We start from the raw sequence: 144,179 nt of genomic DNA, 5'->3' as shown, positions 1-144,179 counted from the left end.
GTTTAGGATTTAGAACATGTGTGTAAAGAACTCGGGTTTAAAACTGGATTCGTAATGTATGACGGATCGGTGTGTAACAGAATATAAGAGAATAATAATGTAGAGTAAGCATGACAAATGTGTGTTTGTAGAATAAATGAGTATATTTTTTTATTAATAGTGTGCAAAGCACTTTGTTATGTTACGCATGGTGGTTTCGAGAGATAGGTTACAGTCAGAAGTGGAGGTGACATTTAGTGGACTTGTATATCTAAACATAAAAATAAACTGCTAGTAAACACTTACCAGAAAATAAAATTAGAATGTGAAAATACATTTATGAAAGTAGCAAAATGTAAGGGACTATATGTAGTGAAAACTATCTTAGACAAATTATAAGCGCTAATGGACGGCCACCGGATCCCTGAGAGCTCAGCCAGGTCTAGTGAAAGTTTCACATACCGATTTCAAAGAACTAATTTCACACATAAGTAACCAGCTTGACAAATCACCAGTTTCACATACTAAAATAGATTGAGTGAAATAACTAGCTTGAAACATTGAATTTAAACGTTTTTTAAATGTATCAAAGATTGGTCTTACTCTGAAAGTGTTGGTACCAGGAGCTCAATATATTTTAAAAAAATCGAAAATGAAACTACAGCTTAAAATATATGAATGATTGAAATAAAATCTCTTGGATTTCATTCATTTCATAAAACCATATTTCACACACTTAAAAGATTGTTTTCAATCATTTGAAAAAATACATTTCACTTATTTAAAAAAATATTTCAATCATTCTAAAAAGATTTCTTTCATTTCAAAAAACCGATTTCACTCCTTTATGTTGAAAGACATGTTTCAATTTTTTCCAAAAGATAATTTCACTCATTGCAAATAATTAATTTCAGTAATTTCAAGAGACTGGTGTATGTGAATTATAAATGAAACTAAATGAGTGAAAGAAGCATCAACAAAAAACACACTGAATCGGACTCCAGATCGACGTGCGTCCAACAACCTCCTTTCTAGTTGGAGTGGTAACCGCCACTCCCGACGGACCCATGCTTCCTTCCTCACGATCCCATGGACGTGCATGTTTCTCAATGAACCCCAAATTCTTGATTAGTTAAAAACGTGTGACAAGATTTTTCTAGACTTTGCGATGTTTCCTGTTCTTTTCTCTCTTTGAAAAAACACGCTATGTCAAAAGTGCAAAGATAAATAGTGGAGATATTTTGGTTGGAGAGAAAATAAATCTCAAGTAGTGGAGTATGTTAATTTTAGTACAAAGGGTTTTGGAGTTTGGTTAGTGTCACATGTCACGTGATTAATTCGTCGGTCTCTTCTACCAGTCCTATAATAAGGTGCTCCCTACAAGGAGACAACTATATCTAGTTCTATATAATTAAAGATCAAGGATGAGTAGTAGAGATAAGCGGTGGAGACATTTTGCAGGGAGAGAATAGAAATCCCAAAATAGGCAATGTTAAGTCAGCTGATTTTAGTAGAGTGCTTGTGGAGTTCTATTTGTGTCACATGTGGATCATAGGTCTCATAACAATCTTACAAATAGAGGCACTACCCAAGATCAGATCAAGTATCTCCGCTTATTTGTCACCCTTATCATGTTTGTTTGTTTGGGGTATTCGCATGTTAATACCCACGTGGTCTGTTGGAATACGCATATCCGTGTTTTGCATACATGTATGTTTCTGGATGTTTCCCTCATACTTGCACGTTCATGTATTTCGGCTACTATTAGATTAGGTGACTTAGTGGCAATAATGCAATTTAGGATTCGAAACAAGTGTGTGCAGAACCGGGGCTTAAAACTCAGTTCGTAATGTATTGTGGTGCTGAACAAAGTGTATGACATATCGAGGTTTGAGGTGTGTGATACGCCTGCAACATATCTACAATTTTGATTGTTTGATGCTATTATATTATCATTTTTGTATGCTTTATATGCCATTATATATTATTTATGTGGACTAACCTATTAACTTTGGAGATTTCTATTTTTGTTTCCCTCCTTCCTTAGTTGTGCTTAGTTTTGCCCCGCCAATCTAACTTTGCTGACCTTCCCCCTCCTCTACTTGTCTACGCCCCACAAAAGGCCAAACGGTGCCTTGCTGCTGGGTCAAAGTTGTTGAACATTACTTCACCCGATGCTGAAGCATGGGACATACCTTAAATGCTGACATGTGGGACTGGTTAGTTGATGGATGCGTCATATGTTTGAAAAAAGGGGAATGAAATATCTCTGTCTCTCTCATTTCTCATCCCCCACGGCCTGAGCAGCCCACCTGCACCACCCACTTCCCACCCCCAATCCAGCGGCTGCCGTCGGTGATGACGACGCCGTTGGAGGTGTTCTCCACTGGTGACGATGTCTTTCTGGAGAAGTGCAAGGAGATCTACTCCTGGTTTCCAAGTACGAAAGCTCTGGCGGAGCATGTGTTGCAATTTTGGATAGACACGAGGCCGGTCGAGATCCCACGGATAATTCCAGATCGAGTAAATGGGCTGACTTGTATCAGGGTTTTTGTCTGGGCAATGTGTGAGGCAATGGAGTCGTCGGATCCCCGTCAGCGAGCTCGATGGTATTCATACGAGTCTCGACGCAACCCGTCGGATCCAGAGGTCAAACGAGAACTCGCAGCTCTTCCGGGGGTGAGATACGTGCAGCCTCCTCCTGGTATGTTTCTACACACAATTATGCCTGATAATGTGGAGGAGTTCATGAGGACCATCGTAAGGCCTACGCCCGAAGACGAACAAATGGTGGAGTAGGACGAGGATTGGTTGTCAAAGCCTGCTCCGACTGCCGACGAGCAGATGGTGCAGGAGTATGAGTATGTAGAGGAGGATAGGTATCCGTACGTCGTAAAGCCTATGAGCGAAGCCGGCGATGTTTTAGTGGTTATCATGTACAAAGCAAAGTTGGAGGATGAGTGGTCGCCTATAGTTGTGTAATTGGAGTTGTCATGTACTGAAATCTAATTTATTTATTTATCGTTGTACTAAAGTTTGCTATCTTCATCGTTGATGTTCCAATGTTGTTGATCCGAGATGTGTATGCTACCTTATGTGTTGGATGCTACCTTATCTACTAATGTTTGTTTTGTTTATCGTTGATTTCTTCCAATGTTATGGATACGAGATGTGTTTGCAACCTTATGTACCGAAATTTCTCATCCTTCCTTCACAAGAAATGAGAGAAAGATCTTTTTTACCCAACCCATGGTCCGCTGAGATAGACCATTTCGTGATTTTTTATTTAAGTTTATGGTATTGCCAGTTTATAAGTTTTCCCACAAGCTAGTGCACATAAAACGCCCCCATGCCAAAGAATTTCAATTTTTGAGCATCTTTTCTTTCTCGGTAATTTCTTTTAGATTGTTGTAAAAAATGCATGGATGAGTAATCATATAAAATGGTTGGGAACTTGACATTTTTATTTGTATAGAATTCCTACATTCCAAATGTGCAAGCTAAAAATGATTTTTCAGAATATATAATATTATTTATTGCACCTGCTTCACAAAAAGAGTCAAGCATGGCACTAGAAAAAGGGAAAATAAATTTGTATGTACCAAATATTCAATCCTTTTTTGGAATGATTGATCACAATGGCAACACCCTTATTAGTTCCAAAAATGGGCATGATCATCTTGGTTGAAAGTCATTGATCTTCATATGAGATAGGTTAGTTTGTGAATTTTTTTTCAAGTTTATGGTATTGTCAGTTTATCATTTTTCCCAAAAGCCATTGCACATAATAGGCCTCCGTTCAAAAGGATTTCAAATTTTGAGCCTTTTTGCGTTTTCTGTAATTTCTTTCAAAGTTTTTTCAAAATTGCACGGATAACTAATCATATAATTTTTTGGGAATTTGAGATTTCTTTGTGGATATCTACATTCGTAATGGGGAAAGTGAAAATGATTTTTCAGAATTTATTGGACCAAACTAGCGCACAATTGCAGTTCAAATTTGAATTACTTGATGTAAATCGACATAATTCAATAAGTCAATGAAATATGGTAATATCGCTCTGAAATTCATGAAAAATTGATAGTCAGAATCACATGTGGTATATTTTAGGTGAAAAATGTAAGGGCACAATTTACAATATTAGTTATGGCACTTGCTTAAAAAGAGTCATGTATAAAACTAGAAAAATGGAAAATTAACTTTTTATTTATGGTATTGTCAGTTTGTCATTTTCCCCACATGCCATTGAACATAAAAGGCCTCCATGCAAAAGTATTTCATGTTTTGAGCCTTTTTTTCATTTTCTCTATTTTTTCATACATTGATGTCAAAATTGCATGGATGACCGATCATATAAAATGGTTGGAAATTTGAGCTTTCTTTGTGGATATTGGCTAAATTCCTAATGTGGAAGCGGAAAATGATTTTGCAGAATTTATAGGACCAAACTAGAGCACACTTGCAATTCAAATTTGAATTACTTGATGTAAATCGCCAGAGATTAAAAAAATCAATGAAATATGGCAATATCACTCTGAAATCCCCTGGGCGCGCTCCCTGCCTCGTGGACAGCCTGGAGGTCCACCGATGTACTTCTTCCTCCCATATATACCCATATACCCTAAAAACTTCGAGGAGCACAATAGATTGGGAGTTCCGCCGCCAGAAGCCTCCGTAGCCACCGAAAACCAATCTAGACCCGTTCCGGCACCCTGCCGGAGGGGGAATCCCTCTCCGGTGGCCATCTTCATCATCCCGGCGCTCTCCATGACGAGGAGGGAGTAGTCCACCCTCAGGGCTGAGGGTATGTACCAGTAGCTATGTGTTTGATCTCTCTCTCTCTCTCGTGTTCTTGAGGTGGTACGATCTTGATGTATCGTGAGCTTTGCTATTATATTTGGATCTTATGATGTTTCTTCCCCTCTACTCTCTTGTAATGGATTGAGTTTTCCCTTTGAAGTTATCTTATCGGATTGAGTCTTTAAGGATTTTAGAACACTTGATGTATGTCTTGCGTGGGATACCCGTGGTGACAATGGGGTATTCTATTGATCCACTTGATGTACATTTTGGTGATCAACTTGCGGGTTCCGGTCATGAACCTATGCATAGGGGTGGCAGACGTTTTCGTCTTGACTCTCCAGTAGAAACTTTGGGGGCACTCTTTGAAGTTCTTTGTGTTGGTTGAATAGATGAATCTGAGATTGTGTGATGCTTATTGTATAATCATACCCACGGATACTTGAGGTGATATTGGAGTATCTAGGTGACATTAGGGTTTTGATTGATTTGTGTCTTAAGGTGTTATTCTAGTACGAACTCTATGATAGATTGAACGGAAAGAATAGCTTCATGTTATTTTATTACGAACTCTTGAATAGATTGATCCGAAAGAATAACTTTGAGGTGGTTTCGTACCCTACAGTAATCTCTTTGTTTGTTCTCCGCTATTAGTGGCTTTGGAGTGACTCTTTGTTGCATGTTGAGGGATAGTTATATGATCCAATTATGTTATTATTGTAGAGAGACCTTGCACTAGTGATATTATGAACCCTAGGCCTTGTTTCAACGCATTGCAATACCGTTTGTGCTCACTTTTATATTTCTTACCTTGCTGTTTTTATATTTTCAGATTACAAAAACCTTTATCTACCATCCATATACCACTTGTATCACCATCTCTTCGCCAAACTAGTGCACCTATACAATTTACCATTGCATTGGGTGTGTTGGGGACACAAGAGACTCTTTGTTATTTGGTTGCAGGGTTGCTTGAGAGAGACCATCTTCATCCTACGCCTCCTACGGATTTATAAACCTTAGGTCATCCACTTGAGGGAAATTTGCTACTGTCCTACAAACCTCTGCACTTGGAGGCCCAAAAACGTCTACAAGAAGAAGGTTGTGTAGTAGACATCAAGCTCTTTTCTGGCGCCGTTGCCGGGGAGGTTAGCGCTTGAAGGTATATCTTGAGATCTTGCAATCCAATCTTTTTGTTTCTTGTTTTAGCACTAGTTTAGTTTATAAAAGAAAACTAAAAAATATGGAATTGAGTTTGCCTCATACGCTTCATCTTTTTAATATCTTTCGTGAGTATGATGGAAAGGAAAATTGTGCCAAAGTGTTAGAAGAAGAATGCATTAAGATGCTTGGCACTAAATCTTTGGATGATGAGCATGATTGCAATGTTGTTAGTATGAACTCCTTGAATATCCATAGTACTAATGATGATTGCACTAGTTATGATGAAAATGTCTCCTATAATCATGTCAATTTTTGTGGAGTGCATAGAGTTTGCAAATACACACCAATTAGGGAAGATAGATTTTGCAAGAGGCATAAGTACTTAGAAACTAAATGGTTGCAAGAAAGGCTAGATGTTTGTGCTGAAAATTTAAATTTTCTTAGCCGTACTTGTGAACTAAAGTGCTCATTTAACCATCGGATGCAAATTGTTCCATGATCTAATCGTTTCCAAAAATTGTGATGACTTGATTTCCCTTGCACATCATAATGAACTTAGTTTGCTTATGGGTTATGAAGAAATGAAACGTATAACTAACTATCTTCCAGTATTTGCCCGTGATAAACTTCTTGATTTTGATCTAGAGGAAATTTATATGTATTGTGCGGTGAATTGTATTGAAAATCCTTATATTGCCAATTACATAAAGAAAAGAAAACAAATAGAAGATGAAGAGAATACTAATGAAAGGGAAGAGACTTCCCAATATCATCCTATTATTTCTTATGATGAATCAGGTAATGAGGAGGAGCCTTCTATTCAACCAATCTCATTAATAAGGAGCTCCAAAAAGAGGGTTGAACCCACACATGATGTGAAGAAGAAAAAGAAAAGACGGAGAAGCAAAGGTAGAAAGGTATCTCTCCCAAATAATGTTGCTCAAATTACTCATTGTGATGATGATAATTGCTATACTATTGCTGCTCTCCATACTATTAACGATGAGAGTGATTATGCTTATGATATAAAAAGGCCCAAGCTTGAGGATGCTATGTTTGATGAAGATGATGTTTTTGAGAATATATTTGCTAAAATTAATGTTTGTACCAATCTTGGGGATGCTATGTTTAATGAAGATGATATTTCTAGCCACCCAAGTTTTGATATGCAAATTTGTTATGAGGATAGCATGCCTCCTACTTATGATGATTATATTGATGAAAGTGGATTTGGAAGAGTGTCAACTTTAGGAAGTAATGATCCACCTATTTTGGAGGATGTTGAATCTTATTATGATAATTATGAAAGTGGATTTGGAGAGGTCATGACTTTATTTAGTGATGATTCCACTATATTGGAAGAGGTTTCAATCGATTATGATGAGAACAAAGTTGCTACTTATGATGATTATTGTGATGATACTTATGCTATAAAAGTAGTGATGATTATATTTATAAAACTTGTCATGATTATGATTACCCTTTTTATGAACATTACTCTTTTAATGTGGAAACAATTTATAGTATTTGAGTCTCTTATGATACTCCCACTATTCCGATTGAGCAGAATTTTGCTTATGTGGAGAGTAATAAAATTTCTATGCTTGTAGATCATGAAAAGAATGCTTTATGTGATGGTTATATTGTTGAATTCATTCATGATGCTACTGAAAATTATTATGAGGGAGGAATATATGCTTGTAGGAATTGCAATAATATCAAGTTTCCTCTCTATGTGCTTAAAGTTTTGAAGTTATGCTTGTTTTGCCCTCCTATGCTAGTTGATTATTGTTCCCACAAGGTGTTTGCTCACAAAATCCCTGTGCATAGGAAGTGGGTTAGACTTAAATGTGCTAGTCATATTCTTCAGGATGCTCTCTTTATGTTTCAATTCTTATCTTTTATGTGAGCATCATTGAAAATCATCGTGCCTAGCCAGGGGCGTTAAACGATAGCACTTGTTGGGAGGCAACCCAATTTTATTTTTGTTCTTTGCTTTTTGTTCCTGTTTAGTAATAAATAATTCATCTAGCATCTGTTATTATTGAGTTTTTATGGTTTTAATTAGTGTTTGTGCCAAGTAGAACCGTTGGGAAGACTTGGGGAAAGTCTTGTTGATCTTGCTGTAAAAAACAGAAACTTTAGCGCTCACGAGAATTTCTTCCATTTTTTATTGGAGAGCAATATTTAGTTAATTATTTTTGCAGATGATTAATAGATAAATTACTCACGTCTAGCAATTTATTTTAGAATTTTTGGGGTTCCATAAGTTTGCGTTAGTTACAGATTACTACAGACTGTTCTGTTTTTGACAGATTCTATTTTTCATGTGTTGTTTACTTATTTTGATGAATCTATGGCTAGTAAAAGAGTTTATAAACCATAGAGAAGTTGGAATACAGTAGGTTTAACACCAATATAAATAAAGAATGAGTTCATTACAGTACCTTGAAGTGGTGTTTTGTTTTGTTCCGCTAACGGAGCTTACGAGTTTTCTGTTAAGTTTTGTGTTGTGACGTTTTCAAGTTTTGGGTAAATATTTGATGGACTATGGAATAAGGAGTGGCAAGAGCCTAAGCTTGGGGTTTCCCAAGGCACCCCAAGGTAATATTCAAGGACAACCAAAAGCCTAATCTTGGGGATGCCCCGGAAGGCATCCCCTCTTTCGTCCTCATTCATCGGTAACTTTACTTGGAGCTATATTTTTATTTACCACATGATATGTGTTTTGCTTGGAGCGTCAATTTATTTTGTTAGGATTTGCTTGCTGTTTGAATAAAATACCAAGATCTAAAATTATTAAATGGGAGAGTCTTCATATAGTTTTATAATTATTCAACTACTTATTGATCTTCACTTATATCCTTTGGAGTAGTTTGTCATTTGCTCTAGTGCTTCACTCATATCTTTTAGAGCACTGTGGTGGTTTTATTTTGAGCAAATAGATGAACTCTCATGCGTCACTTATATTATTTTGAGAGTCCTAAACAGCATGGTAATTTTCTTTGGTTATGAATTTAGTCCTAATATGATGGGCATCCAAGCGGGTTATAATAAAAACTTTCATATAAAGTGCATTGAATACTACGAGAAGTTTGATACTTGATAATTGTTTTGAGATATGGAGATGGTGATACTTGTGTTGAAGTTTGTGATTCCCGTATCATGCACGTATGGTGAACCGTTATGTGACGAATTCGGAGCATGATTTGTTTATTGATTGTCCTCCTTATGTGTGGCGGTCGGGGACGAGCGATGGTCTTTTCCTACCAATCTATCCCCCTAGGAGCATGCCCGTAGTACTTTGTTTCGACAACTAATAGATTTTTGCAATAAGTATGTGAGTTCTTTATGACTAATGTTGAGTCCATGGATTATACGCACTCTCACCCTTCCACCATTGCTAGCCACTCTAATACCGCACACCTTTCGTCGGTATCATAAACCCACCATATACCTTCCTCAAAACAGCCACCATACCTACCTATTATGGCATTTCCATAGCCATTCTGAGATATATTGCCATGCAATTCTCCACCTTTCCGTTTATTATGACACGCTCCATCATTTTCATATTGCTTTGCATGATCATGTAGTTGACATTTTAGTTGTGGCAAAGCCACCGTTCATAATTCTTTCATACATGTCACTCATGAGTCATTGCACATCCCGGTACACCGCCGGAGGCATTCATATAGAGTCATACTTTGTTCTAGTATTGAATTGTAAATAAATAGAAGTGTGATGATCATCATTCATAGAGTATTGTCCCCTCTAAAAAAAGAAAATAAAGAGAAAGGCCAAAAAAAGGGAAGGACCCAAAAAAAAGGGACAATACTACTATCATTTTACCACACTTGTGCTTCAAAGTAGCACCATGATCTTCATGATAGAGAGTCTCTTATGTTGTTACTTTCATATACTAGTGGGAAATCTTCATTATAGAACTTGGCTTGTATATTCCAACAATGGGCTTCCTCAAATGCCCTAGGTATTCGTGAGCAAGCAAGTTGGATGCACACCCACTTAGTTTCTTTTGTTGAGCTTTCATACATCTATAGCTCTAGTGCATCCGTTGCATGGCAATCCCTACTCACTCACATTGATATCTATTAATGGGCATCTCCATAGCCCGTTGATACGCCTAGTTGCTGTAAGACTATCTTCTCCTTTTTGTCTTCTCCACAACCACCATTCTATTCCACATATAGTGCTATGTCCATGGCTCACGCTCATGTATTGCGTGAAGATTGAAAAAGTTTGAGAACATCAAAAGTATGAAACAATTGCTTGGCTTGTCATCGGGGTTGTGCATGATTTAAATACGTTGTGTGGTGAAGTGGTGAAGATGGAGCATAGCCAGACTATATGATTTTGTAGGGATAGCTTTCTTTGGCCATGTTATTTTGATGAGACATGATTACTTTGTTAGTATGCCCGAAGTATTATTATTTTTATGTCCATATTAAACTTTTGTCAATCTTATGGATCTAAATATTCTTGCTACAATAAAAAGAAATACATGATGAATATGATAGGTAGCATTCCACATCAAAAATTCTGTTTTTATCATTTACCTACTCGAGGACGAGCAGGAATTAAGCTTGGGGATGCTGATACGTCTCCAACGTATCTATAATTTTTGATTGTTCCATGCTATTATATTATCGACCTTCGATGTTTTATATGCATTTATATGCTATTTTATATGATTTTTGGGACTAACCTATTAACCAAGAGCCCAGTGCCAGTTTCTGTTTTTTCCTTGTTTTAGAGTATCGCAGAAAAAGAAAATCAAACGGAGTTCCAGCATATCAACACAACCAACGAAGTTCCAGCATATCAACACAACCAACGAAGTTCCAGCATATCTCATAAGTGCAAGAAAGGAATCAGCAAAGTAGCATAACAATAGGACAAGTTCATGCATAATAGCATAACAGTAGGACAAAGTAGTAAGTGCATGATAGCATATCTCATAAGTGCGTCTACTAAAATTCCAAGACAGGACAAACTGATAAGTTCTCCACGAGAATGAAGTGCAGCACACAACCAACCAAAATCAAAGTCTACTTATTACACTTTAAAACATAGGCAAACAGCCAAATTTTGAAGTGCCACCAAAAAGTGCACTGGAGATGTGCTCCAGTTTCAACCTGGAGTCTTCAAGAGCAGCCAGCAAGACTCCCACTCAACAGGACAACAGTAGCACTCCCACTCCTACCCAGCAAGCCACCAAGCAACATGTAGGTCTCTGTAGCCACAGTAGGGAAAATTACAAGTTATAATTATAAATGAACAACCAGGAAAACAACATGTACATGAGCATCTTGCTTGCAACATATGTAAACATGAACATGAGTACTTTAACTTCTAACACATATAAATATCAACATGAACAGGATATGTATTTATAATACAAAATAAGTACAAAGCTATAAGAACATGAACAGGAGCATCCTTCTTGTAAAATGAAGGAGATGTAGTGAAGCATGTGCATGATGAAGAGGATTTCTACAAAGTGAAACATGTAAACCCGAGAGCATCTCTTGCAACTCACTCACCAACATTTAACTAGAGGATGGAGGCGGGCAAGATGACCCAACCCCAGATGGCTTGCAAACAGACTTGCTAGTGCTTGCCTTCGACACGGATGAATTTGTACTACCAAACTCTTCAATTAATTCTAGAAAAGAATGAAAAAACATATTATAAGCATAGGAAGTCAGAAATAAAGAAAAATATATGGAAAAAAAATCACAATATGTTACCCTTTTCCAAGATTAACAATTCATCTTCATCTTCTTCAATGTCGATAGTAATAGCACCCCTTAGCCAATATCGGGTACAAATAAGAGCTTGGACCATGAATGGCGTAAGTGAGGTTCTAAACTCATTTAGGATGCGTCCACTTGTGCTAAATGCCGACTCGGATGCAACCGTTGATACTGGAACAGCTAACACATCACGGGCCATTCTTGCCAATATTGGGAATCTAGCAGCATTGTTCTTCCACCATTTTAGAGTGTCAAAATCATCCCTATTTACTTCATTCTCTTCATGCAAGTATTTCTCCAATTCAGATTTGCTCATGCTAGTTTCACCACCATCACCAATTCTCAACTTTTTATTTATCCGAGACACCAATTTCCTTCCTGCCCTTTTTTGAGTTGGTTTAGATTGTGGAGCACCCACATGCTTACTTGCATCGCTTGGTGAATACTTAGCTTTGTACTCTTCAAACAAAGCATGCACAAATGTTTTCGCCGCTTCCCAAGCTTTGCCTCCATTTAACTCACCATACATTTCTTCAATTGCTAGTTTTGTGAAATTTGATAGCTTGAATCTAGGATCAAGAACAGCTGCAACAAATACAAACATGTTCACATTCTCCTCTTCCTTCTTCTTTCCTTTCCCTCTCCCCTTCCCCTTTTCATTCTCCTTCTCCACCTCCTCATGCCAACATCCCCAATACTTATCATACTTTTCTTGCATTTTCTTGGCCATTATTTTGCGCAAAATATCATCACTATCAGCCCACTCTTCCAACACAACATTAACTTCAGCAATATCCATGACAAATTGATTCACGGTCACATGGAGTGTAGCGCAAACACTAAGGGTTAGCTCATAAAAATGTCCAAGAAATTCAGCCATTTTCCTGGCATTCTCCCAATCACTATCAACAGGAATACCAGGAGCTTTCTAACTCGTTCAATCCAATGTATAGAGTGGATCTTCTTCCTCATACCTCACAAACACTTTCTCAAAGTTGATTGCAGTTTTTAACATTAGGTATGTGGAATTCCATCTAGTGCATACATCCAAACACAAGAATGCCTCGCTGTCCAACTTTTCTAATGCAGCAAGCTCTTTAAATCTTGTAATTCTAGATGGCCCATGTCTTATATATCTAACCGCAGCTCACACACGCTTAACTGATTCATCCAACTCTTTTAGACCGTCAGTGACAATCAGATTTATAATATGGGCAGCACATCTCATATGCAAATATTTACCTTCAGCTATGCTATTTCCAGTTTTGATCATTTTCTTCCGTATGTAACCTACACCACCATCATTCGCGCTAGCATTATCAACAGTTATTGTCATAACTTTGTTTATTCCCCACTCCATCAATCATTGCTCTAAGGCCTTTCCAATATCATCTCCCTTATGGCCTTTTACTAAGAAAAAACTAATGATCTTCTTGTGCAAATTCCATTCAGGGTCAATAAAATGTGCCGTGACTATCATATAACAATCTTGTGTTTGAGAAGTCCAACCATCAGTAGTGAGACACACTCTTTGACATGATTTTTTGAAAAAAAATTTTAGCTTTGCTCTCTCTTCAAAATAAAGCTTGACAATATCCCGAGTGCATGTTCTTCTAGAAGGCATGTTCAAACGTGGACATGCAATTAACATCACTTCTCTAAAACCAGTTTTTTCAATAAATGCAAAGGGAAGCTCATCTACTATAATCATCTTAGCAATAGCTCTCCTTAGTGCTTCAGGATCAAATTTATGCAATGTAGGACTTTCCCCTTGGATTATTTGCAAAGTACCTTGATTCTTATTCTTATCATTATGAGGACTAGCAAACATGCCCGTGCGTTGCAACGGAAAAAACTAATATCATACAAACCTAGCGCAATAAGCATGGCTAAAAACACATCCTAATACGTGAATGTCCTACATTAGAACAGTGTCCCATATTGATCATCGCTTAACCTCCTTCCCATCTCACTCACAGTTATCGTGGTGTATGCCTAATTAAGACACGTTTGAACATGGTTCAATCTTAAACCTTAAGATGATGAGTTTGGCCATCAGATGACTCGCGATCATTCAACTGTGCTAGCACAAAGAAGTGTTTAAAGCTTCAAAAATTAATCTTATCAAGCTAGACGTGAGTGCCACCCTCCGCGAGGTACTCCCTCCAAACAATGAAAAGAGAGGAAGGAAAAATAATCATCCTATTACTCATTTCCTAGCCCTCATAATCTTTCTAACTACAAATAAATACAGTCTAAGTTATAGTACAAAATAACCTCACATGACCTTTATGGCTACAAAATAAATCTAGCCTCTTTATTATATTACAAAAAGTGCCATGATATTGTGGCTAGCGTGTATGCTAGATTTTCAATGCAAATGTTGTCTCTGTTGCTAAAAGGGCAAAGGGAAGAAGAAAGGGAACTTCAAGAAGAACAACAAACAAGTTGCTGCTCAGGAGAAGAAACCCAAGTGTGGACCTAAGCCTGAGACTGAGTGCTTCTACTGCAAGCTGACTGGTCACTGGAAGCGGAACTGCCCCAAGTATTTGGCGGATAAGAAGGAAGGAGAAGTGAACAAAGGTATATGTGATATACATGTTATTGATGTGTACCTTACTAATGCTCGCAGTAGTACCTGGGTATTTGATACTGGTTCTGTTGCTAACATTTGCAACTCGAAACAGGGGCTACAGATTAAGCGAAGATTGGCTAAGGACGAGGTGACGATGCGCGTGGGAAATGGTTCCAAAGTCGATGTGATCGTGGTCGGCACGCTACCTCTACATCTACCTCCGGGATTAGTATTAGACCTAAATAATTGTTATTTGGTGCCAGCGTTGAGCATGAACATTATATCTGGATCTTGTTTGATGCGAGATGGTTATTCATTTAAATCAGAGAATAATGGTTGTTCTATTTATATGAGTAATATCTTTTATGGTCATGCACCCATGAAGAGTGGTCTATTTTTGATGAATCTCCATAGTAGTGATACACATATTCATAATGTTGAAATCAAAAGATGCAGAGTTGATAATGATAGTGCAACTTATTTGTGGCACTACCGTTTAGGTCATATCGGTGTAAAGCGCATGAAGAAACTCCATACTGATGGACTTTTGGAACCACTTGATTATGAATCACTTGGTACTTGTGAACCGTGCCTCATGGGTAAGATGACTAAAACGCCATTCTCCGGTACTATGGAGAGAGCAACAGATTTGTTGGAAATCATACATACAGATGTATGTGGTCCAATGAATGTTGAGGCTCGTGGCGGATATCGTTATTTTCTCACCTTCACAGATGATTTAAGAAGATATGGGTATATCTACTTAATGAAACATAAGTCTGAAACATTTGAAAAGTTCAAAGAATTTCAGAGTGAAGTTGAAAATCATCGTAACAAGAAAATAAAGTTTCTATGATCTGATCATGGAGGAGAATATTTGAGTTACGAGTTTGGTCTACATTTGAAACAATGCAGAATAGTTTCGCAACTCACGTCACCCAGAACACCACAGCGTAATGGTGTGTCCGAATGTTGTAATCGTACTTTATTAGATATGGTGTGATCTATGATGTCTCTTACTGATTTACCGCTATCGTTTTGGAGTTATGCTTTAGAGACGGCTGCATTCACGTTAAATAGGACACCATCGAAATCCGTTGAGACGACGCCTTATGAACTGTGGTTTGGCAAGAAACCAAAGTTGTCATTTCTGAAAGTTTGGGGCTGCGATGCTTATGTGAAAAAGCTTCACCCTAATCAGCTCGAACCCAAATCGGAGAAATGTGTCTTCATAGGATACCCAAAGGAGACTGTTGGGTACACCTTCTATCACAGATCCGAAGGCAAGACTTTTGTTGCTAAATTCGGAGTTTTTCTAGAGAAGGAGTTTCTCTCGAAAGAAGTGAGTGGGAGAAAAGTAGAACTTGATGAGGTATCTATACCTGCTCCCTTATTGGAAAGTAGTACATCACAGAAACCGGTTTCTGTGACACCTACACCAATTAGTGAGGAAGCTAATGATAATGATCATGAAACTTCAGATCAAGTTACTACCGAACCTCGTAGATCAACCAGAGTAAGATCCGCACCAGAGTGGTATGGTAATCCTGTTCTGGAAGTCATGCTACTAGATCATGATGAACCTACGAACTATGAAGAAGCGATGGTGAGCCCAGATTCCGCAAAATGGCTAGAAGCCATGAAATCTGAGATGGGATCCATGTATGAGAACGAAGTGTGGACTTCGGTTGACTTGCCCGTTGATCAGCAAGCAATTGAGAATAAATGGATCTTCAAGAAGAAGATTGACGCTGACGGTAATGTTACTGTCTATAAAGCTCGACTTGTTGTGAAAGGTTTTCGACAAGTTCAAGGGATTGACTACGATGAGACTTTCTCACCCATAGCAATGCTTAAGTCTGTCCGAATCATGTTAGCAATTGCTGCATTTTATGATTATGAAATTTGGCAAATGGGTGTCAAAACTGCATTCCTGAATGGATTTCTGGAAGAAGGGTTGTATATGATGCAACCAGAAGGTTTTGTCGATCCAAGGGGAGGTAACAAAGTGTGCAAGCTCCAGTGATCCATTTATGGACTGGCGCAAGCCTCTCGGAGTTGGAATAAACGCTTTGATAGTGTGATCAAAGCATTTGGTTTTATACAGACTTTTGGAGAAGCCTGTATTTACAAGAAAGTGAGTGGGAGCTCTGTAGCATTTCTGATATTATATGTGGATGACATATTATTGATTGGAAATAATATAGAATTTCCGGATAGCATAAAGGGATACTTGAATAAGAGTTTTTCAATGAAAGACCTCGGTGAAGCTGCTTACATATTGGGCATTAAGATCTATAGAGATAGATCAAGACGCTTAATTGGACTTTCACAAAGCATATACCTTGACAAAGTTCTGAAGAAGTTCAAAATAGATCAAGCAAAGAAAGGGTTCTTGCTCGTGTTACAAGGTGTGAAGTTGAGTAAGACTCAATGTCCGACCACTTCAGAAGATAGAGAGAAAATGAAAGATGTTCCCTATGCTTCAGCCATAGGCTCTATCATGTATGCAATGCTGTGTACCAGACCTGATCTGTGCCTTGCTATAAGTCTAGCAGGGAGGTACCAAAGTAATCCAGGAGTGGATCACTGGACAACGGTCAAGAACATCCTGAAGTACCTGAAAAGAACTAAGGATATGTTTCTCGTATATGGAGGTGACAAAGAGCTCATCGTAAATGGTTACGTTGATGCAAGCTTTGACACTGATCCGGACGATTCTGAATCGCAAACCGGATACGTGTTTACATTAAACGGTGGAGCTGTCAGTTGGTGCAGTTCTAAACAAAGCGTCGTGGCGGGATCTACATGTGAAGCGAAGTACATAGCTGCTTCGGAAGCAGCAAATGAAGGAGTCTGGATGAAGGAGTTCATATCCGATCTAGGTGTCATACCTAGTGCATCGGGTCCAATGAAAGTCTTTTGTGACAATACTGGTGCAATTGCCTTGGCAAAGGAATCCAGATTTCACAAGAGAACCAAGCACATCAAGAGATGCTTCAATTCCATTCAGGATTTAGTCCAAGTGGGAGACATAGAAATTTGCAAGATACATACGGATCTAAATGTTGCAGACCCGCTGACTAAGCCTCTTCCACGAGCAAAACATGATCAGCACCAAGGCTCCATGGGTGTTAGAATCATTACTGTGTAATCTAGATTATTGACTCTAGTGCAAGTGAGAGACTGAAGGAAATATGCCCTAGAGGCAATAATAAAGTTATTATTTATTTCCTTGTATCATGATAAATGTTTATTATTCATGCTAGAATTGTATTAACCGGAAACATAATACATGTGTGAATACATAGACAAACAGTGTCACTAGTATGCCTCCACTTGACTAGCTCGTGGATCAAAGATGGTTATGTTTCCTAAGCATAGACATGAGTTGTCATTTGATTAACGGGATCACATCATTAGGATAATGATGTGATTGACTTGACCGATTCCATTAGCATAGCACTTGATCGTTTAGTTTGTTGCTATTGCTTTCTTCATGACTTATACATGTTCCTATGACTATGAGATTATGGAACTCCCATTTACCGGAGGAACACTTTGTGTGCTACCAAACGTCACAATGTAACTGGGTGATTATAAAGGTGCTCTACAGGTGTCTCCGAAGGTACTTGTTGGGTTGGCGTATTTCGAGATTAGGATTTGTCACTCCGATTGTCGGAGAGGTATCTCTGGGCCCTCTCAGTAATGCACATCACTTAAAGCCTTGCAAGCATTGCAGCTAATGAGTTAGTTGCGGGATGATGTATTACAGAACGAGTAAAGAGACTTGCCGGTAACGAGATTGAACTAGGTATTAAGATACCGACGATCGAATCTCGGGCAAGTAACATACTGATGACAAAGGGAACAACGTATGTTGTTATGCGGTCTGACCGATAAAGATCTTCGTAGAATATGTAGGAGCCAATATGAGCATCCAGGTTCCGCTATTGGTTATTGACTGGAGACGTGTCTTGGTCATGTCTACATTGTTCTCGAACCCGTAGGGTCCGCACGCTTAATGTTACGATGACAGTTTCATTATGAGTTTATATGTTTTGATGTACCAAAGGTTGTTCGGAGTCCCAGATGTGATGACGGACATGACGAGGAGTCTCGAAATAGTCGAGACATAAATATTGATATATTGGAAGCCTATGTTTGGACATCGGAAGTGTTCCGGGTGAAACCGGCATTTTACCAGAGTACCCGGAGGTTACCGGTACCCCCCGATAACCTAATGGGCCTTAATGGGCCTAGTGGAGGAAGTAGAGAGGAGGCCAAGGGGCAGCCGCACGCTCCTTCCCCCCAAGTACGAATTGGACAAGGAGGGGGGCGGCGCCCCCCTTTCCTTTCCCCTCTTTCTCTCCTTCCCCCCCAAGTCCTAGTCCAACATGGAAAGGGGGGAGTCCTACTCCCGGTGGGAGTAGGACTCCTCCTGGCGCGCCCCTTGCCTGGCCGCACCTCCTCCCCCTTGCTCCTTTATATACGGGGGCAGGGGTCACCCCAGAGACACAACAATTGATCATTGATCTCTTAGCCGTGTGCGGTGCCCCCCTCCACCATAATCCTCGATAATATTGTAGCGGTGCTTAGGCGAAACCCTGCGATGGTAGAACATCAAGACCGTCACCACGCCGTTGTGCTGACAGAACTCTTCCCCGACATTCTGCTGGATCGGAGTCTGGGAATCGTCATCGAGCTGAACGTGTGCTAGAACTCGGAGGTGCCGTAGTTTCGGTGCTTGATCGGTCGGGCCGTGAAGACGTATGACTACATCAACCGCGTTGTGCTAACACTTCCGCTTTCGGTCTACGAGGGTATGTAGAAAACACTCTCCTCTCTCGTTGCTATGCATCACCATGATCTTGCGTGTGCATAGGAAATTTTTTGAAATTACTACGTTCCCTAACAGACCCAACATTCTCTGTGGGTACGATTTGCAGGTTTACCATGGGTGCTATGGATCTGACATATTTGGTCCAGAATTTTGTTTAGGCTAGACAGTTCGTCTCTGTTGCCATTGGAGGGCGGCTTTTGCTGACCTGGCCGAGAGCTTCTGAATCCGGCGTTTACCGCCGTGCTCTTCGGGCTGTCTTCTTTATTCTGGCGCTTATTTGTGCTGCGTCATGATTTACCGTTTCCATCCCTGACTTCGGATGTACTTGGGTCGCTGGTGCTGCATCGGGCTAACCAGCTATCCTCGCCCGCGCAAAAGCGGGTCATGAGGCTTGTTAATTCTGCCATTCTTCTCAGCTTTTCTTGGCCGAGGTGTCTGGCAAGCCATTCGTCTCGAACACTATGCTTGAAATCTGCTAAGGCTTCGGTGTCCGGACAGTCGACTATTTGGTTCTTTTTAGTAAGAAACCTGTTCCAAAGCTTTCAGGCTGACTCTCCGGGCTGTTGAGTTATATGACTCAAATCGTCTGCATCCGGTGGTCGGACATAAGTCCCTTGAAAATTTGCCCGAAAGGCGTCTTCGAGCTCTTCCTAGCTTCCAATGGAGCTTTCGGGGAGGCTTTTAAGCCAGTGCTGAGCTGGCCCTTTGAGCTTGAGGGGTAAGTACTTGATGGCGTGGAGATCGTCTCCTCGAGCCATATGGATATGGAGGATGTAGTCCTCAATCCAGACTCCAGGGTCTGTTGTTCCATCGTACGCCTCTATGTTTATGGGTTTGAATCCCTCTGGAAATTCATGGTCCAGCACCTCGTTGGTGAAACATAGGGAGTGTGCGGCACCCCTGTACTTGTGTGTACCATGGTTTTCGGATGTTTGTTGTGTTGCATTGCATGCTGGAGCGCGATTGCGTGGTCCGTAGATGGATCTGGTTGCGCCATCCTTTTGGTGCGAGCCCTTACGCGGGTCGCGTACTGGTTTATGTGCGACATCATTTGCCGCTCTGTGTTGGCTATGAGGTCGTCTATCCGACCGGATGGACGTTTTATTATTTACTTGTGGAGGATCTAAGGCCTCCTCATCGAATTCAGGTAGCAACTTTCGCTTCGAGTAGCTCTTGGTGTGGCGATTACTGCCGTACTTCGCTGCAATGTTTAGTACTTCACTCCATCTGATTTTGAGTGTGTCTTGTGCAGCCCTGAGCCTTTGCTTCTGCTTTTTCAGACTTCTCGCAGTGGCAACCAGCCTTCGGTGGGCATTCTGTTGCCCCGGGTGCCTGTCTGGTGTGATGTCGTCCAGATTGTTAACTTCGACGGGGTTGAGTTGTTCGGCTTGATTCTCCGTGTTGCCGTGGTTGAGCGATGGTTCACCCTACTCTAACGCTGGGTCTATATGATCGTTTTTTCTGGCGAGGTGGGATTTGGAGCTGCGCTTACGCCGCCGCTTTGACTGCTTCTCGAGGGAACAACCCTTCACTGCGTCCTTCCGTTCCTCGTCGTCGTTTTCTTTTGGTGTGTCCACCATATATACGTCATGTGATGAAGTGGCTGTCCAGTGCCCTGTGGGCAGTGGTTCCTCTTCGTCTCCCGCATCGTCGTCCATACCGTCGATGTCTTCGGAGCCGGTTGGTTAAGTCGTCGACAGTGGCTATTAAGTGGGTGGTGGGTGGGCGGTGAATTTCTTCGTCGTCCGCATCCCAATCCTGCCGGACATAGTTCGGCCAGGACTCTCCTGACAAGGAGAGAGACCTTAATGATTTCAGTATGTCACCGAAGGGCGAGTGCTGAAAAATATCCATGGAGGTTAACTCCATGATCGGCGCCCAATCAGATTCGATAGGCACGGGCGCAGGCGGTTCGGAGTTTGTGGCCGGAGAAGGATCCGGTAATTTGGCAATACGGCTCTCGTGAAGGGTAAAGTCGATATTCGGCTCGATCGCCGCTGAGGGTACGGCCTCCGTGGTGGGGTCTATCCACCCGTCCATGGATGGCGCGATTGGCTCCGAATTGAGGGTCGGAGCAGTTGCCGGCGCAATCTCCTGGACATTGTCTGATGATAGAGCTAAATCATACTCATCATGACCGTGTGGCGCACAAGGCAGGGGCTTGAATCCGTCAAAGATCAAGTCTCCGCGGATATTGGCCGTGTAGTTTAAGCTTCCAAACCTGACCTGACGGCCAGGGGCGTAACTTTCGATCTGCTCCAGATGGCCAAGCGAGTTGGCCCGTAGTGCGAAGCTGCCAAATACAAAGATCTATCCGGGGAGAAAAGTCTCACCCTGGACCGCATCGCTATTGATGATCGAAGGAGCCATCAAGCCTAAAGGCGACGACACAGAGGAACTCTCAATGAAAGCACCAATGTCGGTGTCAAAACCGGCGGATCTCGGGTAGGGGGTCCCGAACTGTGCGTCTAAGGCAGATGGTAACAGGAGGCAGGGGACACGATGTTTTACCCAGGTTCGGGCCATCTTGATGGAGGTAAAACCCTACGTCCTGCTTGATTATTCTTGATAATATGAGTAGTACAAGAGTTGATCATACTTTATTTCCGTAAATTTACTTTTCTATTTTGTAGGTCCATGCACTTATTTGTCATACATACTTTATTTCCGTAAATTTTTATCTGTTGCACATCTTTTGTTTATCTCTATATCTATGACGATTACCCACTCCGAAGATTCCACACGTTAATCTGAAATAAAAGGAGTAGACCAGAACCATGATTTTATTCAATGATGGTTGATTTAGTAGTATGATTGTCGGTGTCAAAACCGGCGGATCTCGGGTAGGGGGTCTCGAACTGTGCGTCTAGGCCGGATGGTAACAGGAGGCAAGGGACACGAAGTTATACCCAGGTTCGGGCCCTCTCGATGGAGGTAAAACCCTACGTCTTGCTTGATTAATATTGATGATATGGGTAGTACAAGAGTGGATCTACCACGAGATCGGAGGGGCTAAACCCTAGAAGCTAGCCTATGGTATGATTGTTGTTCTGTATGTTGTCCTACGGACTAAAACCCTCCGGTTTATATAGACACCGGAGAGGGTTAGGGTTACAGAAAGTCGGTTACAATGGTAGGAGATCTACATATCCGTATCGCCAAGCTTGCCTTCCACGCCAAGGAAAGTCCCTCCCGAACACGGGACGGAGTCTTCAATCTTGTATCTTCATAGTCCAGGAGTCCGGCTGAAGGTATAGTCCGGCCATCCGGACACCCCCTAATCCAGCACTCCCTCAGATTGTCTTCGGCATTGCAAGGCGGGTTCCTCCTCCAAGTACTTCATAGAAGATTTTGAACAAAAAGATAGTGTCCGGCTCTGCAAAATAAGTTTCCACATATTGCCATAGAGAGAATAATATTTACACAAATCTAATCTGCTGACGTATTCCGTAGTGTGACACACCACGGCCAAGCCTTTATCCGAGTCGTTTCATTATCCCACCTTAGCGCGTCATGCAAGGCGCTTTCCTTGGCACGTCTTGTTAAAGCAGAGATCGTGTCCCCTTATTCCGGGATTCTCATCAATACGGGCGTGGGTAACCCAACCGCTTCTAGGACTCCTAGATTATAGGCAAGTCCAAACGGACACGGAGAGGATGCTTGATATTCACCCTCTTTATAAAGGGGACAAGGCATTTATTCCCCCCCCCCCCCCGGTGCTCAATCGAATCCTTCCCCCACCTCAAGCTCAAACGCCCGAAGTTCAGGTCAGGTGCTCCGAACCTTCAGTCATGTCCGGATCTAGCCTTAAAGGCCGATGGATGCCTTCCTCCATCACGGAAGAAGACATCAAAAAGTTGAGGGAGGCCAGATATCTGACCGCCGAGATTTTGCATCGGCTGCCTCCCCGAGGGCAGGCCGTCCCCACCCCTGAACCCAACGAGAACGTCGTGTTCGTCTCCCACTTCCTCCGTGGTCTAGGCCTTGCTCTGGATCCTTTCGTCAAGGGTTTGATGTTTTATTACGGGCTAGACTTCCATGATCTAGCTCCGGACTCCTTTCTTCATATCACGACATTTATTGTTGTGTGCGAGGCCTTCCTCCGTTTACCCCTCACTTTGGCCTATGGATCAAGACCTTTGAAGTAAAGCTGAAGATGATCGAGGGGCAACATGCAGCGTGTGGATGTGCCTCAATACGCAAGATGACGGGAGCTCCGTGGCCCAAAGGTTCCATCCCAGAGGTGTCTGAATTGTGGCAACAGGAGTGGTTCTACATCACGGCTCCTAGAAGTGCCAAGTGGGAGGCCGCCCCTGTTTTCCGCTCGGGCCCTCCACCACAACTGATGCCATGGATCAGCAGAGGTCTAAGCTGGGGTCCAGCCAAGGACGTTCCTATACTGCAAAGTTGCATTCGAGATCTCTTCAATGGAGATTTCAGTTTGGTTGCGGTAATACAAGTTATGCTGGTTCGTCAAGTCCAGCCTTGCAAACGCCGGCCTCTTCGCCTGTGGGAATTCAATCCCGAGGGACCGCGTGTCATTCAAAATTTTCTCGGCCTGACGCACGAGGAGATGTACAAGTCATTCTTTGGACCTCAGGTGGAGTGTCCGGAAATCACCGAGGACGTGGGCCTGAGTAGTAACCGCGCCGCTGAACAGGTAAGGCATCTTCCGGCCGAACATACTATCTTTCCCTTGTTACGAAGCTATTTCTGAGAGTTCGCTTTTTGACCAGGACTGGCTAACGAAGGCGAAGTTGATTCGGTGTTCGGCCCCCCTCCCCGAGGGTTTGGAAAATCCGGTATTGGAAAAGATGCTCCAGACTGCACCTTGCCCGGAGCCCTTGAAGGAAGATACAGTGGAGGATAATACGGGCGGACGCGAGCCCCCAATGCTGCCCATTCTAACTGAGGGAGCAAGCATCTCCATGAAGGAAGATGACCAGAAGAGGAAAATGACTGCGCCCGGGGATTCGGAAGCCGAAGCTTCCAAACGGGAGAAGAAGTCTCCCACAGAGGGTCCTACCTTGGGGGGCGCTATTGCAGCACAAAGTCCGCAGGGGATCAATTCTCCCGCGAGTGGTAAGTGACCCGAAATACTTTAAAAGTACATATATGCCATCTTTTTCTTCTGAGAGAATAACCACCGCATATATTTTTGCAGTTCGGGCCTTAGCCCCTCTCAAATGAGCTCGTCTTCGGGGGACCTTATTCCAGAGATGATGGAGAGCGAAACGCCTCCTCCAGACTCCTCCGCTCCAGAAGCGGGCGACCCTGAAGTGTCGTCGCGGAGGGCCTCTCCGAGTCTGGTGAGGCCGGAAGATAATCCCATTGACCCCCGAAGCTCCCAGTGTCCGGCTCCCGAAGAGAGCAGACAAAAGAGTCCGACACCGTCTAGTGTGCGATCGAATGTTCTGAGGGAGTTGGTGGGGCGAGCGGTCATCTCAGATGAACACCGTGTGCTGATGAATACGGTGATGGAGAGAATATCATCCGCCGAAAGCGGATTGCATGAAGCTTTTATGAGTCTACTGGTAGGCTTTGAGGTACGTAAAAGAATGTATGATAGTCCTGCACATGCTAGGTGTGCCCTGTGTAGATAGTAGCCCCTGATACTCTGGTTGTCGTCGGAAACGACGACGAACAGAGGATCATATTCCCAGGTAATAACCATACTGCTGAAGGAAATATGCCCTAGAGGCAATAATAAAGTTATTATTTATTTCCTTATATCATGATGTTTATTATTCATGCTAGAATTGTATTAACCGGAAACATAATACATGTGTGAATACATAGACAAACAAAGTGTCACTAGTATGCCTCTACTTGACTAGCTCGTTAATCAAAGATGGTTATGTTTCCTAACCATAAACAAAGAGTTGTTATTTGATTAACGGGATCACATCATTAGTTGAATGATCTGATTGACATGACCCATTCCATTAGCTTAGCACCCGATCGTTTAGTATGTTGCTATTGCTTTCTTCATGACTTATACATGTTCCTATGACTATGAGATTATGTAACTCCCGTGTGTCGGAGGAACACTTTGTGTGCTACCAAATGTCACAACGTAACTGGGTGATTATAAAGGTGCTCTACAGGTGTCTCCAAAGGTACATGTTGGGTTGACGTATTTCGAGATTAGGATTTGTCACTCCGATCGTCGGAGAGGTATCTCTGGGCCCTCTCGGTAATGCACATCACTTAAAGCCTTGCTTGCAACTAATGAGTTAGTTGCGGGATGATGTATTACAGAACGAGTAAAGAGACTTGCCGGTAACGAGATTGAACTAGGTATTGGATAACGACGATCGAATCTCGGGCAAGTAACATACCGATGACAAAGGGAACAACGTATGTAGTTATGCGGTCTGACCGATAAAGATCTTCGTAGAATATGTAGGAGCTAATATGGGCATCCAGGTCCCCCTATTGGTTATTGACCGAACACATGTCTCGGTCATGTCTACATTGTTCTCGAACCGTAGGGTCCGCACACTTAAAGTTACGATGACAGTTTCATTATGAGTTTATGTATTTTGATGTACCGAAGGTTGCTCGGAGTCCCGGATATGATCACGGACATAACGAGGAGTCTCGAAATGGTCGAGACATAAAGATTGATATATTGGACGGCTATATTCAGACACTGGAAGTGTTCCGGAGAAGTTTCAGATAAAACCGGAGAACCGGGGGGTTACCGGAACCCCCCGGGGGTTTAATGGGCCTCATGGGCCTAAAGTGGAGAAGAGGAAAGGCAGCCAGGGCAGGCCGCGCGCCCCCTCTCCCCCTAGTCCGAATTGGACAAGGAGGGAGGGGCGGCGCCCCCCTTTCCTTCCTCTCCTCTCTCCCTTCCTCCCCCCTCTCCTACTTGGACAAGGAAAGGGAGGGGAGTCCTACTCCCGGTCGGAGTAGGACTCCTCCTGCGCGCCTCCTACTAGGGCCGGCCGCACCCCCCCTTGGCTCCTTTATATACGGGGGAAGGGGGCACCCTAGGACACACAAGTTGATCTTCGTGATCGTTCCATAGCCGTGTGCGGTGCCCCCCTCCAGGATATTACACCTCGATCATATTGTAGCGGTGCATAGGCGAAGCCCTGCGACGGTTAAACATCAAGATCATCACCACGCCGTCATGATGACGAAACTCCTCCCCGAAGCTTTGCTGGATCGGAGCCCCGGGTGCGTCATCGAGCTGTACGTGTGTCAAGAACTCGGAGGTACCGGAGTAACGGTGCTTGGATCGGTTGGACCGGGAAGACGTACGACTACTTCCTCTATGTTGCGTCAACGCTTCCGCTTCGGTCTACGAGGGTACATAGACAAGACTCTCCCCTCTCGTTGCTATGCATCACCATGGTCTTGCGTGTGCGTAGGAATTTTTTTGAAATTACTACGTTCCCCAACAGTGGCATCCGAGCCTAGGTTTTATGGTTTGATGTTATATGCACAAGTAGAACACAAGTGAGTTGTGGGCGATATAAGTCATACTGCCTACCAGCATGTCATACTTTGGTTTGGCGGTATTGTTGGATGAAGCGGCCCGGACCGACATTACGCGTACGCTTACGCGAGACCGGTTCTCCCGACGTGCTTTGCACATAGGTGGCTTGCGGGTGACTGTTTCTCCAACTTTAGTTGAACCGAGTGTGGCTATGCCCAGTCCTTGCGAAGGTTAAAATGTCATCAACTTGACAAACTATCATTGTGGTTTTGATGGGTAGGTAAGATTGGTTCTTGCTTAAGCCCGTAGCAGCCACGTAAAACTTGCAACAAACAAAGTAGAGGACGTCTAACTTGTTTTTGCAGGGCATGTTGTGATGTGATATGGTCAAGACATGATGCTAAATTTTATTGTATGAGATGATCATGTTTTGTAACCGAGTCATCGGCAACTGGCAGGAGCCATATGGTTGTCGCTTTATTGTATGCAATGCAATCGCGTTGTAATGCTTTACTTTATCACTAAGCGGTAGCGATAGTCGTGGAAGCATAAGATTGGCGAGACGACAACGATGCTACGATGGAGATCAAGGTGTCGCGCCGGTGACGATGGTGATCATGACGGTGCTTCGGAGGTGGAGATCACAAGCACAAGATGATGATGGCCATATCATATCACTTATATTGATTGCATGTGATGTTTATCTTTTATGAATCTTATCTTGCTTTGATTGACGGTAGCATTATAAGATGATCTCTCACTAAATTATCAAGAAGTGTTCTCCCTGTGTATGCACCGTTGCCAAAGTTCGTCGTGCCCAGACACCACGTGATGATCGGGTGTGATAAGCTCTACGTCCATCTACAACGGGTGCAAGCCAGTTTTTGCACACGCAGAATACTCAGGTTAAACTTGACGAGCCTAGCATATGCAGATATGGCCTCGGAACACGGAGACCGAAAGGTCGATCGTGAATCATATAGTAGATATGATCAACATAATCATGTTCACCATTGAAAACTAATCCATTTCACGTGATGATCGATTATGGTTTAGTTGATTTGGATCACGTGATCACTTAGAGGATTAGAGGGATGTCTATCTAAGTGGGAGTTCTTAAGTAATATGATTAATTGAACTTAAATTTATCATGAACTTAGTACCTGATAGTATCTTGCTTATGTATGTTTGATTGTAGATAGATGGCCCGTGCTGTTGTTCCGTTGAATTTTAATGCGTTCCTTGAGAAAGCAAAGTTGAAAGATGATGGTAGCAATTACACAGACTGGGTCCGTAACTTGAGGATTATCCTCATTGCTGCATAGAAGAATTACGTCCTGGAAGCACCGCTGAGTGCCAGACCTGCTGCTGGAGCAACACCAGATGTTATGAACGTCTGGCAGAGCAAAGCTGATGAGTACTCGATAGTTCAGTGTGCCATGCTTTACGGCTTAGAATCGGGACTTCAACGACGTTTTGAACGTCATGGAGCATATGAGATGTTCCAGGAGTTGAAGTTAATATTTCAAGCAAATGCCCGGATTGAAAGATATGAAGTCTCCAATAAGTTCTATAGCTGCAAGATGGAGGAGAATAGTTCTGTCAGTGAGCATATACTCAAAATGTCTGGGTATAATAATCACTTGATTCAGATGGGAGTTAATCTTCGAGATGATTGCGTCATTGACAGAATTCTCCAATCACAGCCACCAAGCTACAAGAGCTTCGTGATGAACTATAATATGCAAGGGATGAATAAGACTATTCCCGAGCTCTTCGCAATGCTGAAAGCTGCGGAGGTAGAAATCAAAAAGGAGCATCAAGTGTTGATGGTCAACAAGACCACTAGTTTCAAGAAAAAGAGCAAAGGGAAGAAGAAGGGGAACTTCAAGAAGAACAGCAAGCAAGTTGCTGCTCAAGAGAAGAAACCCAAGTCTGGACCTAAGCCTGAAACTGAGTGCTTCTACTACAAGCAGACTGGTCACTGGAAGCGGAACTGCCCCAAGTATTTGGCGGATAAGAAGGATGGCAAGGTGAACAAAGGTATATGTGATATACATGTTATTGATGTGTACCTTACTAGAGCTCGCAGTAGCACCTGGGTATTTGATACTGGTTCTGTTGCTAATATTTGCAACTCGAAACAGGGACTACGGATTAAGCGAACACTGGCAAAGGACGAGGTGACGATGCGCGTGGGAAATGGTTCCAAAGTCGATGTGATCGCGGTCGGCACTCTACCTCTACATCTACCTTCGGGATTAGTATTAGACCTAAATAATTGTTATTTGGTGCCAGCGTTGAGCATGAACATTATATCTGGATCTTGTTTAATGCGAGACGGTTATTCATTTAAATCAGAGAATAATGATTGTTCTATTTATATGAGTAATATCTTTTATGGTCATGCACCTTTGAAGAGTGGTCTATTTTTGATGAATCTCGATGGTAGTAACACACATATTCATAATGTTGAAGCCAAAAGATGCAGAGTTGATAATGATAGTGCAACTTATTTGTGGCACTGCCGTTTAGGTCATATCGGTATAAAGCGCATGAAGAAACTCCATACTGATGGGATTTTGGAACCACTTGATTATGAATCACTTGGTACTTGCGAACCGTGCCTCATGGGCAAGATGACTAAAACACCGTTCTCCGGTACTATGGAGAGAGCAACAGATTTGTTGGAAATCATACATACAGATGTGTGTGGTCCGATGAATATTGAGGCTTGTGGCGGATATCGTTATTTTTTCTCACCTTCACAGATGACTTAAGCAGATATGGGTATATCTACTTAATGAAACATAAGTCTGAAACATTTGAAAAGTTCAAAGAATTTCAGAGTGAAGTTGAAAATCATCGTAACAAGAAAATAAAGTTTCTACGATCTGATCGTGGAGGAGAATATTTGAGTTACGAGTTTGGTGTACATTTGAAACAATGCAGAATAGTTTCGCAACTCACGCCACCCGGAACACCACAGCGTAATGGTGTGTCCGAACGTCGTAATTGTACTTTACTAGATATGGTGCGATCTATGATGTCTCTTACTGATTTACCGCTATCGTTTTGGGGTTATGCTTTAGAGACGGCCGCATTCACGTTAAATAGGGCACCATCGAAATCCGTTGAGACGACGCCTTATGAACTATGGTTTGGCAAGAAACCAAAGCTGTCGTTTCTTAAAGTTTGGGGCTGCGATGCTTATGTGAAAAAACTTCAACCTGATAAGCTCGAACCCAAATCGGAGAAATGTGTCTTCATAGGATACCCAAAGGAGACTGTTGGGTAAACCTTCTATCACAGATCTGAAGGCAAGACATTCGTTGCTAAAATGCTAAGAATGGATCCTTTCTAGAGAAGGAGTTTCTCTCGAAAGAAGTGAGTGGGAGGAAAGTATAACTTGATGAGGTAACTGTACCTGCTTCCTTATTGCAAAGTAGTTCATCACAGAAACCGGTTTCTACGATACCTACACCAATTAGTGAGGAATTTAATGATGATGATCATGAAATTTCAGATCAAGTTACTACTGAGCCTCATAGATCAACCAGAGTAAGATCCGCACCAGAGTGGTACGGTAATCCTGTTCTGGAAGTCATGCTACTAGATCATGATGAACCTACGAACTATGAAGAAGCGATGGTGAGCCCAGATTCCGCAAAATGGCTTGAAGCCATGAAATCTGAGATGGGATCCATGTATGAGAACAAAGTATGGACTTTGGTTGACTTGCCCGATGATCGGCAAGCAATTGAGAATAAATGGATTTTCAAGAAGAAGACTGACGCTGACGGTAATATTACTGTCTACAAAGCTCGACTTGTCGCAAAAGGGTTTCGGCAAGTTCAAGGGGTTGACTACAAAGCACATACCTTGACAAAGTTTTGAAGAAGTTCAAAATAGATCAAGCAAAGAAAGGGTTCTTGCCCGTGTTACAAGGTGTGAAGTTGAGTAAGACTCTATGTCCGACCACTGCAGAAGATAGAGAGAAAATGAAAGATGTTCCCTATGCTTCAGCCATAGGCTCTATCATGTATGCAATGTTGTGTACCAGACCTGATGTGTGCCTTGCTATAAGTCTAGCAGGGAGGTACCAAAGTAATCCAGGAGTGGATCACTGGACAGCAGTCAAGAACATCCTGAAGTACCTAAAAAGGACTAAGGATATGTTTCTCGTATATGGAGGTGACAAAGAGCTCATCATAAACGGTTACGTTGATGCAAGCTTTGACACTGATCCGGACGATTCTAAATCACAAAAGCTTTGACACTGATCCGGACGATTCTAAATCGCAAACCGGATACGTGTTTACATCAAACGGTGGAGCTGTCAGTTGGTGCAGTTCTAAACAAAGCGTCGTGGCGGGATCTACATGTGAAGCGGAGTACATAGCTGCTTCGGAAGCAGCAAACGAAGGAGTCTGGATGAAGGAGTTCATATCCGATCTAGGTGTCATACCTAGTGCATCGGGTCCAATGAAAATCTTTTGTGACAATACTGGTGCAATTGCCTTGGCAAAGGAATCCAGATTTCACAAAAGAACCAAGCACATCAAGAGACGCTTCAATTCCATCCGGGATCTAGTCCAGGTGGGAGACATAGAGATTTGCAAGATACATGCAGATCTGAATGTAGCAGACCCGTTGACTAAGCCTCTTCCACGAGCAAAACATGATCAGCACCAAGGCTCCATGGGTGTTAGAATCATTACTGTGTAATCTAGATTATTGACTCTAGTGCAAGTGGGAGACTGAAGGAAATATGCCCTAGAGGCAATAATAAAGTTATTATTTATTTCCTTATATCATGATGTTTATTATTCATGCTAGAATTGTATTAACCGGAAACATAATACATGTGTGAATACATAGACAAACAAAGTGTCACTAGTATGCCTCTACTTGACTAGCTCGTTAATCAAAGATGGTTATGTTTCCTAACCATAAACAAAGAGTTGTTATTTGATTAACGGGATCAGATCATTAGTTGAATGATCTGATTGACATGACCCATTCCATTAGCTTAGCACCCGATCGTTTAGTAAGTTGCTATTGCTTTCCTCATGACTTATACATGTTCCTATGACTATGAGATTATGTAACTTTATGTGCTACCAAACGTCACAACGTAACTGGGTGATTATAAAGGTGCTCTACAGGTGTCTCCAAAGGTACATGTTGGGTTGACGTATTTCGAGATTAGGATTTGTCACTCCGATCGTCGGAGAGGTATCTCTGGGCCCTCTCGGTAATGCACATCACTTAAAGCCTTGCAAGCATTGCAACTAATGAGTTAGTTGTGGGATGATGTATTACAGAACGAGTAAAGAGACTTGCCGGTAACGAGATTGAACTAGGTATTGGATACCGACGATCGAATCTCGGGCAAGTAACATACCGATGACAAAGGGAACAACGTATGTAGTTATGCGGTCTGACTGATAAAGATCTTCGTAGAATATGTAGGAGCTAATAGGGGCATCCAGGTCCTGCTATTGGTTATTGACCGGAGACGTGTCTCGGTCATGTCTACATTGTTCTCGAACCGTAGGGTCCGCACGCTTAAAGTTACGATGACAGTTTCATTATGAGTTTATGTATTTTGATGTACCGAAGGTTGTTCGGAGTCCCGGATATGATCACGGACATAACGAGGAGTCTCGAAATGGTCGAGACATAAATATTGATATATTGGACGGCTATATTCGGACACCGGAAGTGTTCCGGAGAAGTTTCGGATAAAACCGGAGAACCGGGGGGTTACCGGAACCCCCCGAGGGGTTAATGGGCCTCATGGGCCTAAAGTGGAGAAGAGGAAAGGCAGCCAGGGCAGGCCGCGCGCCCCCTCTCCCCCTAGTCCGAATTGGACAAGGAGGGAGGGGCGGTGCCCCCCCTTTCCTTCCTCTCCTCTCTCCCTTCCTTCCCCTCTCCTACTTGGACAAGGAAAGGGAGGGGAGTCCTACTCCCGGTAGGAGTAGGACTCCTCCTGCGCGCCTCCTACTAGGGCCGGCCGCACCCCCCCTGGCTCCTTTATATACGGGGGCAAGGGGGCACCCTAGGACACACAAGTTGATCTTCGTGATCGTTCCTTAGCCGTGTGCGGTGCCCCCCTCCAGGATATTACACCTCGATCATATTGTAGCGGTGCTTAGGCGAAGCCCTGCGACGGTTAAACATCAAGATCGTCACCACGCCGTCGTGCTGACGAAACTCCTCCCCGAAGCTTTGCTAGATCGGAGCCCGGGGTGCGTCGTCGAGCTGTACGTGTGTTAAGAACTCGGAGGTACCGGAGTAACGGTGCTTGGATCGGTTGGACCGGGAAGACGTACGACTACTTCCTCTACGTTGCGTCAACGCTTCCGCTTCGGTCTACGAGGGTACGTAGACAACACTCTCCCCTCTCGTTGCTATGCATCACCATGATCTTGCGTGTGCGTAGGAAATTTTTTGAAATTACTACGTTCCCCAACAACTGCCTCTATGTGCAGGTGATGGAAGCTCGGTGGCTAGCCGGACTAGCGAGTTTGCCCATTTAGAATGGCAGTTGGATGCGGCAGACGCCGACATCGAGCTTGTTAACAAAAGGCTTGACGAGGCACAGGGTAAGTGTCATTATCTGATAAATGCCACAATAGGAAGAGCAGCATGATGCCAGCATGTTTAATATGTTGTGACTGCAGATGGAGCTGCCACTGTTGAAGCCTTGCGGGCAGAACTTGCCCGAGCCAAGGAACAAGCGAGGTTGGGTAATGCGGCTGCTTTGAAGGCGGCCGAAGAGTTGCAAGCCGAGAAGGCCGCGCATGGCGAGAGCCGAGACAAGATGTCCATAGAATTAAAAGCCGCCGCCGACCGTTGCCGGGTTCTTGAAAAGGAAAATCAAGCGAAGGCATCGTACCTTGAGAAGGCTGCTGCGACGAAAAAAGACCTCTCCTCTGCTATGAGGGCAAAGAAGGAGGAGCTGCGGGAAGCCGGGGATATTGTAGCTGGGACGGAGGAAGTTCGGAGATCCACGGTATGCCCGTCTGGATCGGCTGTGGAGTTCGGAGGATGTGTATATGGATTTGGCGGCGAGCGCTGCCGATGCGGCCAAGTACTTCCAGGGTCAGACGGACCGTGAAGTAGACCAGCTGTTTTGGAGGCAATTCCATTCTCTCGAGCGTCCACTTTCATTGACTGACCAATTAGCTGAATGGACCGAACTAAATAGGTTGTCCGGACTCTCCATGAGGTCTGTTGTGGATCAGCTATGGCCGGAAAGGTCAAAACCGAACAGCTATTTCAGCTTGGTGCAGCAGTTCCTTGACGTGGTGCCGCGCATTAATGCGATGAAGAGGTCGGCGTGCATAGAGGGCGCATGGATGGCCTTTGCCCATGTTAAGGCATACTGGGCGGAGATGGATGCTACCAATGTTGCAGCGCGGGATTCGGCTATAGGTCGAAAGGCTGCTGAGCAGTACTTTGAAGAAGTTCTTGAGGGTGCCCGTTTGATAGAGATCCAGTGCTCAAAAAATATTATGTTTGAGTGATATGTAATCTCATTGTAAGCGAAATGCTTTTATAAATTTTTATAAGGCTATTTTTATACTTTTGCCTGAAAGTAATATGATGCCTCCTGGGCGGCCGTTTATGTATACATGTGTATAACCTGAAAGATTGCAGTCGTCGGCTTCAACCCCCACGCATATAATGCGGGGGTGCTCGCAAAAACACGCGTTCACACTTAACCCAACGTCTTGGTCTTATTAAGGAGGTGATAGCGGAGCGAGCGAGGCAACCGGACTATAATGCTTTAGCACTTTCACTTAGCCATAGGAGTTTGACAGTGGGGCTACTAGATAGCCCCTGGTGGCTCCGCACTCCCCCGATTCCGGGGTGCGTACATGCCTGGCCGGAAAACGGCCCTTCGTTAAGGCGGAGGAATTCTACCATTCCCACAGGTCATCGAGTGGTTGACCAGTCTCACGCTATATCATGACAGTCAGTTTTCGGCTTTCTCTACTGAGGTGCTCGTCCGGATGAACCAGGGCACAATCGCAATAGTTCTCCTAGTGCTACCTTAGCCGGTAAAGCGGAACGTAAGGCACCAAAACACAGGAGAAGGGCAAACCCAACATTTGACCAAAGACAATGATTCGGAGCTGATGCAATAGGGCCAAACTCGCGACGCCGAACACTCCCTAAGATATTCGGTCTTTGTGGTATAAATCGGGCCTAAATAATGGCCTTTGTAAGAAGCCCCTTGTGTCCAGGTACATGCATTGTTCTGGCGTCGCCATATGCCAGGACGTCCGCATCCTTCTCAACGGTGGATGTGTATCAACAAGAGACAGTAAAAAAATGTTTACGCAGGGTCTTAATCTAAAAAGAATCCTTGGAGCGGGTCCCTGCTGCACGTCTGCGCCTGTGTCTCCGTTGTGCCGTATCCTGGACGGGCGTAGCACGATGATCGTCTGTAAAAGAGAGGAAGTTAAGTGAAAAAGTTGTCGTGCAAAAAGATAGTTTTTAAAGAAACCATGTATAATTCAAGATGATAAGAAATTGCCACTCGTCTGCGCGTGTTGAGCCCCTTGTATTGATAAATAGGGGTGTGACCATTTATTCGGTATAAGTAGCAGCCGGACTCGATTAGTTGTATCTGAGGTCTTGACGACCTATTGGATGCTTTCGCTTGTCCGGGCGCCTTTAGTGTGCGGCTGCCAAGGCAGCCTCACTCTCTTCGGCGCGCAGAGATCGCTTGATATTTCCGTGCACTGTGATGATGCCACGTGGACTGGTCATCTTGAGTGTGAGGGAGGCGTAGTGTGGTATTGCATTAAAGCGAGCGAAAGCTTCGCGTCCGAGCAGTGCTTGATAGCCACTTTGAAACTGAGCGATGTGGAAAGTTAAATGCTCGCGACGGAAGTTATCGGGGGAGCCGAATATAACTTGTAGTAGGAGGGAGCCCGTACAACGAGCCCCTGGGCCTGGCGTTACTCCTTTAAAGGTAGTATTGCTATGGCAAATTTGTGTTGGGTCTAACCCCATCCCACGGATTGTATCCTGATATGTTAGGTTTAGGCTACTGCCGCCGTCCATCAAGACTCTTGTGAAGTGATATCCGCCAATTACTGGGTCTAATACCAGGGCAGCCCATCCTGCGTGTCAGATACTTGCTGAGTTATCGCGATGGTCGAAAGTGATCGATTGAGATGACCAGTGGCAGGACTTCGTGGTGACAGGCACTTGGGTATATTTTCCTGGGAGTGACCCGTTGTTTTTTCCCTTGATTACGTGTAATACGTTTACTGTTTTGACTTCTGCTGGAAATTTCTTTTGTTCACCTAGCTTGCCTTCCACGCCAAGTAGAGTCCCATCCGGATACGAGACGAAATCTTCAATCTTGTTTCTTCACAGTCCAACAGTCCGGCCAAAGGATATAGTCCGGCTGTCCGGAGACCCCCTAATCCAGGACTCCCTCAATGATCAAATCAAATGTGCCAAGCTCTCCTCATGTTCATCTCCAACCTTTGAAACTCAGTTTTCCAATTTAGAAATTCAGCATTTATATTCCAGTACATGATTTTATTCGATGATTGTGCATTTAATAGGGGTTGGGATCCTCTGCAGTACTGTACGGTACAGTACAGTCACTGACATGTGGACCCGGCCCTACATGTCATCCGCACTACAGCACCGTACAGTACTGCAGAGGATCTCAACCCATTTAATAGGTATGATCTAATCAAGGATGTCCAACTCTCCTGATCATGTTCCTCTCCAATCATTGAGCCTCAGTTTCAAAGTTCTGACCTAGCATCAATCCATCATGTAAAGTCCCAGTACATGATTTTATCTCATGGTTGTTAATTTAGGATAGGAGTTGTACCCTGTTGTTTGAAGCAGATCAGGTGGCCGCTTCTCTCTGCGAGGCTCCCACGAGGAATACAGTGGCGGTCTGGCGCTGCAGCCATTCGCTACCTCGACACCATTCAAATTCCTCACCAGTCACTCCTAAGCAAACTCACAGACAAGTTACTTTCCATCCTTCAATTATCTACTATAGATCAATTACTCATATAATTTATGTTGGAGTCTGAGCTCAAATGTTCCTTTTCCCTGGGCATGTGCAACACGTTCAAATAGACTCATCCCAACAAGGTGACATTGAAGGGGGTGGGGGCATGCGAGGAGACACCACCACTCTAGCAGCTTCGGCGGCCACCGCAGAGGTGGAGTTTGCGGCACGGCTAAGGGTCCCTTCCCATTCGCCGGCCAGCCTCACAACCTGTAGGTACCGTCCAACACCTATTCTTTTCATGATTGGATGCTGCTAATTGGGTTGGCAATATGATCATTGTTTACCCCGTTGCAACGCACGGGCATATGTGCTAGTATACTTCGCACAAGAAAAGCGAAAAAAGAAGAAATTGCAAGATCGGACTGTTCCCCAAGAACCGAAGCGCTGCCGCCGGGATCCCCATATGATTCTTTCTTTTTGATGGTATATATATGGCCTATGGCCTTGGACCCTTTCGCACAAGAAAAAAGAGGAAATTTAAAGGTCTTATTTTCCTTGCCTCTCCCCCAAGAACCGAAGCGCCGCCGCCAGCGTTCCCATTAACCGTTGCCGTCGTCGAGGTACCCACCACCGGCGGATCGATTTTCCTTAGGCAGATCGACGATCTCCTCTTTCTCCATCGGCAGATCGACCCGTACGTCCAGGTACCCACAACGCAGCACCGACAGATCTTCCTCTCCCCATCTGCAGATCGATGATTTTTCACCATCCCGTGTGCATATCGACCTGAGCTCGCCTGACCCCTGTCCACTGGCCTTCCTACGCAGCACTCCAGATTCTGCTCCATGGAGGAGGCGGAGAAGGGGGACATCCTCGAGCGGAACACCAAGCCGAGGCTGGACGACCATCCGGGGCCGACGGCGGCCAGCCTCTTCACCGACGATCTCATCCTGGAGATCCTCTCCCGCCTCCCGGTCAGCTCTGTGCACCGCTTCAAGTGCGTTTCCCGGTTTCCGTGCCCTGGCGCGACCTCATCGCCGACCCCGCCAACCGCATGAAGCTGCCCCAGACCCTCGCTGGCTTCCTCTACATAACCGTCCACAAGAGCGGGCATGGCCACCACTACGCGACGGCGCAGCAGCCCCGTTCGACCTCTCCCTCCCTTACCTGCACCATAGCAAGGACGAGGGCATGATCCACGTGAATGTCTGGCAATGGCCTCCTTCTCCACCGCAGCTACAAGAAAAGCAAGGTCGCCATTCGAAAGAGGATGATTTCTGTTTTGTCGTGTGCAATCCCATCACACGGAGGTGGGTGGAGCTGCCCCCGCTGCCCCCCCAAAAGATATAGCCATACCATAGGCCTGGCTCTCGATCCGGCGACGGCCAACATACTTAGCCGTACCACAGGCCTGGCTTTCGATCCCGCCGAATAATCCCATTTCCATGTTCTTCAATTTGAGCAGACCGTTCAGGAACCCTACGTCACAGGAGTGAACATTTACTCGTCGTGGACACGAGCCTGGACTCATAGGGATTGTGAGACGGCTGAGAAAGTGAAGCTATTCTTAGGGAGTAGATGCGTCTATGTTGGTGGCATGCTCTACCTGATGGGCAGCCTTAAACGCAATGGCAGTCATCTCTTGCCGGGGTGGACATGGAGGGCAAAGTGTGGAAGACCATCAGTTTGCCGTTCGGCCGAAGGTTTGGTACAATTGGATCGTCGCAGGGGTGCTTACACTACGCTGTAGCTTCCCACGATGATAACAATAAAATCTGTGGGTTAGAACTATGGTGCCTCAAGGATTAGGATAGTAAAGAATTGGTCCTGAAGCATACTGTGTGCTTCCCTAATCTTATGAGCCTGCCTGGGAAGCAGTACAGGGCGGAAGAGATTCATCCAGATTGCGACACCATTTTCCTCGTCTCATGTTTAGGTGATACCTTGGTAGCATATGATATGCAGCATCAGAAAGTTGGATGTGTCCTTGATCTTGAGAAGAGAAACACACAACTATTTCTACCCTATGCTCCTCTCTACTCAGAGTCACTAGCAGATGCAGATGGACAGTAGTTTTTTTACCTTAAAATCACCCTTGTGCTTCCTTCAAGATTTGGCTCTTTTGTCGGCTGAAGTATTTGCCTGTGTACTTTGGAATCTGCTTGAATCATGTGGCTCTATTGGCTGGTGCTTACACTCCTGCCTTCTTGATTTCCAGAGAAAATCCCTGGTAAACCTACAGTTTTACTCTTGTTCATGTTTGCCCAGCACTGGCTGCTGCTCTTGACGTGCATGTGTTAATCAGTTATTATGATTATCCTGAATTCTAGCTAGTGCAGATTGTGAACCTGGTATTCTACTAAAATGTGAATCAGACTGGTTACTCGTGTGATGTCTAGTTGACCTTATTCATTCAGTATTTTGGTAAAACACTGCCTTGGAGCAGGTTCTTTTTATTTATATTTGTTCTGGCTAATGAATTCAGTAGAGCTTTGATGGAAAGTTTAGAAACAGCCAATGGTAAGTCGTGGTTATGGCTGTTGCCTGTGGAGTTGATCTCTCTGCCAGTTCAATGAAGCTTCACCTTCATTCTCTGCAATGCATAACAACTTTGTTTACAATCTTATTTCACAGTAAGAGAATGAATGCAACCTTATTTCTGCTTGTAATCTTATTTCACAGTAAGAGAATAAATGCAATTTTATTTCTGCGTTTCAGCCACCATAGTGCTGTCCATGCATTTATCTTAACTTGTCAGGCCGGTTAGCTTATAATTTTCTGACCTCATTTTGGCAGAGCTTGTGTAAGTTAGTGAAAGTGCGACTTTGTTTATCAATTGATTATTTCTGCACCTGTCTTACGATTCTGTCTGGTATCAACTGGATGAATTCAAGTAGATATATTACCTTTTGTCAGAAAAATGGCAACTCTCTCAGATTGATGATTTCTTGCGAACATTTTTGATGTTTTGTTTTCATGTTGAGATATGCACTTGGATATTTTGGCTGCCCGATGATTACCGTCGTTTTCATTAAGACGGGAAATCTGAATGCAATTCCCTGTTGAAGCCTGCTTGTCCGGCCGCTCTGGTTGATGGCTATTTAGCATGTTGCTGCTGTTGTTGCTTCTGCTCCTACTAGTACTTCCACCACCACCACCAGCATGTTTCTCAGAATTGCAACTTTACAGGGCTCACTGTTTTTTTCATTCACTCTGAACACTCTGCTTTATCATCTGCATTGGATCAGAGAGAGCATCTTAGTCTCAGTAACAAATCTCCACCGAATCAAGGCTTTGCTCTACTTCACCTACCCGATCGCCTCGCGACGGGGCAGCGATCGATTTGCTTGTAGTGGCGGACAGGTGTAATATGGAAGGTTGAGGGTGATCTGTGAGTGGGAGCTGTGCAATCACATCTGCAAAAGCTTTCCAAATTCCAAATCCCCACTGTCCAAAAGCTTTTGATCACCAACCTTGAAGATATGTACCCCCATCCAAACATTCCAGCAGTCATCATGAATCATTAATTGTAAGCAGGAACGAACACAACTGAATACACACCCCAAGTTTCTGCCATTTATTCCAAGTTTTTGATGCAAAGCAGATGCAGCTTAGCTTCACCAGCTATATCTCTCTTGAAAAAAAAAATCATCTTCCAAGCTCGCGGAGCTCCTGCGCCAGCTCCTCCACCTCCCGCCACGAGCTGCCACCTTCTCGCACCGCCGCCGCTGCCTCCTCGACCAGCTCCTTGGTTCGGGCGGCCACGTCGCCCAACTCCCCGTCCCACTCCTTCCCCACGACTGTCGATTCGAGCACGCGAACCAGCCCGTCGGTGCTCGGTGCCATCTTAACCCCGCCCCAAAAAACCGGCACGGCAGCGCGCAGCCCGTCCACGAGAAGCCGGGCATTCACAAACTGGTCGGCAGTCATCGGCCATGCTAGAATGGTCACCCCGGCCGCCACTGACTCCAGCACCGAGTTCCACCTGCAGTGCGTCACAAACCAACCCACCGCCCGGTGTCGTAGTGCGTTCACCAGCGGCGCCCATCCACGGATCACCGTGCCCCTGCCGCCCGACACAGCACGCTCCTCGAACCCGTTCGGGAGCGTCACAGCCGGACAAACTGCCCACACGAACGCCACACCCGTCCGCTCCAGGGCAGTAGCCACCGCCGCCGCATGACCTGGCTGCAGCACCGCCGCATGACCTGGCTGCAGCATAGCCATGCTCCCGAAGCTGATATGTAGATGACGGATTTGTCGTCCTCGAACTTATCGAGCCAAGCACAGAGGTTGGCCATGGTTACCGCCGTCTCTCCACCGTGGTTTTCCGTGGCATCGGCCTCTGGCGCCAATGGTCCTACCGCACACATGCGCCGGAAGCCCATGTCAGCGAGAGGCACTTCCATGTCTGTCCCTCGAGCCACCGGAATGTGCTACACACGAACACCGAGCAATCCGGGTTCTAGAGGAAGTTGCTCCTCATCCCCTCTGCCACCTCGTCGCCCTCCTTGTAGGTCCGGTACATCAACGAGAGCTGCCGCCTCGGGTACACCGGGACGCTCGGGAGATTTGGGAATGGAATCGGGCACTCGTCGTCGTTCTCGTCCTCGCGTCTGGGCAGCTGACGCAGGAGCGAGTGGAGCACGGCGGCGCCGTAGAGGGCGCAGCACGAGAAGGTGATGCGAGGTAGGCCGAGCTCGGCGGCGAGCGGCTGCGTCCAGCCAAGAAGCCGGAGAGTATGGCAACGATGCGGTCGGGGCTGAAGGAGCGGGCGCGCACCCTGGAACTGAGCGGACCGCGGAGCCCCGTGAAGGCGACGATGAGCGTGCCCATGAGAGCGGGCGGGCATCCCTTGGCGCTCTCGACGCCGGCAGGGAAGGCCAGGTGGGTTAGAAACAGGAGAGTGACCGCGCGGATGGCGCCGCCCAGGAGGCGGGCGAGGAGCGGGCCAGTGACGGGGTAAGAACGACGGTGAGGCGAAGTCCATGGGCCGCGAGGAGGCCTGTGAGATCAAGGAGCGGGATCATGTGGCCCTGTGCCGGGAACGGGACGACTAGGACGTGAGGCGCTGGAGCGGCGGCGGCGGCGGCCATCGCTATGGTGGCAATGGTGAATTATGTGTTCGATCAGCTTAATTTTGCTTTCCCAAGCGCAGGATGTCGCACGAGTATGTAGTCGTGATGATCCGGCTCTGATAAGTCATAAGTAGATTAGTTAGTAGTTAACACGTCGCTTGTTTCCGTCATTTTCATGGCCTATAGCCCCATGTTAAGTTGTCTCCCAATTATTTTCATCTTCGGTCGCCACCCCTGACCCTACGGTGATAGCTTCACATGGTGCACCAGATGACAAGTCAAATGGTCCCCCTATCTAAAATAAGTGTGGTGGTTTTAGTTCAAATTTGAACAGTTCAAACCACTACACTTATTTTGGATCAGAGGGACCATTGACTGTCTGTGAATTTACGAGAGCAACAAACATATTTGACTGGGAACCAAAATCCTAGTCTGTGGCAGAAGCTAACAGTTGCGATTGCTGATGAGCACGATTACTAATAGTTGTGGAGGAAGAACATATAAAATTGCTCTTGAGTTTTTACATATACCACGATGACAGCATACACAAAGCACAGGCACAGGTAGCCTGAGTATACAGTGCATGTGATCAAGCAAAAAACTGAATCTCACTAAATAAGCTGTCATCTCTTCTATTAGGAATTTTGTATCAAGTTTCGATTGCTTACAACATGTGCTATGTGGTTCCATTTGAAATGCTTCAACCGAATCCCAGTAAGCACCTTCTCTTGAAAAGGCTCCCTTCAAGTAGTTGGGGCAGCCTGCAATATGTAATTTCTCGACGGCTAGGAGCTGCTGCAGGAGTCCCTCCGGTAGTACTCCCTTCATTTTTATGTAGTCCGCGTATTAGCTTTGGTAAAAGTCAAGCTTTATAAACTTTGATCAAGCTTATAAAAATATATTAACATAAGCAATAACAAATCAATACAATTAGATTTATTATTGAATGTACTTTCACATCATATAGATTTGTTATCATGAATGTTTATATTATTTTTTATAAACTTGGTCAAACTTTATGAAATTTGACTTCAGTCAAACTCTAATATGCAGTAAATAAAAATGGAGGGAGTATCTTTAACCTTGGGCGATGGTAAATAGTTAGCTTCTTGAGCTATGGGAATGATAGAGTGGCGGGCGTGGCGACGACGGTGAGGTGGAGGCCGCGGGCCGCGAGGAAGCCTACGAGATCGAGGAGCGGGATCATGTGGCCCTGCGCCGGGAACGGGACGACCAGGACGTGGGGCACCAGAGCGGCGGCCATCGCTATTGTGGCAGTGGTGGTGCATTATGTGTTCAATCAGCTCAATTTTGCTTTGCCAAGCGCAGGATATCGCACCAAAGATCTATATAACGTAGTAGTTTTTATTCATTGATCATAGTCGGAATACATATGGATACAATTTAGGTCTGAGTGTCAAGGAGTCACACATAGCGTACAAAAAAAGTCATAAAGTATGATTTGCGAGACTATGTGTCTCGATATTCAAATCACGTCCCTCGAAGATGAAGGAGCAAGTTGTGAACTAATTAGCTGTCGCGATGATCTCTCTAACGATACCCGCATATGATCCTCCCATGCCTTTGTTGATGTTCGTGTCAACTTCTTGGAAGTCCGACGCTATTATAACATGTGAATATGTGATTTATCCAGGTCCAAGGCAATAGAAAGAGCCTCTCAGCAAGCAAGTGCCTCGAGCGTAGCCGGGTCAGTTACACATGCGCACTTGTGAGCTGAAGCACACATGTCCAGCGGCCGGTAGCACCGAGCGCGTGCGTACTGATCTGGTCGCAAGTGTTGCCTGAGGTTTGTTAGGCATACGTTCACCCAGCTCCCTTATATAGCTGATCACAAAATGGTGCGTTGAGTGAGGAGACTGGAAGGTATGTTCATGGAGCGTTTTTCTGCGTGCGTGCTACACAGCCCACAGGGTGACCACAACCCTGATAAGAGGGAATGTTGCCAAGAATCTTTTGAACCGCAAATTCCACAAGTTGACTTAGTTGACATATTTCGGTGACGCAGTAAATTAGCAGAGGGAAGAGATTGCTGTACTAATCTCCAAAGAAATATCTTAACTTTGGATGGCACTTGAGTTTTCCACAGGCTAGTTCACGCCTTTTCTGCATCTGAATTTGACGAATCACCGCGTCCACCTGGCCATGCTTCACGCCTCAGCTTTGTGGGAACAAGCATTTTGTACGCCGACCGGACACTGAAAATTCGGTTCTTCTCATGTATCCACGACCAAAAGTCATCCACCTATCTGGTACACAATGGTATTGTTGCAATCGCTTGGGCATCAGTGGGCCAAAAAAATTCATCTTACTTTTCCGTCTCCCATTTCAGTATAACGTATAGTAATTATATGTATTGATGATCCGACTCTCATAAATAGATTAGTAGTTAACATGTCGCTTGTTTTGGTCGTTTTCAGGGCATATAGCCCCATATTGTTTTGTCTCCCAATTATTTTCATCTTGCGTTGCCACACCAGACCCTATGGTGATAGCTACATATTTTTTATTATTTTTTCCTTCACAAAAAAAGCTGCACATATTTTTTAGAATGAAGGAACAACATTTAAAATCCAGTTTTATATAAATAAACATTTGTTTAATATGAGATGAATCATTACAGTGTACAATTATCAATTGTGTGTACGTGTGCTTTTTATATATACTGATCTGATTGCATACATGTGTCACTAAATAGTGCTCTTGAACTGGAGCACCTGACCCTATGGTGATAGCACTAGTAGAAAAAGGGTCAAACGTGAAGCACATTAGTGCCGGTTTGTATTTGAGCCGGCACTAATGTATACATTAGTGCCGGTTCCAACGGCTAGCCGGGCCGCTTTCATTAGTACCGGTTCGTGGCGAACCTTTAGCACCGGTTCCACGAACCGGTACTAATGAGAGTGGTGGCAGGATGTTGTCAGAATGGGGCCCCTCCAGCCCCTTTAGTACCGGTTCTTGGCACAAACCGGTACTAAAGGTCGTCCTACACAAACCCTTCGTCCACCCGAGCTCGCTCTGTTCTTCCCCTTTCCCCTCTCCTCTTTGTTCTTCCCCTCTTCCTCTCGAGCTCATCACACATTTTGCCCAAAATTTGTCAAGATTTGAAGGCCCCCATCCATTCAAATGATCACAAAGGTTAGCAACTTTGTCCTTTCATCTCTCATTGCTAGATTAGCTCTTGCAATGCTTTATATAGTGATTAATTTGTGAGTTTAGTAATTTGGGAGGATATATATATGTGCTAGTATTTGATTTATATGCAATTTGAGGTCAAAAATAACACTTAGTTTGCATATGTAGGTGTGGTTTACTTAGTGCCTTCTAAATCTCCATCGTAGCCACCGTCGATCGCCCGCACCGTCCCGTCGCCGACACCACCTTGTGGTGAGCCTCTTGTTCGTGAAATTTTATATAAAAATTGATGTTTGTGTGATTTGGATATATAGTTACTCGTATAATTATCTTACCCGTACGTTGTTTGTTATACATATAGTGCCATGGTTTTGATATCCGTCCCCGTCGGCCCTAGTCCTTGTTATGATTCGGATGTGGTATGTATATTCTCTTTTAAAACTAGTTGCATTTCGTGTTTATGACAAATTATGCCCATCAAGTTGACATAGAAATTTTTTCTAGGAGGTATGTGAACCGGAAATTCCAACCGACCCTATTGCCGAGAGGTTAAATTTAGTTGAAAGAGAAAACGAGTACTTGAAAGAAAAATTGAAAAGAATTGAGGGGGAGAAGATGGAATTGGAGTTGCATGTTGCCGATGTCGTCGATGATCACAAGATGAAGATGGAGAAAATGCGCTTGAAGATTAGAAAGATTAGAAAATATGCCATCGATAGTGAGGCTTGGTATCATTATGCTGTTGGATCCATTGTTACCTTAGTTGCGATCTTGATCGTATTTGTTGTTGCATTTAAATGCTTTAGCTAGAGAGTTATTTGTTTGTTGCATTTAAGTGTTGTATGAACTTTATGTATGAATTTGTATTAATTTGTTCTATTCGGTGTTGTGTAATGAAGATGAGCCGGCAATGGATGTACGATGACCGATGCTCTCCCCAGTTTGTTGAGGGCGTGCATACTTTTCTGCTTGCGGCTGAGACAAACAAGCGGGCGGATGGTTTTATGCCTTGTCCATGTGCTCGCTGTAAGAATGGTCACAATTACTCTACGTCAAGAACCATTCACGTCCACCTGTTTAAGTCCGGTTTCATGCCCCATTATAATGTTTGGACCAAGCACGGAGAAAAAGGGGTTATGATGGAAGACAATGAAGAAGAAGAGGACGACGACAGCTATCCTGGCCATGGGTTCCCTGAATACGATGATACAACAATGGGGGAAGAAGCTGAGCCGGTAATGCGGGAAGAAGCTGAGCCGGCAATGCGGGAAGAAGCTGAAGAAGAGGCATCAGATGAGCCCATTGATGATCTAGGTCGGGCCATTGCCGATGCAAAGAGAAACTGCGCAAGTGATTTGGAGAAGAAGAAGTTGCAGCGCATGTTAGAGGATCACAAAAAATTGTTGTACCCGAATTGCGTAGGTGACAAGAAAACGCTAGGCACCACACTGGAATTGCTGCAATGAAAGGCAGAGAATGGTGTATCTGACAAGGGATTTGGAAAGTTGCTGGTAATGATAAAGGATATGCTTCCAAAGGACAACGAATTGCCCGAGAGTACGTACGAAGCAAGGAAGGCTGTCTGCCCTCTAGGGTTAGAGGTGCAGAAAATACATGCATGCCCTAATGATTGCATCCTCTACTGCGATGAGTACGAGGATTTGAACGCTTGCCCGGTATGTGGTGCATTGCGCTATAAGATCAGCCGCGATGACCCTGGTGATGTCGAGGACCGGTGCCCCAGGAAGAAGATTCCTGCCAAGGTGATGTGGTATGCTCCTATAATACCACGGTTGAAACGTTTGTTCCAAAACAAAGAGCATGCCAAGGCGATGCGATGGCACAGAGAAGACCGTAAGAAAGACGGAAAGTTGAGAGTACCCGCTCACGGGTCGCAGTGGAGAAAAATCGAAAGAAAGTACGGGAAGGAGTTTGCAGATGACGCAAGGAGCATATGGTTTGGTCTAAGCGCAGATGGCATTAATCCTTTTGGGGAGCAGAGCAGCAACCATAGCACCTGGCCTGTGACTCTATGTTTGTATAACCTTCCTCCTTGGTTGTGCATGAAGCGGAAGTTCATTATGATGCCAGTGCTCATCCAAGGCCCTAAGCAACCCGGCAACGACATTGATGTGTACCTAAGGCCATTAGTTGAAGAACTCTTACAACTGTGGAATGGAACAGGTGTACGTGCGTGGGATGAGCACATGGGGGAAGAATTTGACCTAAAGGCGTTGCTGTTCATGAGCATCAATGATTGGCCTGCTCTCAGTAACCTTTCAGGACAGACAAACAAGGGATACCGCGCATGCACGCACTGTTTGGACGATACCGACAGTATATATTTGGCTAATAAGAATGTGTACCTGGGACATCGTCGATTTCTTCCGAGCAGGCATCCCGTAAGAAAGAAAGGCAAGCATTTCAAAGGTGAGGCGGATCACCGGACGAAGCCTCGCCATCGTACTAGTGCTGATGTACATGATATGGTCAAGGATTTGAAGGTGGTCTTTGGAAAGGGTCCTGGTGGACAACCTGTTCCGAATGACGCTGACGGACGCGCACCCATGTGGAAGAAGAAATCTATATTTTGGAACCTGCCCTATTGGAAAGACCTCGAGGTCCGCTCCGCAATCGACGTGATGCATGTGACGAAGAATCTTTGTGTGACCCTGCTTGGCTTCTTGGGCGTGTATGGGAAGACAAAAGATACACCTGAGGCACGGGAGGACCAGCAACGTATGCACGGAAAAGACGGCATACATCAGGGTCATGCAAGCTACGCTCTTACCAAAGAAGAGAAGGAAATCTTCTTTGAATGCCTGCTCAGTATTAAGGTACCGTCTGGCTTCTCGTCGAATATAAAGGGAATAATAAACATGGTAGAGAAAAAGTTCCAGAACCTAAAGTCTCATGACTGCGATGTGATTATGACGCAACTACTTCCGGTTGCATTGAGGGGGCTTCTACCGGAAAACGTCCGATTAGCCATTGTGAAGCTATGTGCATTCCTCAATGCAATCTCTCAGAAGGTGATCGATCCAGAAATCGTACCAAGGCTAAGGAGTGATGTGGCGCAATGTCTTGTTAGTTTCGAGCTGGTGTTCCCACCATCCTTCTTCAACATCATGACGCACGTCCTAGTTCACCTATGCGAAGAGATTAACATTTTGGGTCCTGTATTTCTACACAATATGTTCCCCTTTGAGAGGTTCATGGGAGTCTTAAAGAAATATGTTCATAACCGTGCTAGGCCAGAAGGAAGCATCTCCAAGGGCCGTCAAAATGAGGAGGTCATTGAGTTTTGTATTGACTTTATTCCTGACCTTAAGCCGATTGGTGTTCCTGAATCGCGGCATAAGGGCAGACTGGATGGAAAAGGCACGCTAGGAGGGGAACAAATAATATGTATGGACGGACATTCTCTCACTGAAGCACACTACACAGTTCTACAGAATTCCGCCTTGGTGGCTCCGTATATGGATGAACACAAGAATTTGCTACGCTCCAAACACCCGGAGCGGTCTGATGACTGGATTACACGTGAACAAACCAGGAGTTTCGCTAGCTGGTTGCAAGCACATACCATGCATGACACCTCTATTGAAGATGACCTGTACTTGCTGTCCCAGTTACCATCTTCGAATATAATGACTTTCAAAGGGTACGAGATAAATGGTAATACATTTTACACGATCGCCCAAGATAAGAAGAGCACCAACCAAAACAGTGGTGTCCGCTTTGATGCAGAAACCAAGACGGGAAAGGAAACATATTATGGTTATATACAGGACATATGGGAACTTGACTATCGAAGTGGTTTGAAGGTCCCTTTGTTTCGGTGCAAATGGGTCAATATGACACGAGGCGGGGTAACGGAAGACCCGCAGTGCGGAATGACAACAGTGGATCTCAACAATCTTGCGTATGCAGACGAACCATTCGTCCTAGCCAATGATGTGGCACAGGTTTTCTATGTGAAGGACATGTCTACCAAGCCAAGAAAAAGAAAAGATAAGGAAGCGAATGCATCGTACGATGAGCCAAAGCGGCACATAGTTCTTTCTGGGAAGAGAAACATCATGGGAGTGGATGACAAGACAGACAAGTCAGAAGATTATGAAAAGTTTGATGAAATTGCTCCATTCACAGTGAATATTGACCCGAGCATCCCGTTAAATGATGAAGATTTTCCATGGCCACGACGCAAAGGGACACACGCGAAGAAAAAGTTTCACACCCAAAGATCTGGGATGTGATCGGCTTAACTATCATCACTTTCTTCTGTGTTTCACACCCAGGAGGGAATCTCTGTAATAGTTAGGGTAGCTAGTTATGTGTTTTGGCATTTGAAACGCGAAGAAATTTTATGTGCAAGCAAATTCTTTCATGCATTTACTGATTTTTTTCAGCTAAATGACCCTGAAATTGAAAAGCATTTCAAATGAACTCAGAAAAGGATGAAAGTTGGCATGGTATCATAATTTCACCCACATAGCATGTGCAAAAAAGTAGAGAGGGTTACCGCAAAAACTGGATGCACTTCGTGTACAAAATGGACAATCTGTTTCGAAGTATCATGGTTTCGGACGAAAACTCATCCGTTACAAAGGCATTTCATTTTTTAAATAACCTAAGCATTACCAAATTGAATATAATGATAAAACACACTAATATTAAACATAAGAAAAAAGAATCACTGAAAAATCTATTTTCAAAGTTAAGTCCCGGTTCAGCCCATTAGTCCCGGTTCAGTCTAGAACCGGGACCAATGTGGGCATTGGTCCCGGTTCATGAGCCCAGGGGGCCGGCCGGGCCACGTGGGCCATTGGTCCCGTTCGTCTGGACCTTTTGGTCCCGGTTGGTGGGACGAACCGGGACCAATGGGCCTCGCTCCTGGCCCACCACCATTGGTCCCGGTTGGTGGCTTGAACCGGGACCAAAGGCTTCCGTTTAGTCCCGGTTCATGTCATCAACCGGGACCAATGAGGTGCCTATATATACCCCCTCGCGCAAGAGCAGAGCACAGTGCTCTGTTTTTTCTGGCCGAGGGGGAGAGGGCTTTGTGGTGCTCTAGCTCACCTCCTATGCACATGAGGTGTTCGATGGAATGCCCGAGCCACACTACTTAAGCTTTCTCCTCTCGAAGCTCGACCTCCAAGCTCCATTTTCCTAGAGATTTGTCTAGATTTAGCGGTCCGTCACACCCCGTCCTCGTCTTCACCGTCGTCGATCACCCGCGCCGATCTCATCACCGACACCACCGTGGTGAGCCTCTTGTTCTTATCTTCTTTCTGAAAGGAAAAATATTCTTACTTGTATGTTTAGATAGATACTTGTATCATTTTCTTACATTTATTATTGCATCTTATATAGTGCAATGGTTTTGGTATCCACCCCCGTCGGCCCTCGTCCTGTCTATGATTCGGATTTGCTATGTATATTATCTTTATAACTATTGCTTCATTTATTGTTTATGAAAATTATGCCGACCAACGTGACATAGATTTTATTTATATAGGATGTATGTGAATCGGAAATGCCAACCGACCCTATTGTCGAGAGGTTAAATTTAGTTGAAGAAGAAAACAATTTGTTGAAGGAAAAAATAAAAATAATTGAGGAGGAGAAGATGATATTGGAGTTGCATGTTGCGGATGTGGTCGATGATCACAAGATCAAGATGGATGCAATGCGCTTGAAGATTAGAAAGATTAGAAAATATGCCATTCATACCGAGGCTTGGTATCATTATGCCGTTGGATCAATTGTTACCTTGGTTGCGATTATGATCGCATTTGTTTTCGCATTGAAATGTTTTACATAGTTTCAATGTATGGTTTAATTAATTAGATGCTCTGGAGAGCTATATGTTGTTAGATGAGAACTATGTATGCACTTTGGTTTTAATGTGATGATGAACTTCTATTAATTTGGACACTTAATTATATATAATGCACGTAGATGAACCGGCAATGGATGTACAGTGACAAACACACCCGCGAGTACATTAAGGGCGTGCATGAGTTTCTCGATGCGGCTGAGGCAAACAAGCAGAATGGTTTTATGTGTTGTCCATGCACTGAATGTGGGAATACGAGGTCTTACTCTAACCGGAAAATCCTTCACTCCCACCTGCTTTACAAGGGTTTCATGCCACACTATAATGTTTGGACGAGGCACGGAGAAATAGGGGTTATGATGGAAGACGACGAAGAAGAAGAGTACGATGACAACTATGTGCCCCCTGAATACAGTGATGCTGCAACGGGGGGAGCTGGTGAAGATCAAGAGGAACAAGACGATGTGCCCAATGATGCTGCCACGGGTGAAGCTGCTGAAGATCAAGAGGAACCAGACGATGTGCCCGATGATGATGATCTCCGCCGGGTCATTGTCGATGCAAGGACGCAATGCGAAAGTCAAAAGGAGAAGCTGAAGTTCGATCGCATGTTAGAGGATCACAAAAAAGGGTTATACCCCAATTGCGAAGATGGAAACACAAAGCTCGGTACCGTACTGGAATTGCTGCAGTGGAAGGCAGAGAATGCTGTGGCTGACAAAGGATTTGAGAAGCTACTGAAAATATTGAAGAAGAAGCTTCCAAAGGATAACGAATTGCCCCACAGTACATACGCAGCAAAGAAGGTCGTATGCCCTCTAGGATTGGAGGTGGAGAAGATACATGCATGCCCTAATGACTGCATCCTCTACCGCGGTGCATACAAGGATCTGAACGCATGCCCGGTATGCGGTGCGTTGCGGTATAAGATCAGACGAGATGACCCTAGTGATGTTGACGGAGAGCCCCTCAGGAAGAGGGTTCCTGCGAAGGTGATGTGGTATGCTCCTATAATACCACGGTTGAAACGTCTGTTCAGAAACGAAGAGCATGCCAAGTTGATGCGATGGCACAGTGAGAACCGAAAGAAAGATGGGAAGTTGAGAGCACCCGCTGACGGGTCGCAGTGGAGAAAAATCGAGAGAAAGTACTGGGATGAGTTTGCAAAGGACCCAAGGAATGCATGGTTTGCTTTAAGCGCGGATGACATTAATCCTTTCGGGGAGCAGAGCAGCAATCACAGCACCTGGCCCGTGACTCTATGTATGTATAACCTTCCTCCTTGGATGTGCATGAAGCGGAAGTTCATTATGATGCCAGTTCTCATCCAAGGCTCTAAGCAACCCGGCAACGAAATTGATGTGTACCTAAGGCCATTAGTTGAAGAACTCTTACAACTGTGGAATGGAAACGGTGTACGTACGTGGGATGAGCACAGACAGGAGGAATTTAACCTTAAGGCGTTGCTGTTCGTGAGCATCAACGATTGGCCCGCTCTCAGTAACCTTTCAGGACAGACAAACAAAGGATACCACACATGCACGCACTGTATAGATGACACTGAAAGTATATACCTGGAAAAATGTAGGAAGAATGTGTACCTGGGCCATCGTCGATTTATTCCGACCAACCATCAATGTCGAAAGAAAGGCAAGCATTTCAAAGGCGAGGCAGATCACCGGAAGAAGCCCACCATGCACACCGGTGATCACGTGCTTGCTATGGTCAATGATTTACACTACGTAATCTTTGGAAAGGGTCCCGGTGGACTAGCTGTTCCGAATGACGCTGAGGGACACGCACCCATGTGGAAGAAGAAATCTATATTTTGGGACCTACCCTACTGGAAAGACCTAGAGGTCCGCTAGGCTTCTTGGGCGTGTATGGGAAGACAAAAGATACACCTGAGGCACGGGAGGACCTGCAATGTTTGCACGAAAAAGACGGCATGCCTCCGAAGCAGTATAAAGGTCCTGCCAGCTACGCTCTTACGAAAGAAGAGAAAGAAATCTTCTTTGAATGCCTGCTCAGTATGAAGGTCACGACTGGCTTCTCGTCGAATATAAAGGGAATAATAAATATGCCAGAGAAAAAGTTTCAGAACCTAAAGTCTCATGACTGCCACGTGATTATGACGCAACTACTTCCGGTTGCATTGAGGGGGCTTCTACCGGAAAACGTCCGATTAGCCATTGTGAAGCTATGTGCATTCCTCAATGCAATCTCTCAGAAGGTGATCGATCCAGAAATCGTACCAAGGCTAAGGAGTGATGTGGCGCAATGTCTTGTTAGTTTCGAGCTGGTGTTCCCACCATCCTTCTTCAATATCATGACACACGTCCTAGTTCATCTAGTCGATGAGATTGTCATCCTGGGGCCCGTATTTCTACACAATATGTTCCCCTTTGAGAGGTTCATGGGAGTCCTAAAGAAATATGTCCGTAACCGCGCTAGGCCAGAAGGAAGCATCTCCATGGGCCATCAAATAGAGGATGTTATCGGGTTTTGTGTTGACTTCATTCCTGGCCTTAACAAGATAGGTCTCCCTAAATCGCGGTATGAGGGGAGACTGACTGGAAAAGGCACTCTTGGAAGAGACTCAATAATATGCAGGGATGGATACTCTTGGTCTCAAGCACACTACACAGTTCTACAGAACTCTACCTTGGTGACCCCGTATGTCGATGAACACAAGAATAGTCTGCACTCCAAACTCCCGGAGCAGTGCGACGACTGGATTACATGTGAACACATCAGGACTTTCAGCAGTTGGTTGGAAACACGTCTCAGAGGTGACAACACTGTTTGTGATGGGCTGTACTTGTTGTCCAGGGGACCATCTTTGACTTTATTGACTTACAAAGGATACGAGATAAATGGGAATACATTTTACATGATCACCCAAGACCAAAAGAGCACCAACCAAAACAGCGGTGTCCGCTTTGATGCAGCAACCGAGAGCGGAAAGGACACATATTATGGTTACATAGTGGACATATGGGAACTTGACTACGGACAAGATTTTAAGGTCACTTTGTTTAATTGCAAATGGGTCAATCTGTTAGGCGGCGGGGTACAGGTAGACCCACAGTACGGAATGACAACAGTGGATCTGAAAAATCTTGGGTACACTGACGAACCGTTCGTCCTAGCCAATGATGTGGCACAGGTTATCTATGTGAAGGACATGTCTACCAAACCGAGAAAAAGAAAAGATAAGGAAGCGAATACATCATACGATGAGCCAAAGCGCCACATAGTTCTTTCAGGAAAAAGGGACATCCTGGGAGTAGATGGCAAGACAGACATGTCTGAAGATTATGAAAAGTTTCATGAAATTCCTCCCTTCAATGTCAAGGCTGACCCAAGCATCCTGATAAACAATGAAGATTATCCATGGTTACGGCGCAATAAGCAAATGACACAAGCGAAGAAAAAGTGAGGACTTTCTCCCGCAACTATTATGATGATACCATGCCAAATTTTCAGAGTTCATTTTGAAATGCTTTCCAATTTCAGAGTCATTTAGCTCAAAGAATGAATTAATAGCAAACAGAATGAACTACAAAACTTTTATGAAAATAAAAACAATCAATTAAAATATTATGTTATGATCAACTAAAATAAAACTATAATATTCTTCAATAGCAAAAAGAATATAATTTTTGTGACCTAAAATCAAACTATAAGTATTTAACTGTAAGTATAAATAAAAAATAAATAGCAAAGAAGAAAAAAAATTCTATTTTTATAGTAAAGTTATTCATAAACTAGTGATTCACACAAATTTTTAAAAATTCAAATTTAAACTATTCAAAATTTAAAACTAATGGCACTAACAGAAAGTTTATAATTTTTGTGACCTAAAATCAAAAAGAAATCACTAAAAAACTATAAGTATTTAGTTGTAAGTATAAATAAAAAATAAATAGAAAAAAAATTCTATTTTTATAGTAAAGTTATTCATAAACTAGTGATTCACACAAATTTTTAAAAATTCAAATTTAAACTATTCAAAATTTAAAACTAATGGCACTAACAGAAAGTTTTAAATTTTTGTGACCTAAAAGCAAAAGGAAATCACTAAAAACTGTAAGTATTTAGTTTTAAGTAGAAATAAAAAAATAAAAAACCAAAAAAATGTATAAATAAAAAAGAAAAAACCAAAAAAAATGCCTCCTACTGGGCCTCCACGGCCTGAATACGACTAGAAACCCTACATGGGCCAGGATTCAGGCCCGCAGAAGGCCCAATAGGACCACATGCAGTAGCAAGTTCAGGCCCGAAAGCCTGCATTAGAGAGGAGCTCGAATGGGGTGGCACACCAGCGCTTATAAACCAGTGCCGGCGCCCTTCAACTAGCGATGTGGGACTAAACTTTTAGGCGCGGGGCAGCACATGGCCATTGGTCCCGGTTGGTGGCACCAACCGGGACTAAAGGGGGCATTGGTCACGGTTCGTGGCACCAACCGTGACCAATGCCCCCCTTTAGTCCCGGTTGGTGCCACCAACCGGGACCAAAGGCCGCCGCTTCCCGCCCTTTGGGCTGCTGAAAATTGGCCTTTGGTCCCCGTTCGTGGCACCAACCGGGACTAAAGGGGGCATTGGTCACGGTTGGTGCCACGAATCGGGACCATTGCTTTGGCTATATATACAACACTTGGGAAATTTCCGCCAACTGCTCCCATTCCTCATCGTCGACGCCGGCAGGCTGCCCCTCTCGCGTCGTCGCCGCCGCCGAGCCCTGCCCCTCATCGTCGCCTCCGCCACCGCCGAGCCCTGCCCCGACGCCGTCAGGCTACTCCACTTCGCTGTCCTCGCCGCCGCCGAGCCCTACCCCGACGCCTTCCCGGCCCGCTCCCACTGTGAGCCGCCGTGCCGTTCCCCTCCTCTCCTCCTCTCCCCCCGCCGCGCCCTGCCACCGCCGCCAGCCGTGCTCTCTTGCCGCGCCCCGACGCCGCTGCCCGCCGTGCTCTTGCCGCGCCCCGACGCAGCTGCCCGCCGTGCTCTGCCCGTACGTGCTCCGCTTGCCGCACCGCCGCTGGTTCGCCGCCGCCGCCCGTCGTGTTCTGCCTCGACGCCGCCGCCTGGCCGCGCTCCGCTTGCCGCGCCGCCGCCCGCCTCTGTTAATTTTTTTGGGATATATGTATGCATGTGTGTAGTGTATATATATGTGTATGTGTGTGTAGTGTATATGTGTGTGCATGCAGATATGTATATGTATGTGTATGTATGTGTATGTATGCATGTGTGTAGTGTATATGTGTGTACCAGATAACTTCGACATGAGGGGGGTCGATATACCCCCTCCCCGGTAACTTCAACATGATGGGGGGAGGGGGTCACCGAGGGTCGAGGGTCGAGGGTTGCCGAGTGTTCGAGGGATCGAGGGGGCGAGGGTCGGGAACTAGCTAGGGTAGAGGGTCGAGGGTCGCCAAGTGTTCGAGGGGGCGAGGGTCGGGAAGAAGAGGAGAAAAAAAGAAGAGGAAAAAGGAGAGGAAGAGGAGAAGAAGAAAGGAATAGAGGAGAAGAAGAAAAAATAGAAAAAAATAATTCTATTTTTTCTTCTTCTCCTCTTTTTCTTCTTCTTTTTTTTCTTCGATCTTCTCCCCCTCCCGATAGGAAAGTTTTATATAGAAAGTTACAATTTTAGAAAAGTTTTATATATGCAAAAGTTACAATTTTAGAAAATGAAGGATAGGAAAGAAGAAAATAAGAAGAGGAAAGAAAGAAGAAGAGGAGAGGAAAAGAAGAGGAGAAATAAATAAGAAGAAGAAAAAAGAAGAAAAAGAAGAGGAGAAGAAGAAAGGAATAGTGGTCGAGGGTCGGGAACTAGGGTAGAGGGTCGAGGGTCGTTAAGGGGTCAAGGGTCGAGGGTTTCAGGGTCGTCGAGGGTTCGAGGATCGCCGAGGGGTCGAGAGAGGTTTCGTAGTGTCAAAGTATTGAAGAAATCCATGCCTTCATCATTAGCCGGAAGTAACCAGGGCATGTTGGTACGAAGTTCTGCAAAGTTGTTCTGGAATGGAGTCCCGGATAGAATAATCCGCCTTTTGGTACGAATTCAGCAAAGGCCTTCCAAATAGCGATATTCGGAAGGCTCTTTCTGAACTTTGTACCAAAAAGCGAATTATCCTATCTGGGACTCCGTTCTAGAACAACTTTGAAGAGCTTCGTACCATCATGCACATGTTACTTTCTCCTAATGATGAAGACATGGTTTTGTTGAATCCTTTGACACTAGGCAACCTCCCGACCCCTCGGCGGTCCTCTCAAACATGAGAGGAAGAAGAGGGTCGTCTAGGGGTCGAGGGTTTCAGGGTCGTCGAGGGTTCGAGGGGTCGAGGATCGCCGAGGGGTCGAGAGAGGTTTCCTAGTGTCAAAGTATTGAAGAAATCCATGCCTTCATCATTAGCCGGAAGTAACCAGGGCATGTTGGTACGAAGTTCTGCAAAGTTGTTCTGGAATGGAGTCTCGGATAGAATAATCCGCCTTTTGGTACGAATTCAGCAAAGGCCTTCCAAATAGCGATATTCGGAAGGCTCTTTCTGAACTTTGTACCAAAAAGCGAATTATCCTATCTGGGACTCCGTTCCATAACAACTTTGAAGATCTTCATACCATCATGCACATGTTACTTTCGCCTAATGGTGAAGACATGGTTTTGTTGAATCCTTTGACACTAGGCAACCTCCCGACCCCTCGGCGATCCTCTCGAACATGAGAGGAAGAAGAGGATAAAAAAAGAAGAGGAAGAAGAAAAAAAAGAGGAGAAGAAAGAATAGAGGAGTTCTTCTCCTCTATTCTTTCTTCTCCTCTTTTTCTTCTTCTTCTTCCTCTTTTTTTATCGGGAACGAGGGTCGTCGAGGGACATAGATGTAGTGTCGTCGTTGTCGATATATACCCCCTCCCGATAGCTTACTATGATTAGGTAGCTAGTTCTACGTTTGGCACTAATATATCCATCTGTCATGTTTGAATAATAATTGCCATGTTGTAAATATTTGTAGAAACTATGGACACCGCCCTAGACGAAGCAACAAAAGAAGCGTTGTTGAGGGACATAATCGCAGAAGGAAGTGATGCCATATCGTTGTTTCTCAACGAAACCGATGGTCTGGAAGGAGAGGGTGAACAAGCTAGCTACGGTGACCTAATGCCGGTGCAAGAAGAAGAACATGAGGAAGGCTCCGGTGACCCAATGCCGGTGCAAGAAGGAGACCGTGATGACGGCTCCGGTGACCGAACCGAGTCCGGCCAGGTATATATATTAGTTAAGCCTATGCTGACTAGCTGATTGATGCATTCATTGTTTTGGTATGTACACATATTAATTAAGTCTTTGTTCTTTTTTCTAGCCCTCCGGATCGAGCACAACTTCGGTAAAGAGACGAGGCCCGAAGAAAAAGTTGAGCTCGGATGAAAAGTTTGAGATCATAGCAATCGCGCCCGACGACCAACCTATTGAACCCCTCTGGACAAAGAGCGCATTTGTTGCTCAGTGCGGGGTTCTTGTTAGGGACAAGATCCCGATAAGCATCCAGCAATGGTTTAAGCCGGCTACAGAAGACCCTGAGGTGTCTTATGTCAATGGTATGCAGAAAAATGATCTTTGGACCGAGCTGAAGTCAAATTTCACCCTACCGCCTGAGGATAATCCAGAGAACCCAGTTAAAGAGAAATTAATCAAGTCTTTTGCTCTGAAGAGGATGGCAGAACTATTTAGGAGGTGGAAGAAAGAGCTGAATAAGTTTGTCGAAAATAATGAGACACCAGAATTCAAGGGCAGATATGAGAATATCAGAGATCACTGGCCCGCATTTGTGGCCCACAAGACATCAGAAAAGAGTAAGAAGATGTCGGCGACAAACAAGCAAAATGCTGCGAAGAAGAAGCTTCACCATCGCACGGGGTCAGGTGGCTACCTCGTAGCCCGGCCTAAGTGGTCCAAGACTGAGAATGATCTGGTTCATAAAGGGATCGAACCAGAGACAATTAACTGGCCAGACCGTTGCCGGACTTGGTTCTTCGGGGCTGGCGGAACCCTGGACCTTGTAACAGGGAAGTGCATTTGGACGAATGATCAAATGGACATACTAGTCAGTAAGCTTAAGGAGTATATCGAAGCAGCGCAGGAAGGGACGTTCTTTCCAGACAGAGAGAACGACGAGCTCACAATGGCCCTCGGGAATCCTGAGCACCCTGGACGGACACGAGGCACGCCAGGCTCCATTCCGTGGAAGGTTGGGTTTCCGGACGCAGGCGGTAACAAATCCCATGAGAGGAGGAAAAAAGTGCAGCAGACCCAAATACAGGCGCTGCAAGCAAGGGTAGACGCGATAGAGGAACAAGAAGCAAATCGCAGCAAACGTACTGCCGAAGCCTCCCCCGAAGCTACCCCACCATCTCAGCGCAGAAGCAGCGTGGCTTCCACCGAGCTACTTCAGCCGGAGCATGCCTTGACGTCTCCTGCCAGCTATCCCGTGGATGCTATAACGGAGGCTCAAAATTGCCACCTTATGACGCAATGGATGAATTTGAAGGTCAAGGCGGCTGTTGGCTCTGTTTATCCTACTGAACCCGGCGCAACTTTTCACTGCCGGCCGATTCCAGAAGGATATGCTAGGGTGATGGTGGATGAGATAACTGAAGGATTTGAGGACCTCCAGCTTGACCACCCTACCGGTGAAGGGGAGACTCGGCTGGGGTCTGCTCTGAAGACTCCATGCCTATGGCGGAAGGAGCTCATCAACCTTCCGAACTGGACGCCACCGCCTCCTCCTCCTCCGGCGAGTCAGGGCACTCCGCCTCCACCGCCTCCTCCTCCGGCGAGTGACGATCAGGGCCCTCGGCCGGCTCCTTATCCGGCGCGTGGCGGCACTCCGCCTCCTTCTCCGCCTGCGCCGACGCGCCCGAGCAGCCCGCCTCCTCCTTCTCCGCCTCGTCAGCAAGGGCAGAAGAGACCTGCCGCCACTCCAGCTGCTCCGGCACGTCGTAGTCCTTCTCCTCCCCCTCTTAAGCAAGTAAAGAAGACAACCGCTCCATCTGCTCGGTCGGCGTCTAGCAGTACAACCAGAGGCGGGAGGACATACAGATTCGGTCCTTCTCTGAAGACTCCAAAGAAGTTACCATATGAGAGGACCCTGGAGGAGAACGCCGAGATCGCGCGAGAAGAAGTGAGGAACTTCTTTGAAGGGGTGAAAGCAAAGAAACATCCACCTCCGGAGGAGAAGGTAGATCAGGTGAAAGTGAAGCGCACTCTGGCTGCCCTGACAAAACCACCGAAGTCTGTTCCGCCGAAAGGAAACTATGACCGCATTATTGGAAAGGAATTTGCCGAAGCGGAGCGGTCGGGAAGTACTGTCAGTGATCAAAGGCTGAAAGAACGACGAGCTGGGAAACAAATTGCCCAGCTCGGCGAACAAGCGAAGCAATCGTGCCCCCCGCTCAAGGTGCCTAGCCACAACGTCACTAATGATCCGAGGATGGTGACCGGTTATAGAAATCTTGCAGATTACCTGCCCGACGAAGTACATTATGAACCCATGGACGTGCAGATACAAAGATACGAGTACGGGAAGCCTCTCGTCAAAGATGAAAGATCTCTATCAACGATGATGCGAAGATTGCATGATTGGTACTTGAAAATCTGCAGAGACTCTGGGGGGAAGAGTACTTTGTATGTGAAAGTTAAAAAGGAGCATGACCTCGTTGGAATTGATCTGTTGCTTGTTCCATTTGAGGAGTTCTATCAGTTTTTCAATCAATGGGCCCTCGATAAAACAACGGTCGCCTGCTACTGTCTGTAAGTAGTACTACTTCTGTCATTAAGTTTCTCTACATAGCTTAGCTCTTTCATTGCATGTATTTATAATCATCCTCACTATATTATGCAGATTGAAGATCGCCGAATTGAAGAAAAGACAAGTCGGTGATATTGGGTTCATTAACACATATCTCATAGATGCAACTCAGGTTAAACTTCATGCCACAGCTACCGAGGCCAACTTGCTATGATCGTTCGTAATAAATCAAAACAAAGATATAATACTCTTTCCTTACAACTTCAGGTGAGTGTTACTGTCTTGTGCGTATTCGGTTTCCCTTATATATTAGTCAAGGTTATAGTAATGTAATTCATGAGTTATGCATGTGTGTGCAATTTCCACTATATTCTCCTAGAGATTAAGCTTGAGCAGGGACTAGTAACCGTCTTAGACTCAAAATGAAAAGATCCCCAGGACTATGCAGACATGACTCAAATACTCCAGAAGTAGTTAAATCGATCATTATCCACCATATTAGCAACTTTGTTCATTTCCTGATATCAAGTAATTGTTTTCTTTGTTCGCCAGGGTTTGGAGAAAATTCACCAAAACAGTTCCGGGACTGCCGAAGGAGCTGGAATCTAGACACCCGAAAGTAAGTACTATAGTAGCATGTTCCGCGCATCTCCTAGTGATTCAAGCGCTAGTTTCATCAATACCATTTAGCATTCTTGCTTATTAGTTTGATTGACCTCTATTTCTTGTAAAGTGGTTGTGGCAGGAACAAGGGAATGATTTCTGTGGATACTACATCTGCGAGTCCATCCGCCACACGACCTGTGAGCGGGGCGGGTACTCTAACGAACAATATGAAGTACGTAAATAACAACATTCACAATTTTATTTTATTACCATCATTTGTGTTGAGTTTCATTCATTTATATATATATATGTATTGACCCCCTTCTTCAAATTAGATGTTTCGGAAGCGGGATGAACTCCTAGCACCAGTTCGCATGCGAGCAATTCAAGAGGAATTGGCGGCATTCTTTCTTGACCACGTGATCCCTGAAGACGGAGAATTCTATGTGGACCCTGAGTCCGTATGATTATATTTGTAAGAGATAATTATTGTATATATGTAGCCGGTAGTGTCACATAGATATACGAGAACTTGTTGTTCGACCAATCTCTCAGAGAAGGAGAGGTGGTCGATATCACTTCTCTCTGTATGCATATATGTTCATGACGATCTTCTGTTTCCTTCGTTTGCTTACTAGCTAGCCAGCGTGTCTAGTCCTCTCTATACGTATGTATAGTACGTAGCGTCGACCAAGCACAGACATAAGAGAGGACACTTCTCTCTATTAATTATAGCTAGCTAACACAATATATGAAACACCTAAATTAACCCCCCAAAACCCCCACCCCCCCCCTTTCAAAAAAAAAACAAAAACCCCAGCCACAGAAATGCTGACGCGTGGATGCCTATTGGTCCCGGTTGGTGCCACCAACCGGGACCAAAGGGTCTCCTGACTGGGCTCTGCGCACTGCCCACGTGGAGGCCCAACAGTCCCGGTTCTGGATTGAACCGGGACTAAAGGGTCGGGGCATTAGTACCGACACTTTAGTCCTGGTTTAGGAACCGGGACTAAAGGCCCTTACGAACCGGGACTATAGGCCCTTTTTCTACCAGTGGTTATTCACAAAAATAAATAAAGCAAAAAAAATAAGAAAAAAAAGCCCACCTACTGGGCCACAGCGGCCTGCATACGACTAGAAACCAGAATTCAAGTTGGGCTAGGATGCGGGCCCGCTAGCCCAGTAGGCCCAATAGGGCATCGCAGAAGAGGTAGGCCCAGAAGGCCTGCTTAAGAGAGGAGCTCGAGACAGCAGCGACGGCGGGGCTTATAAGCAGGTGCGAGTGCCCCTCGGCTAGCAAGGTGGGACTAAACTTTTGTGCCCCTCGCCTGGCAGCGCACACCCTTTAGTACCGGGTCGTGGCACCAACCGGTACTAAAGGGGGGGCCTTTAGTACCGGTTGGTTCCACGAACCGGTACTAAAGGGGGGTGCTTCCCGCCGCTTGGCCTGGCCAAAACAGGCCTTTAGTACCGGTTGGTGGCTCCAACCGGTACTAAAGGTGCCTTCTATATATACATCACTTCGAAAAATTTCATTCTCCCTCTATTTCTTCCCGATCGATCGACGCTGTCGCCGCCCCCGTCCTACGCCGCCCCTATCGCGCGCCGTTACCGTCGCCGCCCCCATCCTCGTCGCCGCCCTCATCCCCGTCGCCGCCCCTGTCCCCGTCGCCGCCCCCGTCACCGTCGCCGCCCTCGTCTCCGTCGCCGCCCCGGGCCCGTCCCCGTCGCGCCGTCCCCGCGTCGCCGCCCCGTCACGCCCCGGGCCGTCGCCTCGCCGTCGCCGTCGCCCCACTGTGAGCTCTCCCCCTCTAACCCCTCTCCCTCGCCCCCGGTGGCCACCATGGGCGCCGCCCCTCCCCGAGCCCATACACACACACAAGCATGATGAACACACACACACACGCACATTTCCTTAAGTTAATTAGTATATGCGTATTTTGTATGTTTAATTAGTTTAGATTTTTCAGATTATTATTTTTTCACTAGTATATATATGTATGAATGCATGTTAGATGGATATAATTAGTGTTTAATTAGTATGGAATTTTTTTATATAATGTTGTTTTTCTGTTTTTAATGGATGTATAGAAGTTGTTTTTTCTGTTTTTAGTGTTAGATGCTTAATTAGTATGAAATAGCATATAGAATTTTGACATATGCAATGATAGCATAATTAGTGTTACATTTGCATATAGTATTTGTTGTCGACGATGCCCGGCCCGCATCCTCGCCGTCGACCCGTTCGCGACGACGTCCTGCTTTAGAGGACCCATGTCCGGGACTGGGCTCCGCCGGGCTGGCACTGGGAGGTGCTACCTTCAGGGGCGCAACACTTGGTGAGGAACCCGGCCCCGGGTCCCGTCGTCGACCCTCATCTCCTTTGGTGGCATTCGCGTGGGCCACTTTCGGTGCGGAGGGAGCCGGCCCCGCCGGAGGTGGTACGTCGCCGTGTCAGGGAGGAGGACGAGCACGTCCATCGCTACATGGCTGCTATGGACATCAGGTTCTCCAATACCTGGCAGGTTCTTTGGGGAGATCACCCGAGCTATGATCCAGTGATGGTTCCTTCACTTTGGTTGTCCACCGCCTAGATTACTCTCTAGTATTCGATCTTTATTAGCTAGCTAGCTAGCTAGTGATGTATTCGATATATAATATTTGAGATGATTTATTCGAGATTATATATATTATTTGAGACGATGTATTCGAGATTATATCTATTATTAGAGACGACGTATTCGAGATTAAATCTATTATTCGAGATGATGTATTCGAGATTATATCTATTATTCGAGATGATGTATTCGAGATTATATCTATTATTCGAGATTATACTAAATTTTTTTATATTTCTTTTGGCATAGTTAAATAAAAGCTATGGCGGACAATACCGACAGAGAGAGAGAACAGACCATGTTCGATATCATACGCGGGCCAGATGATGATCAGAATGAAGAAGATTTTGATGGCTCCGAATTTCTAAACAACACCGGAGAGGGTGATATGATATTCGATCGCGATGACCGAGAAGATGAAGTCATGAACTACGACGAAGAACATGTTGATCCTGAAACAACAAACACCGGCGAGGTATATATATTTATATAAGCAGGAATCTGGTGATCATCGCATGTTTTAAATGAGTTGAAGATATATTAACGAATCGATCTTTCTTCTTTCAGCCATCCGGATCGAGCAAATCTTCAGGCAAAAGGACGAAACAAGGCCCGAACAAAAAGTTAAAGGAGGGCGTAACGTACAATATCGAGGCATGCAAACCTAATGGCGAACCATTAGCGCCTAAGAAGATTGCGGACAAGTTCGTTCATCAGTGCGGAGTTCTTGTGAAGGACCAACTCCCGATCTCCCTTCAAGAATGGAGAAAGCCAGCAAAGCCACGTCCAAATGTTACTTTTGTTGACGAGAATAAAAAAAAACTGCTTTGGGATACTCTCATGGAACATTTCACCCTACCAGATAATTTCACAGAAGCAGATGTGCGGAAAGTCAAGGACGCTGCTTTTAGGAAGATGGCGGTTGCATTGAAGAACCACAAGAGAACGACGTGGGGGAAGTACGTCAAGGGAGGAAGGAAGACTCCAGTATTCGAGGGGATACTAGAGAATCAAAGTGCTCAGTGGGACGATTTCGTGAAATTCAAGGATTCAGAATTAGCTAAGGAACGGTCGAGAATAAACAAGAAGAATGCCGAAAAAAGGATAAGTTCCATAAGCTGGGGCCAGGTGGCTACGCGGTGGCAATACCTAAGTGGGATAAGTCTGACAAAGAGATGGAGGATGCAAGTGTCACTCCGGTTACTAAGAGCTGGCCCCCCAGGTGCAGGACTTGGTTCTATGCGCATGGGAGGGAGTTGGACCCGAAGACAGGCAATGTTTCGACGAAGGCATGTCTGAACGGAGCCGACGATGCGCTACTTGTTGCAATAGAAGAGGCTCGATCGGGGGTGTTCCAGCCCAACAGAGAGAACGACGAGCTTACGCGTGCCCTGGGAAATCCTGAACACCCGGGAAGAACAAGAGGCAAGGGCGCTATTCCGTGGTATGAGGATTTTTCGGACTGGAACGCCGACTACAGAACCCGTGCGAGAAAGAAGATTGCGGAGGAGAAGAAGAGGAAGATGGAGGAGGAGCAGAGGAAGCGGGACTATGAACGCCTTCAAGGCCTAGAAGCAAGTCAAGCGGAATTGTCAGCTAAATTCCAGCGGTAGTAGGAGCAGATCGACTCACTTAGCCAGCAAAGGGGGTCTCAGCAGCTGCAGCAGCTAGCGGATGATCCAGCATTGGATACCACCGCCCCATCCATGCCGAGAAGCAGCGTGGGTTCCGCCCCGGGCGACGCAGTAGTGCTGGATAGATACCCCGTGGATGACATCACGGAGAACACTAACTGCGAGCTACACTTCAAAATGAAGAACATATCCATGAAGGTGGTGGACGCCGTTGCTTTTTCAAATTCCCCCGAGGCAACCTTCCATTGCAACCCGATTCCAGCGGGCTATGCTCGTGTCTTGGTTGATGAGGTGGTGGACCCATATTCGGAGCTACAACTTGACATTCCTGGAGGTGACGACGAGCACACATTGGGAGAGGCCATACATCGTGTCATCCTATGGAGAAAGGATTGCATCATCTTTCGAAGGCCACCGACACCGCGTCACCCGACTCCTCGTCGAAGTCCGCCACCGAGTCAGCAGACTCCCGCTCCTCCAAGTCCACCAACGCGTGAGGCCACTCCTCCTCCTCCAAGTCCGGCAAAGTGTCAGGCCACTCCTCCTCCAAGTCCGACACAGCGTCAGACGTCCACTCCTCCTCCAAGTTCGGCACAACCTCAGGCCACTGCAAGTCCGGCACAGCTTCAGGCCACTCCTCCTCGTCCAACTCAGCCCCGTCAGCCGTCTCCGCCGCCTCAGCAATCGCAGAAGAGACACCCCGCAGCTATGGTGCGTAGCGGTACGAGTCGAGGTCATAGTACAGGAAGTACAGGCGGAGGCAAGCAATATAAATATGGTCCAAACCTCACTACTCCTCTTCCTGTGAGGGCTTACGACAGGACCGAGGAGCAAACCAATGCCATAGTGCAGGCAGAACTCGACGCCCATTTTGGACCGAAACCACCACCGCCGCCAAGGGAGAAAGTGCCTGTGGAAGTAGTTGACCACTTCATTCGTATGGCTCAACCACCAGCTCCTAAGCCTGTTGACACAGACTATGAGCGCCACATCAGGAAGTTACATCGACGACGTCTACAGAAGGAGGCGAGCTCGAGCTCGAGCAAACAACAAGCAGCTGTCAAAAAATGCGTGAAAACCGTTGCCCAGCTGGGAAAACAGGCGGCGCAATCGATCCCCCCGCTTGTTGTGCCGCCAACAACACGTGACAGTACGCGCGCCCAATATTATTGTGGCCAAACAGTTTACGTTCCCGAGGTGGGCGATGTGGTAATAACCCAGGAGCATATAATGCAGGCTGAAGAACTCAAGATCACTGTTGGACAACTCCTCGAGATCGAGGACATGCCTGGGATTACAGAGGAGGAAATAAATCGGAAATATGTCCGGGGCCAACCTTTGGTCGAGCCAGAAGATGTCAACAAGCTCCCAACGAGAATGTATGAATTGCATCAATGGTACATGGACATTAGCAAGAGATCCGATCGAGAGTCCCTCATGGTGTATGTCAAGAAGGATGATTACTACCATGAGAAAGCTATGGCCGTTGAGTATTCTGAACTGTTTCAGTTATACAATCAAGATGCACTCGACAAATCTATCGTCAGTTGCTATTGTCTGTAAGTGATATCTTTCTGTAATTTAAGTCTCAAGCTAGCTGTAGTGATCCTTTTGATCAATCATTACCTGTAATTATCCTCACTATATTTTTTTCTGTGGTATTATGCAGGATGAAGATGTATGAAATAAGAAAAGGTGGACGCTATGGCATTGGGTTCATTGACCCAAACACCGTTAATGAATACACATGGAAAATAAACAAGCATCATGAAAAAGAGGTAGAGGACAACATGCTAGAGTTCTTGAAGTGCCTCAAATACAATGAAGATATACTACTTCCTTACAACTTCCAGTGAGTCACACTTTCTTGTACTACAAATTCTCTGTTTTTGCCTACTAGCTAGCTACATGTTTTTGCTTACATATGCCCGCTTAATTAAGACATGCAAACGTGTGTGCATGCAGATTTCACTGGATCTTGTGTATCATTAAAGTTGACGCCGGAACAGTTGAAATACTGGACTCGCTACTCAAAGCAAATAGTGACTATAACATCTTGTTTGGGATAGTCAACAGGTAATTTCAATCATTATTAACTATATATCTCGGCCTATTTAGTTCGTCATTTCATGATATGAACTATTTAATAACCCCTTTATTCATTTTCTTTGTCGGCGGGCAGGGCTTGGGCAAGGTTCATCAGCGTCACGGAAGGCGAATGGAAACCACAGCTGAAATGGTTTCGACCCAAGGTAAGTAATTAAGTAGTACTAGCTACCTAGCTAGCTACCATCTCTTTAATTATCATGCTTGATTAATTATTATCTGATCAAATTAAATTCCATTCTCGTAATAAAGGCCCTGAAGCAGGCGCAGGGGACTGATCTGTGTGCATTCTGCGTTTGCGAGAACATTCGCATGATGGCGTCCAAAATGAGCAGATCTCAAAGACAGGAATGGGTACGCTTGTCAGAACACTATTCACAATTTTTACACCATTATCGATATCTAGTCACACAACTAATACACATGCATATTGATCTCCTTCTTGACAGTTCAAAGAGGTGCGGGATAAGCTCCTAGAAACGGAGCGCGTAGAAGCACTTCAAGAGGAAATAGCGGGATTTTTGCTCGACCAGGTCATAAATCCGAAGGGAGAATACTATTACCCGCTACCGCCCCCATCGACCAGGTCATGAACCACTTCCAATTGTCATCGTGCTCCGAAGGCACCAATTAGGCTAATGCCACTGGCTCGGAAGGCAACATGCATATGTAGGAGAAATTGTATATAGCTATACATGTGTGTATGTGTGAATTAATATGGTTTGTGAGACATTGATGATATATATATGATTGGTTCTACTAGAAATTCTATATATATATATATATATATATATATATATATATATATATATATATGCATAACGTGTACAATGTGTAGTACCGTAAAATACCAGCAAACGAAAAAGAATTAAAATGGAAAACACAAAATTAAATGAAAAAGAAATCATAAAACCAAAAAACCCCCAAACATTTTAGTACCGGTTGGTGTTACCAACCGGTACTAAAGGGCTCCCGGCCCCCGGAGCTGGCTCCTGCCACGTGGTTGCCCTTTAGCACCGGTTCGTGCTGAACCGGTACTAAGGGGGGGGGGCCTTTAGTGCCGAAACTTTAGTGCCGGTTCCTAAACCGGCACTAAAGGGCCTTACGAACCGGTGCTATTGCCCGGTTCTGCACTAGTGATCGTCTGATCCGGTAGACCCAGATCTAGGGTTTTCCCTGGACCATCCCGATTAAGTTGACGTGACCTGCAACAACGATGCCTCGAGAAGGAAACGACGTCAGAGACACCGCCATTGTCCGTCAAGACCACTGCTAGGCACGGTTTTCACCGGAAGCCGCGTCATTTCGATCTTGGGGCTGGCTGGAACATCGCGGAGCTTCACCATGAAGACGTATGCTGCCACCGGTTCTCCGGCGGAGAACCTCCATCCCCTCACTAGAGCCCTCATCGCGCCACCGACCATCCACATTAAGAGTTGACAACGAATCTGGGTGGGATCCAGATCCGCGGCCGCCGCCATGCCCACCATCGCTGGAGACCTCGGATCCCACGGGTCATGGAGGGTAGTGTGTCCGCCGCATGACCAGGGGCGCCGCCCTGGACGCTGCGCGCAACTCCCTCCCGGCCACGCCCCATCCGCACCAGGAGATAGCCGCCGCATCCAGATCCCGATTCCTTTGGCGCCGGGCCCGCCGCCACCGCGGCCTACGCCGGCGGCAGCGGCGGATGGGGAAGCAGCAGCGCGAGGGTCTTTGGCGGCGCGAGAGTTCGCCCCTGGCGAAAGGACGCGAGGATCCGGTATGAAGATGGAAAAGAGTTCTAGAAGGAGAAGGTGAAGGAAGAAGATGGTGACATCAGTAGAAGCCTTCGAGTGAACCTATTATCAACAGCATTGCCCAAAACTGGCCATAGCATATAACACTAGAAAAGGATTTAGGGCATCACCGGAGGTTGGGAGCCAAAAGAATTAGGAAAAAAAATCGAGCCAAGGGAGGAAAATGAACCTTTCCCACGTATATAAAATTCTGAGGGTGTGTTAGCCATAGGGGCTACTCGATGTACTCCTTACACAAGGTTATGTCATATACTCGATGGAGGTAGTAGAGATGTCTTGAAGATTCTACAACATCAAAAGAAAAAGAAAAAACACAGAAATCACAAAACATATGTTCATAGCATAGGTCGCTGTTGCTATTTTCCCCATTCCACTTCACTTGACATCGTCATGGTCTTCACTACAAACATTTAACCATTACTTTTTGTAACAATGGACGAGAAAATATGAAAAGAAATTACATGGAACTGTTTTCTTAGCAAGTTACTGGTAAACTTTTCATGTGAAACATCTAAATATCTTCCCTAATTATATATATATATATATATATATATATATATATATATATATTCGAGGAGAACATGTACTCCTAATATTGATGATAAAAAGTTAGAAACTGTACCTTTTTTCTGCTAGGAAAGTCGTGATATTGATGATGACTTGTTGTATGCTTCCTGCTTCAGTGTCAGCAAAACGTAGACCACTAACTTGACTATGAATAATTCTCATGATATTCATCATGTCTGGATTTCGCGACACGGATAAGAAGGCCCGATATTTGAATTTTCTTTTGAGGTCTTGATACACTTGGTTTGCAAGAGTTGTCTTGCTGATTCCTGCAGATCCTACTATGGAGACCAGCTTCGGTTGCCGATTTATCGACACACCGTCAATCAACAGTTTGATTAGCTCAGCTTTGGGTTCATCAATTCCGACAAGCGTCGAGGCAAGATCAAAGATAGCAAGAGCTCTAGGGTCAACAGTCAAATTTCTGGCCTTGGATAAGGCGTGACGAGTTTGGTACCTTTGATTCCTCTCGGCCACCTCAGTGACTTGTTTCTTTAGATCTTGGAACACCTGATGGTGAGCCTTCCTCTTCCCCACCTTTCCCAGAATGTGCTTGATCTTTTTTATGATGCCATCTGGCTTAGCGTCTTTGTCGTCTTCGTCTTGCATGAAGTCATCAATGGAGTCCTCTATATCATAGGAGAGCTCTCGCACCTTGGACATCCATACCTTATCTTGCTGGTCAGGGTCCTCCTCCTCAGACATCTTCAGGAGAAAGTCGTTCATGGCTGTGAGCTCCCCAGTCAGAAATTTGATCTCGCCGCGCACCCCCGTGTGCAGCTTGTATTTGTCTACCAGCAGAGTGCCCAGCTTCTCCACGATGGAGTTGAGGGCCCCCGTCGCTGCACTCACAAGAATCCCCGCCATGGTCGTGCTAGTTGAATCGCCGTCGGATCGAACCCTGGAAGAGAATGGATTCACGGAGGTAAGCCCCAGCGTTACTGCACCAAACCAGTAGCAAATCGACCTCGTGCCGGCGTAGGCAAATGGACGCCGACGGCGGCGGCGTCATGCAAGGAGATCGAAGCACGACAGGGGCAGGAGGGGGTGATGGGGCCGTACCTAGCCGGATGGATCTGCCGTGGAGGATCGCTAGCCGCGGAGTAGCCCCGGCGAGGAGAAGGAAACGGGGGAAGATCGGGCGCCGGCGGTGCGTGCACGGCGAAATAACGGCGAGCAGCGGGCACTAGCACGAGAGAGGTGTGAGGGATCTGGTCTGGGCTCTGGATTCATTTATTTAGGGAACTAGAAACACTGATGATACCTGTGCGTTGCACGGGCTAGTTTATTTCATAATTTATATAGAAAAGACTCAAACTATTTATAGCTTTTGGTTCTAGTTTAGTTTCCAACATACATCAAACACCTTATAATTTCCAAATCTTTTATTGATATGTTTGAATTGGTTTTAAATACAAAGTTAGCAAGCAAGGAGTACCGGGTTTGTATACACTTCTACTCTATATGAGTTTGCATGTAGTTACTCGTGAAATCTAATCATCGGCAAGAAAACTTCTACCAGGATATCTATTGGGTGAAATTACATGTACACCATAAGAGAACTTTTAATTACATATTGTCTATTAATTATAGCTGCATCACGTACATAGATTCCTGTTGGTTAGGAAATATACCATAGTTCACTATAAAAACAAACACTTCATTGATAAAATACAACAATGTTGGCATACCGTATTTCCTAAAAATCTTATTCTTAAAATATATGGAATGTCCAGAATTATTCAGATTTCCTTTTAGGACACACATAAGTGTCTTTTTACAAATGCAAGTAATTTATGGGGTACGATGTTATTTTTACCGAAATTTATTAGATCATGTACTATTGGTCAAATTGACGGTAAAAGCCCACATAAATTACATGTAGTTGCCTCCAGCAATTATATTATTGGATTTCTAACTGTCGTCCGTAATAGTGTCAACTAAATCATTTTAATTGCAACGACGTCTAAAAGGGAGTAGTTCTTTTCAAATATAATTCTTTCACACTGCTACCGCTGATGAATGTTTATCCCAAGCCTATTCAAATGAATATCCTAGCTAATATACTCCTCGGGGAATTAAAGGGAATACAAATTCACATCAAGTTTTACTTACGTAGCAGCAATTCAGCCATATATCACTTGTTATCTTCAAAGAGAAGTACTAATATATGCATATATTAGTTGTACTAATATATGCATATATGTATAATTTCATCTTTATTGTTTTCTTGTGTCTACCACTGGAGAGTAACATGCTATAATATTTGGCTACAAAAGATAGATCTAAATACGATGCACAAAATGATAACGCGAAACTCATGCCTACCAATCCTTTATTTAAGCTACTAACCTCATCAAGTATCGTGGAGAGAAAGAGAAAGATCTGAGTGATAACGCTGCCATCTTTCAGAAAATAAGTCAAACACGCCAATAATATTGGAAAAATGTAAAGGCAATGAGGCCTGCATGAAATAAGTTGATCCCAACTTCATTTGTAGACAACTACAGAAGCTCGTTGTACATATATATAATAAGGAGGCAAAAGTTACGTGAGGTGGGTGTCAACCATATCAATGGACACGTACATGTCATCACCTAGGTGAATAGTGATGTTCTTTCTACCACTTCTTTTGCAACATGTTGTCAGTCCGGGCTGCAGGATTTTCTGTGCTGACTCATGAATCACATAGCAAACTTGTTTTTGGTAAATATGCCAAATTTAGTGGATAAAATGAGTTTTGGTGCCCTCTTACAAAATGCATGTTTTAGATTAAAATGAGTTTTTGCGCCCTCTTACATTTTGCATGTTTTCTGCCCTCATAACGAAAAAACTATATACCAGCATGAGCTAATGAGATTATTAATAAGTGATATATGCTACTACTATGAAATAGTACCATAAAATAAATTTATATTTTTAGTAGTATTGTCCGATATAATCAACCATGCAAACCATAAATTAGTAGACACACAAAGAATACCAAAAAGAACAAAAACAAATGATTCATATCTACCTATAAAACATATATTAACATACTGGCCTACAAAAATCATGGATTCACGACTTCTATATATGAGAGATATTCATGGATTAATTAATAGCATAAGGAGCTGGTCCAACAGGTACCTACTCTACTCTATCAGATGTTAAAATATTTCCCGAGTCGACCACATATTTTCGTCGTATATATTTATAAGCAAGCACCGTAAATTAAACAGCAGGTACCTACAGGCATACACATAGTCCGAGAGCCCAACGCGGTATCATCCCGCTGTTGCATGATCAAAGGGCAATGTTCTTGTTTCTTTTATTAAGTTATTCTGTCTCAACCGCAGACATGGTATGCCTAATTAAGAAAAAACCATGAGGACTGAAAGGATTAGAAGAAGATTTGCATTCATTATATACCTGATGCAGATGGTTTCGCATGCTGGCTTGTGGCATACATGATGGTCAGAAGCAGACAGTCATTCCGAGATCAAAATATTAGATTAGATTTCTTTTGAAGGCGTGCTATTTGTACCTGCGCTGAGAGGCATTCCTGGCATGTTCGTACTTGCACTGCACTGAAGCATTGTTGCATGCGGGGCATTCGATGGGAACACTCAGCGCCGGTGATCTATGGTGCCTAATCCCTTCAGTCTTGTGGTTGATCAACTTTGTTTCCACATAAGCAAAGATAGATTGGTCCATATTATACATGATTAGCTGCAGCCCTTTGCATGCGTACCTGCTTTAAACATGAGATGGAGGAGAGCCAGAATGATTCAAGTAAATATGCATGGGCCAAATCATTGGAAAGAAATCAGAACGCCTCATAAGAGTGAGTAGCCAATACATTTTCTCCTGATCCAGCTCACCTGAGCCTATGGATTTTAACGAAATTACATATGCGAAACCATTAGCTATCATTTGCAGTGGTCTCATCTGCTCCAAATCTTTCATATAGGGCGGCTGGTGCAAGTTGGAGGCCAGGAGATTGAGGACCTCGCAACCATCATGGATGTGGATTTTATTTCTGCAGAACACATCAAGCATTAGAATCAAGTTACCAATCAACCAACACGTACGTTCAGAGTCACCTTCGTTAGGCTAGATAAGGAATACGATGGATGTGGACTGAAACTGAAAATATCAAGAAAACAACTTGTAACTGCTGAATTCAGCAGCTCTCACCAGCTCGCCTTTGCAGCCCATGTCCTAGAGTATCCACATAGGTTTAGGTAATACTTTGAAACTCCAGTGCTCAGTACCATTACGTACTCGTTGGTTAGCGTCATGTCGACAACAATCTGTAGGTTCCCTTGTTGTTAAAGCGCAACAAATGGCTATTGTTTGTGAGCAGGACATGTAAATCAAAAGCAGCAGCATCAGTCTGTGCGATAACCATCCACACATGATCTCTTGCTGGTAAAAACAATAGACCCTCGCCTTTGCAGCCCATGTCCTAGAGTATCCACATAGGTTTAGGTAATATTTTGAAACTCCAGTGCTCAGTACCACTACGTACTCGTTGGTTAGCGTCATGTCGACAACAGTCTGTAGGTTCCCTTGTTGTTAAAGCGCAACAAATGGCTATTGTTTTTTAGCACGACATGTAAATCAAAAGCAGAAGCATCAGTCTGTGCGATAACCGTCCGCACATGATCTCTTGCTGGTAAAAACAATAGACCCTGAAAATCAAAACCAGCAACATCGACAAATCAGTGTTAATGCAATGGTAAAAAAAATACATTGAGGAACCCACAGGGATCCTCTAGATTGAATTGCGCGAGATTAACCATGAGGAGGAATCGGAAGGGATGGAGGGATTGAACCTTGCCCAAGGCGAATATTCTTAGAATGACTCATCTATCTCTTCCTTCCCCTCGCCTCTGCTCCTGCTATCTACCACTGCAACTCGTTCATAGATATAGATGTTTCGAGAGAAGAGGAGGGCTGGCTCACAAAGGGGAAACGGTGGCTGCCGGGGAGGGCTCGATGTGAGATCACGGTCGCCGCCGGGTAGGGCTTGATCTGAGATCATGGTCGCCGCCGGGAAAAGCTCGGGTTCTGAGATCGGGAGTTCCTTTCCTTCTGCTGACCTAGAGGAAGGAAGAAGACGTGAATTTATTTTATGACATGGAGAGGCGTGAAATATTGGGACAAAGACCAAGGAAGCAGTCGTGAGAGGAGAGAGACGTGGGAATTTTTTTGAGATGGAGACACGTGAGACATTGGGAGATGGAGGAAGGAGGAGTCGTGAGAGATTGGGTTACGGGAGTGTGATAAGTCAGTTTTTTTCTAGTTGGAGAGATAATGAGACGTGAGAGATTGAGTTTTTCTATGGGGAGGTTTGAGAGAGTTGGATCGTGGGAGAGATACGGATACTTGAGTGTTTTTTCCTATGAGTCTATCTAAACCGTAATAATTCGGTCTCACCAGATTAACGCCTCGTAAAATCTAATTAACGTGAGAATTTCTAGGAAGTCACTTTAGGGAATATCCAACACCAACCCTCAAATCATTCACATACATCCGGTCTGTACGTATTTTACCAACCAATGTGGTTGTGCATAGGTCCGTAAGTTGATCCGGACTCGCTTTTTCCCACAAATCAAAGATAAGTGGGGGCTTTTGCAGGCATCTAGACCATTGCCACACCCGCTTCTTCGTTTTTGCGAGAAAACTTTCGATCTACTCATCTTCAATTATAGTTGTACAACGAACACTATAAATAATAAAAACTACATCCAGATCTATAGAACACGTAGCGACGACTACGAGCATTGAAGCGAGCCGAAGCCCCGTTCCGGAGTCGGACACAACTTGTTATAGTAAACAGTTAGAAAGTCGTCGTACCAAGGCTCCATAGGACCAACGCACCAGAACAACAACTGCCATCAATGAAGAATAACGTAGATCGATACGATCCAACCGGGAGGCACACGATCATAGACGAACAACGACGAGATCTGAGCAAATCCACCAAAAATAGATCCGCCGGAGACACACTTCCACAGGCCAACCAACTATGCTAGACGCATCGCCGGAACGGGGGTTAGACAGGAGACCTTTATTCCATCTTCAGGGAGCCGCCGCCGTCTCGCCTTCCTGAGCAGAACACAAACCCTAACAAAAACTGAAAGAGACAACTAAAAACGAAGCCCTCCCGCCAACCCTTGCCAGGATCCACTGCACCCCATGGCCCTAGGGCCACTGGAGACGAGGCGAACCTGCGGCGTCACCGACGAGAGGCAGGAACCCTAGCTTTTCTTGGAGGCGCAGGCGGAGGCTGCTCTGACGACCCTAGACCATCAAAACTCTCCCACCTCACCCTCGTGCTTTCCCCCCCAATGCCAACTGCCCCCATTCATGCCGTTGTAGAGCGGTTGATCCGTATTGACGCCAGCTAAGAGCGGACAAGACCTCAGACTCGCTCCGACACAGATACGACGCGCCGCGTCATCGTCCTCCGCGCTTGTTCAATGTCAGAGACACACGTACTGGACAGGATTGGACAGATATCTACCACGCACGCTCAATGCCCGTCTGTCCTTGTGTTGGGAAACGTAGTAATTTCAAAATTTTCCTACGCACACGCAAGATCATGGTGATGCATAGCAACGAGAGGGGAGAGTGTTGTCTACGTACCCTCGTAGACCGAAGCGGAAGCGTTGACGCAACGTAGAGGAAGTAGTCGTACGTCTTCCCGATCCGACCGATCCAAGCACCGTTACTCCGGCGCCTCCGAGTTCTTAGCACACGTACAGCTCGATAACGCTCCGCGGGCTTCGATCCAGCAAAGCTTCGGGGATGAGTTCCGTCAGCACAACGGCGTGGTGACGATGATGATGTTCTACCAACGCAGGGCTTCGCCTAAGCGCTACAACGATATGACCGAGGTGGAATATGGTGGAGGGGGGCACCGCACACGGCTAAGGAACGATCACGAGGATCAACTTGTGTGTTCTAGGGTGCCCCCTGCCCCCGTATATAAAGGAGCAAGGGGGGAGGCCGACCGACCCTATGGGGCGCGCCAAAGGGAGGGGGAGTCCTCCTCCTAGTGGGAGTAGGACACCCCTTTCCTAGTCCAACTAGGAAGAAAGAGGGGGAAGAAAAGAGAGGGAGAGGGAGAGGGAAAGAGGGGCCGCGCCCCCCTCCCTAGTCCAATTCGGACTCCCCATGGGGGGGCGCCACCTCCTGGGCTGCTGCCCTCTCTCTCCCCCCAGGCCCAATAAGGCCCATTACTTCCCCGGGGGGTTCCGGTAACCCCTCCGGTACTCCGGTTTTATGTCTCGGAACACTTCCGGTGTCCGAATATAGTCGTCCAATATATCAATCTTTATTTCTCGACCATTTCGAGACTCCTCGTCATGTCCGTAATCACATCCGGGACTCAGAACTAACTTCGGTACATCAAAATTCATAAACTCATAATAACTGTCATCGTAACGTTAAGCGTGCGGACCCTACGGTTCGAGAACAATGTAGACATGACTGAGACAAATCTCCGGTCAATAACCAATAGCGGGACCTGGATGCCCATATTGGCTCCTACATATCCTACGAAGATCTTTATCGGTCAGACCGCATAACAACATACGTTGTTCCCTTTGTCATCGGTATGTTACTTGCCCGAGATTCGATCGTCGGTATCCAATACCTAGTTCAATCTCGTTACCGACAAGTCTCTTTACTCATTCCGTAATACATCATCTCGCAACTAACTCATTGGTTGCAATGCTTGCAAGGCTTATGTGATGTGCATTACTGAGAGGGCCCAGAGATACCTCTCCGACAATCGGAGTGACAAATCCTAATCTCGAAATATGCCAACCCAACATGTACCTTTGGAGACACCTGTAGAGCTCCTTTATAATCACCCAGTTACGTTGTGACGTTTGGTAGCACACAAAGTGTTCCTCCGGTAAACGGGAGTTGCATAATCTCATAGTCATAGGAACATGTATAAGTCATGAAGAAAGCAATAGCAACATACTAAACGATCGGGTGCTAAGCTAATGGAATGGGTCATGTCAATCAGATCATTCACCTAATGATGTGATCCTGTTAATCAAATAACAACTCTTTGTTTATGGTTAGGAAACATAACCATCTTTGATTAACGAGCTAGTCAAGTAGAGGCATACTAGTGACACTCTGTTTGTCTATGTATTCACACATGTATTATGTTTCCGGTTAATACAATTCTAGCATGAATAATAAACATTTATCATGATATAAGGAAATAAATAATAACTTTATTATTGCCTCTAGGGCATATTTCCTTCAGTCTCCCACTTGCACTAGAGTCAATAATCTAGATTACACAGTAATGATTCTAACACCCATTGAGCCTTGGTGCTGATCATGTTTTGCTCGTGGAAGAGGCTTAGTCAACGGGTCTGCTACATTCAGATCCGTATGTATCTTGCAAATCTCTATGTCTCCCACCTGGACTAGATCCCAGATGGAATTGAAGCGTCTCTTGATGTGTTTGGTTCTTTTGTGAAATCTGGATTCCTTTGCCAAAACAATTGCACCAGTATTGTCGCAAAAGATTTTCATTAGACCCGATGCACTAGGTATGACACCTAGATCGGATATGAACTCCTTCATCCAGACTCCTTCGTTTGCTGCTTCCGAAGCAGCTATGTACTCTGCTTTACATGTAGATCCCGCCACGACGCTTTGTTTAGAACTGCACCAACTGACAGCTCCACCGTTTAATGTAAACACGTATCCGGTTTGCGATTTAGAATCGTCCGGATCAGTGTCAAAGCTTGCATCAACGTAACTGTTTACGATGAGCTCTTTGTCACCTCCATATACGAGAAACATATCCTTAGTCCTTTTCAGGTACTTCAGGATGTTCTTGACCGCTGTCCAGTGATCCACTCCTGGATTACTTTGGTACCTCCCTGCTAGACTTGTAGCAAGGCACACATCAGGTCTGGTACACAGCATTGCATACATGATAGATCCTATGGCTGAAGCATAGGGAATATCTTTCATTTTCTCTCTATCTTCTGCAGTGGTCGGGCATTGAGTCTGACTCAACTTCACACCTCGTAACACAGGCAAGAACCCTTTCTTTGCTTGATCCATTTTGAACTTCTTCAAAATCTTGTCAAGGTATGTGCTTTGTGAAAGTCCAATTAAGCGTCTTGATCTATCTCTATAGATCTTTATTCCTAATATGTAAGCAGCTTCTCCGAGGTCTTTCATTGAAAAACTCTTATTCAAGTATCCCTTTATGCTATCCAGAAATTCTATATCATTTCCAATCAGTAATATGTCATCCACATATAATATCAGAAATGCTACAGAGCTCCCACTCACTTTCTTGTAAATACAGGCTTCTCCGAAAGTCTGTATAAAACCAAATGCTTTGATCACACTATCAAAGCGTTTATTCCAACTCCGAGAGGCTTGCACCAGTCCATAAATGGATCGCTGGAGCTTGCACACTTTGTTAGCTCCCTTTGGATCGACAAAACCTTCCGGTTGCATCATATACAACTCTTCTTCCAGAAATCCATTCAGAAATGCAGTTTTGACATCCATCTGCCAAATTTCATAATCATAAAAAATGCGGCAATTGCTAACATGATTCGGACAGACTTAAGCATCGCTACGGGTGAGAAGGTCTCATCGTAGTCAATCCCTTGAACTTGTCGAAAATCTTTTGCGACAAGTCGAGCTTTGTAGACAGTAACATTACCGTCAGCGTCAGTCTTCTTCTTGAAGATCCATTTATTCTCAATTGCTTGCCGACCATTGGGCAAGTCAACCAAAGTCCAGACTTTGTTCTCATACATGGATCCCATCTCAGATTTCATGGCTTCAAGCCATTTTGCGGAATCTGGGCTCACCATCGCTTCTTCATAGTTCGTAGGTTCATCATGATCTAGTAGCATGACTTCCAGAACAGGATTACCGTACCACTCTGGCGCGGATCTTACTCTGGTTGATCTACGAGGTTCAGTAGTATCTTGTTCTGAAGTTTCATGATCATTATCATTAGCTTCCTCACTAATTGGTGTAGGTGTCGCAGAAACATGTTTCTGTGATGTACTACTTTCCAATAAGGGATCAGGTACAGTTACCTCGTCAAGTTCTACTTTCCTCCCACTCACTTCTTTCGAGAGAAACTCCTTCTCTAGAAAGGATCCATTCTTAGCAACGAATGTCTTGCCTTCGGATCTGTGATAGAAGGTGTACCCAACAGTCTCCTTTGGGTATCCTATGAAGACACATTTCTCCGATTTGGGTTCGAGCTTATCAGGTTGAAGCTTTTTCACATAAGCATCGCAGCCCCAAACTTTAGGAAATGACAACTTTGGTTTCTTGCCAAACCATAGTTCATAAGGCGTCGTCTCAATGGATTTTGATGGTGCCCTATTTAACGTGAATGCGGTCGTCTCTGAAGCATAACCCCAAAACGATAGCGGTAAATCAGTAAGAGACATCATAGATCGCACCATATCTAGTAAAGTACGATTACGACGTTCGGACACACCATTACGCTGTGGTGTTCCGGGTGGCGTGAGTTGCGAAACTATTCCGCATTGTTTCAAATATACACCAAACTCGTAACTCAAATATTCTCCTCCACGATCAGATCGTAGAAACTTTATTTTCTTGTTACGATGATTTTCAACTTCACTCTGAAATTCTTTGAACTTTTCAAATGTTTCAGACTTGTGTTTCATTAAGTAGATATACCCATATCTGCTTAAGTCATCTGTGAAGGTGAGAAAATAACGATATCCGCCACGAGCCTCAATATTCATAGGACCACATACATCTATATGTACGATTTCCAACAAATCTGTTGCTCTCTCCATAGTACCGGAGAACGGTGTTTTAGTCATCTTGCCCATGAGGCACGGTTCGCAAGTACCAAGTGATTCATAATCAAGTGGTTCCAAAAGTCCATCAGTATGGAGTTTCTTCATGCGCTTTGTATCGATATGACCTAAACGGCAGTGCCACAAATAAGTTGCACTATCATTATCAACTCTGCATCTTTTGGCTTCAACATTATGAATATGTGTGTTACTACTATCGAGATTCATCAAAAATAGACCACTCTTCAAAGGTGCATGACCATAAAAGATATTACTCATATAAATAGAACAACCATTATTCTCTGATTTAAATGAATAACCGTCTCGCATCAAACAAGATCCAGATATAATGTTCATGCTCAACGCTGGCACCAAATAACAATTATTTAGGTCTAATACTAATCCCGAAGGTAGATGTAGAGGTAGCGTGCCGACCGCGATCACATCGACTTTGGAACCATTTCCCACATGCATCGTCACCTCGTCCTTTGTCAGTGTTCGCTTAATCCGTAGTCCCTGTTTCGAGTTGCAAATATTAGCAACAGAACCAGTATCAAATACCCAGGTGCTACTGCGAGCTCTAGTAAGGTACACATCAATAACATGCATATCACATATACCTTTGTTCACCTTGCCATCCTTCTTATCCGCCAAATACTTGGGGCAGTTCCGCTTCCAGTGACCAGTCTGCTTGCAGTAGAAGCACTCAGTTTCAGGCTTAGGTCCAGACTTGGGTTTCGTCTCTTGAGTAGCAACTTGCTTGTCGTTCTTTTTGAAGTTCCCCTTCGTCTTCCCTTTGCCCTTTTTCTTGAAACTAGTGGTCTTGTTGACCATCAACACTTGATGCTCCTTCTTGATTTCTACCTCCGCAGCTTTCAGCATTGCGAAGAGCTCGGGAATAGTCTTGTTCATCCCTTGCATATTATAGTTCATCACGAAGCTCTTGTAGCTTGGTGGCAGTGATTGGAGAATTCTGTCAATGACGCAATCATCTGGAAGATTAACTCCCAATTGAATCAAGTGATTATTATACCCAGACATTTTGAGTATATGCTCACTGACAGAACTGTTCTCCTCCATCTTGCAGCTATAGAACTTATTGGAGACTTCATATCTCTCAATCCGGACATTTGCTTGAAATATTAACTTCAACTCCTGGAACATCTCATATGCTCCATGACATTCAAAACGTCGTTGAAGTCCCGATTCTAAGCCGTAAAGCATGGCACACTGAACTATCGAGTAGTCATCAGATTTGCTCTGCCAGACGTTCATAACATCTGGTGTTGCTCCAGCAGCAGGCCTGGCACCCAGCGGTGCTTCCAGGACGTAATTCTTCTGTGCAGCAATGAGAATAATCCTCAAGTTACGGACCCAGTCCGTGTAATTGCTACCATCATCTTTCAACTTTGCTTTCTCAAGGAACGCATTAAAATTCAACGGAACAACAGCACGGGCCATCTATCTACAATCAAACATACATAAGCAAGATACTATCAGGTACTAAGTTCATGATAAATTTAAGTTCAATTAATCAAATTACTTAAAAAACTCCCACTTAGATAGACATCCCTCTAATCCTCTAAGTGATCACGTGATCCAAATCAACTAAACCATAACCGATCATCACGTGAAATGGAGTAGTTTTCAATGGTGAACATCGTTATGTTGATCATATCTACTATATGATTCACGCTCGACCTTTCGGTCTCCGTGTTCCGAGGCCATATCTGCATATGCTAGGCTCGTCAAGTTTAACCTGAGTATTCTGCGTGTGCAAAACTGGCTTGCACCCGTTGTAGATGGACGTAGAGCTTATCACACCCGATCATCACGTGGTGTCTGGGCACGACGAACTTTGGCAACGGTGCATACTCAGGGAGAACACTTTTATCTTGATAATTTAGTGAGAGATCATCTTATAATGCTACTGTCAATCAAAGCAAGATAAGATGCATAGAAGATAAACATCACATGCAATCAATATAAGTGATATGATATGGCCATCATCACCTTGTGCCTGTGATCTCCATCTCCGAAGCACCGTCATGATCACCATCGTCACCGGCGCGACACCTTGATCTCCATCGTAGCATCGTTGTCGTCTCGCCAATCTTATGCTTCCACGACTATCGCTACCGCTTAGTGATAAAGTAAAGCATTACAGCGCGATTGCATTGCATACAATAAAGCGACAACCATATGGCTCCTGCCAGTTGCCGATAACTCGGTTACAAAACATGATCATCTCATACAATAAAATTCAGTATCATGTCTTGACCATATCACATCACAACATGCCCTGCAAAAACAAGTTAGACGTCCTCTACTTTGTTGTTGCAAGTTTTACGTGGCTGCTACGGGCTTAAGCAAGAACCAATCTTACCTACGCATCAAAACCACAACGATAGTTTGTCAAGTTGGTGCTGTTTTAACCTTCGCAAGGACCGGGCGTAGCCATACTCGGTTCAACTAAAGTTGGAGAAACTGTCACCCGCAAGCCATCTCTGTGCAAAGCACGTGGGGAGAACCGGTCTCGCGTAAGCGTACGCGTAATGTTGGTCCGGGCCGCTTCGTCCAATAATACCGCCGAACCAAAGTATGAAATACTGGTAAGCAGTATGACTTATATCGCCCAGAACTCACTTGTGTTCTACTCGTGCATATAATATCAACACATAAAACCTAGCTCTGATACCACTGTTGGGAAACGTAGTAATTTCAAAATTTTCCTACGCACACGCAAGATCATGGTGATGCATAGCAACGAGAGGGGAGAGTGTTGTCTACGTACCCTCGTAGACCGAAGCGGAAGCGTTGACGCAACGTATAGGAAGTAGTCGTACGTCTTCCCGATCTGACCGATCCAAGCACCGTTACTCCGGCGCCTCCGAGTTCTTAGCACACGTACAGCTCGATAACGCTCCCCGGGCTTCGATCCAGCAAAGCTTCGGGGATGAGTTCCGTCAGCACAACGGCGTGGTGACGATGATGATGTTCTACCGACGCAGGGCTTCGCCTAAGCGCTACAACGATACGACCGAGGTGGAATATGGTGGAGGGGGGCACCGCACACGGCTAAGGAACGATCACGAGGATCAACTTGTGTGTTCTAGGGTGCCCCTGCCCCCGTATATAAAGGAGTAAGGGGGGAGGCCGGCCAGCCCTATGGGGCGCGCCAAAGGGAGGGGGAGTCCTCCTCCTAGTGGGAGTAGGACTCCCCTTTCCTAGTCCAACTAGGAAGAAAGAGGGGGGAGGAAAGAGAGGGAGAGGGAGAGGGAAAGAGGGGCCGCGCCCCCCCTCCCTAGTCCAATTCGGACTCCCCATGGGGGGGGCGCCACCTCCTGGGCTGCTGCGCTCTCTCTCCCCTCAAGCCCAATAAGGCCCATTACTTCCCCGAGGGGTTCCGGTAACCCCTCCGGCACTCCGGTTTTATTCGAAATCACCCGGAACACTTCCGGTGTCCGAATATAGTCGTCCAATATATCAATCTTTATGTCTCGACCATTTCGAGACTCCTCGTCATGTCCGTGATCACATCCGGGACTCCGAACTAACTTCGGTACATCAAAATGCATAAACTCATAATAACTGTCATTGTAACGTTAAGCGTGCGGACCCTATGGTTCGAGAACAATGTAGACATGACTGAGACAAATCTCCGATCAATAACCAACAGCGGGACTTGGATGCCCATATTGGCTCCTACATATTCTACGAAGATCTTTATCGGTCAGACCGCATAACAACATACGTTGTTCCCTTTGTCATCGGTATGTTACTTGCCCGAGATTCGATCGTCGGTGTCCAATACCTAGTTCAATCTCGTTACCGGCAAGTCTCTTTACTCGTTCCGTAATACATCATCTCGCAACTAACTCATTGGTTGCAATGCTTGCAAGGCTTATGTGATGTGCATTACCGAGAGGGCCCAGAGATACCTCTCCGACAATCGGAGTGACAAATCCTAATCTTGAAATATGCCAACCCAACATGTACCTTTGGAGACACCTGTAGAGCTCCTTTATAATCACCCAGTTACGTTGTGACGTTTGGTAGCACACAAAGTGTTCCTCCAGTAAACGGGGGTTGCATAATCTCATAGTCATAGGAACATGTATAAGTCATGAAGAAAGCAATAGCAACATACTAAACGATCAGGTGATAAGCTAATGGAATGGGTCATGTCAATCAGATCATTCACCTAATGATGTGATCCCGTTAATCAAATAACAACTCTTTGTTTATGGTTAGGAAACATAACCATCTTTGATTAACGAGCTAGTCAAGTAGAGGCATACTAGTGACACTCTGTTTGTCTATGTATTCACACATGTATTATGTTTCCGGTTAATACAATTCTAGCATGAATAATAAACATTTATCATGATATAAGGAAATAAATAATAAATTTATTATTTCCTCTAGGGCATATTTCCTTCACCTTGTGCCACCATTAAGCAGCCTTGCCGGCCGAGAAACCCACTCGATTGTCGCGCATTGACGGACCTGGATGTTTGGCCTCACTGAAATCCTCAATTTAAAGGCTGCCACACCCGGCTAACTCCATGCGACAACACAGTAATTCCACATCATCCTCCCTTGCACCAGAATCGCCATGACTGCGAGCGGCAAGGCTCTGTGGGAGAGCCTGCCGATGGAGATGAAACACGAGGTGGCTGCCCATGTGACTGCCTGGCAGAGCCGCCATAACAGGCGTATCGAGGCCGACATGACGGCTAGCTCCCCCGAGCTCTCCAACGATGAGCCTACGATGGAGACGGGCTCCAACGACGATCAGCGCCGGACCCCGCACCGGTGCATTTCGACTTGACCATGGAGCAGGTGCAGGAACACTTCAATGCCGCCATGGCCGAGGAGCAACATGCGTCGGCTCCTATGTCGACGTTCCGGCAGGTGCAGGAGGAATAGCGGTACAACCTGCTCCTCCTCGAGTAGTACCGGCTGGCTGAGGGGCCAAATCAACGGTGAGCACGCCAGCGAGGAGGTTGTGCGGCCATGGCCGTGGTGAACTCCAACTTCGTCGCGGAGCAGCGTGTGATCTACGAGGCCGCTCACGCTCAAGCCGTTGCTCGCAATGCACAATCGAACGCGGAGGCGGCGCTGGCTGCGCAGGCGACTGCAGACACGAACACCATCAGCTACAGGTCCTACGCCCCGCCAAACACTATTTGGCCATGCCGGTGGGACGGCAAGAGCGCCGACGGCTCCATTTCCATCGTTGACCTCACGTCCACCGGCGACGGACAAGTCGCAAACTCCTCCGAGGATTGGTAGGGCATGGGAGGCGGCAAGGCCTTGTGACCCATGTGGGCTGGTCCGTCTCTCGTGTTCTACTCTTCCTCGCCAATGATCACACCTTCAGTTCACGGATTTTATCACCGACTCTCATGGAGACAGCGGATGGAGGGCGCGATCGCGGCAAGGAAACAACAAGGACTTGGACGACAGCCGCTGTCGTAGTCTAGGTTTAGGTCCGACCCCCCCCCCCCCCCCTCCCCCTCCTTTTAAACAAAAATTGTCTGAAGTGTAATGAATGTGCTACGGTTTGTATGAATATTATCCGGTTTGCATGAAATTCGCCTGGTTTATTGAAACAGTGTTTGAAATGTATGCGGGTAGTGTTGAATGGCTGACTCCCGCATCCGTGTCTGCGAACTAGTCCCCCTGTTTGTGGACGGATGCGGAAGCAAATTCGTGAATTAATGATGCTCTTACGCACCAAAATGCGTAAACAAACAGCCATCATGACTGCGCATGTGGGGATGGCGTCATCATAGCAACTTTAATCAGAGGATTAAAAGAAGAGAAAGGTATCCCACGGTCAGTATGATCAGCAAAACACAATGAAGAGTGTTGGATATTTAATCGCCTACAGTGAAGTAGAAGAAACTCATTTGGAGTCGCCATTCGCATGGGCGTTATTTAAAGGTGAACATAAGAAATAGCGACCTCTCCAATCTATCTTTTTCCAATTGTTTGTTCACGCATTTATTTCTCACGCACATGTGACCACCTCCTCTTCTGCGGCGTCAAGAAATAAATCAAACATGGGAATGCATGATTGAGGTTACCATCAAGAAGAAGTAACAAACTAAGAACGTGAAATCCATTTTTTAAAATAATCGGTCATTTTTTAGGTTAGGATTTGAAACACAATTTGCTCGGATTTTCGAAAGAAAAAGAAGCTTGGATGGAGTGTGTGTAGGAGTTTTAGCTTCCTGATCTGAGCAATTTTTGGCGATCGATCCAGGCTAGAAGTCCCATACGGACCGTGGTGGCTTAGTATTGCATCTCCAAATTATTGAATTCATGCTCAAGCTAGTTGCCCCGAAAGCCAAATGTGATGGAGATAGGCGGGCAATATATTTCAAGAAAAATCTTACATTGGTCCTCTTCCACCTGTCCGGCGCGAGCAAAGGGAATGACGTGTGTAATACCCTTAAGTGTTAGTTAAAAAATAACTAAGGATATAGTAGTAGCATGTTCACGCTAGCATGTAACTACTTTGCTATCAAATTAATGCTATTCTAAAAACCCTATGCATTCATTAATTATTTGTTTTTTTGTGATGTCACTAATTATTTGTTTGACGGTTTGTTTTATACTCCCTCCGTTTTTATTTACTCTGCATATTAGAGTTGACTGAAGTCAAACTTCGTAAAGTTTGACCAAGTTTATAGAAAACAATATAGACATTTATCATAATAAGTCTATACGATGTGAAAGTACATTCAATAATAAATCTAATGTTGTTGATTTGTTATTGTATATCTGAATATTTTTGTTTATAAGCTTGGTCAAAGTTTGTAAAGCTTGACTTTGACCAAAACTAATATGCGAACTAAATAAAAACGGAGGGAGTACTCTCTCCATCCCAAAATAAGTATCTCAACCTTAGTACTATCACTTTGTACTAAAGTTAGTATAAAATTGAGAGACTTATTTTGGGACAGAGGAAGTATAAGCCAATGCTGAATATAGTACAACGGATGTTTTAGTGTTCACGTGCATACATGTGGCCTGGTCTATATTTACCTTCTTAAATCAGAGGATAAAATGAAGAGGTATGTATCCCACGTTCAATGTGATCAACAAAACAGAATGAAGAGTATTGGATATTTTATCGCCTACACTAAGGTAGAGGAAACTCATCTAGGTTCATCGTTTGGTTTTACTTCCACATGGGCCTCCATTAAAGGTGAACAGATCAAATAGTGACGTCCCCGATGCATCATTTACCAATTGTTTGTTCACGCATTTACTCCAACACAACATGTGACCACCACCTCTTCTGCGGGGTCCAGCAATAAATCCAACATGGGAATACGTGATTTTGACTAGCTTCAAGAAGAAGTAGCAAACAATGATCATGCCTTCTTCTTTTTTTGCAAAGGGTCGATCATTTTTTAGGTCAAAGATTTGAAACACAATTTGCTCGGATCTTCGAAAGCAAATGCAGCTTGGCTGGAGTGCGTGTAGGAGTTTCAGCTTCCTGGTCTGAACATTGTTTGGAGATCAACCAAGGCTAGAAGTCCCATAGGGACCGCAGTGGCTTATTATCGCATCTCCAAATTTTTGAATTCATAGTCCAGCCAATTGCTCCAAAAGTCCCAAGTAATGGAAAGGGGCGAGCAATATATTTCAGCACAACTCTTACATTTATCCTCTCCCACCTGTCCGGCGAACGCAAAGGAAATGCCACGTGCAATAGGCGTACGTGTTAGATGAAAGAAATCAACTAAAGATAGATAAATAGCATGTTTACCAAAACACATACCGAAAACGATTTACTCTTTTTATGGGCGCTTTCGACTAGGCTCTCATTAAGGAATCGGCCCAAACAAGACCGAGATTCCCGCGAGAATTGGTACGCTGCCTGCAGTGAAATTGCAAGAATCACTTTACACGCTATTTCGAAATCGAAGGAATTGAGCAACTGTATTTCCCCAGGTTTCCATTGGAAAAGGGGCTTTTTTTTGTATGCAAGTGATGATCGATTGGCGGAGAAGCCGCTCCCGTGTGGGGTGGCCGTGAGAATGATTCCGAGTATTCCTAACCAGACCCATGTGGAACTTGTAAATAAATAGGTTTGTAAGTGCCTAGCTGAGTAATACGATAAGTACCTCTGCTAATAATCCAGCTACTTTACTATCAAATTAATACTATTCAAGAAACCATATGCATTCACTAATTATTTGTTTCACGGTTTGTTTTACATAAGTTAATGTTGAATATGGTACAATAGATGTTTTAGTGCTCGCGCTGCATATATGTGGTCTGGTCTATATATTTAGCTACTTAAATCAGAGGATAAAAAGAAGAGCCTGGTATCCGACGGTCAGTGTGAATTGCAATACAAAATGAAGAGTACTTGATATTTAATCGCCTACAGTAGGGTAGAGGAAACTCAGTTGCAGTCGTTGTTTGCTTTTATTTCCACATGGGCCTCCGTTAAGGGTGAACAGAATAAATGGCGACCTCTCCAATCTATCTTTTTCCAATTGTTTGTTCACACATTTATTCTTCCCACATAACATGTGACCACAACCTCTTCTGTGGGGTCAAGAAATAAATCCAACATGGGAATGCATGATTGAGTTTGCTAACAAACAAAAATCGTGAAGTCCATTTTTTCAAAGGGTCGATAATTTTTAGGTTGGGATTTGAAACACATTTTGCTTGGATCTTCAGAAGAAAGTTCCGCTTGGCTGGAGTGCCTGTTGGAGTTTTATCTTCCTGGTCCGAGCATTATTTGGCAGCCGACCCAGCCTAGAAGTCCCATACAGATTGTGGTGGCTTAGTATTGCATGTCCATATTACTGAATTCATGCTCCAACCTGTTGCTCCAAAAGTCCAAACTGTTGAAGAGAAGCGGATGATATATTTCAACACAAATTTTACATTGGTCCTCTCCCACCCGTTCGGCGAGAGCAAAGGGAATGCCGCGTGTAATACCAATACGTGCTAGTAAAAAAAGTAACTAAAAATAGATTAGTAGCATGTTCACAATAACACCCAGCTCCTTTACTATGAAATCAATACTATTCTAGAAACCCTATGCATTCAACATTTATTGGAAGGTTTGTTCGACATAAGGTAATGTATTGAGTATAGTACAGTAGATGTTTTAGTGCTCACATGCATATATGTGGCCTGGTCTATATTTAGCTACTTATAAATCATAGGATAAAAAGAAGAGCTAGTTATCACATGGTCAGTGTGGTCAACAAAACAGAATGGAGAGTATTGGACATTTAATTGCCTACAGTAAGGTAGTGGAAATTCATTTGGGTCGTCGTTTGGTTTTATTTCCACATCAGCCTCAATTAATAAAGGTGAATATAACAAATAGCGACCTCTTATTTTTCCACCGCATTTATTTCTCCCACACAACATGTGACCACCACCTCTTTTGTGGGGTCAAGAAATAAATTCAACATGGGAATGCATGATTGAGGTTAGCTTCAAAAAGTAACAAACAAAGATCGTGAAGTCCCATTTTTCAAAGGATCAATCATTTTTTAGAAACCCATTTTGCTCGGGTCTTTGGAAGTAAACGTAGCTTGGCTGGAGTGTGTGTAGGAGTTTCAGCTTCCTGGTCTGAGTATTGTTTGGCGACCGACCCATGCTAGAACTCTCATACGTACTGTGGTGTCTTGGTATTGCATCATCGAAGTATTGAATTCATGCTCTAGCCAGTTGCTTCAAAAGGCCGAATTGATGGAAAAAGGCGGGCAATATATTTCAACACAAATCTTACATTATTGGTCCTCTCCCACTGGTCCGTTGAGAGCAGAGGGAATGCCGCTTTGTAATACCCTTACGTGTTAGTTAAAAAAGTAACTAAAGATTATGTTCACATTAACACCTAGCTACTTTCTTTGAAATATGACATACCTTCAAGATTCATCGTCATTATCCTATTTATCTTGACATGCAAGCTATCCACATCATTAAGTAGGTCCACCATTTAAAAATGCTTTCCCACTAACTCTTCATGCGCATGCTCCCACTAACTGCTCATGCTCATGGAGTCTATCACAAATAATCATTAACTATTTTTCTCATGCACTCTCAAGCAAGCACGTCACCCTAGGTTTCTTTTTCTATTTGTATATCTATTGATGTCACCCGACCCACTCTAGACGTACATCTTAAGTCCCCGTCCAACCATTTGATTAGACTTCATGTGTTGTTAATGCTCTCTTCTGATTCTGAAAGCCCAAACGACCGTATTTTTTCATTCTCATTCTCTTGCGCTCTTGTTCATGTCTCTTTTGCTCCCCAGAGGTCAGAGAATTGTGTTAGATGCCTTCATTCCCTTAGACATCTCCGATGTTCCAAGCATCCTTTTAATCTCTATTTGATTCCATTGCTTACAAAGAGGTAGCTTATCAAGTTTTTCTTTTTGTAGAGTCCACTATTCCTATGCAACCTTTGAAGCTCAGTTTTATTAATTTCCGTACACCTAGAGCTAATCAGACTTTTTTCATGACGGAGCTAAACTTGACCTAATGGGGAGGCATGCATGGTTGCGCATGAGATAAGACAAACAAAAATAATTATAACTACCTAGGCATATTCTGGGAATGTGCAACCTCAGTAAGTGACCTTTTTTTAACAGAAACTCAAATTATGAGTGAACTCGCATTTTATTTTTCTATAGAAGCTATGTTTCTTTACGAATGCACTTCTATAGTTGATATCGTTGTTTTAGGATTAGCGGAGGATGACATGTCTCCACTGTCTCTACGCAACACTGTTTTTACCTCATATTGCATTAACAAAAAAAAATTACACCTATTTTCGGGTTTTCATCAAATTTCTTATAAATGCTTACTCTAAACAATATTTCTTCCAAACAAATTTTCTACATCTACTTATACTATCTTTCAGTAAGAAAATCATGCTTTTAAATATCAAATTATTTATTAAAATTTCCAGCAGCAACGCAAGGGTTATCTAGTTAATACTATTTCAGAAACCATATGCATTCACTAATTATTTGTTGCACGGTTTGTTTTACATAAGCTAATGTTGAATAGAGTAGAGTAGATGTTTTATTGCTCACGTGCATATATGTGGCATGGTCTATATTTAGCTACTGAAATCAAAGGATAAAAAGAAGAGCCGGGTATCCCATGGCCAGTTTGATCAACAACTGGAACCGTCTACTGGAGGAGTGGTTGATGCAAAACCACAACTGTCTTACAAATTTGGGAGTGCTTGACGCTTCTCAACTGGAGTTCCTGCCTTCAACAATTGCAAGGCTCTCTTGCCTCGAAATACTTGATTTTCGGAGCGCTATACTGATCCACTCACTCCCAGAGCTGCCTGCCTCCTTACGGAAATTACAATTCCTTGGTTCTCACTCTGTGCTAGTACGAAGATGCCAGAAGAATAAGGGTAATGACTGGCACAAGATTGCGCACATCCCAGAATTTCAGATTGAACAATGCTTTCCAGGCTCATATTCATATGGATGGAGTTATTTCAAGAGGCTTAGGTAAAACTTTGTGATATATGCAACTCTTTCCTTATTTCCTCGGTTGGTTATTGTACTCAATATAGCTATGCTGATTTGATTAGGCCCGCGTTCTGAACAAGATTCTCCATCATCATATTGATATGGATGGCATTTCTACCAGGGTTCATAACCCTTTAAAAGTCTCTTGATATATGTAAGCTTTTTACCTCTTTTCCCATTGGTTACTTGGTCGGTTGAGCAATGCTGATTTTCTTATTTATTTAGCCCATGTGCCATACATCACAGAGTGAAGCATTCTGATTTGTAACTTCCCACTCGATTTAAAGATCTTTATTCATCAGAGAGAGTTTAATTTGTTATTTAGGATATCGTTGTTCTTGTGTAATTAATTATAAACTTTCGCTAAGCATCCTTTTGCTGTTTGCAGGCGTCAGTTGTGTGATAGTGTAATTGGATGCATTTGCCTTGCGGAGCACTGGACACCTATAAATCTACGATGGCCAAGTTGACAGAACCTAAGATAGTTCAAGGGTTGTGATACGAGTTTATGATGAAGCTAGCCAGTGTCCCAGAGACTGAGACCACACAAGTTGCTGCCCTTGTGATGAATAGCAGTCTGTTGTATATCATATACTGTAACAGCTATACCCTATTTGTTTATTTGAGATGAACTCCTGACATGACATGTTGATTGTTTTTCATGCTCCTTGTTGTTACCTGCCCTTTTTAATTGACAGTACTAAGGTTGTGAAGAGGCTCATATATAGCTTTGAACAAGTGAACCTCTCTTTTTGTTTTGTTTTGAAGGCTCGTATATAGCTTTTCATATATAGCGATAATCGGCGGCTATTTTCCTGTCGGGTAAAACAAAACAGGAGGTTTTGTACTAGTATCTTTTAGTTCTTGTTTTTGCTGTCTTGAGTGAGAAAAAGGAGAGCATTTCTTTGCTGGAGCTTGTCCTGATGCTCTGTTTTTCCTTTCTTCTCACCTGTGTGTCCAGTCCGTCGAGCAGCTGTAGTGTGTACTGGATCCACCAAAATTCATTTTCATATATTGAATCCGACCAAAAAGTGGCAGCATGGCGGTGCTAATAGAACTTCACTGATGGAAATCCGTTTCAGGGAAATGATAATGTATATCATACATACAATGTAACAGCTAGGTAAGTTTTGTACCTAAAAGGCAGCAAGGATGTCCAAGCAGGCAGTAAGTTGCTTATTTTTCAGGCACAGAGTTTATTCAGTTAAGCGGATGCTCCTTGCTGTCGTTGTTTCCTTTCTTAGCTGACTAAGAATCAGAAATTTGAAATGCAATGCCTAAGCCTAAGCTAGGATGGTCTTCGTGGACTGAAATTCTGTCAATGTATAGGACTACGCGATAGAATCAAGTGAACGAGATCTCCTTTAGCTCACCAAATATGTTGAATAAATCTTCAAGTAGTCGCTGTAACAGAGCCTGCATGCAGCTGGCGGCAAGCAAAAACAGAGGAGAACACGCACATGCTCTCTCTGTACAATTGTTCGATTGTGTGTTTTTTAATCGGCCGTCACCCCTTAAGTATATAAGAGGTGGATGGACTTCCCGTACAAGAAAATGACTTCAAATCACGTCCAAATTGTTGGGACATCCTCCTCATGTGGGCTGTGAGAAGATGACCATTTGAGGCCTTTTAGGCAGCCCAAAGAGCTGCATAAGCCGACTACCCATTAGGGTTATGACCTAGCGTTATTTTGGACTTTGCACATGAGTGGATGGGGAGGCTTTACCCTCCATCCAACAGCCACCACCAAGAACGACGAAAAACAGTTCATCCTCCAAGAGAGAAGAAGAGAGAAAACCAAGAGAGTAAGGGAAGAAGAGGAAGATTGAAGGAAGAAGCAAGGGAGCTCCTCCCCAAGGTTGTGATGGTCCAGATCCACTACCTTGTCTCCTTCAAGCTTCAGTTCCACCATCTTTGGTGAGATTGTTTCAATCCCTAGTTCTTGAGCCCCAAATCTTGTTGTGTTCATCCAAGATTCAGAAATCTTGTTTATGAGATCCTCTAGTGCTGTCTAGAGAAGAACTTGTTGTATCCCACATTTGATAATAGTGGAAGAGGATTTGGGTGGCTTCGGCCCGTGGTTTTTCCCCTCAAGTTGAGGGGTTTTCCACGTAAAAATCTGGTGTCTCTTTGTTGATGCTTGGTGCTGTCCAGAAACTTACTCCTACCACAAGACACTAGGCTGAGGAGTGTCTTGCCTGCTGAGTAACATTTTCTGCCTCCACATATGCTGCTGCATATGTTTCCTTCCGTGCTAAGCAACGATCCTTGAATTAGTACATGATGTGGTGCTGAGATTACTCGTTTCCTCTGCAGTTATCAGTTAACCACAAGTTCATTTGCGTGCTAATTCCCAACAGAGTGGCATCAGAGCCTTGGTTGCTTAGAAGGTTGCAAATCCCAGTTGGTTGATTGTTGCTGGAAGTGCTGCTCACAATGGCTTTGGAAGAAAGCGCTACTACAAGTGGCATGATAAAACTTGATTCTTCCAATTACTCATTATGGAAGCCCATGATGAAAGACATCCTTTATTGCAAGGATTTGTATGAGCCAATTGTGAAAGACAAGATACCCACAGGTGTCAGGGAAGAAGAATGGAGAGTTTTGCACAGAAAGGCAGTAGGTATGATTCGGTTGTACATCAACCACAATATTTTCCACCATGTTGCAAATGACACAAATGCTTATGAGATGTGGCAGAAGTTGGAGTCTACGTATGAGAGGAAGACATCAATGAACAAAGCCTCGGTGATCAAAAGACTTGCAAATCTTGAGTACCGAGATGGCACAAGTGTGATTGAGCACTTAAATGTCTTCCAATGCCATATAAATCAACTTTCAGCCATGAAGATCAACTTTGAGGATGAGGTGCAAGCATTGTTGCTGCTGAGTTCCATGCCTGATAGTTGGAACACGCTTGTTGTGTCACTTAGCAATTCAGCTCCGGATGGGAAGCTGACTTTGGAGATGGTGAAGAACAGTATGCTGAATGAAGAAGCCAGAAAGAAGGAAAAGGGTGATGCCTCTTCTTCTGATGCGTATGTGGCTGAAACCCATGGGAAGAATGAGAACCGTGGACGCAGCAATACAAGATTTCAGCAAGGCAGAAGCAAACCCAGGGGGAGATCAAAGTCAAAACAGAGAAAAGATATTACTTGCTTTCATTGTGGCAATCCGGGACACATAAAGAGCGAGTCCAGGAAGTACAAAAGAGAGCTTGCAGAGGGGAAACTCACAAAGAAAACCGAGCAAAAGGCTGAGAGTAGTTCAGCCATGACCGCAACAGATGAGGACTATCTACTCATTGAAGATGAAGATTGCTATAGTGCTGTTCGTGATGATATCATGAGTTGGGTTGTGGATTCAGGTGCGTCCTTCCACATCACATCACACAAGGAGTATTTCACATCTTACACTAGTGGTGTTGCTGGCCAAGTGAGGATGGGAAATAGTGGTTCGTCAGCAATTGTTGGCAAGGGCTCTATATGCATTGAAACAAACACAGGTTGCAGATTGGTGCTCGATGATGTGAGGCATGTTCCCGACATAAGGCTAAATTTGTTGTCAGTGGGCAAGCTTGATGATATCAAACATCCTAGTTATTTTGGTGAAGAAAAGTGGAAGCACACCAAAGGCTCTTTGATTGTGGCTCGAGGAAGTAACCAAGGTAATCTCTATGTGACTAAAACCAAGTTGTGCAATGAGGTGTTGAACATTGTTGAAAAAGACACTTCGGTTGAATTGTGGCACAAGAGGCTTGGGCATATGAGTGAGAAGGGCATGCACGCTCTTGCTCGCATGGAGTACCTCCCCGACTTGAAAGGTATACCCTTGAAACCCTGTGCACATTGTTTTGCTGGCAAACAACATAGGGCTGCATTTCGTACACTCCCTCCACATCGTGCAGAAAATGTTCTTGATATTGTGCACATTGATGTTTGCTCCATGACTGAAAAAATCTCATGGTGGAGCATTATACTTTGTGACTTTTATTGATGACCATTCCAGAAAGGTTTTTGTGTATGTGCTGAAACACAAATACCAGACGCTTGAAGCCTTCAAGGAGTTCCATGCCAAGGTTGAAAGAGAAACTGGCAGGAAATTGAAGTGCGTGAGATCAGACAATGGTGATGAATACAGAGGTCCTTTTGAGAGGTATTGCAGAAATGTTGGCATCAGGCTTGAGAAGAGTCCACCGAAGACACCTCAGCTCAATGGTCTTGCAAAGAGAATGAACAGGACACTCACAGAGAGGGTCACAGCTATGCTCTCTCATGCTCATTTACCTAATTCATTTTGGGCTGAAGCATTGATGAATGCTATGTATGTGGTTAACCTATCTCCCTCAGTTCCTCTTGCAAGTGATATTCCTTAGAGAGTTTGGTCAGGGAAGGAGGTATCATACAAGCACTTGAAGGTCTTTGGTTGCAGGGCATTTGTACATGTTCCAAGGGACGAGAGATCCAAGCTTGATAGCAAGACAAAGCAGTGCATCTACCTCAGCCAACCAAGTGAAGAGTTTGGCTACAGGTTGTGGGATCCAGTAAATAGGAAGATTGTGAGAAGCCGAGATGTAGTGTTCATTGAAGATGAAACAATAAAAGATATTGGGAAACCAGAGAAACCAATGACCAACACACCTCAGGTTGACATGGATCCAATCCGTCCTCCTCTCGTGCATGACAATCATGGGGGAGATGATAACACTGAAGACAGTGAAGATGCAACTGATCAAGGCAGTACAAGTCAAAGTGGCGAGCAGCCATCAAATGATGATGATGATGATGAAGTTGGTAGTGATGATGCCAACGCAAATCCACCTGATTCACCACCAGTGCAGCAACAAAGAAGAAGTGAAAGAGGTCACATTCCTTCTTCTAAATATCCACCACATCAATATATGTTGATGATAGATGCAGGTGAGCCCTTATGCTATGAGGAGGCAATGTCTGATGAGAACAAGGAAGAATGGTCAGAAGCCATGCAGGATGAGATGAATTCCCTGTATGAGAATGATATCTTTGAGTTGGTGAAACTACCAAAGGGCAAGAAAGCACTCAAGAACAAGTGGGTGTATAGAGTGAAGACTGAAGAAAAAACCTCACATCCAAGGTACAAGGCCAGATTGTTTGTGAAAGGATTCAGTCAGAAAAAGGGCATTGATTATAGTGAGATATTCTCTCCAGTGGTCAAGACGTCTTTGATCCGAGTTGTGCTTGGCATGGCTTCCACCATGGACTTGGAAATTGAACAACTTGATGTGAAGACTGCATTCTTACATGGTGACCTAGAGGAGGAGATATACATGGAGCAGCCAGAGGGATTTATGGTTGTAGGCAAGGAGCACTTAGTTTGCAAATTGAAGAAGAGCTTGTATGGCTTGAAGCAAGCTCCTCGGCAGTGGTACAAGAAGTTTGAGTCTTTTATGACTGGGCTTGGTTACCATAAAGCACAACCTGACCATTGTGTCTTTATGAAGAGGTACGCCGAGGGTGACTTCATTATTCTCTTGTTGTATGTTGATGATAGGCTGATTGTTGGAAATGGCACAAAGTGGATTGCTCTCCTCAAGAAGGCATTGAGTAAATCATTTGCCATGAAGGATTTAGGGCCTGCTAAGCAAATACTTGGCATGAAGATCTCCCGTGATAGATCAAAGAAGCTGCTTTGGCTCTCACAGGAAAGATATATTGAGAAGGTACTTGAAAGGTTCAATATGAAAGATGCAAAATCTGTTATCTCTCCGCTTGCAGGCCATCACAAACTGAATTCAAAACAATGTCCTACAAGCAAGAAGGAGAAAGAAGAAATGAGGAAAGTACCTTACCAATCTGCTGTGGGCAGTTTGATGTATGCCATGGTTTGCACTAGGCCTGACATTGCCTATGCAGTTGGAGTTGTTAGCCGGTTCATGACAAATCCAGGTAAAGCTCACTGGGAAGCAGTGAAGTGGATTCTCAGGTATCTCAAGGGTACTTCTACATCTTGTCTATACTTTGGAAATGGTGATCCTGTATTGCAGGCTATACAGATGCAGATTACGCAGGTGACAAGGATCGTAGGAAGTCCACATCTGGATACCTGGTGACTTATGCAGGGGGAGAAATTTCATGGCAATCAAGATTGCCGAAATGTGTTTCTACATCAACTACAGAAGCTGAGTACATTGCAGCAGTTGATGCTGGCAAGGAAGTTTTGTGGATGAAGAACTTCTTGCAAGAGCTCGGAATGAAGCAAAAGAAGTATGTTCTGTTTTGTGACAGTCAGAGTGCTATTCATCTTGCCAAGAATTCAAGCTATCACTCTCGAACCAAGCACATTGATGTGAGGTACCATTGGATTCGAGATGTTGTGAGTTCCAAGTTGCTGAAACTTGAGAAGATCCATACCGACGACAATGGTTCGGATATGATGATCAAGATATTGCCAAATGAGAAGCTACAAGCATGTTGCAAGGTAGCGGGCATGGCGGTGCCCCCCTCATGAGTCGGAGGGGGAGATTTGTTGGGATATCCTCCTCATGTGGGCTGTAAGGAGATGACCATTTGAGGCCTTTTAGGTAGCCCAAAGAGCTGCATAAGCCGACTACCCATTAGGGTTATGACCTAGCGTCATTTTGGACTTTGCACATGAGTGTATGGGGAGGCTTTACCCTCCATCCAACAGCCACCACCAAGAACGACGAAAAACAGTTCATCCTCCAAGAGAGAAGAAGAGAGAAAACCAAGAGAGCAAGGGAAGAAGAGGAAGATTGAAGGAAGAAGCAAGGGAGCTCCTCCCCAAGGTTGTGATGGTCCAGATCCACTACCTTGTCGCCTTCAAGCTTCGGTTCCACCATCTTTGGTGAGATTGTTTCAATCCCTAGTTCTTGAGCCCCAAATCTTGTTGTGTTCATCCAAGATTCAGAAATCTTGTTTATGAGATCCTCTAGTGCTGTCTAGAGAAGAACTTGTTGTAGCCCACATTTGATAATAGTGGAAGAGGATTTGGGTGGCTTCGGCCCATGGTTTTTCCCCTCAAGTTGAGGGGTTTTCCACGTAAAAAATCTGGTGTCTCTTTGTTGATGCTTGGTGCTGTCCAGAAACTTACTCCTACCACAAGACACTAGGCTGAGGAGTGTCTTGCCTGCTGAGTAACATTTTCTGCCTCCATATATGCTGCTGCATATGTTCCTTCCGTGCTAAGAAACGATCCTTGAATTAGTACATGATGTGGTGCTGAGATTACTTGTTTCCGCTGCAGTTATCAGTTAACCACAAGTGCATTTGTGTGCTAATTCCCAACACAAATCAAATCCAAATCTTTCCAAAATTAATCGAACTCGGATTTAGGTAAGTCTTTTTCGATAAAGGAAATATATTAATATCGCGATGATACCAAATACACCCTCTGCACCAGCAAGATGTCCAAAGACATCAGGGATGCACACAGCCAAGAAAAAATAAAAAAGAGAAGAAAGAAAACAAAGACCCCATCATGGTGTTTACACTCGCAACAGTAGCACTCTAACCACCACCGAAGACAACACCAGTACTACAAACGAGATCTGGGGTTTTCATCCAAAAACGACGCCTCCAAGAAGGAAACAAAGCACACGCGTTGCCATCGCCCGATCGAAGATCTTGGGTTTTCACCCTGGAGAAAGTCCGAGATCCAAAACAATGCCTTCAACAAGGCCATTTCCAGGTACAACCGATGAAGGCCATACCTTGGATTTACACCTTGTAAATCGTGGCTTGATACTCGAGGAGCACCACCAAGCATGCAGTCCACCTATGATGCCACCCCCGCTTGCCAAGGCTGCTGCTGCAAGTCACCAAACACCTGACACACAGGGAGAACCTGTGCCGCATTGTCTTCAACACAACCAGTACCTTCTCTGCCAATACCAACCTCGGATAGCAGCCACCATGATTTCTCCACCTCTGTCTGTTTCATGAAAATCTATATTAAGACATGTCCCATGGTACCGACAAGAAGGAGAAGCTTCGCGCCTCGCCCAAATGAAGCCAACTGGCTGATGATAAGGGCGCGAGCGACCGCATCGATTCCGCTCTAGATATCCAGTAGCGCCCTGCGCCAAACTGTGGAAATCTCCGAGAGGAAGACCGGAACTCAACGGCGGCCAAATCAAGGAGGCAGAATTGAAGCAGATCGACGCATTGGTGCTCAAAGAACAACAAGGACATACCACCTCTATTCTTTGAAGCGGACCAGCAAGCCCCCACGCCGCCATCCGCCATCCGCCGCCCGACGGGCCCGACCGCCCCCGACGAAGGAGGAGGCCACCACCATGCCCGGGACCGCTGCCTCGGATAGTCCTCGTGCCGTAGGACTAGCCCAAGAGTTCCTTCGCATGCCTTCGTTGGATACATGGCAATGCAGCAAGCGCAAAAATGGTCACGACCCGTCTAGGTTGTACTAGATCGGGCCTCAACGCCACCAGCCGCTGCCGTTGTCCGTCGCCGAAGATGCTCGCCGAGATCTGCTAGTCGCCGCCATCCCACGCCACCGTCGAAACCTTGGCAGGTGCGGGCGCCGCCACCACTGCGGGATCTGCTCCGCCGCGCCAGGGAGGCCCGCAACCATGAGATCCATGGCACCCGTGCTATGACGTCGATCGAGGAAGCTCCGAAGCCGCCGGGCGCTGCTAGGACTTTGCCCAGCGACGATGTCGGTGGCGGCGGGAGGAGGGGCGAGGATGGGGGAGGCTAGCCGGGAGTAGGCGGCGGCGCTCCGATACGGCCCGGCGCGGCCGCACGGGAGCGGTGTTACAGGGGCGACGAGGATTTAGGTAAGTCTGGAACATCGGTTCGATTTATAAATCCCACAGGCCACAAACGACCTCGGATGAAGATGAGCCCAAAGCCAAATTTACTCGCTTCGACGAGACAAACAACTTCCGTGTTGAACGTTTTTCGATTCTAAGCCATCTTCTGGGCCAAAATGGTCACGCAAAACATATGTTTGCTCGTGCTACCCATCAGATATGCGTCTGGTGGAGGGCGCCATATTTTGCTTGCATTCCGAAATTTCTAACTTTTGCATACAAACTCGGATTGGGATGATTTGTATACCAAAATTGATCGTTTCGACGAGACGAAGACAATTCGTGTAGATCATTTTTCCATATGAGGTGGTCTTGGGGGCGTAATTATCCGAATAGTGTTCTGAATACAAAATCTCGGTACTTTGAACACAACTTCGGCGAAATGAGATCAGATGGCTATGGCCCAAATAGCAAAGTTTCTCCTGTTGAAGATACAGAACTTTCTCACTTTGAGCACTTTTTCATTTGAGGCCACCTTAATTTTGTTTTTGACCATGCCAAAATCTGGTGTCAACACATGCCCCCCTATTTTTCGGCAAAACTTGTGTGCCGAAAAATAATTTGCACATAGCTTGTTCTAAGGACGATGTCAACACTCCATCGGCCATTTTGCCTGTTCTTAGGACGATAAGTATATATCGGCCATTGCTTGTTTGAACCTCTTGATGCAAACTTGGGTGAAAACTTCTCAACTTTTATAATAACCCGGTGATAAGGTTCCACAGATCAAAACCATCCTCCAAACCATATTGTTCACCCTTTCGCTAGGATTTTGCAGATAATTAAGAATGAACTTCCTCCAATCCTTTCTTCGCCTGCATAAAAGTTTCATTAGTGTCCGAGGTGGTGAGCACCAACTCGGCCTTACCTATGTTGGCAACAACAAGCATCGGCTATTGATAGATGTGCTATACACCATGACCAACATGGTAGCCGTATGTTTGCTATGCCAACCCTCTGCAATTTTCATGCCTAGATATATGATGAATATTAAAACAACCCAAGGAAATTTTTAGGTCTAGACATACCTCAAGATAAACTAAAAGTGATTCATCAAAACATTGATAACCACTGGATAATTGTTGCACTACTAATAACGAATCACCGGAAGCCTCAATATGTATAACAACTATAGCAAGGAAAAGCTCCAATCCGAATAACAATGCGTATTCGGCTTTGATCATTTGTGCATAAATATTTGAAGTGGCATGAGGCTTCACAAAATAGCACCATTAGGAGATATATAAACAACACCCACACCTTGTCCATTGCTACAAATTTAACCACCAATATAAAATCTCCATGGTACTAGAGAGATAAAGCTAAAACCAATACTATCCACGATGTCAATATGATGCTCCGTAATAAAATCAACCATGATTTGGCCTTACGTAAATTCTGAAAACTAATAAGCCAAAACACACCCAATCAAAACATAAGTTCACCTTGCAATTTTGGTGAATTGGTCTATGCATAATATCTTGAATGGCATCAATTTGACAAATTTCTATGAAAGAACTTATCTCAATCTCTACTCAAAATAAGGACGATGTATAATACCACACTAGCCATTCTTAGATATATTCTTAGGGCGATAGATAAATATCGGCCATTATCATGAGGTCCATGTAGAATTCACCCACCAAAGTATGTATAGCCAAAATAAACAAATGAAATAGCAATAAAATATTTCGGCCCTTTGTATTAGCAACAAAAATGTAACTAACCAAATGTATAGCGATTTGGTAATACCATGTCATTATATAGAAAATTATGTTGCATCCATGGATCAAAATAAATCCATGGAGGCTAATTGATCATACCTATGGATGAATTCCATGGCAAAGGCATCAATGGCATTGTTGGAGAAAATGGATGATGTGCTAACTGAAAATTTTGATGTTGTGATGCACACTTTCGGCTTAATTGTTTGTTGCTTCCATTCTTCTCTTTCTTCACTTTTATTGTACTTGTTGCAATAGAAGTATACACATCATTTCTGTTATGATTGATCCTCTTGGGTACCTATGCCATGTTCTTCTGTCTCAGCTCTTGTGCCCTAAGATTTTGTAATTTCTTCTTTTGCCAATACGATAAGCCGAGTGGGCATCTCGGCTGTGATTCTGTCTTGACCAATGGCAATTACTTTTTGGCCTCGTGCACTCTCAACTTCTTTTCTTCAGATTTGGCACTTTGACTCTCAATAATTGGTTGCTTCATCTCATTTCCTTTAGTAGCCAATGTCAAATCTATAATTGGCTCTTTTTCATATGAGATCAAATCTGAAGTTGCACTCTTACGACCATCTATTTTAACACGGTAAACTTGCTTGACCACCTCTTTCTTCTTTCTTGAGCTCCGGACCGATTCCTTATGATTGAAATGGCCTTTAACATGTGATTGTTCAAGTGTTGACCTTCTCGGAGGTGCATAATATTGGTGAGATGGTCTAAAATAAGATTGAGAATGTGCCCTTGTATGATACCTGTCCCATGATGCATATGGATCTACATGAGCATAGGAAGGCATCCACGGCTTTGGCATTGGCAGCCCAAAATAAGGATATGAATATTTTGCATGAAGATTCTTACTTTGCCAATACCGATCCTCATTTTTGCGCCATGGGGGTGATTTTGGTTTCTTTGCATGATTTAACCAATAAGCATTCTTCCCTTCACTCTTATTTTGATATTTATCCAATAGTTTAGCGAAAGTTACTTTTGATTTCTTTTGGTTTTGTTTCCTCGATCATTGGATTTGCTTGTTGCTCCCCAGTCCTTGGCATCTTCATTGTAGCTTCAATGGAATTCTCACCCTCAAGTTTATGTTCATTGTCCTCTTCAACAAATTCTTTACTTGACAGCTTGATCCCGTCACCTGTAGTTTTACCTTCTCTTTAGATGGATCGGCTTGAAGTAGCCGATGCAAAAACTTTTTGCCATCAAGACCAATCGGAATAGACTGGTCATCCTTTGGTGTTTCAACAATTCTCAATCGCCCCTTATCAATGGTTGATTTGACTATTTGGTGAAACATATTGCAATCCTCAAAATTATATTTGAACGAATGATGCAACCTACAATACATTCGTCTGACCAAGAAACACCGATTGCTAAGTCGGTGGTAAGAACCATACAATACGATCATTCAGGTTCACCTTAGTACAAATAGACGAGAAGAATATAATTGGATGGCTATGAATATAACTGAGAGATAACTCTCACTCCCTATTAATTATTACACTCTTATGTTCATTAGATATTAATAGAAATGAGTAAAGTTGAAAAATATAATTACACCATATTTTCAGTATTAAATTTGATACCCAGGAAACATACTAAATTTCAAAGTCCTAAACAGACCTATTTTTCCCAAGAAAGGCCGATATTTAGATATTAATCTTATGGAAATTATTTTCTTTAGAGCAATATGGAATGAGGGGCGGAGGCAGCTCATTAGCAACGGTGTCTGTCATGAAAGAAAAAAAACGCCTTTTTTTTGCAAAAGAATTTTTTTGATCGAAAAGCTAAGGAACACCGTAGGAAAACCAAAACGTCGAAAAAAATCCGGAAAAAAAACCATTAGAAAAGCCAAAAACGCGTGCGGAAAAATAAAAAAAATTCCGGAGGGAGCGCCCAGAGCGCGACACGTGGCGAATGGCTGAGAGCGCGCAAAGTGGCGCTGATCGTTGTGAGACTCCTAAGGAGCGCTCGTTAATTAGTTGCTCTCGGAGTCCCCTATTTAGGGCTTTTCAGAACAAATAGCCAAGAAAATGCCTTAAGTATTGTATATGGGCTGTCAATGGCACGTCCCAATAAATTCATTTTATATATTTTGGAATTATGTTTTTATTTGACATATTTCAAAAAAACATGAGAAAATTTGATATTTTACGTAGAATGGAAAATGTCCATTTATCTCAATATTAATACCCATACATATATATGCAATGAAAGTTTCATCCTCGCGCTTTAAAATGCTTATGTGTACAAGGAAAATATTCATCTATTCCTTTTGAAAGATCATATCTTTTAAAAAGTTGTTCGTGCATGTCTGGATACATGGTCATATACCTAAAAACGATGTTCAAGAATTTTTGTACAGAATAAAAGAACATTGCTAGAATTAAAAGCATAAAAAAGGAAAACATAAGTAAAATGTATAAAAATATAGAATATAAACTTCAAGGAAATAGACAACAGAAAAAAATGATAAAAAATTTAAAAATTGTGAAGTATCCAGCAAATATATGTGTAGGTTTTGAAATTACATTTAATGGAGGAAATATTAATCTGTTTAATACTAGATACCCTGAAATGCAACATGTAGAATTTTGAAAACACTAGAATTCTTTCTGAATTTCTTAAAAAAATTGTGGAAGCTAAATATTTGAAATTTTAAAAATGGTGATAAAACAATAATGTGGAATCTATGAAATAAATAAATTTTATGAATAATCCATAAAAGATCATTTGAATATTTATTTTGCGATGAAGGGGAATCTGCCCTAACTGTTTGACCTCTTGTCCTCTGATTGGTGGCGAGGGACCATGGAATTCAACGATATGTTCAATGCTCCTGATAAGCGAACTGAACCTACATCCATACATACTACCGTGCTTTTAAAAACTACTCCCTCCGTCACATAATATAAGAGCGTCTTTGACACTACACTAGCTAGTGTCAAAAACACTCTTATATTATGGGACAGAGGGAGTATAATTTAAACATGAATGTGCGTTATATCATGTTTCGACCAATACAGCAGCGAGGACAACGCTTTGTGTACTGAAGACGATCTGTGGAGGTTCAAGACTAAGAATGAGTTGGACAAGACGATCTGTGTATCCATGTGCGCACAAAACGCTTTGTGTAATGAACAGAGACGTCGTCGTCTAAGTGAAGCGTGGGCATTGGGCAAGACGACGTTCGGTGATTGTATGACAACCAGCTCAGTACAGTAGAAAATAATGAAAACCCGGCCGTCTTTGTATGGATTCCATCGACCGCGCGGAGGAAACAACGGAAAAAAGCGCGCCTTCCGCGTTGGTGTGGAAGCTAGCCTCGTAGTGAATGCCCTTCCTTGCAGCTGGACGTACAAACAATGGAAAAAAGAGCGCCTCGTAGTGAACGCCGTAGCTAGCATGCTTCCTTGCAGCTGGACGTACAAACTTAGGTACGCGGAGTCTAATTCAAATTCGTTAAGAACTACCCTCCAGCTAATAATTCGTTAAGAACTAGCCTCCACACCAGGAGAGTCGTCATCAGATCACCGCACCGGAGCACCCACTGATTGATTTGAGCCACTCACAGTCACCGCGGCGACATGGTTCCTTTCCTGGCGCCGCTGCTGGGCAGCGTGGCCGCCAAGGTCGGTGACGCGCTGGTGGGCGAGCTGCTGCGGGCGTGGGGGCTGGAAGATGAAGGATGCCCTTGAGATGATATATGAACTGGTTGTTGAGATGAACAATTTTCACTTCCTACAACTTACTGAGACACCAAGCGTTGATCATCCACAAACACACTCTCATGTTGAGGAATCAGATATAGTCGGCAGAAAAGATGAGAAGGAACAAGTGGTGAAGATATTGCTCGACCACTCCGACAACAACAATAAGAATAACAATGTTATGGTGCTTCCCATAGTTGGTATGGGGGGAGTTGGTAAGACTACACTTGCCCAACTTGTGCACAATGATCCGAGGGTGATGCATCATTTTGAGTTGGTCATATGGGTCTGTGTCTCTGACAAGTTTGTTATCGAAGAAATTATTCGATCTATTATACAAGTGGTTACAATGAACAAGTGTGAATTGACTGAGATGGAGGCACTGCACAAAAAACTTGGTGAAGTGTTGGGCAAGAAAAGGTACCTCCTAGTGCTGGATGATGTTTGGAATGAAGCTAGACAAAAGTGGGACGATATGAGATCTTCGCTATGCTCACATGCCGGTTTAGGCAGTGCTATAATTGTGACAAGCCGTAGCGATAAAGTAGCTTCTGTCATGGGCACGCTTCCTCCACATCAGATATCACTGCTAGATGAGGATCATTCATGGGAGCTTTTTCACAGAAACACATTCAGAAGAGGAGTGGAAAAGCAAAAGGAATTCATTTCAGTGGCTAAGAGTGTTGTCTGCAAGTGTAAGGGGTTGCCTCTTGCTATCAAGACCATAACAGCTTTACTTCAGTCGAAGCATCATTCTCAATGGTTCTCTGTTCTGGATAGTGATGTCTGGAAGAATGATATCCTCACATCTACCGGGATTGTACCTGCACTACAGCTAAGTTATCATCACCTGTCATCAGAAGCAAAAATATGCTTTTCATTCTGTGCTATTTTCCCCAAGGATAGCATGTTGGAGAAAGACACGTTAATCCAACTATGGATGGCAAATGACTTTATTGCATCAGAAGCAAGAGGCGAACACATTTTTGATGTGCTAGTTTGGAGATGTTTTCTTCAAGATGTGGAGACTCAAAAAAATTGTGCCCTGAACTTCGATATGGGAATTTTCACTCTGTTCAAGATGAGTTCATCCACCAACCAACTACTTGCAAGATGCATGAGCTTATTCATGACCTCGCTGAATTTGTAAGCGGAAATGATTGCTCTATTCTGCAAGAATCTTCATCATGTCAAGAAAATTCTAGTTCATTACAGAATGAGGTTCAACATTTGTCACTTGAGTATGTCACTTATAATACTATGGCAGCCATGAAGGAAATTCTAGCTCCCCTACCCCGTACGATCTTAATCCAAAGAGATTTGAAGCGGACTATGAATCTTCTGAGTGTAGTCAGGTCAAAATTCTTGTCCGTACGAGCATTCAAGACATTCTCAATCGAGACAAATATGACAAACTTGAAGCATCTTCGCTACCTAGATTGTTCTTATTCTAGTATATCTTCACTTCCTGAAAAGCCACTACAATGTTGTATAGTTTGCAAACATTGAAGCTCATTGGTTGTCAAAAACTTGAGAAATTACCAGAAGGCATGGGATGGATGTATGATCAGTCTTTCGCACATCTTCCTCGTTGGTTGTCATCGTTTGGAGCACATGCCACTAGGTATTGGTCAGCTGAATTCTCTGCGGACATTGACAAGTTATGTCATTGATAGTGATGCGGGTCGTGGAATTGTTCAACTAAAAATTTTGAATCTAGGTGGTGCTCTTTCTTTGTCTGGGATAAGAAAAGTGCATAGTGCAGAAAATGCTAGACAAGGCAATATGTCTGCCAAGCACAATTTAAAAAGATTATCACTTGATTGGTATGGATCTTCTAGCACAACTGTTGGATTTGAAGTTGATACTAATCCCCAGAAGGAATATTGGAGGCCCTTTGTCCGGGAAAAAGGCTTGAAGCTTTACAACTATGTAATTATACCGGTGCTAAATTGTCAACATGGATGCACAACTCTACACTGTTGGAGAATCTCAGTGAACTTTCTCTCAGTAGCTGCCAGAACTGCAAGGATCTTCCACCATTATGGCAGCTACCCTCTCTCGTGTACTTGCGTTTGAGTGCTTTGGTTAGCTTGACCAGTATTTGTGTTGGTAATGATGATACAGGTAGTGGGGAATCATGTAACTCTTCCCCACCCTTCTTTCCTAAATTGGAAACCATGATACTTCCGTACATTCCTAAGCTAGAGAGATGGCACTGGGAGGTCGCAGGACAAGTAGTGGTTATGTCATTCCCTCGGCTCAAGAAGATAGAAATTTCTAGATGCCTAATGCTAGCAAGCATGCCGAAAATGCCCTCTCTCAGGTACTTGAGTTTGGATAGTTTGGGTAGCTTTACAAGTATATGTGTTGGTAATAATGATACTAACAATGTGGAATCGTGTATTTCTCCACCACACTTCTTTCCTAAATTGGAAACGATGATAGTTTCCAACATGCCTAAGCTAGAGAGATGGCACCAAGAGATGGCAGGACAAGTAGCAGTTGTATCATTCCCTCAGCTGAAGAAGCTCAGTATTTCTGAATGCTCAATGCTAGCAAGCATGCCCAAGATGATCCCTTTGCTTGATGATCTACTGGTGAATAAAGCAAGAGACATTCCCCTTTACCATTTGATGAATCTGTCTGTGCAATCTAATCTCAAGTGCAAAGGATCCATTACAATGGAACCTAGAGTTGGTTGGGTGCATGGAGATCTTCATTTCTCGAGGATTGGTAACTCTAATGTGAGTCTGATACTCACAGGTTTGAGTGGAAATGTAGAGCGCTTTGAAGAGGAGCTGAGTAAAATACCTTCCAGATTTATTAAGGAGCTAGGTATACAAAATTGTGACTGCCTTTTCTCATCTGAAGCATCACAAATATATGGAAACATTTTGGTTTTGTTGAAAGAATGTGGATTTCAAGCAGCAATAATATAATACAATGGCCATTGGTAGAATTTAGAAACCTGAATCGTCTTCGAAGTCTACATTTGGTTGATTGTTCCAACTTAACCGGTTCCCTTCCATCAACAATATCTGATGACAAAAATTTCCAGCATCCTCGACTCCAGAATCATTTAGTTATAAATTGTGGAAAATGGTTGGAGGTACCAAAGTTGCCCTCATCGCTTGAAAAATTGCACATCGCTCGTTGTGCCAAGCTGGTGTCAATGCCAAGAAATCTTTGGAACATCACAAAATTCAGAGAAATCATTGTGATTGACTGTGCTAGCCTGACGACGTTTCCAGATGGAATGTCTGGAGTCACTGCGCTCAAGAACCTAGAAATGAGGCAGTGCCCATGGTTAGAGACACTACCGGAGGGACTCCTGCAGCAGCTCCCGGCCCTCGAGCAACTAACTATCATAGACTGCCCGAACTTGAAGGGAGCCTTCTCAAGAGGAGGTGTTTACTCGAATTTGGTGAAAGCAATTAGACATCGATTAGTTGACTAAACCAATGCATGCGCTGAATGCTTTGGTTGCATCAAATTGGATGCCTGCGCCAGTGCATGTGTATGTCGGCTTTGTAGGGCTTTGCATTCCAATGAGGTATATGTACTCTCTTTTCTTTACCTTGTTCTCTTATTCTTTCAAAATTATACCTTGATCCAGAACATTGCACAGTAATCCATCTGTAAAGAAATATAAGAGTGTTTAGATCACTATATTTCTTTCCAGAGGGGGTACTTTGTAACTCAACTTCAGTTGTTAATCATATATACTTGCATCTATCTGTATGATCTATTTGGTGTCTTTGTAGATGTCAAAACTGAAAAGAACTTGTATTGTATCTATCTAAGTGTCGGTGTCATCTTCAGGTTCAAATGAATAGCATCGGGTGCATTGCAAAAGCAAGGAAAATCCCTTTACAGTACAATCAAGCCCAGTCAGGCTTATACTTACTAGCAGGCGAAGTAGACAAATGCTGCGGCTGTACAAAAGCCAAAGTTAGAGAAGCATCTGTGTACCATAAGATGCCAAGTGGGCTGCAAGAGCTAAGCTGTATAGTTTCAGAGCACTCAAACTGACATACTACAGAGCACGGAGACACCCCAGTCACTGCCCTTGTGTATATATAGTATGAGTGAAGTTTATAGTTACTAGTAGGTCGACCAACACTAGTGCAGAACCGGGCAATAGCACCTGTTCGTAAGGCCCTTTAGTGCCAGTTCAGGAACCGGCACTAAAGTTTCGGCACTAAAGGCCTCCCCCCCTTTAGTACCGGTTCAGCACGAACCGGTGCTAAAGGGGAACCACGTGGCACGAGCCAGCTCCGGGGGCTGGGAGCCCTTTAGTACCGGTTGGTAACACCAACCGGTACTAAATGGTTGTGGGTTTTTGTTTTATTTTGTATTTTTCAATTAAATTTGTGTTATGAATTTAATTTAGGATTGTTTTACGTTATAATGAGTTGTAGTCGTCATCATCATCATCATCGCATATAAATAAATAAATAAACTCTAGCTAGCTAAAAATCATCGTAGTCGTCTAATTACCACTATTTAATCATCATAGTCATTACCGCTAGTTATCTAATCATCATCAACGCTGGCTAGCTTAAAGAGGAAACATTCACTTTGTAACAGAAGCAAAGATATCATCAAGTTCAACATAATCATCACCAACATCGAAGTTCAGGACACGGACATGAGACAAGTACTAATTAAGAGCATGAACTAGTAGCTACTGATCCTGCTGCTCCCTCTCAGGTAGAATAGCATAGAACATGTATAGCTCTCCTGATTCATCATACTGGAGCATGCAGATGAATCTGTCTCCTAATCTTGGGTTGCGCTTCTCCTTACTGCCCCCTAGTACTTCTCTGCGATCGTTAACAATTTTGCTCCAATCTTTCACTATTAAGCATTCTTCGCTTTCAGAAATCCTGAATGCACTCATGTGCAATGTAGGAAATCTTGGTCGTAAGCTAACCATTGACATGCGACCTTTTGTCTCGATCCACTGAGGCACAACTGTCATCGGAAGTCCCTTTTGAACAACATCATATAGTAATTAATATACTAAGCAATGAAAGTTTAGCTTCAAAAATAATGTATGCAAAAGATGCACTAATTAAGGACAAATATTTAAAATCTTACCATCTTTTGATTATAGATGTGACCGTAGTTCAATACAATCACCATTGGTCGCACGTTTTGAGTACTAACATTTCTAAGTTTAGGAAAAAAAATTGTCTTGACAGTATTAAGATCCTCAAGCCATGAAACATAATGACTTATCTCCTCGCAGTTGAGTTGAGCCCCGGGGCAGTAGTAGGTCCTGTCTACCAAGCGCCGGACATGTTTGCTTGAACCGAAATAAGCTGACAATACAAATTAGTTGTCAACTATTTTTGAATAAACTGTATGAAAGACATAAACATATGCATGCATGGTTGAGAAAAAATCACCAAATGGTAGAACTGGAGGCGTTTGCACATCGACCCAGATGTCTATATTACCTTCAATATCATCTTCCGGACGAATATCAAAGGTGATAACCATATCAGGCTCAAATGCATAAGCCTTGCATAGTGCTTACCAAGTTTTGCATTCAAAATGGGTGTATGTGTCTCCATTATATAATTTGACGTTGAAAGTATACCCATGCTCCGTCTTCAAGTAAACTCTTTTTACCTCCATATCATCTATAGCACTAAAACCTATCTTATCCAAGACAAGAATTCTTGCATGGCAGGGGATGCGCTAGTAGAATAGTGAAAATTTAAAATTATAAGTTGAAGCAAATGAAGCATAAGTTTTGCATTCAAATAATAATTGACAAAGTGACTTACTGTATCAACTTTGAATGTCTCATCCAGCTTGATGCTGAAGCGCCTACCATCAACAAGGAAATTTTGGTCGCACAGGCCGCGCTGGTCTTCACAGTGTTCGCACATAATAAAATCTTTTTCGTCGTCAGATGACATTTCCTATGTTCATATAGGTGAAACATTAAACACCTATATCTAGCCAAATATATATTCATCTAACATTTGACATTAATATATCTAACTATATATTCAATTGACATTACTATATATTTAACTTTTCTATCTAATTCATCTAACATTCGACATTAATCTAACATTTATATAAACTCAAAATATATAAAAATTAAATAAACAGAAAAACTCATTAACAAATAATATTTTAATTAGATCATCAAATCTCATATACCTAAATTTTCTTACTAAAAATAAACTAGTTATATTAATTATTCAACTAGTTCTAATCTCATATACCTAAATTTTCTTACTAAAAATAAACTAGTTATATTAATTATTCAACTAGTTCTAATCTCATATACCTAAATTTTCTTACTAAAAATAAACTAGTTATATTAATTATTCAACTAGTTCTAATTTCTAGTTCGACAATTTTTCTATCTAGCTAGCTAATTCATCTAACATTCGACATTAATCTAACATACGATCATCTAATTAACTTTTCTAAAAAACAGAAAATAAGTAAAAAAAATGTGTGTGTGTATGTGTGTGTGTATGCATGTGTGTGTATATATACGTATATGTGTGTACGTATGTGTGAATGTGTGTGTGTGTGTGCGTGTGTGTGTGTGGTATGTGTGTGTGTGTGTGCGGCCCCGTACGCCGCCGCCCCGTACGTACGAGCGGGGGCGCCGGCGTACGGGGCGGGGGCGCCGGTGTGTGTGTGTGTATGTGTGTATGTATGTGTGTGTATGTGTGTGCGGGAGCGAGAGAGAGACGTACGGCCGCGGCGATGACGACGGACGGCGGCGGCGTTCGGGGTGGCAGCGCGAGACGACGACGACGACGGGCGGCGGCGGGGACAGCGACGATGACGACGGACGACGGTACGGGCGACGGGCGGCGACGACGGGATCGAGCGGCGCGCGCGGCGGAGGTTGGAGACGAAGTGGGGAGATGAAACTGAAATTTTCGTAAGTGCTATATATATAGGATGGGCCTTTAGTACCGGTTCGTGGCTCCAACCGGTACTAAAGGCCTATTTTCACCAGGCCAAGCGGCGGGAAACGAAGGCCTTTAGTACCGGTTGGAGCCACCAACCGGTACTAAAGGCCTTGCGCTGCCACCCCAAAATTTAGTCCCACCTCGCCCGGCGCAGGGCAGCCGCACTGGTTTATAAATCCAGCCACGGCTACCTCTTCGAACTCCTCTATATAGCAGGCTTCTCGGCCTAATTAATTAGGGCACGCTGCCCTGTGAGCCTGCTGGCCCGCCTGGGCCTGCATTTGCACACCCTAGATCTGGTAGGCCCACTGGGCAGCGTGCCAACAAATTTTTTATATAGTTTTTTTTCTGCATTACTTATTTTCTTCTATTTATTTTTGAGTAGTTTTTTATATAGTTTTTTCTTTTCTGCATTATTTATTTTCTTCTATTTATTTTCTTCTGGAAATTGAATGCTGCATACTGAACAATTAGGTAAATAACCGAAAAACAACAACTGATGTCAGAACATGTTGGAAATTGATGACGTCGCATTAAATGCTGCATACTGAACACAAAAGAAGTCCGGAGTTTAAATAAGTTATTAAAAATAAAAAAGAGGTGCAATGCTGGTTAATTTGCTTCAAGCCTTTCGGAATAGTGTAGACTGCACTGCACATAGCTCAGTGCAATCTATGCTATTCCGCAAGGCTTGAAGCTAATCAACACGGATCACAAGATAGTTTGGTTAAATTGCATTACTTGTAAGTCCAGTTAACATGGATGCTTATGATGCAAGAGCAATAGCAAAAGTGAAAATTTGGCACAAATAGGTAGTTGTGTAACTAAAATAGGTAGGAGGAGAGATCGATAGCTCTTATGTCACAAAAAAGAAGTTGTATCAAACCTTTTATGTCGGATCTAGAACAAACCAATCGATATCGCCATCATACAGCCCAACCGTTGCTCGTGATGCATATATATGCATATCAAATGCACGGTTGGACGTATGATGGCGAATGCGAATGATTTGTATTCAGTCGATGAACTGGTAGATGTATGCAGTCGATGAACTGGTAGATGTATGTAGTCGATGAACTGAAAGACTTATGCAGGGAAGGTGAGAGGTGGGCTATATATAGGGTCGTCTGGCTCACAAAGTGATTGTGGTAGTTTCGATCCAACGACTCACATGAGCTAGGAAGAAACACACCCTTGATCCAACGACTCGCAAGAGCTAGAAAGAAACACACGATCTGTGTGATTCTTCCTGATTGGTGGGATGCACATTAGTACCCACTCCGTACTCCGAAACCCTGATACTCGGAAAGAGTTTGTCCAGTTTGTACACGAAGTGCGTCCAGTTTTTGCCGTGACCCTCTCTACTCTTTCGCGCATGCTATGCGGGTGATATGATGATACCATGCCAAGTTTCAACATTTTCAGGATTCATTTTTAGTGATTTTCAATTTCATGGTCATTTAGCTCTCTAAACAATTAGGTAAATGACCGAAAAACAACAAATGATGTCAGAACATATTGAAAATTGATGACGTCGCTTTAAATGCTGCATACTAAACACAAAAGAAGTCCGAAGTTCAATAAGTTTAAAAAACATTGAAGTGGCCATGTAACAGATGAGTTCTCGTCCGAAACCCTGATACTCGGAAAGAGTATGTCCAGTTTGTACACGAAGTGCGTCCAGTTTTTGCCGTGACCCTCTCTACTCTTTCGCGCATGCTATGCGGATGATATGATGATACCATGCCAAGTTTCAACATTTTCAGGATTCATTTTGTAGTGATTTTCAATTTCACGGTCATTTAGCTCTCTAAACAATTAGGTAAATGACCAAAAACAACAAATGATGTCAGAACATGTTGGAAATTGATGACGTCGCTTTAAATGCTGCATACTGAACACAAAAGAAGTCCGGAGTTTAAATAAGTTATTAAAAATAAAAAAGAGGTGCAATGCTGGTTAAATTGCTTCAAGCCTTTCGGAATAGTGTAGACTGCACTGCACATAGCTCAGTGCAATCTATGCTATTCCGCAAGGCTTGAAGCTAATCAACATGTAGATGAGCATTGCAACTCTTCGTCATTGTCTGTGCACTCACGGCTTATAAACCGCTCATACTGCCTCTCTCTTGGCGAGGTGGGACTAAAAACAGCTTGCCATAACCTCATTAGTACCGGTTCGTGGTACGAACCGACACTAAATGGTGATGGTGGGGCCATAGCCTGACCGCAGGCTGACACAACCTCTTTAGTACCGGTTCGTGGCATGAACCGGTACTAAAGGTTCGCCACGAACCGGTACTATTGATCGCCGCCACGAACCGGCACTAATGTACACATTAGTGCCGGCTATAATTCAAACCGGCACTAATGTGCTTCACGTTTGACCCTTTTTCTACTAGTGCAATTATCTCCTTTCTAATCCTCTTGCAGAGTACACGGATGAAACAGAGGAGGTGCTCTGTTTCCGGTAACACACTATGACAGTGACAGTGAACCATGATGCAAATTCGCTTCTTGAGCCTGGCGGAAGCGCATGTTGGCACACTTTGCACTATCAGTCATGTCTCATGTGCATTTACTCTATGACAAGATCAACTACTGTCAGTACGACTTTCTGCAGTTATAAGAGGTCTTGCGGCATATAAAGCATATCTGTTACAATCAAAAGAACTGAGAACACGCAGCGGCCCATTGCTTCTCCTCCGATCTGACATGAATATGTTGAGTACATTCTGAACCGCCCAACATGACCCAAGTGATTATGCATGAGGACAGCATGTAACATTCTAAGTTACTAGTACACGTGGTACTACTCCCTGAATCTCAAACAAAGTACCCGTGGTGAGCCTCTTGTTCTTATCTTCTTTCTGAAATAAAAAAGTTCTTACTTCAGATAGATACTTTTCTAATTTTCTTAATTTTATTATTCCTTGTTATTATATAGTGCGATGGTTTTGGTATCCGCCCCCGTCGGCATTCGTCCTGTCTATGATTCGGATGTGGTATATAGTATCTTTTTATAACTATTTGGTTCATTTATTGTTTAAGACAATTATGCCGACCAACGTGACATAGATTTTATTTATCTAGGAGCTGGTTGAACCGGAAATTCAAACCGACCCTATTGTCGAGAGGTTAAATTTAGTTGAAGAAGAAAACAATTACTTGAAGGAAAAAATAAAAAAAATTGAGGATGAGAAGATGATATTGGAGTTGCATGTTGCGGATGTCGTCGATGATCACAAGATCAAGATGGATGCAATGCGGTTGAAGATTAGAAAGATTAGAAAATATGCCATTCATACCGAGGCTTGGTATCATAATGCAGTTGGATCAATTGTTACGTTGGTTGCGGTTATGATCGCGTTTGTTGTTGCGTTAAATTGTTTTACATAATTTCAATGTATGGTTTAATTAGATGCTCTGGAGAGCTATATGTTGTTCAATGAGAACTATGTATGTACTTTGGTTTGAATGTGATGATGAACTTCTATTAATTTGGTCACTTATCTACTTCGAAAGAGATTGTCCGTTTTGTACACGAAGTGCATCCAGTTTTTGCCGTAACCCTCTCTATTTTCTTGCACATGCTATGTGGGTGAAATGATGATACCATGCCAACTTTCAACCTTTTCAGAGTTCATTTGAAATGCTTTTCAATTTCAGGGTCTTATAGCTCAAAATAATCAGTAAATGCATGAAAAATAACAAATGAAGTCAGAAAGGGTTGAAAATTGATGATGTGGCTCCGAATGGTGCATTTTGAACACAGAAAAAACTCTGGAGTTCAAATAAGTTCAAAAAAAATTAAATCTCTTTGTAACAGACGAGTTTCCGTATGAAACCCTGATACTTCGAAAGAGCCGCAGCCACTCCGTCTACTCCGGCGTCTAGCAGTACAGCCAGAGGCGGGAGGCAATACAGATTCGGTCCTTCTCTGAAGACTCCGCCGAAGTTACCATACGAGAGGACCGTGGAGGAAAACACGAATATCGTGCGAGCCGAAGTAACGAAATTCTTTGAAGGGGTGAAAGCAAAGAAACATGCACCTCCGGAGGAGAAGATAGATCTGGTGAAAGTGAAGCGCACTCTGGATGCCCTGAAGAAACCACCAAAGTCTCCGCCGAAAGCCAACTATGACCGCATTATTTAAAAGTCATTTCTCGAAGTGAAGCGGTCGGAAAGTACTATCAGTGATCAAAGGTTAGCAGAACGACGAGCTGGGAAAAAAATTGCCCAGCTCGGCGAACAAGCGTACCAATCGTGCCCCCCGCTCAAGGTGTCTAGCGACATCGTCGCTAATGATCCGAGTATGGTGCCCGGTTATAGCAATCTTGGAGATTACCTGCCTGACGATGTACATTATGATTTCTTGGAGGTGGACGAACACACATACGAGTACGGGAAGCCTCTCGTCAAAGATGAAAAATCTCTAACAACGATGATGTGAAGATTCCATGATTGGTACATGATAACATGTAGAGAGTCTGGGGAGACGAATACTTTGACGCTGAGAGTTAAAGTGGAGCATGACCTCATTGGAATTGAACTATTGAATGTTCCATTTGAGGAGTTCTTCCAGTTTTTCAATCAACAGGCCCTAGATAAATTAACAATCACTTGCTACTGTCTGTAAGTAATACTTCTGTCATTAAGTCTCTATATATAGGTCAGCTCTTTCATTGCATGTATTTATAATTATCCTCACTGTATTATGCAGCTTGAAGATTGCCGAATTGAAGAAAAGACAAATCGGTGATATTGGGTTCATTAACACAAATCTCATAGATGCAAATGAGGTTAAATTTCGTGCCAAAGATACCGAGGCCAACTTACTACGATCGTTGGTAATAAATGAAAACAAAGATATAATACTCTTTCCTTACAACTTCAAGTGAGTGTTACTGTCTTGTGTATATTCGGTTTCCCTTATTAGTCCAGGTTATAGTAATGTAATTGATGAGTTATGCATGCGTGCGCAGGTTCCACTATATTCTCCTAGAGATTAAGCTTGAGCAGGGACTAGTAACCGTCTTAGACTCGAGATGAAAAGATCCTAAGGAGTATGCGGACATGACTGAAATGCTCGAGAAGTAAGTTAAATCGATCATTATCGCACCATATCAGCAACTTTGTTCATTTCCTGATATCAAGTATTTGTTTTCTTTGTCTGGCAGGGTTTGGACAAAATTCACCAAAAAAGCTCCGGGACTGCCGAAGAAGCTACAATTTAGACACCCGAAAGTAAGTACTACTAGCATGTTCCGCGCATCTCCTAGTGATTCAAGCTCTAATTTCATCAATACCATTTATGGCATGCTTGCTTTATCAGTTTGATTGACCTCTATTTCGTGTAAAGTGGTTGTGGCAGGAAGCCGGGAATAATTACTGTGGATACTATGTTTGCGAGTCCATCCGCCAAACGACCTATGAGCGGGGCTACTCTGACGAACAATATGAAGTGCGTAAGCAATAATATTAATAATTTTATTTTATTACCATCATTTGTGTTGAGTTTCATTTATTCATATATATATATGTATTGACCCCCTTCTTCAAATTAGATCTTTCGGATGCGGGATGAACTCCTATCACCAGATCCTATGTGAGAAATTCAAGAGGAATTGGTGGCATTCTTCCTTGACCACGTGATCGCTAAAGACGGAGAATACCATGTGGACCCTGAGTTCATATATAATTAGAAGATTATATTGTAAGAGATAATTATATTGTATATATGTAGCCAGTAGCGTCGTATAGATATACGAGAACTTGTTGTTCGACCAATCTCTTGGAGAAGGAGAGGTGGCCGATATCACTTCTCTCTGTATGCATATGTTCATGACGATCTTTTGTTTCCTTCATTTGCTTACTAGCTAGCGTGTTGAGTCCTCTCTATACGTATAATATGTAGCGTACGTCGACCAAGCAAGGAGATAAGAGAGGACACTTCTCTCTATTAATTAGCTAGATAACACAATATATGAAACACCTAAATTAACCCCCCCAAAACCCCTAAACCACCCCCTTCCAAAAAAAACCTCAGCTCCTGCCAGCTGCTGACGCGTGGATGCCTATTGGTCCCGGTTTGTGCCACCAACCAGGACCAAAGGTCCTCCTGCCTGGGCTTACCGTACGGGCCATGTGGAGGCCCATCTGTCCCGGTTCATGTAAGAATCGGGACTAAAGGCCCAGGGCATTAGTAACAACAATTTAGTCCCGGTTCAACAACCGGGACAAAAGGCCCTTAAGAATCGGGACAAATGGGCGTTTTTCTACTAGTGGATAGTACTAGCTGGTGTTTCTGTCTTTCCCTTGAGAAGTAGGGACTCAGTATAACCAAGGAGTACATCCAAATTACTACGGTTAACTTCATTCAAATTTTGAAAACCATCACAGAGCGTACGTGACTTTAGATATCGTTGTGTGTGACTCTTTGTCTCTATCATCAATAGGCATGCTTGCAAGTATCATTCTGCATTTACATCCTGCCGAGTTGCCTCTTTCGACTCCTTTTCCTTCCATGCGTGCAATGTTGTTGAAAAGATAATATAAATACTCAAGACCATTGTCTCTCCCGAATTCATATATTTATTTTAAAATCTATATATTGAAAGGTGGACTACTTCGTCCACTGTCACTACTCTCTACCGGCCATTTGCAGCACAACTGCACAAGCTAGGTTACTACTTCTCTATAAGAAGTTTGTGGCCTATAATTCACCACTGAGGTACGGTTGGTGTAAATGCATGATGGTGGTGGTGGTTGAGCATCTGTAATATCATATCTTTGGGTCGGCACTTTGTGTTTAACTAGTTGAGCATCTGTTGTTCTTCCTACATAATCTGTTGTTCTTCTCTGTTGAAACAATGATGGTGGTGGTGGTGGTGGTGGTGGGAGTACTGGTAGGAGGAGGAGCAGCAACAACAACAGCAACAGGCTAAGCACGTTTCAACAGAGAAGTGCGTTCATATCTCCCTTCTTAATGCAAACGACGGTAATCATTGGGTAGCTAGATCAGAATGGTCCGATGGGAAAGCCAAAATATTCAAATGCATATCTCAACATGAAAACAGAACATCACAATTGTTCACAAAAAAACATCAATCTAAGAGCGTTGCCATTTTTTTCTGACAAAAGGTAATGTATCTACTTGAATTCATTCACTTGATACCTAGACAGAATCATAAGACAGGTGCAGAGATGATCAATTAATAACTAAAGTTGCATTTTCACTAACTTACACAACCTCTGTCAAAACGAGGTCTTGAAATTATAAGCTACTTCGGTCGGTGACTGAAACAAGAAAAAAATAAAATTATATTCATTCTCTTCCTGTGAAATAAGATTACAAACAGAAATAAGGTTGCATTCATTCTCTTACTGTGAAATAAGATTGGAAACAAAGTTGTTATGCATTGCATAGAATGAAGGTAAAGTTTCATTGAAAGCGAATGAAACTTCACATTGCATATGTTTTGGACAAAAGGCAGCGTGGAATAACTTTTGAGTTCAGTTTAGAAAAAAGAGCACCTAAACAAAAGGACAACTTTTCATTCAAATTCAGAAGTGGTTACTGGAGTACTTCTGCAGGCAACAACCATAGCCACGACTGTAGATTTACCAAGACATTTTGCTATAAACTGGAAATCAAGAAGGCAGAAGTATAAGCACCAGCAAATTGAGCCATATGATTCAAGCAGATTCCAAAGTACACAGGCAAATACTTCAGTCAACAGAAGAGCCAATTCTTGACGGAAGCACGAACTTGGTTTGAAGGTAAAAAAAGCTATTGCCCATCTGCATCTGCTAATGACTCTGAGAACAAAGGAACATAGGGTAGAAATCGTTGTGTGTTTCTCTTTTCAAGATTAAGGATATATCGAACTTTCTAATGTCGCATATCATATGCTACCAAGGTATCACCTAAACATGAGACCAAGAAAATGGTGTCGCAATCTGGATGGATCTCAATCAGGCAGGCATTTGCTTTAAACTGGAAATCAATAAGGCAAGAGTGTAAGCACCAGCAAATTGAGCGGCATGATTCAAGCAGATTCCAAAGTAACAGACAAATACTTCAGCCGCCTACAGAAGAGCTGATTCTTGAAGGGAGCACAAAGGTGGTTTGAAGGTAAAAAAACTACTGTCCATCTGCATCTGCTAATGACTATGAGAACAGAGGAACATAGGGTAGAAGTTGCTGTGTGTTGCTCTTCTCAAGATTAAGGATACATCCAACTTTCTGATGTCGCATATCATATGCTACCAAGGTATCACCTAGACATGAGGGCAGGAAAATGGTGTCGCAATCTGGATGAATCTCAACCGCCATGTACTCCCTCCCAATCTTGCTCATAAGCTTATTGAAGCTGGCAATATGCTTGAGGACCAATTCTCTACTATCGCAATCCTGAAGGCACCAGAGTTCTAACCGAGAGATTTGGTTGTTATCGTCGTAGGAAGCTACAGCGTAGTGTAAGCACCCCTGTGACGATCCAATCGTACCAAATCTTCGGCCGTATGGCAGACTGATGGTCTTCCACACTTTGCCCTCCATGTCCACCCCCAGCAACATATGATGACCGTCGTTGCGTTCAAGGCTGCCCATCAGGTAGAGCATGCCGCCAACAAAGATGCATCTACTCCGAATGAATAGCATGACTTTCTCAGCCATCTCATTACCCCTATGACTCCAGGCTCCTGTCCGCAACGAGTAAATGTTCACTCCTGTGATGCACTTTTCCTGAAAGGTCTGCTCAAAGTGAAGAACATGGAAGTCGGATGATACGGCCGGATCGAAAGCCAAGCCTGTGGTACAGCTACTTCTGTCAGCCGCCGGCTTTGGGGGCAGCGGGGGCAGCTCCACCCACCTCCAGGTGACGGGATTGCACACGACAAAACGGAAATCACCCTCTTTCATCGAAGGGGTCACGTTGTTGTTTTTCTTGTAGCGGCGGTAGAGAAGGAGGCCATTGCAGGAATTCTCCTGGATGATTCCCTCGTCCTTGTCATGGTCGGGCATGTAAGGGAGGGAGGGGTCGAACGGGGCTGCTGCACCGTCGCTGGAGACGCTGGCGAAGTGGTGGTCGCGCCTGTTGTCGCTGACAGTCATGTAGAGGAAGCCAGCAAGGATCTGGGGCAGCTTGTTGCGATTGGCGGGGTCGGCGATGAGGTTGCGCCATGGCACGGAGACGCACTTGAAGCGGTGGACGGACCTAACCGGGAGGCTGGAGAGGATCTCCAGGATAAGGTCGTCGGTGAAGAGGCTGGCTGCCGTCGCCCCCGGATGGTCGTCCCGCCTTGGCTTTGTGTTCCTCTCGAAGCTTGCCTCCATGGAGAGCTGCCTAGGCAGGGGAGGGGGGTCAAGCGAGGTCAGGACGGGTCGATTTGCATCGATCTGCACTGCATGAGGAAAATCAATCCGCCAAGTAGTCGGTGGCAATGGCGGATCTACGATTTGAAAAGAGGGTGGTTGTCCTAATCTATTTTTGGACAACAAATATGACAAGTGAAAGTTCTAACTAACTACCAGCGCCACATAGAAACAGATCGATATGGTGTTACAAACACAGTAAAATTCTCAATTAAGTATCAGTTTTGCCTAAAAGAAGATTCTAACTAATTTGCTTCATATCAACCATGAATTCATAATGACATAATTAAGTGAACACAAATTATGTACTGCTGGATTGATAGTGGGTAGCCGAGGAAAGAGCAAACCCTAAATAAAAAATTGGGGAATCGCCGAGTGGGCAGTGGACGAGATGCATGAACTGGTACCTCAAATCGACAAGGATGCATGGTTGCTGGCTTGCTGCTGCCTGTCTGCCGGTGAATGGAAAGGAGGTCCGGCGAGTGGCTAGGCAGGCGGGGCCGGTAACCGGCAAGCGGCGAGACGGCGAAATCAAGAGTTCGCACGTACGGCTCCGTGAGTTTTTTGTCGGCCTAGGCATAGGGAGAGATGGGTCGGGATTGGGCTTTTATTTTATTTTGTCTGGCCATCTCGAATCAGACAGGGAAAGGACCTGCGTTGCGTGATAAGCTGGAACACAAGAGGGAGTTTGACTTGCGAGCTGAGTTAAAACAACGCATGCATGCTTTGGCCAATAACCATGCAGATGAACGTAAAAAAAAAACCATGCAGATCGGGGTTCCAGCGCAACCTGTAAAACATAGTCATTGGGAAATTTTAATCAACTTCGATGGTGGGTCGACCTAGCATCTTTTGAAATAATTGGTGCCGGACAGCTGGCGCATTGAGTCGAACAACAACCTTTGACACGGTCGGGCCTATATTAGTTGAAATACTCATTATGCTGCCACATGCCGTTAAGTTAGTATTCAAGAAAAGTTGGCCGTACTATGATTTTTGAGTCGCATAAGCTTCGTATTGTTGGTCAACCTCAACGTTGAGATACGTGTGTGCCTTGTACTCCCTCTGCACCGATGCATTAGGCATCTTATGTTATGCACCGCGACAAAGTCGAAGGAGAAAACGAGAGAACTTGATAATTATTTACTAATAATATCATTGCATGTGGAGACCTGACCACTCCATATTGTGCTAGGTAGTCTCGAGTCATTGAAGGCATACATGTCCCACGTCCCCTATTGACTGATTTGTTTTTTTGTGGCAAGAAAAATAGGAAACGAGGTGAGGAGTTAATGCGTCGCACCTAAGCGTTTTACGGTTACTTGATTTTCGTAATGTGCCTAAGTTGGATCCCTAGCTTGAAAAGAGTAATTCTCCACGTGAAGACTAAAGAGAGGAAAACTTGCAAGTTGCATGCAACACAGTGTTTTAAATAGCGGGTTATGCCAAATAGCGGCGGCCCTCCAAATTAGCTATAGCCGGCTATTTCTTAATTTTAGCGGGCTATGTCACATAGCGGCACCTGCTCAAACCGCTATAGCACCGCTATAGCTGTGCTATAGCCGGCTATTTAAAACCTCACGTTGGCACCACCCAATTAAAATATTATTACTCCTTGTTGTTATTGTTCTCGTCATCGTCGTCATCGTTGTCTCATTACATAGATGAATTTAAACTTGCAACGTCACTGTGGGCTCTGACCGACTGACTAACTCAACTATTGTTGATCTTTCAACAAACCATCCTCAGTACTACCTCGGTTGCGGAGGCAGGAATTGTTTACTTTGTAGACTAGGCTGTTCAAAGCTGGGTTGAATATCATTATAATTAACAGATTCCTTAACAAGATTAACAACCTAACGCACCGAAATGATGACATAAAATGAAAGAATACATATATATGGTAGTTGCCCATGTTACTTAGTAAAGGTAGCTAGTATCATCTTAATTTCACGGCACTGTGGGTCCTACTAACATTTAAGATGGGCTTCAAAATAAGAATTCTGAAAACATGAGTCGCATGTTATCCCGGTATTTTCGGTTTCATGCCCCACCATTCCGTGTATCGCTCGCCCATTCCGATTCCGTGTATCAAGGTAGAGATAGCTACTACCAAGCTTGTGTTAGCTGTTCCATGGTCCATATGCAGTATATATTGACCTAAATTCGACCAGTCCGTTGATATCTCCTATCTACTTCTCTTGTCCATTCATGTACACCAGTCAGCATGCATTGTCGTGAAGGAGGCGAGACAGTTATTAATACAATTGCAAGCAGAAAACACGAGAGCAACCGAGGTGATTATAACTATGCGAAGATGTGTATACGATTGCAAGCAGCCGTAGGTCTCTTTCCAGAAAGTGCACCTTACAACCTTGGATTATTTCCTCACAAAATCTTGTCTTGTCAAATAATAATCAATAATGTCAGAGATTTGCAATAGGAAAATTGTTAGAGATGGCCATTTATATTGCAATACCATGCCACACGGGGCTAAAAGTCTCAAGTAGGCTTCTCATAACCTTGCCAAATTTATTACATATCCTAATACTTGAGTTCCAACTAGCAATACTACCTAGATGGCTATAAGATGGTTCCGGAGTTACATAGCTTTAGACCATACAAGGTACTTATTAATCCCACCCCCCATATGTAGCTTTAGACCATATTCATTCCAACCCCCATATGTGGGGTGAGTATCTGGTGCTACGGGAGCACCTCACATTAGGTGCTCCCAATTTTCAAAATGCACATTTAAATATTTCAAATCAAAATTCTAAATACACATTGAGAAACAAAAAAGACAAATCCAGCATGAATGTTTTGCAGAAAATCCCCCAAACATTCCTGAAATGACACTCTGGTCCACACCCCGTGATGCTGCCCATTCGATCTCAGATTAGCAGCTGAGATCGCGTGGGAGCACATAATGTGAGGTGCCCCCGTAGCACCAGATAATCACCCCACATATGTGACATCCATATCATACATATCACTTGATGGATTCCCATTTAAATACCCTGTGTACTCCCTCTGCCCTTGAAAGAGTGTACTTGCAACTTTATAAAATTTTTACTAAAAAGTGACCAAATGGGCCAAATCACCCGATCGGTGCTTTTTGTAAAAAGTCTACTAGAAACGCAGTGGCTTTTGGAAAAAAAATAAAAAAGCGACCAGGTGGTCTTCTGCAAACCTAACTGTAAATGTGATGGTTTTCTACAATTAACTCTATATAATTTATATTTAGTATCCCAACAATCTCGGTTTCATATTATGGTGGATGAAGATCATATTGCCCCAGTAATCTATTTCATATACATTTTTTGTAACTATGAATTAAGATTACATGCTTTCTTGCAAGAAAGAAAAAAAAGCAGAAGATGAAATGTCAGCAATCAGATGACATCATTTATGTATATCTAACCTGATGTACGTAGCAGCGTGGTAGGTGGTGTGCCGGCCGCCAATATTAGTAGCAACTAGCAAGTAGGGTAAATATATTTATATGCCGGATAAAATATGTTATAACAACAGCCAGACGGCATGACTGAACTACATCCAGTTTGATGTAGCAAGTAGGGTAATATCATATCTAATTGGATGAGCTCCTATACTATTAGTATTCATTCTCTTGGCTCTTGGGTCAAGATACATTGACTACGTCTGTGGCAGGCGGGAGAGAGTAATGTTTATGTGTGGGGTATCTATCAATCTCCATCAAGGGCTTTTCCTTGAAATTTCGGTGGCTTACGGGGATCACATTTGTACAAATTGATTTTTGTGTGTGTGTGTGGGGGGGGGGCGGGGGGGGGGGGGGGGGGGGTGCTGGAGTGGACGTTGAAATCAACCGACGGGACCACTACCCCTTTCTGCTGTTGTTATTTGAACCTTAACATCAATGGGTCTATAGCCCGCCGTATTTCACGTTGGAGATGCATAAAGCTTGACCAGCTTCGCTACCGACGTTTCCTATGGCTCAGGCACAGGGTACATCCTAAGGTGCGGTTGCTCCGATGGATACCAAGGCAACCCTTACCTTGTTGATGGATGCCAAAGTACCACCATTCGTTCGCCTCTGTTTCTTATCCATCACCTACTTTGTTAGTTCCTCGTTATTCTATCTATACATTTGTTGCTACTCCCTAATTGAACTGCTAAAACAGCATATATTATGGTACATAGGTAGTAGAATACATCGTCCACTTATCCACATCATTTAGGGGTTTACATGTGAATTTGCTCTTATATGCAGTTTAACATAGTATATTAATATTAACACAAAGAGATCTCTTCATGATCCGGTCAACAACACGTTGTCCATCCATAATAAAAAATAAAAAATTAATAGGCATGGCTGGCCTATATGATTCCACGTCTATTTAAGAACCGGACAAATCTTGAGGTATAAACATAGCCTACCCCAATTTCACTGGATATGTAGATTCCCAAGGAAAAACACAGCTGGATAGCACGATCCTCTGGAGAGATTTGTAAACTAAAACACAAACAAAATAATAGTCTATTAAAAAACAACTGCACACACATACAAACATTCCCAGGTAAACCCACAACTCAACATCAAGATGATCAAGACAAACAAACTACTAACCAGACCATGTAAGATTGCACAGCTAATTAGACATCTATATAAAACAGATCAATGCAGAAAAACTCCTCACAGAACCATGGATGCCTATGCAACTAACAAAACATCTAGAGGCTGTTTGGTTTGGTGCCCCGGCTTGCCAAGCCAATTTTTTGGCGTTGACCACATTCCTGGGCGTTGGTTGGATTGAAGCCAACCATTTTGTGTGCCCATGCAGCCTTCCGCACTCCATGTGTACACCACCGCCGGTCTGGACCATCGAGCGCCCTACACCTCCTCCTGCGCTGTCTAGCAACCCCTCGTGCGCGTTGTGCCCACATCGATGGTGACCACGGCCGGTCCTCTCGGTCCAGCCCGGGCTGGAGCGCGGTCGGTCCGAGCCCTGGAATCAGGACTGCACAGCTGGTCGGTCCGGTCCGGTCTGGTCCGCCGGCGGTCGGTCAAAACGGCGGCTCGGTCAAGAACCGGACCGGGCCCGGACCGTGTCCACCCTGAGGCATGGCCAGCCTGGGCAGAAACCAAACAGGCCCCTATACCGAACAACCACTGAAAAGATTTTTATGGAATGTATCAGAGAAAGCAATTTGCTCACACAACAATGCATGCATGTTATAGAACAGTCACTGTCCAGACAGATGCATTACTAATTAATCTTCCTCCAAATATTTGTAAGCATCTGTGGAGAAAATTAGCTTCTCCAAGTTATGCTGATCCGACTCATGCTCCACACAAATCCTAAACAAAATCAAATCAGGTAGCAATTCATTTCACAGAAATTAGAAATAAAGAGAGGAAGGTATCTTCACCTGGTGCTTGAATCGATCTGGCCATGTCGGCACCCTTTGGGGAAGGCCGATGGCGAGCGAGGACGCAGGACAGCGGCTGGAGGCGGAGCTAGGACGGCCGTCGCACGTGATGAAGAGGGGCCAGGGACGGAGCTCAGTTCGCCGCTGCGCTCGCCCTTCCCTCGCCAAACGCAGACCGCGCCCGCGGCCCCAGCCCGTGTCTGCCGCCCTCTGCCTCGGCGGCGGATCCGTGGTCGGCGGGGAGGCATCGGGGCAGTGGCGAAGAGGCCCCTGCGGCGCAAGGAGCACACCGACCCGCTGTTCCACGCGGCTTCACGGGTGCGGCGAGCTCCTGCTGCTCGCCGTCCTGATCTGCACAGCCGATACAAGGCAGCGGCGGCGGCGGATGGGAAATGGTGAAGGAGAGGAAAGGTGGGGATGGCGGAGCCAGGAGAATCGGGGGAGAGGAGAGGAGAGGGGCCGAGGGTCGCGGGGGAGACGCAGGCTAGGGCTTCTACTGACTGCTTGGAGCTGGTTCAGCTCTGGAACTCACGACAGTTCTCGCGCTCTCTTATAGCGCCTATTCTTCTTGAAATTGGAGGGCTAGCCTCTTCGTTTGTTTACTTTGATATTCTTCATGTAATGAGACAATCCAACACATCAGCTCACCTGTGTGCGAAACATGCAAGCACTCTAGGCGTGTCTGATTGTTGGATGAACTCCCCCCTGGTTTCCTCGTGACTAGCCTTATGGCTGATCGCGCTGGAGCTGCTAGTGAATGAATAAAGCTCGATGATTCCCGCAAAAAAAAAAATCACATTAGCAGCAAAAGAGCAACCAACCGTGAGCACCCAAGTCACCGACGCGTGGGACCAACCCAACCGAAGCGCAGGAGACGTGAGCGGGTGACAAAATAACCACGCGAGACGCTGGCCGGGCTGCAGCCCACGATCGCTGCAACCGACCTCTCAGCCCACAGCCAATGGGCGGGTAGTATAGGGTGATTTATATGTTCAATGAGTTACTGTCAGTGCCACAGCCGAAGCTTCACTGAAGCACAACAAGGGTCAGTTAAGTGACGACTGACGGCTGAGACAAACTTGACTTATAGGATCATGGCCGTAAAGAAATGCAGAATGAGGATTTCAGTTAGCAGCAAAGGAATGACCTGATTTTCTGTCCTGCATAATTTATGTTCTCGAAACATGAAGCAGAGGAGGCTCTGTTTCGGTCAACCAATGCTCTCGTTTTATTTCACCAATGAATGCTGGCAACAGAGCATGCTTGGGTAAATTATAAAGCGGAGTTGCAAATTTGGATTAACATTAATGCATATCTTGACAGCAGCTATCTCAAACCTTTCAGTGCATACCACTCAATCTTCAGGTAGTCATTGTTACTGTATGAAAGAATTCAGTGGCTGGGATTTTCTTTCAGTTCCCAGTCAAGCCTGCTGTAGGTTCTCTCATGGAACAGGAGACTAGATTTTGTAAATATACAACATTTGCATGATTAAATGATCTTCTCCTCTGCTCTGCTGCATATCCAAGTTTACTTATGGTATGTCAGAGATGCATACATGCCTTGCATAGGTACTAGTACCTTCGTCTGCTGCTTTTTTTTTTAACCGGGCATTACCCCTTTCGATTGCTGTGACATAACGGAAATACACCGGTGTCCGGAGGATGAGGTGGGAAAGAGGAAAGCGGGTTCAAGCATCGCCGGGAAGCCCACTGCGAGCACTCGCCATCGAGTTTACTCAATGTGGGGCGAAAACCCGACGACACTATTATACTAAGTCACTACACCAAACCACTGCACTGTTTAGTTTTAGACCACCGATAGATGTTAGAATTGTGACGAATATTATTGTACAAGGTAGGTTACAGTTGGATTCTGAGTCATACGATGTGTAGATAGGATATGGAGTCGTGTCCAAGTAGGACACTTATATCATAGGCCTTTTATATATGAGGAGATAGACACACGATGTAACCTATGCCAACATAATAGCACAGGCACGCGGGGGCACCGGCGGCATGTGCCGGCGCCAGGGCGGCCAGGATGCGGTATTGTAACAGTGTCACTGGGAGGAGCGTCCGTAGTCAGGCCTCGGGGACTTAGCCATATCGATGAACCTCGTTAACAAATCTCGATGTTGTGCCTCGTGTGATTGCTTGGTCCTCGGTAGATTGATGGTTAACCTCGAATTATTCTAACAAGTGATATCAGAGCAAGGTTTCGAGAAGACTGCGAAAGTTGATTTAGAGAAGAACGATGAAGACCGGCGGCAGTGGGGCACGGCGTACGTGCGTCAGTGATCTTAGATCGTCGTGTATGAAGCATTCTAGAGATGAAGCGGATTCACGGATCGATTACAAATAAGTCGCAGTTGTCGTCAAGTTCGAAGCTCGGTCCGATGGCCAGCAGCTGGAGCGACTTGGAGTTGGGTTATCGATCGAGAGGCAGCTCATACATTTGACGTGTTTTTGGCGAACTTCTTCGAGGCAGAATCGATGGACGCGCAGGAGTCAGATCTGATCTGTGTGGCGGCGTGTTCAGGCGTGCAGCACCAGGACTCCTCCACAGCGGCGCGTACAAGGCGGCTTCCCGGGCGCTGGGGTCATACCAGTCGAGATGGCGTGAGGCGGTGCACCTGCTAGCGGCAGGCTTTTCCAAGCGGAGGCCTAGCTCGGGACAGCCCGTGGTCCAGCTGGGATTTACGAAGGCCGACGTACGGAGAGGATGGAGCAGCGATATGCATGCGCACGAAGGTTCAGCCAAGAGCTGCAAAAGAAAGTAGACGCGTGATTTGTTGGAAAAAAAATGGTCGGTTTCAAGGATTTGCACAGCAGACATGAAAGTTGCTGGCTATACTACTAGGTTGATCTGCATTGCTGGCTATACTACTAGGTTGATCTGCATTAAATTTAAAGAAACAACAAGAAAAGAGAGTCACAGGTGTTAGGTCGTGGAGTAGAGTTAATTGAAATACTTTGCTACGTACACAATGTAGAAAACCTAGGCTAAAGCGTATGCTCGATGCAGGGGCGTGCGTGTTAATATAGGGCGCAAAGGCCAGCGAAATTACAAGGGTTGTTAGGCCATGAACTTGATCTCCAAGTTAACTAACTAACAGATATGGGATCAGGTCTCCTTGGCCTAACTGAATACAACACACGCACACATTACAGATATGCATCGTTTAACACTTCCCCTCAATCAGAACTATCCAAGTTGAGATTGTGCCTAAAAGCTTGCAGCTGCCTCAAAGAAAGCGGTTTAGTAAATCCATCTGCAACTTGATCACCAGTAGGTAAAAACCTGATATTCAACAATTTGTCAGCCACCCTTTCTCGAACAAAGTGGTAGTCTATCTCTATATGCTTGGTCCTGGCATGAAAAATAGGATTAGCAGACAAGTATGTAGCACCAAGATTATCACACCAAAGTGATGCTGCCTTTGGATGTCGAACACCCAACTCTGTCAACAAATTCTGAACCCAGATGATTTCAGCAGTAGCATTTGCTAGGGCCTTATACTCAGCTTCTATACTTGATCTGGATACAGTTGGCTGTTTACGAGCACTCCAGGAGATTAGGTTACTTCCAAGGAAAACTGCAAAACCTCCAGTTGATCTCTTATCATCAGGACAACCTGCTCAATCTGCATGTGAGAAAGCACTTACAAGCATCGAATCTGACTTTCCCAGTTTGAGTCTATGACTCTTTGTTCCTTGAAGATACCTAAGTATTCTCTTTACTGCTGTCCAATGCACACTAGTAGGAGCATGTAAAAACTGACATACTTTATTTACTGAGTATGAGATATCTGGTCTAGTCAATGTCAGATATTGTAATGCTCCTACAATACTTCTGTACCTGGTAGAGTCTTCTGTCCCAAGCATGTCTCCATCATAGAGACAATTTTTCAGAGGTGGACAAAGGTGTAGATGATGGCTTACACCCCTTCATGCCCATCCTTTGAAGTATTTCTTGCACATATTTTTCTTGTGACAGAACGATTCCATTCTTTGCATATTTTACCTCAATTCCAAGGAAGAAATGAAGACTACCAAGGTCCTTGAGTGTGAACTCCTTGCTCAAATCCATGAGAAGAGCTTCAACTGCTTTAGATGATGAACTTGTAACAACTATATCATCAACATAAATAAGCATAAAAATAATTATCCCATGCCGATGATAATAAAACAACGAAGTATCTCCCTTGGATGGAACAAAACCAAGAGATTGTAAATTCGATGACAATCGAGAGTACCAAGCTCTAGGTGCTTGTTTCAGTCCATAAATTGCTTTATCAAGTTTGCAGACATGACGTGGAAAACGTGGATGCTCATACCCAGGAGGTTGCCTCATGAACACTTCCTCTTCCAGAACACCATGCAAAAACGCGTTCTTGACATCTAGCTGTCTTATGCACCAGTTTCTAGATACTGCAACTGAAAGAATCAATCTAATGGCGGCAGCCTTTACTACAGGACTAAATGTGTCCTCATAGTCAATCCCATACATCTGTTTAAATCCCTTAGCAACCAGACGTGCCTTGTACCTGTCAACAGTGCCATCAGACTTTCTCTTTACCTTGTAAACCCACTTGCAGTCAATTATATTTCTGCCCTTGGCTGGTGGAAACAAACGCCATGTTCGATTCTTTATTAGGGTTGCGTACTCCTCATCCATGGCTTGCTTCCATCGGGATTCACCTAGCGCCTCTCCAAAGCTTTGAGGTTCACCTGTTGCACAAAAAGAACCCCAACGAATGCAGCATCTCTATATACCGTAGGTTTAACAATACCACTTTGCGATCTGGTGTGCGAACGCACGGGAGCAGGCGGAGCTGGTTGATTAATTTGTTGTTGAAGACGATTTGTAGAGGATGAAACAGCAGATCCAGAATCAGCCACAGAAGATCCACCAGAGAACTCCTGTAGCGGCTCCTGTGCAGACAGAGAAAGATCGGCTGGCGCGAACGAGGTTGCCTCTCCGGAACTGCCACTTGGCGCCGCCTGTATGGTGTGTAGAGGATGGTCGGGCGGGGGCACACCTGCTCCCGAGCGTGCAACCCCACCGGTGCGTGGGCTGCGTTCGCCCACACAAGTGGGCCGACCAAAACGTTGTGCAGGGGGCCCACCTGACTCCGCTGCTGAAGATGCCCGACCGAGGCCACGCGCTGGGGCCCCGCCTGGGCCCGCAGTAGGCACGGCGCGCCTGCTCGCTGTATCAGGCGATGGCGCTGATCCCGCAGGAGATCCTGCCGCGTCTGACAGGATGGATCCCGAGGGAATCCCATCGGGATTGGTGACAAATCCTCTGTGGCTTCCCCTGTGGTTTCTACGAGCATAAAATCATGCGCATTTTCGCTATTTTCTGCTCCATATTCCTGTACACTTTCAGCAGAATTTTCATCAAAGGCTTTATTGTGAGACATTGGCATGTGGTCAGCAGCATCTACTACTCCCCCTTGAAGAAAACCAGGTGATGGCAGAAGATGTGAAGGTAGAAGGATGAGTTCTTTGCGAAGTTGTGCACCAGCGTTTGGGTGGAGTTGGGCAAAAGGAAAGACATGTTCATCGAAAACCACATCACGTGAGACATAAACCCAACCAGAGGCCACATCAAGGCACTTGTAGCCTTTGTGGAGGGTACTATACCCTAAAAACACACATTGTTTTGACCGGAATTCATGCTTGTGTTTATTGAAGGGGCATAGATTGGGCCATACGGCACACCCAAAAATGTGAAGGAAGGTGTAGTTGGGTTTTGTACCAAAGAGGCGTTCGAGATGCGTTTGGTTTTTGATGACCCTACTAGGAACACGGTTGATGAGGTAAACGGCAGTGAGAAATGCCTCATCCCAAAACTTCAAAGGCATGAAAGCATGCGCAAGAAGGGATAGACCCACTTCTACGATATGCCTATGTTTCCTTTCCGCGGACCCGTTCCTTTTGGTGAGCATGGGGGCATGAAACATGATGAGTAATGCCAATGCGTTCAAAGAAAGAATTTAGCTTTTGGTATTCACCCCCCCAATCCGTTTGCATAGCCAAAATCTTGTGATCAAAGAGGCATTCAACATGTTGCTGAAAGATATGAAACTTCTCAAACACGTCAGACTTATTTTTGAGCAAATAAATCCAACTAAACTTGCTAAAATCATCAACAAAGGTCACATAATATTTTTGTCTGCCTACAGAAACGGGTCCGGGACCCCACACATCTGAAAAAACAAGCTCTAAAGGAGCCTTGGACTCACTAGTGGACTTAGGATAAGGGAGTTGATGGCTCTTGGCCATCTGACAAGCATCACAAACCAAAAGATGATCTGTTTTATTTGACACAGGAAGACTAAAGTCTCGAAGAATTTTCTGAACCACCAGGAATGCAGGATGTCCTAGGCGCCTATGCCATCTTGATGTAGACCGTTTGACCACGCTAAGGACTTGTCGAGTGGGAGGAGCATCTTACCGACCAGAAACTGGAAAGAGACCATCTCTACTCTCGTTTTGAAGAATGATCCTCCGAGTGGCCCAATCCTTAACAAAAAAAGTTTTAGGGTGAACTTCAAGAAAGGCATGATTATCTTTGATAAGTTGATAAGCGGAGAGTAAACTTTTGTCAGCTTGAGGGAATGAAGTATATTGTTTAGATCTAATGAGCCATGGGGTGTAGATAAAACTGAATGACCAACATGAGCAATGTTCATACCTTGACCACTCGCAGTGTGGATTTGCTCCGGGTCGGTGTAGCGATCATGGACAACAAGCTTCTCTAGTTTGCCAGTCACGTGATTCGTCGCACCAGTGTCAAGATACCAGTTGGTGTCAACCCCATAAGCATGGGCAGCGTTGGCAGATCGGTTACCACCGCCACCTCCACCTCCTGCTGGATTGCGCACATTGTTGTTGTAGTTGCGGTCGTAGCGCTTCTTGCAGCGCCATGCTCCATGTTCTTCAAGCTTGCAGATTTGGCACTTCTCGCAGTCGCGGTGACCATGATCACCGCGGTCACCACCCGGGCGGGGCGGACCACCAGAGCCGCCGCCACCAGAGTTGTCGGGGAAGCGGGCGCCCGTGTTGTTGTTGTAGCCACGGGAGCCATCGCTACCGTTCTAGCCGCCACTACCGTTCCCAGAACGGTTGGAGTTGCCGCGGCCGCCGCCCTTTGCAGCGAGGTTGGCGGAGTAGATAGAGGTCTGGGCGGCGGTGATGCGGGACTCGGCAGCGAGCAGCAACGAGAACAGCTCGCCCAGGCCGATGGGCTGGTCAGTGATGGTGCGTGTGGAGACGGCGGAGACGAAGCCGCTGTACTCCGGCTCATGCAGAAGACCTTGGATGATGTGAGAAACCACATCATCTTCATCCAAGGGCCTCCCAGCAGCAGCGAGTTTATCGGCGAGCCCCTTCATCTTGGTGAAGTAGGCGGCCGCCGAGAGGTCACCCTTCCTGGTGTGACCGATCTGGTCCCTGAGCTGGATGATCTGAGCTCGGGATTGCGAGGAAAAGCTCTGAAGGAGAGCGTTCCAGGTTGCGGCAGCGGTTGTGCAGTTGCTGACCTGCAGAAGAACATCACGCGAGAGAGATGCGATCAGGAAACTAAGCACCTGCTGGTCCTGAGTGACCCAAACGGCGTGCGCTGGGTTGGCGGTGACGGTGATCTCCTTCTTGCCGGAGACGTCTCTCTCCGTGCGAAGCTCAGCGGGGGGCTCCTGGGTGGAGCCATCGAGGAAACCCATCATGCCCGCTTCCCTGATGTGCGGCGGCACTTGCGCCCTCCAGACGAGGAATTTCTCCCGAGTCAATTTTTCTGTGATGGTGTGGCCGAGAGAAGCAAGGGAGGGCGCAACCATGGCGGAGGTGGAAGAAGACATGACCTATATGCGATGGAAGAGATAGGCTCTGTATACCATGTAGAAAACCTAGGCTAAAGCATATGCTCGATGCAGGGACGCGTGCGTGTTAATATAGGGTGCAAAGGCCTGCGAGATTACAAGGGTTATTAGGCCATGGACTTGATCTCCAAGTTAACTAACTAACAGATATGGGATCAGGTCTCCTTGGCCTAACTGAATACAACACACGCACACATTACAGATATACATCGTTTAACACACAAGACTACAGGGACTTCTTTTGGGTTCTTTGCTTAGCAAATTGGTCAAAGATGGTGGCGTGGCAGCGAGGTTGTTCAGCGGGCAGTCAAATGGAAAGCAAGGATGGCGACATGCGTATAAGGCTCCGAGGAGTCTGGGGCGTGTCGTGGCAAGGATCATACATACACAGGGCGTCAAGTTATACACGGAGATGTGTAGGGCGGACACGACGCAGTGAGGAGGACGGCCGAGTGCAAGGAGTGGAAGAGGGAGTCCAGGGCATCTTCCTGAGCAAAAATATTTCATCGCTTTTTGGAATATTTTTGCTACAGAAAATATTTTCTGTTCTGGACAGAAATGGTGGTTTCTACAGCAACTACCATTTTACCTGCTCCATTTGACCTGATCTTTCTTGTGCATATTTACCTTAGTAACTCATGACTAGCCTCCAAAGCTTAGCCTCAAACTCTCAGCCGTTTGACCACAGTAACTGTTCAAAGTTACTGATCAGAAACTTACCTAGCTTGTAAAAACCTCTTTACTGCACCTGGATCCAAACCAAATCGTGGTAACACTCAAAACTACCACGAACAACATGCTAGACATCAAGTTTATGCTTAGATCGGCCTGATGTCATAGTTCACGCGGTGACCACGTTCGTCCAGGGGTGTTGGCATGCGTGTCAACACGCTCTGAGCGTCGCCGAGCGCTCTGTTCGTGCATGCTCACTTTCCTCGCCTGCCCGAGCGTGCCAAACCGCGCCACCATCTTCGTCTCTAAGCCCTTAACCTCCCTCTGGCGCTCGCCGACGCCGGAGCTCGCCCCAGCGAGCACGGGCAAGGTCCGGCCAGCCCAACAGTGTGGAGCGCACTGTGCTCGTCGCCATCCTCTCGATCATGTGGTCGTCTCCGTCTGCCCACAGTTGCCGCGTGACCTCCGTCGCCTTCTCCCCCTCTCACTGACGCCGCTCGTTGCCGGGCGCCGTGGACAGGTGTCCACCGGCGGAGCCCGAAACCCCCTCACCGCTCGCCTATAAATAGGGCCACCCCCAGCCTCCTTGCGCACAATCCAGCACTCCCACACACTCCATGATTGCGTAGGAAGCCATAGCCCGGCCGGGTAGGCCTCGGGCCGCCGTTCCCGAGCTCGAGCTTGCCGGTGATCCCCTAGGGTCGCCGCAGAAGCTCTAGCCTCTCCCAGGCCAGGGCAACCCCTCCAGGGCTTCCACCTCTCTCCGGTGAGGTCGTCTCGCACGCTTGGAGCCCCTGGAGTGGCCTCCGTTCGCCGTCTTCCTCAACTCCGGCAACCACCGCGTTCTGCCTCTGCTTGCGAGCTTGTTTCCGACACCGTCCGACCACCCCTAGCCACGCTACGGGTACGGGCAGGAGCGCCATCATCCCCTCTCTAAATCCCTCCCTCTCATTTGGGCCAAGAAGCCCTCATCGCCGGCGAGAGCTTCGGCGAAGCCGCGGCCTTCTCTGTTTCTTTCTCCCCCTTCCCCCACCTGACTAGCAGGGCCGGCTAACTCTGTACGCGCGCGAAGCGGTACGAGTGGTGGCGCCCTGAGGTTTTACGCCTTTGACGTCACCCCCCCCCCCCTCAGCTATGTATTTAAATTCAAAATCATTTATATTCCAGAGCGCTTCAAATAGTTATAACTCTTCAACCATAAGTCCAAATGAATTGATTCTTTTTGCATTGTGTTCTTTGAAAAGAGATCTAGCAGCTCACCAAAGATGAGTTTTTTCTGAGCTGTTTAGAATTTCTGGTGATTTTCAGAAGTGTTCTTGATATTTGCTTTTTGTGTTTAAATTTATTTTCAGAGGGTGAGGCTTGTCTTGAGGATCACCAGAAGGCTTGTGAACCTCATCTGCACTAAGGCAAGCCACAACAATATGTTCATGGTGTCATTTCAATATCTGTGATTTTCTTACTTGAATTAAATGATTAATCCATGCATTTAAATAACTATTGTGTTATTTGTATTCTGTTAAATATTTGTTAGTTATTATGCTTGATTTACAGAATAATTGAAACTAGTTTAGTGGATAGAGCTAGTTAAGATTTATTTGTGATGATGTTAGAAATGATTTTTGTTATGCATTTTAATAATTATTTAAAGTTTTGTTCTTACATAAATTGATAAAAATTTGCTAGAAAATATTCTGTTAAATACTTGTTTAGTCATTTTACTTGCCTTACAGAATGTTTGAACCTCACTTAGTTGTTAAAGAAATTAAGAGTTGTTGATAGTGAAATCTTTTGTTAAGCATATGAGATATTTATCGGAGTTACGTTCTTGCGTGAGAAATTAATAAAACTTGTTGCAAAATACTTTGGTTAAGATGTGAGTCACTTTGAGCAGCAAGAGTTATATGAGTTGTGAATGTTTATGCTTGGTGTGTATATGGATGACATCGGTCATTTTTATTAGTTAGCGATGCATGTGTAGTTTGCATTTCATGGCATGCGATGACACCGGTCATTTTCATTTTAAGTTGAACCTGAATATAACTCAACTTGAATATACCGTTGACTGGGTCATGGTGCTACTGAATCGAGTTTCTTTCCCAGTGCAACCACATTTGCCTTTTTGGGAAGGCCTTGATTCGGTCCATTGACATGGCCTCTGGTCGGTGCCTCCAACTAGGGAAGGTTATGCCGTGCTTGCCCTGGCCCGGTAAGCAGGCATAATCTTGTGTGCTCGTTGATGAGATTATGGTACCGAGTCCCCGAGTGGGATTGTTTTGGCCATGACGGTGGTCGAGGTGTATTTGGTAGACACGGGGCCACCCAGGACCAGCCCGTAGGGGATTGGGTCGGAGTGGCCGGGAGAGTGATGTGGCAATGGAAGGGTTTTGTCGGAATGCCCTTGGTCCACCCGAATGGGAGTGCGAGGCCATGGGTTCCGTGGTGTGGGTACAGTGTGCTACCTCTGCAGAGTGTATAATCTATCGATAGCCGAGTCCACGGTCACGAACACCTCGTAGTAGGCCCCACCATGAGTCAACGTTTAATAAAAATTGCAAACTAAGCTATGAACTTTGCATTATTAATGGATGGCAGAAAGGCCATTGAGGCATTCGGGACCAGACATTGGTCGTGGTTGTGATCGTCGTAAGGATCACGAGTTATTCTTGTTAAAGACCATGTTGGTGGTTTGCTTGTGATCCGAGGATGATCACGGTTGGTAAGTTATCCCGAGACGTTCGAGCATGATCACAACATGTTTGACATATAGTGTTGCATTATTAATAATTGGTTAAATATCATGATATTGTTTGCCATTATGATTATGCCTGTTGTGAGCTTGCAAGTACATTCAATGTACTGACCTGGCGTGTCATGCCAGATTTCAGGAAAGTACCGTTGGAGAGGAGCGCTGTTCGAGTCTAGATCGTGTCCGCATCGGTGTCCCTGTGAGATGGAGCTTCCGCCACGACGTTATTCCGCTGCCACGTAGTTGTTCGGATCGAGGCCCCTTTATGTTCACTAAATAATGTACATATTGTTCAGCCGCACCGAGTGTGCCGCTTGGCATCGACAACTGTTGTAGACTCTGTTCCGCTAGCATCAATAAAGTGGTTGTTTTTCTGTACCAAGATGTTGTGTGTTGCCAGAAGACATGGTCTCTGGGCTGGCAATGCGTGGCAAACCAGTCGCTCTGAGCCGGGGTGCCACAACTGAGAACACAGCTGGGGATGAACCACCTGGCCACGAGGGTGGAGGGCACGCCCTACCCCCCAGGGTGCGCCCCCTGCCTCGTGGGCCCACGGTGGCCCTCCTCCACTTATTCCTGCACCCATACACTCCTTCTTCCTCCCACAAACACCAATATCCAGCTCAAGCACGAGTTCTAGCTCACTTTGTTGCGGTTTTCGATCTCCTTTCTCAAAGCACCTCTCACAAAACTGCTTGGGGAGATTGTTCCTTGGTATGTGACTCCTCCATTGGTCCAATTAGTTTTTGTTCTAGTGCTCAATTCATTGCAAATTTGTGCTACCTAGGTGACCATGTTCTTGAGCTTGCATGTCAAATTTATATGGTTCCAAGTAGTTCCAATGCATGATATAGTCTCTAGGAACTTCTAGGAGTAGTTGCTATCAATTTTATTGAGTTTGGTTCACTTTTGTTTGAAGTTACTAAAATCTCAGAAATTTTTTAGAGGAAGAAAGATGTTTAGGAAAATGTTCCAAGGTGGTTCTTCAAGGAAGCAAGGACCCAGGCTTGTATTGCGTGATGCTAATGAGGAGCCACCAAGGGACGCTCCAGTGCGGCCCTGTGAATGGCCTTTAGAAAATTTTATGGATCGAGCGGGAATCAAGGAAGAATTTAACGCATATTTGTGTAACACTGATCTTGTGAACTTTGAGGCAGACAAATGCCCCCAGTACCATCATGTCACTAGCTCATTTGTGAGAAGGTTTGAATTTTCATCTTCACGTAATTCTCCAACAGTCATGTTTGATCTTTATGAAAAATCTTATACCATGGACTTAGAGGATTTTACTTCTGCTTGCAAACTTCCACAATGGGGTAGTGTTAGTGATCCCCGTAAATCTGAATTTAGAGACTTTCTTGCTGGTATAATCGTAGGGGAATCTACAGATATAACACAAGCTACCATAGGGAGCATTCACTTCCCTGCTATACATTATTTTGCTCTCTTCATAGGCAGGTGCAGAAATGGTAAAGATGAAGCATGTCATATGTGTGTGCCTGACCTTAGCATTCTTAGGAGTGCTGTGTTAGGAGACCAATCTTATAATTTGGGAGCCATTGTTGCACGTAGGTTGCATCATAATAGATTTAATGGAGATTTCTTTGGAGGAATTTATGCAACCCGCTTAGCTGATTTTCTTGATGTGGATGTTCGTGAGGATGATATGGAGTTGCCTCCTACTTATTTAGACTATAATTCTATGGTCTACCACCAGTTTGTCGAGAGGAATGAATCACCTCTCCAGCCTCGACTAATCTTTGACAAACGGCGTGTTGTCCGTATTACTCTCCCTGCTCCTCCCTTCTTTGATTATCAAGCAAAAGGAAGATATGTTATTACCAGAGAGGAGGCAGATGAGTACGAGAGGAGGGCGGAGGAAGCTCGACGCCACGCTGCAGCTCAGGAGGCGATAACCGCTGCATCTCAGTATGACCCCAGCTACACCTACGGGTATCCGCCAGGCTATCCCTGGCAATGAATCAACTTAGGCCAAAAGCCTAAGCTTGGGGGAGTACGTATTTCCCACCGACATTACATTTATGTTCACACACTCATTGCTAGATGTCGGTGCTCATACTTTTTCACTGTAATATCCATGCTAGTTTATTTCCTTTTTCCTGCTCTCTTCTTGTGTGTTTGATAAACCTTAAGAAAAACCAAAAAAATTAGTGTAGCTTTTAGCTAGTTTACTTTCTTGCTGTAGTAGTAATAATTAAAAAGAAAACCCAAAAATATTTCCCGCTCTTCTTTTGCTTGTTGGGAGCTTTCCCATGTAAACAGTTTTATTTCTTTTCTTTTCTTTGGGGGTCGATAGGAGAAGACCATGATTAAATTGTTGAAGTGGCTCTTCTATGCATTATTGTTGATTTAACCAAGAGCCCATATTGCCTTGTCTTCTCCTGTTTATTGAATGCTTGCAGATTCCAGCTTAGTCCAATGCACGTGCACTCTTATTGTTATTCACTTCGTTCGGTCGTGCAAGTGGAAGGCAATTATGACGATATACGATGAGCTGACTGAGATAAGAAAAGCTGGTATGAACTCGACCTCTCTTGTTTTCGTAAATATGATGAGTTAATAGTTCCTGATTCAGCCTATTATGAATAAACATGTTTGCAATGACAATTAGAGATCATAGTTGCTCGTGCCATGCTTGATTAGCTATGAGTTATAATGGTTTACCTTGCATGCCAACATGCTATTAAAATGGTTGTGATGTGGTATGATGGGGTGGTATCCTCCTTTGAATGATTTAAGTTACTCGACTTGGCACATGTTCACACATGTAATTGAAACAAATCAACATAGCCTTCACGATATTTATGTTCATGGTCGATTATATCCTACTCATGCTTGCACCCAATGTTTATTAATTTTAATGCATGTTCATGACTGTTGTCGCTCTCTAATTGGTCGCTTCCCAGTCTTTTGCTAGCCTTCACTTGTACTAAGCGGGAATACTGCTTGTGCATCCAATCCCTTAAACCCCAATGTTATTCCATATGAGTCCACCATACCTTCCTATATGCGGTATTTACCTGCTGTTCCAAGTAAATTTGTATGTGCCAAACTCTAAACCTTCAAATAAACATTCTGTTTTGTATGCTCGAATAGCTCATGTATCAACTAGGGCTGCCCTTATCTTCCATGTTAGGCGGGTTATTCTCAAGAGGAGTGGACTCCGCTCCTCATTCACGAGAAAATGGCTAGTCACCGGGATGCCCAGTCCCATGCTTTATGCAAACTAAATCAAAATAATTGCAAACAAAACTCCCCCTGGGACTGTTGCTAGTTGGAGACACTCATTGTTTCGAGCAAGTCATGGATTGATGCTTGTTGGTGGAGGGGGAGTATAAACTTTACCATTCTGTTTGGGAACCGCCTATAATGTGCATAGCATGGAAGATATCGCCATCTCTTAGTTGTTATGTTGACAATGAAAGTATGTCGCTCAAAATATTATTTATCTCTATTTCAAAACCGAGCTCTGGCACCTCTACAAATCCCTGCTTCCCTCTGTGAAGGGCCTATCTATTTACTTTTATGTTGAGTCATCACCCTCTTATCAAAAAGCACTAGCTGGAGAGCATAGCCGTCATTTGCATTCATTACTATTAATTTACATTGGGTATGACTATGACTGGATCTCTTTTACCATGAATTACAATGTCTAGTCAGTCCTTGATCTGGTGCTCTGCATTTATGTTTTGCGGTCTCAGAAAGGGCTAGCGAGATACCATCTTGTTATATCATATCATGATTGTTTTGAGAAAGGGTTTTGAGAAAGGGCCATCATTAATAGGTTGTATTTGATGACACAATGAAAACGGCCCAACGTATAAACGGACCACAAACGGGCCGACTGTAACCACGGGCTGAATTTGGCCCACAAGTAGGAAATGATAGTAACGGGTCGTAAGTAAACGAATGCTGGAAAAGAGCCCAAGAATAAATGGCCTCTGAGAAGGCCGAAAGATAACATGGGCTGGAAACGGCCCAACAGAATAACGGGCCATTAATGGGAATAAAGTGATACACTGTTCATCACGGGCCAGTTTCACCATGGGCCGTTAATGGGTGTAAAGTGATACACTGTTCATTACGGGCTAGTTTCACCACGGGCCGTTAGTAGGCCAAGAGTTAAATAGGGCCTCATATGGGCCGAAAGGCGTCATGGGCCATACATGGGCCAGAAGTGAAAACAGGCTGGAATCATATTGGATAGCCCAGATGACGCTACTGGGCCTAATTCGGATAGGGCGTAACGGGCCTTGGGTTAGCGGGCTGTAAATGGGCTATATTCAAAGAGGTCGTTAACAGGCTTTCCATGGGCCGGCCCGCCAGCTTTTGACCAAGTCAAACGGGCCGGCCTTTACACAGGAATGGGCCTCTGTTGGGCCGCGCCACGTGTCGACGTATCATAGGCGCCTATCTGACCCATTGACGAGCTGACACGTGTTTCGTCCAACCAATAAGAATTTTACACATGGAAATTTCCCATTGGTCGGGGCTGTTAACGGGTTATCGGATCCAAAACCCGACCCGATAGCTTAACGGCGTTCCATTACGGTGGATGCTACATGTCGGTCACCCTTGACGAAGGCACTTCTGTGACGCGCGATTTATCGTCATGGAAGTCGACACTTCCGTGATG

The 144,179-nt window shown here is 44.4% G+C and overlaps 2 protein-coding genes and 2 pseudogenes across 2 annotated transcripts; 1 reads left to right on the top strand and 3 right to left on the bottom strand.

Annotated features, from left to right (window-relative positions):
- Positions 1–39,996: 39,996 nt before the first annotated feature.
- Positions 39,997–41,746, bottom strand: LOC125523175 (flavonol 3-O-glucosyltransferase UGT89B1-like; annotated as a pseudogene).
- Positions 41,747–55,466: 13,720 nt separating this feature from the next.
- On the bottom strand, positions 55,467–71,010 carry LOC125523191 (disease resistance protein RGA5-like). The gene is made up of 3 exons (XM_048688241.2): positions 70,858–71,010; positions 69,851–70,696; positions 55,467–55,791 (listed from the first exon to the last, which is right to left on the bottom strand). Exons 2-3 carry the CDS (start codon positions 70,660–70,662, stop codon positions 55,467–55,469), a joined length of 1,137 nt encoding a protein of 378 aa, XP_048544198.1. The 5' UTR covers positions 70,663–70,696; positions 70,858–71,010.
- A 35,425-nt stretch (positions 71,011–106,435) lies between these two features.
- LOC125523244 (disease resistance protein RGA2-like) lies at positions 106,436–109,924 on the top strand (annotated as a pseudogene).
- An 11,290-nt stretch (positions 109,925–121,214) lies between these two features.
- LOC125523260 (uncharacterized) lies at positions 121,215–122,540 on the bottom strand. The gene is made up of 2 exons (XM_087536998.1): positions 121,628–122,540; positions 121,215–121,279 (listed from the first exon to the last, which is right to left on the bottom strand). The coding sequence occupies exons 1-2, from the start codon at positions 122,538–122,540 to the stop codon at positions 121,215–121,217; spliced, it is 978 nt and encodes a 325-aa protein (XP_087393124.1).
- Between the last annotated feature and the right edge of the window lie 21,639 nt (positions 122,541–144,179).

The sequence above is a fragment of the Triticum urartu genome, chromosome 7A (genome assembly GCF_056163025.1).
Source record: "Triticum urartu cultivar PI428250 chromosome 7A, HENAU_Tu73, whole genome shotgun sequence".
In the NCBI taxonomy this organism is placed as follows: Eukaryota; Viridiplantae; Streptophyta; class Magnoliopsida; order Poales; family Poaceae; genus Triticum; species Triticum urartu.
This window is presented reverse-complemented; position numbering and strand designations above follow the sequence as displayed.

What these genes read in the sequence shown, in the direction of transcription:
- LOC125523191 (XM_048688241.2), bottom strand. Translation starts at nt 70,662, where the DNA reads ATGGCGGGGATTCTTGTGAGTGCAGCGACGGGGGCCCTCAACTCCATC. An exon ending in ACTTTCCTAGCAGAAAAAAG is followed by an intron (nt 55,792 to 69,850) that starts GTACAGTTTCTA and finishes AAAAATTAACAG; the next exon opens with AGGCGGGCGGCGGCGCGGCA.
- LOC125523260 (XM_087536998.1), bottom strand. Translation starts at nt 122,540, where the DNA reads ATGACTGTCAGCGACAACAGGCGCGACCACCACTTCGCCAGCGTCTCC. An exon ending in TGAGAAGAGCAACACACAGC is followed by an intron (nt 121,280 to 121,627) that starts AACTTCTACCCT and finishes AAAAGAGAAACA; the next exon opens with CACAACGATTTCTACCCTAT.